The sequence below is a fragment of the Poeciliopsis prolifica genome, unplaced genomic scaffold (assembly GCF_027474105.1).
Source record: "Poeciliopsis prolifica strain line A6 unplaced genomic scaffold, Auburn_PproV2 SCAFFOLD091, whole genome shotgun sequence".
NCBI lineage: Eukaryota > Metazoa > Chordata > Actinopteri > Cyprinodontiformes > Poeciliidae > Poeciliopsis > Poeciliopsis prolifica.
The window spans coordinates 1,107,060-1,251,238 of record NW_026562466.1 but is presented as its reverse complement, the minus strand read 5'-3'; the positions used below and the strand labels follow the sequence as shown (position 1 = coordinate 1,251,238).

General features: G+C 40.6%; 5 protein-coding genes, 3 long non-coding RNA genes and 3 pseudogenes across 10 annotated transcripts; 2 read left to right on the top strand and 9 right to left on the bottom strand.

Annotated features, from left to right (window-relative positions):
- Positions 1-1,378: 1,378 nt before the first annotated feature.
- Positions 1,379-4,088, bottom strand: LOC129353476 (aurora kinase A-B-like; annotated as a pseudogene).
- Positions 4,089-8,098: 4,010 nt separating this feature from the next.
- Positions 8,099-55,128, bottom strand: LOC129353481 (NLR family CARD domain-containing protein 3-like; annotated as a pseudogene).
- On the bottom strand, positions 8,654-29,322 carry LOC129353483 (NLR family CARD domain-containing protein 3-like). 2 transcript variants are annotated; one of them, XM_055022834.1, is made up of 9 exons: positions 29,219-29,322; positions 22,042-22,139; positions 21,649-21,683; positions 20,643-20,924; positions 18,674-20,428; positions 12,039-12,216; positions 10,434-10,606; positions 9,286-9,458; positions 8,654-8,765 (listed from the first exon to the last, which is right to left on the bottom strand). In XM_055022834.1, the coding sequence occupies exons 4-5, from the start codon at positions 20,794-20,796 to the stop codon at positions 19,107-19,109; spliced, it is 1,476 nt and encodes a 491-aa protein (XP_054878809.1). In that variant the 5' UTR covers positions 20,797-20,924; positions 21,649-21,683; positions 22,042-22,139; positions 29,219-29,322; the 3' UTR covers positions 8,654-8,765; positions 9,286-9,458; positions 10,434-10,606; positions 12,039-12,216; positions 18,674-19,106. The 2 variants fall into 2 exon arrangements, with proteins under 2 accessions (XP_054878809.1, XP_054878808.1); XM_055022833.1 differs by having other exon boundaries at positions 20,643-21,683.
- LOC129353486 (uncharacterized) lies at positions 35,340-35,754 on the bottom strand. Its single transcript, XR_008605023.1, has 3 exons — positions 35,716-35,754; positions 35,550-35,603; positions 35,340-35,427 (listed from the first exon to the last, which is right to left on the bottom strand). It is a non-coding gene; the product is annotated as an uncharacterized LOC129353486 (long non-coding RNA).
- A 7,969-nt stretch (positions 55,129-63,097) lies between the features above and the next one.
- On the bottom strand, positions 63,098-69,302 carry LOC129353484 (ribonuclease inhibitor-like). The gene is made up of 5 exons (XM_055022835.1): positions 68,918-69,302; positions 66,910-67,089; positions 65,868-66,041; positions 65,198-65,350; positions 63,098-63,447 (listed from the first exon to the last, which is right to left on the bottom strand). The coding sequence occupies exons 1-5, from the start codon at positions 69,175-69,177 to the stop codon at positions 63,423-63,425; spliced, it is 792 nt and encodes a 263-aa protein (XP_054878810.1). The 5' UTR covers positions 69,178-69,302; the 3' UTR covers positions 63,098-63,422.
- Positions 63,589-64,258, top strand: LOC129353485 (uncharacterized). Its single transcript, XR_008605022.1, has 3 exons — positions 63,589-63,909; positions 64,056-64,127; positions 64,217-64,258. It is a non-coding gene; the product is annotated as an uncharacterized LOC129353485 (long non-coding RNA).
- Positions 69,303-77,307: 8,005 nt separating the features above from the next.
- Positions 77,308-81,357, bottom strand: LOC129353468 (matrix remodeling-associated protein 8-like). Its single transcript, XM_055022816.1, has 5 exons — positions 81,268-81,357; positions 79,713-80,063; positions 79,202-79,528; positions 79,025-79,126; positions 77,308-77,468 (listed from the first exon to the last, which is right to left on the bottom strand). Exons 1-5 carry the CDS (start codon positions 81,299-81,301, stop codon positions 77,308-77,310), a joined length of 975 nt encoding a protein of 324 aa, XP_054878791.1. The 5' UTR covers positions 81,302-81,357.
- An 11,993-nt stretch (positions 81,358-93,350) lies between these two features.
- Positions 93,351-105,541, bottom strand: LOC129353480 (NLR family CARD domain-containing protein 3-like; annotated as a pseudogene).
- Positions 105,030-107,370, top strand: LOC129353487 (uncharacterized). The gene is made up of 3 exons (XR_008605024.1): positions 105,030-105,438; positions 105,960-106,120; positions 107,180-107,370. It is a non-coding gene; the product is annotated as an uncharacterized LOC129353487 (long non-coding RNA).
- A 2,538-nt stretch (positions 107,371-109,908) lies between these two features.
- Positions 109,909-119,592, bottom strand: glsa (glutaminase a). 2 transcript variants are annotated; one of them, XM_055022831.1, is made up of 17 exons: positions 119,292-119,592; positions 116,021-116,117; positions 115,829-115,947; positions 114,362-114,491; positions 114,211-114,290; positions 113,961-114,124; positions 113,120-113,178; positions 112,463-112,495; positions 112,320-112,378; positions 112,169-112,235; positions 112,050-112,100; positions 111,804-111,980; positions 111,604-111,735; positions 111,297-111,389; positions 110,957-111,095; positions 110,810-110,873; positions 109,909-110,515 (listed from the first exon to the last, which is right to left on the bottom strand). In XM_055022831.1, exons 1-17 carry the CDS (start codon positions 119,516-119,518, stop codon positions 110,362-110,364), a joined length of 1,845 nt encoding a protein of 614 aa, XP_054878806.1. In that variant the 5' UTR covers positions 119,519-119,592; the 3' UTR covers positions 109,909-110,361. The 2 variants fall into 2 exon arrangements, with proteins under 2 accessions (XP_054878806.1, XP_054878807.1); XM_055022832.1 differs by lacking the exon at positions 119,292-119,592 and adding an exon at positions 117,637-118,349 and having other exon boundaries at positions 109,911-110,515.
- A 3,170-nt stretch (positions 119,593-122,762) lies between these two features.
- Positions 122,763-134,109, bottom strand: LOC129353492 (NGFI-A-binding protein 1-like). Its single transcript, XM_055022841.1, is given in 9 exon segments — positions 122,763-124,858; positions 125,332-125,499; positions 126,056-126,230; positions 126,682-126,801; positions 127,804-127,855; positions 128,354-128,481; positions 128,563-128,796; positions 128,798-129,363; positions 133,690-134,109. Coding segments are annotated over 8 exon segments (1,518 nt in total). The 5' UTR covers positions 129,362-129,363; positions 133,690-134,109; the 3' UTR covers positions 122,763-124,781.
- Positions 134,110-144,179: the final 10,070 nt, after the last annotated feature.

Sequence of the window (144,179 nt, the reverse complement as noted above, 5' to 3'; positions counted from 1 at the left end):
TTTTCGGACGACATGTCGTTTTTTTCCATTTTTCGACCACATACTATATATAGTATGTCGTTTTTTTTCAATTTTTCGACGACATAGTATAATATGTCGTTTTTTTCAATTTTTCGAACGACATAGTATAGTATGTCGTTTTTTTCAATTTTCGGACGACATAGTATAGTATGTCATTTTTTTAATTTTTTGACCACATACTATAGTATGTCGTTTTTTTCAATATTTCGGACGACATAGTATACTATGTCATTTTTTACAATTTTTCGGACGACGTCGTTTTTTTCTCAATATTTCGCATGACATAGTATAGTATGTCGTTTTTTTCAATTTTTCGACCACAGTATGTCGTTTTTTTCTCAATATTTCGGACGACATACTATATATAGTATGTCGTTTTTTTAAATTTTTCGACGACATAGTATAATATGTCGTTTTTTTCAATTTTTCAAACGACATAGTATAGTATGTCGTTTTTTTCAATATTTCGGACGACATACAATAGTATGTCGATTTTTTCAATTTTTCGACCACAGTATGTCGTTTTTTTAAATTTTTCGGACGACTTAGTATGTCGTTTTTTTCAATATTTCGGACGACATAGTATAGTATGTCGTTTTTTCAATTTTTCGACCACAGTATGTCGTTTTTTCTCAATATTTCGGACGACATACTATATATAGTATGTCATTTTTTTCAATTTTTCGACCACATACTAGTATGTCGTTTTTCTCAATATTTTGCACGTCATAGTATATAGTATGTCGGTTTTTTAAATTTTTCGACGTTTTTTTCATATTTCGGACGACATAGTATAGTATGTCGTTTTTTCAATTTTTCGGACGACATATGTCGTTTTTTTTCCATTTTTCGACCACATACTATATATAGTATGTCGTTTTTTTCAATTTTTCGACGACATAGTATATATGTTGTTTTTTTCAATTTTTTGGACGACATACTATAGTATGTCATTTTTTTAATTTTTTGACCACATACTAGTATGTCGTTTTTTCTCAATATTTCGGACGACATAGTATAGTATGTCGTTTTTTTCAATTTTTCGAACGACATAGTATAGTATGTCGTTTTTTTCAAATCATATATCCATAATACTTCAATGTTTCAATGTGACTGCTGCTTTACCATTTTAATACTCTTTTGAAAAATAAATCTAAAAGTTCAGAACACATGTTTCAGTTCAGAAATGGGGATAATCTCCCTTCAATTTCTGCAGGATTAAAAACATCTCCACCGAAAAATCTACAGCTAATTTGTCTCTCTTTCCTCTCGTGTGTAAATATGTTTACAGAAACAGAATTCAAACCCCCCAAAAAATTCAAAACATGAAAGGATGACTTTTATTAACATGATTCCTCTTGGCTGTCATGTACTTTTAAAATATTGATAACTGTCCTTCCAAATCAGTGGATCCTGGACACGGAAGATGGAGCCGGTGCTGGGAAAGACGTACTCAGAAATGACTCACAAGTCGTGGGCGTCTTGGTGGAGCGTTTGAGGACCCAGGGATGGGAGACGACGCCTTCAATGGGCAACCTGTGCATGGGGTTGGGCTGCAGCAGCTTGGCCAGCAAGTCTTTAGCTCCGGCACTAATGGAAGCATGTGGAGGGGAACTGTACTCCACCTACACCAATAATAAATATTAACAACATGTTAGCTGGTCCGTCTGCCTAAAAGATTTTTATTTTGGATCTCTGTGCTCCAAAAAGCTCAAATATTTGGATAAAACTGTGAAAATTAGGAATTGAATTATTGCATTCATCAGCAATTACCTTAGAAATCCTACGGTAGGTTCATCGTGACTTTTTGTTTCAAATGGACGTTTTCCAACAAGACACTCATAGCAAAGAACCCCCAGACTCCCACAGGTCCACCTTCTCATCCTGAGTTTGGTCGTCCAGCGATCCACACAGGGTGGACCTCCTGCATGGACAGAACAACACAATGTCAGAGCTGAAATGACTACAGAGCATGCTAACATGTCAGCATGCACATACCTTAAAGATGGAATGTGAACAGAAGAACCAAAGTCAGCGATCTTCAGCTCCCCGTTTCCTCCCAGCAACAGGTTCTCTGGTTTGATGTCTCTGTAGTGGAGCGCATCTGCCAGCTCCATGATGCACTAAAAACAAAAGCAAAACAGAAAGTAGCTCATCTGTGAGCTTTAACTAGACCAGAGGCCAGTTATGTTTAAAATGCTTCGTTATTTAATTTGCGTTTTACTTAGAATTACTAATCGGACTTTCTGAACCGTTTCAAATGTTTGTCGCCGTTTATCGACATGTTGAACTGAGTTGGTCAACTTGTTGCTTTCATCTGTTTCTTTATTATTTATTAAACTACTGGAGCTTCTGGTGGATTCAGCTGCACTGATGCTGCTTATCAGCTACATTTATAATCCACAACTTTTACACCAGTTTTCAAATCATAAAACCGTTTTAAATGAATTCAGATGGTCAATACGAAACATCGGATCGCTGCATCCAGACGTTAAACTGTCTAAAATGGCCGTCGCTTCTACGTTACATATATAAATATTATATTCCTGTCTGTAAAGAGACTCTGTGTCTGTTACGAATTTCTGCTTTTGAGCTGAATGGTTGCAACATTTCTCCTGCATGTTTGCACGTCTGCATCGCATTTGATTGGATGCAGGAATGTTCTGCTGCGTTTCGGGTCCAGAGAGTCGTTTGGACCGGACCTTAGAACCGACCTGTTTCTGTAGATCTGGGTCGGAGTGGAACCGTCAGGAGCCAGGCTGATCTCCACGTCTCCTCTGCCGGAGAAAAACAAGAAAAGGCGACTCAGATTCACATTCAAACCTCATGAACTGAAACTACTTTCCACAAATGTTCACACAAAGTGTCGCAGCTTTCAGCTCAGGAATATCTGAGGAATCTTAACTAAACTGAAATATTTCCTGGTTCAGGATTTCTCTTCTGCACGTCACAATTACACCCAGTGAAAACCTTTTCCAGTGAAAACCTTTTCCAGTGAAAACCTTTTCCAGTGAACTGACACATCAACACCAGCAGCAGGTTTTCGTTTCTCTCACTCTGCCAGTTACTGATTTAGGACTTTTCTTCAACATCCTGGAAACAGAACTGCAGTGAAGAACAGAAACAAATGATTCATCAGAGCAGTAGATGGCTGTTCAAGAAGTCCAAATGGAAACCTGGACCTGGTCGTCCGCTTCCTGCTGGGTCTGTCGCTGCAGACCAATCAGAGACTCGTACACACAGACAGGAAGCAGCTCAGACCAATGAGGAGACAGTTCAGTACATAAAGAAGAACATCAGCGACAATCTGCCTGTAGAGAAGATCATCAACCTTTTCCACTGTCTGAATGAACTGAACCATCGTTCTCTAGTGGAGGAGATCCAACAGTCTCTGAGTTCAGGACGTCTGTCCTCTGGTAAACTGTCTCCTGCTCAGTGGTCGGCTCTGGTCTTCATCTTACCGTCATCAGAAAAAGATCTGGATGAGTTTGATCTGGAAAAGGATTCTCCTTCAGAGGAGACTCTTCTCAGACTGAGAGGTCAAAGCTGCTAACAAAGTCATACAAGTACAAACAGAGCAGATACATCTGGTTCATCAGGCTCAGCTTGCTTTATTTGTTCAATCATTTGTTTTTGGGGCGATTTCAGTTTTTAGATTCTTTATACTTTAGTTTTGAAGTCGTTATTTAAAATTGAACATGTGGATTTGAGGCTGGAAGCTCTCAGCCCTGAACTCCATCACCTTACAGAGCTACAACCATCTGGGAGGCGGGAATGAAACGCTCTCCTTTGGGAGAGACGGTGAAAATGGCAGACTGGAAACTGAAAAATGATTTAAATAGTTATTCAAAGAGAAACTCTGAGCTTTAAGTCCACAGACTAAAGCTGTTGGCCTGAACAGCAAAGTGCCAAAGTTTGAACCGATTCTGTTTTTTACTGGATGCTGCAGCAAGTATGAAGTCAATCGACATCCTGAGGAGTTGAGGACACATGAAATCACTTCCTGTCTCTCCGGTGGGTTTCAGGTGAGTACCGCTCACCTGAACAGCGCCCTCTGCTGCACTGGTGCTGCTTCTCTTCTGGCTGTTGCATCCAGTGGAGACCACAGCTCACCTGGAAAGAGATGAACAAGTCTTTATTGATAATTATATATGGCAGATGAAATGCAGCAATACTGTGAAAAGTTCATTACTAAATAACTAAAAACTCTCCAGAGTTTCTCTCCTGCATCTTATGAATCGTAGCTTCAGAACCTTGAGCTGCTTTTAGCCTCTATTTAGCTCAGAGTTTTGAGCCGAGGCTCCAGAAATCAGGCATTGTCGTGTTGCTTCATGTCTCTGTTAGGAAGGACTCAGTTTTTCTGAAACTTGTTGAATTCCAGCGTGTAAATGAGTCTTTGTCTGTGAAATGTTTGCTACCTTCAGGGTCCTTTGCGGCAGCCATCTTGGGATTCTGCTAAAGAAGAGCCCGCCTCAAACAAGCTCTTTTATAGAACCGGCTGCACTTTGATTGGCCGGGCAAATTGAGAGGCGGGGCTTCACTGGTTAATTGATGGACTGCTGGATGTAAGGGCGGCCATTTTGAAAGCTGCTTTGGTGCAAATGACTCAATAAATAAACTTTGTTGGCAGAACAGCAAAAGTTTGACTGGATTCTTCTTTCCACACCTTTTAGTATAAAAGTCACATTCTTTAATAAATTATCACAAACTCTTGTCTCATAATTCAAACTGTTGACCTTTGTTATTCCAACTGTAATTTTCTGTTTTATCTCCAGAGAATCTCTAAAAATTGAGACTTTAGAGAGAATCTAAAATCTCTCTAATTTATATTAGAGAGATTTAATCTTTAATTTTTAGATTAAATCTAAAAAACATCGACATGACGGCACCAGGTCCAGTTCTGGTTCTGCCCTCTGACCTCTTGGCCCAACCGGCCTGCACAGGTAGAGATAGGCCAGGTTCTGGAGCCACAGTGATGCTGATCGGTGATACGACTGGATTCTGATCCGAATCTGAGACAATTCAAGCTGCAGCTTCAACATCAGAACCAGATGAAGTTTCTTCTTCACTAAAGAACATTTCAGTTTGAGTCTCTGAATGAAGGAACTGATTTCATGAACGCAAGAGTCAGAGGAAACCGGGTCAGAGAGAACCGGGTCAGAGAGGTAACCGGGTCAGAGAGAGAACCGGGTCAGAGATGGAACCGGGTCAGAGATGGAACCGGGTCAGAGAGGGAACCGGGTCAGAGATGGGGCTGCTCTTAATGTTATTAAAATACTTTTATGAATTGATAATCATTCAGTTTGAGATGAGTAAAATTTAATTTGCTGCTTTTGAATAACAGTTTATTGTTTCAGAGAGAGAAAAACAACAGAAGTAAAATGTCTTATTTCAAATGAAAGCTAACAGAGGAACTCGTTTCTATGGCTCTTAAGTGAAAGTACTCACCGGAAGTGAATGTAGTTTGTAAACGCTCTAACTTTATCAAGTAGGTGTAATTATCATCTGTGTCCGCTAGAGGGCAGAAACCGCCCTGCTCTGATATTAATAGTTCAGTTCGCGGCTCTGCAGCTAAAATATCAACATTATTCTGACTGTTTGCAGGATAATTAAACTTTTCATAAATATTTTCCTACCTTCAGACGGAAGCTCAGCATCTTATCGCCTAAACCAGAGTTGTTTCAGCTCTGTTTGAGCTGAAGCTCCAGTTTTAAGAACCACAGCTCCTCTGAAGCCGCTGCTAGTCTGTTAGCATCGTTAGCTCCGCTCAGAGTCTCTGCGGGATGTTTTCGTCTCTGTGGAGATGCTTCTAGTTCACACTGACAGATAAAACACTGATTTCCAGAAACCAGCTGCAGCTCTTCAAACTCACCTCTATATTCAGAGCGGGGTATTTACGCCCTCTGGTGCCCATAGTGGGAACTACAGCCCTGATAATGCCGCATTATTTATGTTTAATATCCATTAATGTGGAGTTTAGAGAAAAACTAAAAGACATCCTGAGTCATTATCACAGATTTCTGTCTAGTTTGTTATTCAGACATATTTTGATTCACTGTTTGGAGTTAACTTTGATCTGACGTTATAAAATTTTACATTAAAACAAACATCCGGTTTAACAATTTATATGAAGAATGTCTGTAGTTATGATAGTTCACCACCAAGGGCAGTAAGAAACTCAATCAACCATCATAAAACTAATAAACTTTTAAACTTTTCACTAGTTTCTAATGACAAGTTATATTAACTTAATCCTGTGAATAATAATTATATATTTCATACATGTATGTTATTAGAGATAGAGATTAATTATTAGAATAATTTAGATACAAAGTGAACAACTACTTATAAAGTAATATTTATTTTACAATAGATGGAAATTTAGTTTGAAAAAATCCTACATTTTATTGTGTAACAATCCCGGAAATATTAACTGTTGCTAATTTTGAGAATGAAAGTATGAAAAAGCTTCAAATATCAAGAAAAAAACAACCAGCTGACATAAGAATAACTGTTCTTTATTATTTTAAAAACTGTTTAAAATTATAAAATAAAGCTGCTGTATTAAACTCTTTACAAGACGTTTTATTTCTAATCAAACTGAATAAAATCCTGCAGTGACTCTTATTAATGACAGTAATGTAAGCTGACTTGATCTGACTTTATAACAGTGAAAATTAAAACAAAGAGAAACATCTGGTTGAACAATTTCTATTGACGATGTAAATAATGAATAAATCCAGAACGACGGCAGGATGACCGATGGAGAATGTCCTGATATGTGAGGAAAATTAACTGTTTCATCTCATGAACATATTAATTTTTATCCAAGCATCATCAGGTGGAGTCGCTCGTCCCGTCTGTATCAGCGCTGAATTTTCCTGCGTACCTGAACACATCTTCAGTAACCAGCCTCACTGAAGCCAATAGACCAGAGCTACGTTGCAGGAAAACTCTGAGGCTTCTTGCTGGTTTTGGCCTCTAAACTGAGACGCGCTCTCATGAGAAGTGAAATTTGCACTAGGTGCAGGAGATGACCTTTAACCCTGGTCCCAGGTTTTAGGCGGTGTTGAGGTGAAGAGCGAGGCTCCTGATCTGCTGTGAGTGACGTGGACGCTCGTGGAAGTTCTGCATCCTGTTGCAGCTTCATGTTGGAGACGTGAGGTTTTGCTTCTCCTGTCAGGGATTGATGGGAAACGAGTCACAACATTCAGATGATTTAGTCACTTTGACGATGCAAACTCTGGTTCCTCAGTGTTTGGTCTGTCAGAACGCTGGCTCAGGTTTCTCCTCTAGTTTTCTTTAAACTCGTTCCACTTTAAATCCACACAAATAAACCACAGAAAGTTATTTTCTCATCTTCTGATGCAAATTTGCATCCATCAACAAAAGCTGGAAAATAAAACTGTTCTCCTTGAACTACAGCTGTGCAAACTGATCCCATCACATCTGTGAGCAACATGGAGCGATCTCTGGTTCAACTTTGACCTTTTCTTCCTTCTTGTTGCATCAGAAACTTAAAGTGAATAAAGACGTTTGAGTGAAACCAGGTTTCAGGTGGACTGAAGTCGTCTTCACTGTGAACTCATCAACTTTCTGCTTCACAACAAAACCTTTCAATCCAAACACACATCCAAGCCCGAGTCCAAATGATCCACGTTCAAATTTGTTTCTTTTCTCTGCAGGATCTGGTCAGGACGTCTGGATCTCAAGTGGATTTAATGCCACAGATCCAGAGGAAGTTTTACTGTTGGCTAAGAATCTATAGAGCTGCTATCATGTCTGATTTTAGATCAACTTTTTTCACCTCAACAGAATAAAATGACATTTTGTCCCATTAACAAACTCTTTAAAGCTTTTTAATAAAATTTATGCTTCATGTTTTTTGCTCAATTCAACTTTTCTAACAAACTCAGAGTATTTTTCTCTCTTTTGTTCCTGCAGATCATCAAACAGATCAGATGAAAAATAAAACTGAAAATCTTCAACAATAGACGTCTGGAAAAATTTGAAATAGAAATAGAAAATGTTCTGAGGTCAAAGGTCTCATCTTGATCCAGAGTCTCTTAGACTCAAACTGCTGCAGCTTCAACCTGTGAGGATCAGCAGGACACAGAGACGTTCTCTACTTTACAGAGATCAGAACCTGCAGAGAGAAGAAGGAAGGAGAGCAGATCAGTGAGTGTTCCAGTAGCAGTCAGTGACGCAGCACATCCAGTAGATGGTTTCCAGTCAGACTGATCTCAGAGCTGTGACCAAGATGAACCTGATCAGTTGTTTCCTGTTGAACTGAGAGAACAAGCAGGTCTGAGATCAGATCTGCTGCTGTTTGATGAATGAGGACCCATGTCTCTAGACATGTTGGACGCTGGAGTCCAGCTGGACGTCCTGGAGACATGGACACAGCAACAACACAGCAAGCTGCTGTTCCTCTGATTGGCTGATTGCTGTGTCCAATCAGGAAGCCTGAACCATTCTCCTCCCACTGAGAAGCTGCAGCTTTACTGGGAACACTGGATCTTTGCTCTGATGCTGACTGGGTTTAGTTCAATATGCTGACAGCAGCTGGACTCACTGCAAACATTACTTACTTTAAAGTCTCTACAAGATCCTTCAGCTGCTGAACATCTGATTCCTTCAGTTTGTTTCCTGTCAGGTCCAGTCTTGTCAGACGGGTCGGGTTGGACTTCAGAGTTGAGGCCAAATAATCACAGCTGATCTTTGACAAACTGCAGTCCTCCAACCTGAATAAAGAATAAAAGATGTGAACCAACAGGATGCAGGTTAACCAGTCCAACAGAACCAGTTAAAGATTCTCATCAATATTAATGCCAACAAGCTGCTGCTCCAATAAAGACCTGCTGACTTCAGAACCAGAACCAGAACCAGAACCTGGTACTGGGTCATGATGTGTTGGAGGATTTTAGTCAGTAAAAATCATTCCAGGTTCTGATCAAAGTGTTGAAGCATCTATCATTGATTATTGATTTGTTCCTGTCAGATTCCAGGATTTCACTTTTCTAGACTGGATGACCTTTGACCTGCTTGACCTGAGGGGATTTCTACACACTGGGTCCGAATGCTGTCCTGTTCTGACCTCAGATCAGCAGGTCCAACTCAGTTACACAGAGAAAACTAAATTAAACTCTGGATCCAGGAACAAACTCAGAAAATATTGATTAGATCAGAAGAAATGAACTTTGATTGATGATCAATTATATAGAATTATTCACAGAAATATCAATAATTATATCATTAAAATACATCAATATCTCCAGTCTGCAGCCTTCAGTCTGTAGAAAACCACAGAGATCCTTCAGTCCAGAACCTTCCAGGTTGGTTCCGATCAGGCCCAGTACTGTCAGATGGGTCGGGTGGACTTCAGAGCTGAGAACAGAGACGTCCAGCTGGTCTCTGAGAAACTGCAGTAAGTCAATCTGAATAAAGAATAAAAGATGTGAAGCAACAGGATGCAGTTAAAACTGAAATATGAACAAATAAATAATAAAAATGTATAAATTAATTTCCCTGAATGTAAAAGAAACATGATGAAGTGATTCTAACATCTGATCCAGTCAAACTGGTTTAAAGAGTCCAAACCAGCAGAACCAGAACATTTGATCAACAAAGAAAGTCAAAGTTTGTCTCAAAGTTTCTGAGGATCTTAAACTCAGTGGATGTTTTTCTCTCCATGTTTCCTTCCAGGCTCTGGATTCTCCGACTGCTCTGTCCATCATTGATCTGCTGATATTTTATGGCTCCAGTTTTTCTTCATTAATCTATTAATGATGTTTTTCTTGCTGCTTGTATTTGAACTGCAGCTCATTGCTCAGTATGACAGATGGAAACGGGTTGATTTCAATCCTTTTATCATATCATCACATTCTGAAACTTGATCATTTTGTGCTGATTCAGTTTCTGAACCATCAACTAGAAAATATTGATCCTTTTCTCTGTGAGGTCATTGTGGGTCATTTGGTTCTGGTTCTGAATCGTTCATCAGAGACGCTGCAGAAATGGGAATATTGATCAGGATATCAGCTTCTTTAATCTGGTCTAGTTAAAGCACTGCAACACCTGGACTCTGTAAACCTGGACTGGATCATCATCAACTAATAGCAGAAGATTTAAAGCTAATGTGGGATTTATGGATCTTCAATAAAGGGACATTTCATGTTGACCTTTGACCTGCTTGACCTGAGGGGGATTTCTACACACTGGGGTCCGAATGCTGTCCTGTTCTGACCTCAGATCAGCAGGTCCAACTCAGTTACACAGAGAAACTAAATTAAACTCTGGATCCAGGAACAAACTCAGAAAATATTGATTAGATCAGAAGAAATGAACTTTGATTGATGATCAATTATATAGAATTATTCACAGAAATATCAATAATTATATCATTAAAATACCCCAATGTCTTCAGTCTGCAGCCTTCAGTCTGTAGAAAACCACAGAGATCCTTCAGTCCAGAATCTTCCAGGTTGGTTCTGATCAGGTCCAGTCCTTTCAGATGGTCGGGTTGGACTTCAGAGCTGAGAACAGAGACGTCCAGCTGGTCTCTGAGAAACTGCAGCTCCACAATCTGAATAAAGAATAAAAGATGTGAACCAACAGGATGCAGTTAAAACTGAAATATGAACAAATCAATAATAAAATGTATAAATTAATTTCCCTGAATGTAAAAGAAACATGATGAACTGATTCTAACATCTGATCCAGTCAAACTGGTTTAAAGAGTCCAAACAGCAGAACCAGAACATTGATCAACAAAGAAAGTCAAAGTTTTCTATCAGTCTGGATGAGTTGAGCTATTTCTGCTGGTTCCTGATCATCAGACCCGACTTGGTAACTGGATCAGAACCAGTCAGGTTCTTCATTAATGGCCTTTGGGTTCCTATTAAAGCTGCTGTTAGGGTTAACACCTGTTAAAACATACATTAACAAAGACAGAAAAGACAAAAGAGTTAGATTCTTTTTCACTCGCGAGGAGAACGGACAGAGATGTGCTTCAGTTACAATCTCCTACCGCTGAAGCACATTTTGTCTGCTCCTATTTTATTGTTTCTAGGATCCCTAATCACAAGGACGCTGTAGCTCTAAAGGGGGGGCAAACAGCTACAGCGTCAAATGTTATTCACTAACTAACACACAATCATTCTGTACTAGATAATGTCCTTCCAGGCACAAAGATTAATAAAATATGTAGTGATCTTAGCAATGTTTTTTATTGGAGGCCAGCAACTCAACCGAAGCAGAGCTCTTCACCAAGAGGTAAACCTGCAGGAAGATTTTGTTTCTGCTCTCTGTCAGTGAGGCCTTCTGAGAAAGGAATCAGAGTAAATCAACAATACAAGAAACATTCTTAATTCTATAATGAGATTAACTTTAAGGAAAGCATCAATTAAAGATACATTATAAAGATCAATGAGAATAACAAATAATTGATTAATAATATCACATTTCTCCAACAGCTGCTGAAAGCCAATGGAGGCCATTATTTCCTCAGGAGACGGTTCCTCTCTGACCCGGCCCAACAGAACCACAGCCTCAGGACAAAGCTGAGGAACCTGCTGCTGCTGCAAACCTCACTTTCATTCATTGCATCTAGATTTGCTTTTCTACAATCAGTGGTTTCTTAGACGTTCATTAATGAGGATTTGAACTCGTCAGTGTTTGTGGCTCTGGAGGATCAACATTTCATTCTGATGTAAAGAATCAGAAATAAAACCATCTGAATCTTTACCAAACTGAAACATCTCCATCATTCATTCACAGCATTTCAATTATTTTACTCATTTTGTTCATCAAAACATTTTAAAGAGAAAAACTGAAAAACAAGTTCAATAATCTCAAAGTCTGAAATAAGAAAATAATTAATAAGGTCAAAAGTTTTAGAGATTTTATTCTGATGATTAAACAAGTTGTTTTAAAATAATATATATTAATATTAAATTGATTAACTATTGATTAAAGAATCAATAAATGATTTTATTGAATAAATAGAGAAAACAAACCTCAGATTCTTCACTTTACTGACTGAATCTCCAGGATCTCAACCAGATGATTCATATCAGATTCTCCACCTTCATCTATGTAGATCTGATTTATTTCCAGTTCAGTCAGATCTGGTTGGACTTCAGAGTCGAGGCCAAAACTTCACATTCAGCCTTTTGGAGCGAACAGCCACCAAGTCTGTGATTAGAGAAGAAATAAATTCAGTTCTAATGAAATCAATCTGGATCATAAACAGACTAAAATATGATAACAGTGATGTCATCATCTGATCATCATCTGATCATCATCTGATCAATATCTACTGAGTTTTGACCCCACAGAGAATCTGTGCAGTTCCTGGTTAAAGTCCAGGTTCTGGTTCTGGTTCTGGTTCTGGTCCAGGTTCTGGTTCTGGTTCTGGTTCTGGTCCAGGCTTCATGTCCTCAGACCTTCAGCTGCAGTCAGATGTTGAAGATCTTCTATCATCAGTGAAGGAAAGTTTCAGTTTCTCTGCAGCAGCTGATGAAGAGGCTGACTGAGCTGAATGAAGGAAACGACTGGAGATGATGGAGAGGAGGAGGAACTGCTCACAACTCTGACTTGGACTAGACCGTTTAGACCAAGCAGGAAGTGAGTTATAAATGAAGTGAGCAGAACAGGAAGTCAGCTGCTGTGGACCTCTGGCATCTCTGGGTTTGTTGAGCCACTATCTGCTGCATCATCATGAATAAGTAATATATTGTATAGAAACATGTTTCCCAGCAGCAGGTTATTAAATGCTGCCACAGAGGAAACTGGGAGCAGAACAAACACATGATGCTCCAGTTCTGTCTCCGTTCATCTGCTGGATTTGATGCTTTAACAAAGTAGAAAGTGGACAGTCGTCAACCTGCTGCAGCTAAAAGCTTCACGTTGTTCTGGTCGTCCTGCAGAGCAGCAGCAGAACCGGTCCTGCTGCTCCTTCCGGTCTGAACCGTCTGGACTGGGTCAGAACCGGGTCCAGGTGACCCAGGATCTGCAGATGATCCTCATTAATATGTCTGCACACATTGAGATGAGACAGACTGATAAACTCTCAGTCCATCAGTCTGATCTACTATAGTGATGATATGGATCATGGTGGACAGAACCAGAACCAGAGTGTTTGGGTCCATTTTTCATAATGAAGCAGTGAAATTTCTCCAGTAACTAGAAGATGTTTGGGATCCATTTTCTGCTGCATGGATCATAGAGAATCTCCTGATTCAATGTGTTGACAGTAAGTAATGATTATTAGGAACATTTTGGACTCAAAGTATCAGATATTGATATGAAACTGGAACTTTCACTAAAATCATTTTCTGGTCTCCAGCAAAATTAAAACGTCTCAGACAGCAGAGGCGGAGACAGAGGGGTGGCAGGGATTGCATTTGCCACCCCAAACAGAGGCCTTGCCACCCCTACTGCCACCCCACTGGAAATGGTCATTTTAAATATACTTATGAGATCGGCAAAGACCCGGGCCGGACCCGGGACGGACCAGCGCCAGAACAGGACCGGACCCGGGCCAGACCAGGACCGGACCGGGCCAGACCCGAGCCAGACCAGCGCAAGACCAGGGTCAGACCCGGGCCAGGAAAGGGCCGGATCCGGGCCAGACCAGGGCCTGGAAAGGGCCGGATCCAGGCCGGACCAGCGCCGGACCAGCGCCAGACCAGGGCCGGACCAGGGCCAGCCCAGGGCCAGATCCGGGCCGGACAAGCGCAAGACCAGGGATAGACCCTGGCCAGGAAAGGGCCGGACTCGGGCCGAACCTGGGCCGGATCCGGGCCGGACCAGGGCCGGGCCACGGCAAAACCAGGGCCAGGAAAGGGCCGGATCCGGGCCGGACCCGGGCCAGACCAGCGCAAGACCAGGGACAGACCGGGCCAGGAAAGGGCCGGATCCGGGCCAGACCAGGGCCTGGAAAGGGCCGGATCCGGGCCGGACCACGGCCGGACCACGGCCGGACCAGCGCCAGACCAGACCGGACCCGGGCCAGACCAGGTCCGGACCCGGGCCAGACCAGGGCCGGACCAGGGCCAGCCCAGGGCCAGATCCGGGCCGGACCAGCGCAAGACCAGGGATAGACCCGGGCCAGGAAAGGGCCGGACTCGGGCCGAACCTGGGCCGGATCCGGGCCGGACCAGGGCCGGGCCACGGCAAAACCAGGGCCAGGAAAGGGCCGGATCCGGGCCGGACCAGGGCCAGACCAGCGCAAGACCAGGGCCAGACAGGGCCGGACCCGGGCCGGATCAGGGCCGGACCAGGGCCAGGCCACGGCCAGACCAGGACCGGACCCGGGCCAGACCAGGGCTGGACCAGGGCCAGGCCAGGGCCAGATCCGGGCCGGACCAGCGCAAGACCAGGGATAGACCCGGGCCAGGAAAGGGCCGGACTCGGGCCCAACCTGGGCGGATCCGGGCCGGACCAGGGCCGGGCCACGGCAAAACCAGGGCCAGGAAAGGGCCGGATCCGGGCCGGACCCGAGTCAGACCAGCGCAAGACCAGGGTCAGACCCGGGCCAGGAAAGGGCCGGATCCGGGCCAGACAAGGGCCTGGAAAGGGCCGGATCCAGGCCGGACCAGCGCCGGACCAGCGCCAGACCAGGGCTGGACCAGGGCCAGCCCAGGGCCAGATCCGGGCCGGACAAGCGCAAGACCAGGGATAGACCCGGGCCAGGAAAGGGCCGGACTCGGGCCGAACCTGGGCCGGATCCGGGCCGGACCAGGGCCGGGCCACGGCAAAACCAGGGCCAGGAAAGGGCCGGATCCGGGCCGGACCAGGGCCGGACCAGCGCCGGACCAGCGCCAGACCAGGACCGGACCCGGGCCGGATCAGGGCCGGACCAGGGCCGGACCAGGGCCAGGCCAGGGCCAGATCCGGGCCGGACAAGCGCAAGACCAGGGATAGACCCGGGCCAGGAAAGGGCCGGACTCGGGCCGAACCTTGACGGGATCCGGGCCGGACCAGGGCCGGGCCACGGCAAAACCAGGGCCAGGAAAGGGCCGGATCCGGGCCGGACCCGAGTCAGACCAGCGCAAGACCAGGGACAGACCCGGGCCAGGAAAGGGCCGGATCCGGGCCAGACCAGCGCAAGACCAGGGACAGAACCGGGCCAGGAAAGGGCCGGATCCGGGCCAGACCAGGGCCTGGAAAGGGCCGGATCTGGGCCGGACCAGGGCCGGACCCGGGCCGGACCAGCGCCAGACCAGGACCGGACCCGGGCCAGACCAGGGCCGGACCAGGGCCAGCCCAGGCCAGATCCGGGCCGGACCAGCGCAAGACCAGGGATAGACCCAGGCCAGGAAAGGGCCGGACTCGGGCCGAACCTGGGCCGGATCCGGGCCGGACCAGGGCCGGGCCACGGCAAAACCAGGGCCAGGAAAGGGCCGGATCCTGGCCGGACCCGAGCCAGACCAGCGCAAGACCAGGGACAGACCCGGGCCAGGAAAGGGCCGGATCCGGGCCAGACCAGCGCAAGACCAGGGACAGAACCGGGCCAGGAAAAGGCCGGATCCGGGCCAGACCAGGGCCTGGAAAGGGCCGGACCCGGGCCGGACCAGCGCAAGACCATCATTTGTATATGGACCCCTGTGATAAAGCCTTGCTCACCCTTTGGCCACCCCTTGAAAAAAGTCGAGCTCCGCCACTGCAGACAGAAACAGTTTATATTAAAATCCTGTTTTATGAATCATGTTTGGTGGATGAATCATAAAATGTGACAGATGAGAGACGTCTGATCATGCAGAGTGTTTCTGACTCCATTTGGGTCATGAACCAAAGAAACCCTGTGGAGAATCAACAATAATTATAGTTTATTAATGACACTAAATTTAACAGATTTCAGGAAAAACGACTCAAAGATGATTTGAACCAGAACAACACAGAGGATTTTTCTCCCTGGATTTTATGGGACGAAGCAAAAACTTTAATTATCTGGTTCTCTAACGAGAAAGAGAGAAATGTTTAAAAGATTAGAAAACTAAAATCTCTACAAATACAACGTATGGAAAATAATAATAATAACAAATCAGAGAAACAAGGAGAAACTGTTTCTATGAAACCAGATGGAGGAAAAGGATAAATTTATTCAACTCAACTATTATGGAAATAGATCAAAGCAAAGAAACTGATAGCAAACTAATAGATTTATCAATAAATTAAAATCCAACAGATAAAGACACTGATCTCTAAAACACATGAGAATCTGTTGAATGATCCTCCACTCAGTTCTGCTCTCAGCCTCATGCAGTTTTTGCTGCTGCTCTGGATTCACCATCGATAGGAACAGATCAAAATCATCCACTAACAACTAATCACTGATCAATAAAGTCATTAAAGACTGAAAGGGAATCAGACGGCAGGTGAGGAGGCGACCCGGCAGAGCGGCTGCTGAAGGATTGATTTGATCAGAACTTTGTGGAGGGGAAACGCCGCCATCTTGGATCAGAGCAGAGATGTCAGTGATTCCTAAACCTGGTAAAGATGAAACTGGATGTGGTTCATAAACCAACATCAGTTTGAAACATTGATTACAGGATCACTGCAGCAACACTGGATAAATATTATAATCCCAGGAATTACAGACACAGATCAGATTTAATCTGGTTTTATCATCAACATTCAAACCCATGACAACGTGGGCTCCTGACCTCACAGGTCAAAGGTTAAACAGAATCAATAAAGTCATTTAGATGCTGAAAAGGCTTTTGATTCAATGTGTTGGAAATATCTTTATTGAGCTCTGGACAGATTTGGCTTTAATAATCAGATTATAGGTTGTTTCAGTCTGTATGAATCACATTCTGCCAGGATTAAGATTAATGTGGATTATCAGATTCAGGAAAGGGTCTGTGGCCGAGGCTGAACCCTCATCGCCACGTTGCTGCTTTTATTGATCCATCAGAGAACAACAACATTATGGGGGAACTATTAAGGAACAAGACCAGACGATGAGCTGCTAACGCTAACTGCTAACGCTAACTGCTAACGCTAACTGCTAACGCTAACTGCTAACGCTAACTGACCCAGAGTTAGCCGACCTGATAGCACAGGATGCTACGTCAACGATGGATTATAGTCAGAATGGTTGATTTCTGGTCCATAATCAATGATCAATCAGCAAACAATCATCCAATTCTAGTCAGAACCAAAGTTGAAAATGTGTCAACGAATCATTTGAGGTTGAAATTGATGAATCAAACGCCGATAACTGATCAATATCTGTTATCGGCAGATATTGATCGAGTCAATATCTGATCTATATTAAATCAATAAATGCTTTCCCAACTCCCTCTTCAGTACTTTGGTTCTTGGTTTGGTGAAACTGAACTGGATCTTTATCAGCATTTGGACATTTTTAATGAATTTAATCAACTTATTTTTCAGTGTTTGTGATTAATGGAGGATTGAACCAGTTATTGATGAACTTTAACCCCTGTATATATTGTCAATAATTTCCAACTGCAGTTCAAATCACCTTTTGCTCTATTTTTCTGTCTCTGGTGTTAAATCAATCCTGATTTGATCTTTAGGTTTTCTGATAAACACTTTATTTTAAAAAATTGACTCATTTTTACCACGAGCTGCAGCATCATAATGCTGCAGCATAGTGCAGCATTTATGATGCTGCACTATGCTGCAGCATTTATGATGCTACAGCATAGTGCAGCATCATAAATGCTGCAGCTTGATAGCTAAATGTAACTGTATGTGTCGACTAGCATTAGATAAATATTCATGAATATTCATCATTAACTTAGCAGTGAGTGTACATCAATCAATCAGATTGACTGATTGATTGATTGATTGATTGACTGATTGATTGACTGATTGACTGATTGATTGATTGATTGATTGAGTGTACATGGGGAACCGAACGCTTTGTGTTTGTTCTCAGACCTGTAACCAGTTCCCTACTTAATATTTCTGCTTGTTACAAAACGTCTCTCTTGCTCTGCAGAACCTGGTTTCTTTAGCAGAATGCTCTCAGAGTCAAGATAAGCAACCAGCAGCTTCTGCATGCTGAGTTTTTAAATTAACACCACAAAGGAGCAGCAGACACGAACAGACAGTCAGTTTGACACAAACTTATTTTAATCTCATCAGAGAACATGTGAATTTCCTCCCCAGAATGTTTTAATGTTTTCCTGGGCGAATAACATGCAACACTGATGATGATGATGATGATGATCATCAGAACATTCACATTAGACTGGAAGGAAATAATTAAGGAAATTCATCCAGTGGAGAGACTGACTGTCATGAAGACTTTCTGCTGATCAATAAAAATATTGGAAGAGAAGAAACCTGAACCTGGAACCAACTGGAGGATCAATGTAATCATCTAGTTTTATTGTGAAAGTTCTCACTTTGGGTTTTATTGTTTTATTATTTAATTGTCTTTGTTCAACAAGATACTTTGCAGCTTTTGTTAGTGGAGGTTTGAATGTTCAAAGTATTTATATTTCTGAAACTGTAAAAACAACAAAATATAAAGTTTATGAAAAATAATCCAGAGGATGAAGGAAGTAGATAAAGAGCAAAAACATCCAGAATCAACTTGAAGACAGAAGAAGAAACAGGAGGACAATAGAGCTGAATCAGCATCACACAATGAAACATCTGGACTCACCGAGCCTTTCTGCAGTTCCTCACAGCTGGAACCAGTCTCTGTCGTCCTGATTCTGATGTGTTGTACTTCTCCAGGTCCAACTCATCCAGAATCTCTGACATCTGCAGCATGAAGGCCAGAGCTGAACAGTCAGTCTCTGAGAGCTTCTTCCCTGAATCCAGCAGCCGTTGGATCTCCTGATAAAATGAGACGTCGTTCATCTCCACCAGACAGTAGAAGATGTTGATGCTTCTGTCAGCAGAGATTCTATCAGTGTTCATCTCCTTCAGGTTGGTGATGATTCTCTGGATGGTTTCTGGACTGGTCTCTGTCTGACCCAGCAGATCTTCTAAGTCTCTCTGGTTGGACTCCACAGTGAGACCATGAAGGAAGCGGACAAACAGGTCCAGGTGGCCATTTTCACTGCTGAGGGATTTCTCCATGACTTTCTTCATTAACTTCTGCAAAGACATGAAAACAAATTTTCTCCCAAGAAGGTCTTGATAACTTTTTTTCCTCTCCTGCTGGTGAAGCAGTGGAGCATGTAGACTGCAGCCAGAAACTCCTGGATGCTCAGATGAACAAAGGAGTAGACGGAGACGTCGCGTGTCCCTTTCTCTCTTTTAAACATCTCAGTGAAAACTCCTGAGAACAACGCAGCATCTTGGATGTTGATGCCGCACTGTGTGAGATCTTTGTCATAGAAGATCAGGTTTCCCTCCAGCAGCTGATCAAAAGCCAGTTTTCCTAGAGACTCAATCAGCTTCCTGTTCTCTGGACTCCAGATAGATTTGGTCTTTTTTCCTCCATCATACTTTTCCTCCTTGATGTTGAGTTGAACCTTCAGGAACTCTATGTACATCTCAGTCAGAGTGTTGGGTAGTTTCTCTCTCTCTCTGGTCTTCATCACATCCTCCAGAACGTTAGCAGTGATCCAGCAGAAGACGGGGATGTGACACATGATGTGGAGACTTTTGGATTTCTGGATGTGGGAGATGATCCTGCTGGCCTTCTCTTCATCATCTCTGAATCTCTTCCTGAAGTATTCCTCCTTCTGGGGGTCAGTGAACCCTCTGACCTCTGTCACCATGTCAACACACTGAGCAGGGATCTGATTGGCTGCTGCAGGTCGTGTGGTTATCCAGAGGAGAGCAGAGGGAAGCAGTTCCTTCCTGATGAGGTTTGTCAGCAGAACATCCAGTGAGCTGGACTCTGTAACATCAGTCAGGATCAGATTGTTCTTGAAATCCAGATTAAATCGACTTTCATCCAGACCATCAAAGATGAACAGAACCTGGAACGATTCAAAGTTTCTGATTCCTTTGGTTTTAGTGAATCGTTCATGAATCAGTTCTAATAAGCTGAACTTTTTCTCTCTCAGTAAATTCAGTTCTTTGAAGGTGAATGGAAATATGAACTCAATGTTCTGGTTGGTTTTGCCTTCAGCCCAGTCCAGAGTGAACTTCTGTGTTAACAGTGTTTTCCCAATGCCAGCCACGCCCATGGTCATCACTGTTCTGATTGGTTGATCTCCTCCAGGTGGGACTTTAAAGATGTCTTCTCTTCTGACTGTTTCTTGTTTCCTGGATGCTGTTTCAATCTGTCTGACCTCATGTTCCTGGTTGACCTCTCTAGTTGACCCCTCTGTGATGTAGAGCTCAGTGTAGATCTGGTTCAGACCGGTTTTATTTCCATGTTCAGCGACGCCTTCAGAGAGACTCTGGATCTTCATCTTCAGATGGTTTTTAAGCTCCTGTTGACACCGAACATCAAAATCTAAAAAATAAACAAGAGCAGACACTTCAGCTAAACATAATGAAAAGAGTTATTTTGATATTCTCAAAGGACATTAATATATTTAACTTTTTCTCTGTGGCGACAAATTTTGAAATCAGGAACTATTAGAAGAGATCAGATTTATTTATCATTTATAGTTTAATCAAAACCAGTAGAGGTTGTAATAGCAGCTTTAATGAACTTTGTGTCTCACCTGGACCAAAGGAGGCAGAGGACAAACCCAGCTGGTTGGACAGAGTTGGATCCAAGTGATGAAGATGTTTGATCATCAACCTGCAGGCTCTCTGTCCTTTCTTTCTCACAGCATCTATGGTGTCGCGGGCCTTGTCTGCTCTGGTTTGGTTCATCTGCAGTATACCCTCATCCTCCAAATCACCAAAACCTCATCTGATAGAAGCTCATCAAGGAGCCGTTTCAGGATTTCCTCAGAAACTGTCTTCACAAACTCAGAGCGAACCTTGAAAAGTTTTTTTCTCTGCAGGCAGAAACAGAAACAGGATTAATTTACATCTGAGAGACAAACCTGATGAAGATCAACTCTTCCTGTTGCTCCATCCAGAGATTCTCCTCAGAGTCTGTTGATCAGCTCCTCAGGTCTGAACCTGCTGTTGTGTTTCTGCCTCATATCTGAGTGACGACCACTGATTCTGTCTACATGAGAACAAATGAAGCTTCTGTTCATCATTTGTTTCCTCACTGCAGGAAGAACAATAAAACAAACACCTTCTAAATATAGAGCTGAACTATTTCAGAAAAACAGGAAACTCTGATGTTATTGATGAAAATATCGACTGATTAACATTTTCATCACTTTTCTGTCTTTTACTTTCAACAAGTTTTTAATCTCCATATTTAAGCTTTAGCATCTATGTCACCAAATGTTGGGATAAAAGACACAGCAAGTCTTTGATAATAAATTAGTAATAAATTATGTGATTATTGGATAAATTAATTAGTGAATATAGTAAATATTCCTGAAGATCTTTTTCACTTTGGTTCCTTTTAGTTCTGTTTCCATCTTAGTTCAGATTTTATCTTCAGGTTTCACAGAAACTCAGTTTCCAGCAGATCTTCACTGAACAGGAAGCATGAAAACAATAAATACTCTGAGGCTGAGGTTCATCACATGGCAGCAACACGGGCTGTGATTGGTCCGTTTGTTCCTTCATGAAGGTTCATTTCTGCTTCTGATCACTTACCAAAATCCACTTCCTGCTTCTGCGCCATCTTTTATCTGGAAAACATGAAGGATTTATTATGTTTCAGACTTTATCTCATAAAATTTACTGTGGTATAAATGATAAACTACATGGAAAAATACCAGATTAGAGATGAAAATACTCATTTAAATCACACAATAACACACCACTGAAAAACACAATTTCTTTAATCCTTAAAACTAAAATTTGTCTTTTTGAAAACTGACTTGATTCTTCCAGAACATCTGAAATCAACACTATTGAACCAAATGTTTGTATTTAAGGATGGAAAGCGACTGTGAGTCATTCTAGGATCATTTCCTTCAGACTGAAATGAAAACATCTTTAAATCCCGTTTGTTGCCATTGAACAGTAATGTGTTGCTGCCATCACCAGCTGATTAAATGTCCTCCAGAAATGCGTCTGGCCTCCTGCTCAGGCGTTTAGTTTTTCAGGTGACCAGTTGTCCTCACCGTCTCTGCCGTCTTCCTCTGAGTGATGATGAGAAGCAGCAGAAATAAAGACACAGAGGGATGAGAGGGACGAATCTGGACTGACAGAGTTTCATCCTGTTGAAACAAACCAAGTTCTGACTGGTTCTGCTGAAGCTGCTGACTGGGACCAAACTGGAGAACTTAGTGGAATTAAAACCTCTACAACCCTAAAGGTGACCCAATCAAAACGACTCACTGTACATATTTGAAACTTGCTACACAAAGCCTTCAACACAGGAAATAAACTATTGGAGGGAGGGTCAAAGGTCATTTTTGACATGTCACATGATGAATTTAGTCCAAGGAATTTAGATGTATTGGCTTCTTACAGCAGGTATTGTTGTTGCGCAACCTCTGCCCCCTCCTTCACTCTCTCCTCTCTCAGTCACTACTTCCTCTTCAGAGGGGGAGATGTGCTACCAGCTCTCTGTCTAACGGGTGAATTGAGTTTCCTAAATCTGTCCAGAACTGAAGTAAACTCTGTTTTAGCTGCATCCAGAAAGGATTCGCCTGGTTACTGACGGCCTCCATCCAGATGTCTCGTCCTTCTTCCCCCTGTGAATCAGCCAGACTGAGCAGCCAACTGGTTCCACAGAGCACATCTGTTAACGGTCGCTCCTTCTCTTTGTTACAACTTGCACTTGTTACTGAATCAGGTTGGTTTTAGTGACTCTGGCGAGTCCCAAGGATGTTGTTTTAGATTTGGGCTAAAGCAACCTATAAAACATGACCTAGTTTTCTTCCCCAGAATCAAACATCACAGCTATTTTACTACCGTCAAAGAACTTTGAGGTGACTCATTAATTGAATGTCCACATCTTTTACATTTTCTTTATGCTAAATATTTATTAGTAAAGCACTTTTGCAAGAGTCAGTACAGCTTAATGAAGTAGCAGAAATAATCAAATAAGTAAAATCAATCATCTAGTTTGTCTTTCCCTAACGCTGATAAGAACTAAAAAGGGAATCTGTTGTGGACAGGCGTAGAGGGGATCACGTGATGTCGTTAGTGATTATGATCAGCTGTTGCTCACCTGGGTGAAGTAGTGAGTGGGTGATGGAGGAAGGTTTACTTTTTGCTGACCGCTTCAATTTAGCACATTTGTCTTTATTCACTGTTTTTTCTACGGATCCGTTTTTTTATTTTTTTTAACTTTATTTTTATTTATTTTTAACAACACATGTCCACAGTTGCATTCGTCTGTCTCTTACTGACATTTATCTTCTGCATTATAACTTGACAAAAGATGAGACATCAAATGATCTAACATAGGCAATAAGGAATACATACCAGTACAAACATCACACAAGAACAACAAAATAAAAATAAAAAATAATACAAGACACACAATTAAATCCCCTCTGACATAAGATGGTCCTCACATTCTTAAACACCATGGTATTCTAACTGACCCATGGGTACATACAGGTACCAACAAGCAATCCTGTAAGGGCGTCATTGAATTAGTAACGGTAAGACCGGGCTCCACCTTATATCAAAAACTGTTTTTTGAAGCCTTAAGGAATATGTGATTCCTTCCATCAGATAAATGTCCCAGATTTTTTGTATCCATGTGCCGGTTGGCCCCCGGCTGTACCTTTTGTTTCTTTGGACCGGCTCACCAGGTCCTTTCTGTTGAACTTTTTTCTCTTACTTTTTTGTTACGTTTTGGGACACGGGAAGAGGTTCTTTCCTTCCTTACGGAAAAAAAAACAAGTAGAAAAGGACAAGGCAGTCTAAAAGAAAAGAAAAAAAATGAATAAAGGAATATTTTTCTTGGAATCCTTTTTCTACGTGTCCTTTTAAATAGGAGGCCCTGGTTTCAGCCACCTGATAGTTATACATTTCAAGGCTGCTGTGAGCAAGATACTTAGAAGATATCTATCACCCTTCCTGTCCATTCCATCGGGTATTACTCCCAGAACTGCCACCAAGGGAGTTTTTGGAACATTTCTCCTGAAAATAACACTGAGAGCTTCAAAAATGTCCTTCCAGAAATCACTTAGTTTAGGACAAGACCAGAAGCTACGGATCCGTTTTTATGCTGTGTGGACACTGACGCTTTGGATTTGGCAAAATAAAAAACTTAAATGCAACTTGGATTGCGTTTTTGATCAGCTGGCGCGTCAACAAAGATTCCCCTATTCAGCCGCTCAGCGACCTGGTTTGACAGTCGCTGATAGAACCTCTGAGAGAGGGACGATCACACAAGTGACCTCTCAGGTTCTGGTTCCCCAGAACCAGAACCAACAGAGGAGAAGCAGCTTTCAGCATCTATGCACCACAAATCTGGAACAAACTTCCAGAAAACTGTAAAACAGCTGAAACCCTGACATCCTTTAAATCTCAACTAAAAACTCACCTGTTTAGAATTGAATTTGAAATGTAATCAATACTCACTGATTATTGGCTGAAAGTGCTGCAAGTGTATCCAATACTGACTGCATTGTCTGCATAAAGTAGGTTCATGTTATTAACAGAGATTTTGAAGGGCCCAGTAGATCAATGTCCATTGGCTGAGTTAAATATTATAAATGTTTTATTTGCATTGTTATGGCATTGACTTAATGTAGTTTTTGATTGTTGATTCTATGTTGCATCACTTTGTGTTTTTTGTGTTTATTATGTCAGAAAAATCTGAGATCATCCCACTTCCCCATGCTGGAGATTTCAGTTAATAGTAATGTTATGTTCTTTGGGCACTCTCTAATTATTTTTTATTTTCTTAAATAATTTTGTATTGATTTAAGTTGAGTGGTTTTGTGTTTAATATATTTTTAGGGTAGTGATTCTTTTTGTAATTAGTTTGGCTTTAATTGGTGGCGAGGACGGCCTATATATATAGGCTGGGTTGTAATGGTTGCCGCCCAGCCGCTCTCTCTCTCGCTCGCTCATCCACCTCCATCTCCACCTCCAAGAGGGATGCGCCCAGAGGAGGCTCCTCAACTTTGTCGGCCTTTGGACCCTTGTGATGCCTCCTGCCTGCCATGGGGATTTTTTGGTTGTTTTTGGTCTGTTTTGGCCTGGTGAGTCCGGTTGTCCTGTTTTTCGGTCATTTTGTGTTAATAGCTTATATTATTTTTCCCTATTTTCTTTAGTCTGGTACTAGCAGGGGCTTCGACGGCCCTGTATAGGGTTGGCCCCCTGCTGTACCTTTTTGTTTCTTTGGACCGGCTCACCAGGTCCACCTTTCTGTTGAACTTTTTTCTCTTACTTTTTTGTTACGTTTTGGGACACGGGAAGAGGGGTTCTTTCCTTCCTTTACAGAAAAAAAACAAGTAGAAAAGGACAAGGAAGTCTAAAAGAAAAGAAAAAAATGAATAAAGGAATATTTTTCTTGGAATCCTTTTGTCTAGGTGTCCTTTAAATATGGCGTCCTGGCGGACGTAACAAGTAACAACAAATAAAGTTACCTTTAAAATCAGTCACACAAGCGACATCTGGACCCAACAGTAGAGCCAGACTGCAATAAAATAAATCTGGTTGTGTGTGTTGTTTTTGTCTCCTGCAAACTTTGCTTTAATTATAATTATCTTTTTTATCTAATCTTAAGAATCATAGAGAGAGATGAGACAGGAAGAGCAGGTTTCCTGGAAACTGAGGAAGGAAGTTTCCAGCCTGCAGATTTATAAAAATATCTGAGATTATTCCTTATTAAAAAGCATAAAAGTTTGAAAGGATGAAATCTAAACATTTTGAGTAATTACATAAGATTTAAAGTAAAGTACTTATATTAATATTGGTTTACTTATACAATACTTACTGACACTTGTGGAAAAACGTACAAGTAAGACAAGTAACTGTAACTTTGGTATTAAATAATTACAATAATAGATTATTCTTGGTTTCTTTTCAGAACATGTGTAATAACTCACATTATAATTATAATAAGAGTAATAAGTTGTGATTATCATAAAATTATAAATTAATGCTAAATTAAAGGAACTAAAAGGATTATAACATTGAACTTGAAATGGTGTAAAATGTAACTGCTATTAAAGATCACTGATGATGTGTTGGATAGATAGAAGGTGAAAGGTCAAGGGTCAAGAGGACTAACAGGAGAGCAGAGATGACCAACGCCTCATTTGAAGATAGATGATTGAACAACTTAAACGTCTCAGAGACATGGGAGCATCGTTGAGCAACCCTGAGACATTAGCCAAGACATCAGGACAAAATGTCTCCAAGACAGTGATGGATATGAGGTCATCTGTCCATCAGCCAATGAAACAAGCACAGCAACAGTGTTAGCCAATGCTAATGCACCAAAATGGTGGATAAACCCAATAAAGGGTGAGAGCAAAAGAGGAACCTTTGGTTGGATCAGGGTTGCTCAACTTATTACTCTTGTTATTATAATGTGAGTTATTACAGAAGTTACAGTTACTTGTCTTACTTGTACGTTTTTCCACAAATGTCAGTAAGTATTGTTATAAGTAAACCAATATTAATATAAGTACTTTACTTTAAATCTTATCTAATTACTCAAAATGTTTACATTTCATCCTTTCAAACTTTTATGCTTTTTAATAAGGAATAATCTCAGATATTTTTATAAATCTGCAGGCTGGAAACTTCCTCAGTTTCCAGGAAACCTGCTCTTCCTGTCTCATCTCTCTCTATGATTTCTTAAGATTAGATAAAAAAGATAATTATAATTAAAACAACACACACAACCAGATTTATTTTATTGCAGTCTGGGTCTACTGTTGGGTCTAGATGTCACTTGTGTGACTGATTTTAAAGGTAACTTTATTTATTGTTACTGTTAAATTAAACTCTCCAGCATGGGGAAGTGGGATGATCTCAGATTTTCTTGACAGTATTCTTGTAAACCTTGGAGAATTAAAAGTTATCAAAATGTTAAATGTTTTGATCCAGGCCTCAAACTTTGATTTTTCACCAATAAAATTGTCAGAGTCAAACAGTTTGACTTTAACTTGATTGTGCAGGAGGAATTAAGACTTCAGGTTGTTTTTCCCCATAAACAGAGACGTAGACCAGAACTCATTTCTTCAGAGGAACCAACTTCACGCGGATCTGAATGATTGGTAGAAGAAAAGAGCAAGAACTGAAGCTCTGCATATCTGAATCCTGAGACAAGATCAGACATGCAGGTAATCAACGTCTTCAGTTTTCACGTTGGAGAATCACAGATGGATTAAAGTGAGATGCTGAAACCTGCTGAGGCTTGAAATATTCCTCCACTCCTCAGTGGAACAAGAAGAGCTTCATAAAAACAGAAAACAAACCGTCTCTGGAGTCTGACAATAATGAGAGGATTAATATGTGAACATCTGCTGTACAGAGATGATAGATGATTGTAATAAGATCAATATTCATTCAACAAACACCATCATGTAATCTGAGATTATTTGGTTTGGTTGGGACAGATTGAGATTCCTGATAATTAGTTCATCTCTCAGGATGATTCATCTCAGAACACAAACATTCAAAGTCCATGATTCTCATGTTTAGGTTCTGATTATAATCACTTAAATAAGTTTCAACAAACTCTGCTTCTGTAAACTCTGAGTTAACTTAGCCTGAAACTGAGATCCTGGTTCTAAAACTTTTTACCTAAAGATCAACAAACTGCACTAATCAAGAACCACAGGAAGTGGATTTGTGATGTCACCAGGTTCAGATGTCATTAGACTGTTGTTCCTCTGGAGGGCGCTGTTGATTCTTTACGGCTTGATCAGCTTTCAACTGAACCACCTGCAGCCTGGACTGAAATGATTGATCAATAATTTGGTTGAAAATCTGAAAACCGTTCATCAGATTTTATCTAATTAAGCAACAACTTAAATAATATCATTAATATTAAACTTTGTTTTGGTTTCACATGAATATCAGGAAACTGGGAAATGAAAATATGATGATGTTTAAAGGGTGTAAAAACTTTCAGATGGTTTTGGATTTAAAGTCAGACTTTAATCTCAGTTTCTGCTTTAAAAGTTTAGATAAATTATCCATCTTATTAAAGCAACTATAAAACTTTTATTGTGATTGTTTCACTGATAAACAGTGAATGATCTCCTGATCTTATGATTCCTGACTCACCTCAGGCTCCGCCCCTTCTCACTATTGTACAATAAAAAACTGTGGAAAGATGTTGATCGTGTTGGAGTCACTCTAGGTGGCGCCGTTTTGTCTCTTTTCACAATCAAGTTTGCTACATTTTTACAGAGAAGGGAAACAACTGAACCACTAGGGTCAAAGGTCAAAATCCTGCCACCAGACTCAGTTCATTGATATGAAATAGAAAAATCCAAACATTTAACAATGAATCAAAAACAGAGTAAAAAAAACTCTAAAGATTCACAGATAGCCGAACTTCTGTAAATTTCTCTCATTCACCAAAATTTAAAACTATTTAAAACTTTGTTTAAAAACAACAAAATTATTTAATATCACTGTCATTGAATGTATGAAGTGACTGAAATATGAAATACATTAACAGGTTTTCTTTTAAGTGTTAACAGTGATATAGATTATTAGAAATCGCTGTGATTCAACCAATAGTTTAGCAGATTTGTGATTTAATATTAATCAATCATTTAAAAATCAAAATGAGAGAAAATGAATGACGATCAGAGTGGAGGACAGTTTTTCTTCTGCTTAAACCTCTGAGCTCTCCAGGACAAATCTGACATTTTTTATTTGTTTTACATTAAAAACAACAAACAAGACATTTGATCCAAAATGGCCGACTTCCTGCTGGGAGTGTAAACGGGTCCAATAGTAATTTTTATTGGTTCTGATGGTTTGATGTTTTAACTCAGTTCAGGTCTAAATAACAGCAGTGGATGTTTTTAAATACTCTAGGGGGCGCTGTGTTGATATTTCACCATAATCACTTCTTACTGATCAATAATTGATTGAAATGTGATCAGCTGTCCTCTGGCTCCTCTCTGATCAATAAATTATTGACTTCATATCGAAATATTTTCATCCACCAACCAGGAACCAGATATATCAGCTGAACCAGAACCAGAACCAGAACCAGTAGCTCAGAGAGAGAAACCAGTCAGGACTGGAAACCAGAAGAAAGTGGAGTTAAAATCACCTGATCAGATCTTTGCTTCTCCTTCTGTTCACACAAACCCAGTGGGAGCGAACTGGAGAACCGGACCGATTCTCCAGAACTTTAATGGGACCCACCTGAGGCTCCGCCCCTGACAGCAGAGGTGTGTTCACCTGTTGAATAACAAAAAACCAGGAAATAAATGTTAAACAACAAGTTCACGTTTCAGTTTAAAGCTTCTTTAAGTTTGAAACATATTCAGGATTTTAATCAATATTTTATTAAATTAATGGAGATTTTCAGTTTCATCTATAAAGAAATTTAACAAATAAAACTAATAATAGTTGCTGCTTGTTTATGATCTGAGCCAACAGAACCAAGAACCTTGAAATGTTGATGTTTCTCCATCTGACATGTTCATATTAAATACAGATTTTATTCATTTATTTAATCTTGTTTAATGTTGATATGAAGGAAACTTTCCATGATGATTCTCACCTGATCCTCCTTCACTACTGAACATAAACTTCTTTAATCTTTGTCTCTTTTAGCCTGGAGGCTTTAAGTTGTTCAACTAGTTTGTCTCAGACGTTTCCAACGAAAATTAAAAACCTGCAGAGTTACAAACAGGTTTTAACTTGCTGCAGCCATTCACTGGAAGATGTTTATCAGTTTCTGTCTCTGCTGTGCAGGAATGTTTCCTCGTTGCCAACATGCCTGAAAAAAAAAAGGTTCAACCTCCAAACATTAAGATCCGTCCAGCAGGAACCTTTTCTGATGTGTCATAAATGGAAGGTGAAGGTTTCAGATCAATGTTAATCAAACTAGTAAATATCATTTAACACAAAATTCCTGATGCAGGAATTTCCTGGGAACACTTCAGGGTGGGGTCATAAGGTCGTCCATCAGCGGCCCGCTGCGTTTTTGGGTTAAAATATTACAAAGTTTTGAGTGTCATAATTCAGAGGAGGGTTGTGAAGCCCTCCTCTGATTGTTTTACTGATAAAAAGTGAATAATCTGTTTCTCCTGATCTTATTGTTCCTGACTCACCTCAGGCTCCGCCCCTTCTCACTACGGTACAACAGTATCAGCCCGGCAGGCTGATGAAGCAGAGGAAACCCTGACTTCTAGTTCTAGTTGGTCTCTTGCTGCTCTTGTTCTGGTCCCTCACTAGGAGCCAGTGACTAATAACTTCAGCAAAACACATGAGCTTCTTTTCAGTCAATTATTTCTTAATATTGATGAATCATGCAGATTATTTCACTGATAACATTTATAACATTTACCCAAATTATGAGTGAAACAATCTTCCAATTAAATAAGTAACTAATTCTACTGGCAAAATTGAATAAATTATAGGTAAATCTTTATTATTGCAAACCTTCATTCTGTCCACCAGGAGGCAGAAATGAGTAACAGATGTTTATTTAAGACTCATTTAATCATCAGATAAAAGCTTTACATTTAATAACATTCTAAAAACAGCAGAAATTCTCAGGAAAACATAAAAAACAACAAAGTTAATAAAAATGAGTCATAGGAGACAAGAAATATGATTAAAACCAGCAGAATAACAATTAAATGATCATAATGTCCATCATATTAATGTTAACCTAAATATCTATTTTCATTTGATTTTATCTCTGATTTGACTAAATGTGTTTAAATTGTCCTTCTTGTGTTTCCATCCAGTTCAAACTGACTTCAGGTTCTTCAGACTTCACACAGTCAGACATTAGAAGCAGAAACTATTGAGCAGGTTTCCTCCTGTTTCTCATCCTCATACAAATATTTACACAACAGTGAAACTTCTCGGCATCGAATGCTAATTAATGAGTGGAATTATTGATTTCCCTTTAAACTAATCAAAACTATTGATCACATTGATGAGCTCTAAATAAAAAACTGTCATATTTCAGAATTTTAAAGCTCCAAATCTGGTGGGAAAAGCCTTAAATTCCCAGATGTTGAGGAGCCGTCGGGTCCAATCAGAGTAAAACTTGGTGCTGATCTGCAGGATTCTTCAGAACCGACCCGGTTAGCGGGCCGGAAGCGGCTGCATCTGCAGGGAGTCGTAGGTGTCTCTGGTGACCGAGCTCAGACCCTGAAAGCAGCCCATCAGTTAATCAATCAGCTGATCAGAGCAGATGTTTGGACGGGTCGGTCCGGTCCGGTCCGGTCCGGTCGGTACTCACCTGGTAAACCTGCTCGTTCTTCCGTTGACGCTGCAAAAACAAGAGTTTTTAATGCAACCGGTTCCAGAACCTGACAGAACCTCATCGTGTTCAGACGCTCACCTCTCTCCTCACAGGAAGCTCTTTATACGTCGGTTCTGATCGTTTCTGCAGGCCCTGAAACCCAAACAGAACCAGTTAGATAAACATCCAGAGGTCACTGCGGTTCTGTTCTGGACGGTTCGTCTGGTACCATGTAGGTGGAGTCATCCGGCGCTCTGCGGTTCTGAGAGACACAATGAGAAGAAACAAGATGAAGCATCTGAACAGAACCAGAACCTTCAGAACCGGACATCTGGACTCACCCGTCCTCGCTCCGGGTCGGTCATCAGCGGCTCGTAGGTGTCGCCCGTCGCTCTGCTGAGAGACTGAACACAAAAACACATGAAGACGAATTCAAGAGAAAATCTGAGCTGCGACACGACGAGACGACGGACTCACAGCGTAGGTTCCATCGTCTGAGCCCTTCGCTTTGGTTCTGAAGAACTGGAACACAGAAGGTCCAGAATAAGTTCTGAAAACTCACAAACCGTCTGAAAGAACGAATTTATAAAAATATGTTTGTGATGACAGTTTGTTATGAAGCTGATCGACTGTAAAAATATCGACCTGCAGCAAAAACCACCAATCAGAGCCAGGAGGAGGGGCTTAGTGCTGTCAATCATCCTCATGTATTCGCTGCTGAATGTGTTAAAGGCAGAAAAATGACTTAATGTTTCAGGAAAACTGTTTATTGTTTTCCTTTTTCTACCAAACAAACAGGTTTTAATCTCAACCAGAATTTTATTGAAGGATAGTTTTGATATTTTATTCACTTGTTTTATTGATTTTAGATATTTAAAATGTTTTCCAGTTCTAGAGCTAAATGGTCATTAAAATGTAAAGTTCACTGATCTGTCTTCTTGATTATGATAATCTTGGTCTTAAATAATAATGTGTTCCTGGTTTGACCCGTCATGGAAACATGTTCTGCCTGGTTCTGCCTGGTTCTGTTGGGTTTGGACCCACCTTCTCCTTGATGAACATGCCGGTCATGATGAGGCCGTAGAGACCCAGAAACCCGTCCAGGTCTGGCTGCAGCTGCTAGAATATGTGTGTGTGTGTGTGTGTGTGTGTGTGTGTGTGTGTGTGTGTGTGTGTGTGTGTGTGTGTGTGTGTGTGTGTGTGTGTGTGTGTGTGTGTGTGTGTGTGTGTGTGTGTGTAGAGGGGATGTTGATTTAATGCTTAGGAACATTTTCCATCAGCAACAAACTCAGCAAGATTTAAAGAACAATGGCTACAGAGGAGGAGGAGGAGTCTCTGTGGTTACTAACCAACAGCGGATGAGGAAGAGTGAGGATGGGGACACAATGCAGACTCAGCAGATTGTAACGTTTTCCACGTACCGTTCCTCCAGCGGTTCAGTTCAGCCTCCAGCCTCTGGATGGCGCTCTTCAGGCTCTTGTTCTTCTCCTTCTCGTATTTCTTCTTCCACTCCTCTGCGGTCAGCTCCAGGTTCACACACACCGTGTTCTTGATGGTCTTCGCCCTGAACCAGACAAGATGGCCACCATCAGTCCATCACAACATCTGACATCAGGAGGGTTCAAATGTATTGAGACAAATAACTGAAAGCCAAAAAAATGACATTTTAACAAATAAAATCACAAAAATTGTTGTGATTCTTTAATATACTCAACAATAAACAAAGCATAAATATTTAAATTTAAAAAGTAAAATTACTCAGAGGGTTTTTTGTAGAATTTTTTGTAAATTGAAAAAAACTGAAAAAGTATTTATCTACTCTTGCTAATAAAAATAAAATGTCCTGGAAGCTTGAATCCAGCAACTAAAAGCAGATTTTAGTTCATAGATGTGAAGTTTTGAGTAAAAGACAATGAGTGCATGTTCTAGATACCATGACAATAGAAGGGAACCAAAAGCTAGAAACAGATGATCACTGTGTGATGCATCTAACATGATTTTCATTTAAAAGTTGTAGTTTTGTCCTGATTTATTTTCTTTTTGTGCTTTGAGTCCCGCACTAAATCAGTCCTCGGGCCGTAAATGGCCGCGTCCCTCACTTTGAACACCTGAGTTAGTTTGCAGAACTGACATCAACTTTCACCTGCACACGACCCAAAGATCTGAAACACTGCAGGCGAACATACATGACATCTGACGCATGGTGGTGGCAGTATCATGATGTGGAGCTGATTACACTATCAATTCATTGCAGAGAGAGGACACAATAAAAAAGGGAGCATCACTTTTAAATTCCCCAACTTTACTTCAAAGCAACATCTACAGATGGGGTGTCCAAACTGCGGCCTGAGGGCCATTTGAGGCCCCTGAAATGATATTTGTCGGCCTCCAGACAACAAGTCAAGAAGAGCCTCCAGCACAAGCAACAAGAATGCAGCGAATGGTTTCTGGATGGTAAGACAACCACAAAACTCTTGTCTTTTCCAGCAGCCATTGTATCAAACATACTGAAGCTCAGCTTGGGTTGCTAGGTAACTGTTTGCTAATTGTGACGTTACATTCTGGAGGTTTTTAGTAAACCAAAGAAAACAACAACAAAATAACATTAACATTTAGTTTTTCGCAGCGTTTGGACTGTTCTTAGAAGCAGCCGAGATCCAAAACCTGAATGTGTTTCCTTTATCTGTCGCTCCAGAGAAGAAGCCAGGAGTACCTCTGTCCAAACATGAGCGTGGACTTGGTCTCGGCCTCGTTGTAGACGGACGGCGAGCAGCAGATGATGATGGTGGTGCGGCAGTTTCCTCCCAGGGAGTCCTGCAGGATCCGGGTCATCTTGCTGTCTCTGTACGGCACGTGGGTTTTCTGGGGGAACCGGGATCAGATCAACCATCTCCAACTCGCTCCATCAGAACCTCAGGGAGAACCAACTCACCGTTCCCTCAGCCAGAGCCGAGATGACGTTCCCCAACGCCGACAGAGATTTGTTGATGCACCGCCCCCTCTGCTCCGGTCTTGCTGACTGTCAAACAATCGGACTTTATGAATCTCACAGCTCAGCAGAGGAAGGCGACCTCATTAATCTCAGACTGACCTTCTCGCTGCCGGCCAGATCCACCAGGTAAAGCTTCCCTGACAGTTTCTTCTCCGTTTCCACGTTTTCCTGCTTGATGTTGATCAGAAAGATGCTGTGGCTGCGAGAGCTGTGCTCATTCATGTCTGCAGCAGAAAACAGAAAAATCATTCATTAAAAAAAATATATATCAGTCATAAATCATCTTCTGCTCATTTTATGTAAAAAAAAGTCCCTTTTAAATAAGCCAACGCCACATAGGCAATGATGACAGAAGATAAAAAAGTCAATTAAAAGATTGTTTTAATCCATTTTCTGCAGCAGTTGCACATATAATCATTTTACCAGATTGTGTTTTTTGGTGAGAAAAAACTCAATTTCCCAAAAGATCGTCTGATTTTACTCCATCCAACAACATAATAAAGATATTTAGTAGGAAAAATAAACCCTAACAGGAAATATTTTACCAGCAAAAATATGTTTTTGAACAAGATTTTTGATATCTTTATGGAAATATAATTTTTAACCAAATATTTTTTTGCAAATGCATTTTAAATGCTCTCGGGCTTACTGCACCCTACTGGCCAAAAGTAGGTAGTTCAGGGTTATTTTTGTACTTTTTGATGTGAAATTTCATTTTGCCACAGAAAATCCACAGTATAGCAGCTGAAACTGAGAGAAAATGTGTTATTTGTCTAAATGATATCAATAAAGTCATGCAGCAACAAAACACAGATCAAAAAGTTCATGATTGCAGAATTAGACTTCAGTATAAAACAAAAAATGGTAAATCTGCAGCAGGCACAAAACATGTCTTAGACTTGTTCTACATATTTTCTGTTTTTGTAAAAAGTTATAATTGAATAAATGTGATAAATAAATATGTTTACGTACTTGTCACTGCCACGTGCCGATTGGCCTTTCCCTCGTCGATGACGTCCATCACTTCCTCAGGACTGGACACGAAGCGCTCAGTGCAGCCCTGAAACAGAGAGCAGGCCGTTACAGCTGGAACAACATCATTTACAGATAAAACATCGAAAATATGTTTGTGTCAAACCAGATCTAACCCTCATTGAAGACGTTGAAACTCGTCTTACTGACCTTCACATAGGGCACTCTGTTCTTGTCTTCATGCAGCGAGGTTCGTCTTCGACACTGAAAGCAAGACAAAGATCTCAAAAACTCAGCTGGTGCTAGAATTGAGAAAGATCCTCAGTAAATGTGGATTCCTGAAGGTCAGAACGTGGAAGTGGGAGAACAGACTCACCGTCCAGCAGGTCTCTGATTTTACCCAGGTAGATTTCAATAAGAAACCTGCAGAGAGAACACACAAATTTAGAGTCTGGTCACTGCTTACTGAGAATTTAAACATTTTGTATTTATTATTACTCTAATCATAAATGTAAGGTCTACTAACCTGGTAGTCACGTACGACAAGGGAATCAGTGACTATAAATCTTTATGATCAATTAGCGTATCAGAACTAGGTTCATCTCAGGAGGAAAAAGTGAAACAAAGAGTTGAACAAAACACATATTTATTACACATTTTGGCAATAACACGAACAGAACAAAATAGTCAATGTTTTCCTCTAGGAGTCCTAAGTCAAGTCAGTCAAGTTCAGGGGTTTCTTTTCCTTTGATTCGGTTTCAGTTCAGTTTTCAGATCTGAATGTCATGTTGTAGCTAACCCTAACCCAATCCCACCCATCTAGTGGAACAGAAGGTTCTTCTTTGGCATCGTAGTGGACACAATGTGAATCTGATCTTGTGGATCCTGGCTCGCTGTTCTTCATGTGTTGTTCCTCAACACAAAAAAACCAACAACCTGCATGTAGCAGAAATATCTTTCACTATAGTGTTATTATGCAACTCTAAGTCACCTCAGTGAAATTTTATCTCCTCTCCGTGTACATAAAATTATTTGTACTTGTGATAAATAACTTTTGTCTTTTAACTCAACAAACATCACAAAAATACTATTCACTGAATTTACATCAATATCTTATTTTTTTAGCACTCTTAAATTCCTTACAGCGAAATAAATTAAATACCTCATCAGTGTCACCATTTCAAAAGAAAAGGTGCAATATTAGCAGAATAGCCTTTGAGTTAGCGAGAAACATTTCTAATTCACTTACAAACATCATGTAGAAACATGCATTCTGACCCATAACAAGTATCGCCGATTGTTTTTGTTTTTTCCTTTCAACTTTAAACTATAAAATTTCATGACAATCCAACCTTTAATACAAAACAGCAAATTAGCTTGTGGCTAATCGATAGCTAACGAGCTAATTGTAGCACAGAACTCACCGGAGATTCGCAGCAAGGAAAAGAAATAAATTAAATCTCAAAATCTAATTCTACATTAGAGAGATTTAATCTAAAAAATTCTTTAATTTTTAGATTAAATCTAAAACATCGACATGACGGCACCAGGTCCAGTTGTGGTTCTGCCCTCTGACCTCTTGGCCTCCTCCGGCCTGTAGGTAGAGATAGGCCAGGTTCTGGAGCCACAGTGATGCTGATCGGTGATACGAACTGGATTCTGATCCGAATCCTGAGACGGATTCAAGCTGCAGCTTCAATATCAGAACCAGATGAAGTTTCTTCTTCTTCACTAAAGAACATTTCAGTTTGAGTCTCTGAATGTAGAAACTGATTTCATGAACACAAGAGAGTCAGAGGAAACCGGGTCAGAGAGAACCGGGTCAGAGATGGAACCGGGTCAGAGATGGAACCGGGTCAGAGATGGAACCGGGTCAGAGAACCGGTCAGAGATGGAACCGGGTCAGAGATGGAACCGGGTCAGACAGGGAACCGGGTCAGAGATGGAACCGGTCAGAGATGAAACCGGGTCAGAGATGGAACCGGGTCAGAGAGGGAACCGGGTCAGAGATGGAACCGGGTCAGAGATGGAACCGGGTCAGAGAGGGAACCGGGTCAGAGATGGAACCGGGTCAGAGATGGAACCGGGTCAGAGATGGAACCGGGTCAGAGATTAGATGTTAATGTTATTTAAATACTTTTATGAATTGATAATCATTTCAGTTTGAGATGAGTAAAATTTAATTTGCTGCTTTTGAATAACAGTTTATTGTTTCAAAGAGAAAAACAACAGAAGTAAAATGTATTATTTCAAATGAAAGCTAACAAAGGAACTCGTTTCTATGGCTCTTAATGTGAAAGTACTCACCGGAAGTGAATGTAGTTTGTAAACGCTCTAACTTTATCAATTAGGTGTAGTTACTATCTGTGTCCACTAGAGGGCAGAAACCGCCCTGCTCTGATATTAATAGTTCAGTTCGCGGCTCTGCAGCTAAAATATCAACATTATTCTGACTGTTTGCAGCATAATTTAACTTTTCATAAATATTTTCCTACCTTCAGACCGGAAGCTCAGCATCTTATCGCCTCAACCAGAGTTTGTTTCAGCTCTGTTTGAGCTGAAGCTCCAGTTTTAAGAACCACAGCTCCTCTGAAGCCGCTGCTAGTCTGTTAGCATCGTTAGCTCCGCTCAGAGTCTCTGCGGGATGTTTTCGTCTCTGTGGAGATGCTTCTAGTTCACACTGACAGATAAAACACTGATTTCCAGAAACCAGCTGCAGCTCTTCAAACTCACCTGTATATTCAGAGCGGGGTATTTACGCCCTCTGGTGGCCTTAGTGGGAACTACAGCCCTGATAATGCTGCATTATTATGTTTAATATCCATTAATGTGGAGTTTAGATAAAAACTAAAAGACATCCTGAGTCATTATCACAGATTTCTGACTCGTATATTATTCAGACATATTTTGATTCACTGTTTGGAGTTAACTTTGATCTGACGTTATAAAATTTTACATTAAAACAAACATCCGGTTTAACAATTTATATGAAGAATGTCTGTAGTTATGATAGTTCACCACCAGAGGGCAGTAAGAACTCAATCAACCATCATAAAATTAATACTTTAAACTTTTCACTAGTTTCTAATGACAACAGTTATATTAACTTAATCCTGTGAATAATAATTTATATATTTCATACATGTATGTTATTAGAGATAGAGATTAATTATTAGAATAATTTAGACACAAAGTGAACAACAACTACTTATAAAGTAATATTTTATTTTACTATAGATGGAAATTTAGTTTGAAAAAATCCTACATTTTATTGTGTAACAATCCCAGAAATTAACTGTGGCTAATTTTGAGAATGAAAGTATGAAAAAGCTTCAAATATCAAGAAAAAACAACCAGCTGACATAAGAACAACTGTTCTTTATTATTTTAAAAACTGTTTAAAATCATAAAATAAAGCTGCTGTATTAAACTCTTTACAAGACGTTTTATTTCTAATCAAACTGAATAAAATCCTGCAGTGACTCTTATTTAATGACAGTAATGTAAGCTGACTTGATCTGACTTTATAACAGTGAAAATTAAAACAAAGGAAACATCTGGTTGAACAATTTCTATTGATGATGTAAATAATGAATAAATCCAGAACGACGGCAGGATGACCGATGGAGAATGTCCTGATATGTGAGGAAAATTAACTGTTTCATCTCATGAACATATAACTTTTATCCAAGCATCATCAGGTGGAGTCGCTCTACCCGTCTGTATCAGCGCTGAATTTTCCTGCGTACCTGAACACATCTTCAGTAAAACCAGCCTCACTGAAGCCAATAGACCAGAGCTACGTTGCAGGAAAACTCTGAAGCTTCTTGCTGGTTTTGGCCTCTAAACTGAGACGCGCTCTCATAAGAAGTGAAATGTTGCACTAGGTGCAGGAGATGACCTTTAACCCCTGGTCCCAGGTTTTAGGCGGTGTTGAGGTGAAGAGCGAGGCTCCTGATCTGCTGTGAGTGACGTGACGCTCGGTGGAAGTTCTGCATCCTGTTGCAGCTTCATGTTGGAGACGTGAGGTTTTGCTTCTCCTGTCAGGGATTTGATGGGAAACGAGTCACAACATTCAGATGATTTCGTCACTTTGACGATGCAAACTCTGTTCCTCAGTGTTTGGTCTGTCAGAACGCTGGCTCAGGTTTCTCCTCTAGTTTTTCTTTAAACTTGTTCCACTTTAAATCCACACAAATAAACCACAGAAAGTTATTTTCTCATCTTCTGATGCAAATTTGCATCCATCAACAAAAGCAGGAAAATAAAACTGTTCTCCTTGAACAACAGCTGTGCAAACTGATCCCATCACTCTGTGAGCAACATGGAGTCGATCTCTGGTTCACCTTTGACCTTTTCTTCCTTCTTGTTGCATCAGAAACTTAAAGTGAATAAAGACGTTTGATGAAACCAGGTTTCAGGTGGACTGAAGTCGTCTTCACTGTGAACTTCATCAACTTTCTGCTTCACAACAAAACCTTTCAAATCCAAACACACATCCAAGCAGCCGAGTCCAAATGATCCACGTTCAAATATTGTTTCTTTTCTCTGCAGGATCTGGTCAGGACGTCTGGATCTCAAGTGGATTTAATGCCACAGATCCAGAAGTTTTACTGTTTGGCTCTGAATCTATAGAGCTGCTATCATGTCTGATTTTAGATCAACTTTTTCACCTCAACAGAATAAAATGACATTTTGTCCCATTAACAAACTCTTTAAAGCTTTTTAATGAAATTTATGCTTCATGTTTTTGCTCAATTCAACTTTCTAACAAACTCAGAGTATTTTTCTCTCTTTTGTTCCTGCAGATCATCAAACAGATCAGATGAAAAATAAAACTGAAAATCTTCAACAATCGACGTCTGGAAAATATTTGAAATAGAAATAGAAAATGTTCTGAGGTCAGAGGTCATCATGATCCAGAGTCTCTTTAGACTCAAACTGCTGCAGCTTCAACCTGTGAGGATCAGCAGGACACAGAGACGTTCTACTTTACAGAGATCAGAACCTGCAGAGAGAAGAAGGAAGGAGAGCAGATCAGTGAGTGTTTCCAGTAGCAGTCAGTGACGCAGCACATCCAGTAGATGGTTTCCAGTCAGACTGATCTCAGAGCTGTGACCAAGATGAACCTGATCAGTTGTTTCCTGTTGAACTGAGAGAACAAGCAGGTCTGAGATCAGATCTGCTGCTGCTTGATGAATGAGGACCACTGTCTCTAGACATGTTGGACGCTGGAGTCCAGCTGGACGTCCTGGAGACATGGACACAGCAACAACACAGCAAGCTGCTGCTCCTCTGATTGGCTGATTGCTGTGTCCAATCAGGAAGCCTGAACCATTCTCCTCCCACTGAGAAGCTGCAGCTTTACTGGGAACACTGGATCTTTGCTTTGATGCTGACTGGGTTTAGTTCAATATGCTGACAGCAGCTGGACTCACTGCAAACATTTACTTACTTTAAAGTCTTTACAAGATCCTTCAGCTGCTGAACATCTGAATACTTCAGGTTGTTTCCTCTCAGGTCCAGTCTTGTCAGTCGGGTCGGGTTGGACTTCAGAGCTGAGGCCAAATAATCACAGCTGATCTTTGACAAACTGCAGTCAAACAACCTGAATAAAGAATAAAAGATGTGAACCAACAGGATGCAGGTTAACCAGTCCAACAGAACCAGTTAAAGATTCTCATGAATATTAATGCCAACAAGCTGCTGCTCCAATAAAGACCTGCTGACTTCAGAACCAGAACCAGAACCAGAACCTGGTACTGGGTCATGATGTGTTGGAGGATTTTAGTCAGTAAAATCATTCCAGGTTCTGATCAAAGTGTTGAAGCATCAATCATTGATTATTGATTTGTTCCTGTCAGATTCCAGGAATTCACTTTTCTAGACTGGATGACCTTTGACCTGCTTGACCTGAGGGGGATTTCTACACACTGGGGTCCGAATGCTGTCCTGTTCTGACCTCAGATCAGCAGGTCCAACTCAGTTACACAGAGAAACTAAATTAAACTCTGGATCCAGGAACAAACTCAGAAAATATTGATTAGATCAGAAGAAATGAACTTTGATTGATGATCAATTATATAGAATTATTCACAGAAATATCAATAATTATATCATTAAAATACCTCAATGTCTCCAGTCTGCAGCCTTCAGTCTGTAGGAAACCACAGAGATCCTTCAGTCCAGAATCTTCCAGTTTGGTTCCGCTCAGGTCCAGTTCTGTCAGACGGGTCGGGTTGGACTTCAGAGCTGAGAACAGAGACGTGCAGCTGGTCTCTGATAAAATGCATTCCCTCAATCTGAATAAAGAACAAAAGATGTGAACCAACAGGATGCAGTTAAAACTGAAATATGAACAAATAAATAATAAAAATGTATAAATTAATTTCCCTGAATGTAAAAGAAACATGATGAACTGATTCTAACATCTGATCCAGTCAAACTGGTTTAAAGAGTCCAAACCAGCAGAACCAGAACATTTGATCAACAAAGAAACTCAAAGTTTGTCTCAAAGTTTCTGAGGATCTTAAACTCAGTGGATGTTTTTCTCTCCATGTTTCCTTCCAGGCTCTGGATTCTCCGACTGCTCTGTCCATCATTGATCTGCTGATATTTTATGGCTCCAGTTTTTTCTTCATTAATCTATTAATGATGTTTTTCTTGCTGCTTGTATTTGAACTGCAGCTCATTGCTCAGTATGACAGATGGAAACGGGTTGATTTCAATCCTTTTGTCATATCATCACATTCTGAAACTTGATCATTTTGTGCTGATTCAGTTTCTGAACCATCAACTAGAAAATATTGATCCTTTTCTCTGTGAGGTCATTGTGGGTCATTTGGTTCTGGTTCTGAATCGTTCATCAGAGACGCTGCAGAAATGGGAATATTGATCAGGATATCAGCTTCTTTAATCTGGTCTAGTTAAAGCACTGCAACACCTGGACTCTGTAAACCTGGACTGGATCATCATCAACTAATAGCAGGAGATTTAAAACTAATGTGGGATTTATGGATCTTCAATAAAGGGACATTTCATGTTGACCTTTGACCTGCTTGACCTGAGGGGGATTTCTACACACTGGGGTCCGAATGCTGTCCTGTTCTGACCTCAGATCAGCAGGTCCAACTCAGTTACACAGAGAAACTAAATTAAACTCTGGATCCAGGAACAAACTCAGAAAATATTGATTAGATCAGAAGAAATGAACTTTGATTGATGATCAATTATATAGAATTATTCACAGAAATATCAATAATTATATCATTAAAATACCTCAATGTCTCCAGTCTGCAGCCTTCAGTCTGTAGAAAACCACAGAGATCCTTCAGTCCAGAACCTCCCAGGTAGGTTCTGTACAGGTCCAGTTCTGTCAGATGGGTCGGGTTGGACTTCAGAGCTGAGAACAGAGACGTCCAGCTGGTCTCTGATAAACTGCAGAAACTCAATCTGAATAAAGAATAAAAGATGTGAACCAACAGGATGAAGTTAAAACTGAAATATGAACAAATAAATAAAATGTATAAATTAATTTCCCTGAATGTAAAAAACATGATGAACTGATTCTAACATCTGATCCAGTCAAACTGGTTTAAAGAGTCCAAACCAGCAGAACCAGAACTTTGATCAACAAAGAAACTCAAAGTTTTCTATCAGTCTGGATGAGTTGAGCTATTTCTGCTGGTTCCTGATCATCAGACCCGACTTGGTAACTGGATCAGAACCAGTCAGGTTCTTCATTAATGGCCTTTGGGTTCCTATTAAAGCTGCTGAAAGCCAATGGAGGCCATTATTTCCTCAGGAGACGGTTCCTCTCTGACCCGGCCCAACAGAACCACAGCCTCAGGACAAAGCTGAGGAACCTGCTGCTGCTGCAAACCTCACTTTCATTCATTGCATCTAGATTTGCTTTTCTACAATCAGTGGTTTCTTAGACGTTCATTAATGAGGATTTGAACTCGTCAGTGTTTGTGGCTCTGGAGGATCAACATTTCATTCTGATGTAAAGAATCAGAAATAAAAGCATCTGAATCTTTACCAAACTGAAACATCTCCATCATTCATTCACAGCATTTCAATTATTTTACTCATTTTGTTCATCAAAAACATTTTAAAGAGAAACTGAAAAACAAAGTTCAATAATCTCAAAGTCTGAAATAAGAAAATAATTAATAAGGTCAAAAGTTTTAGAGATTTTATTCTGATGATTAAACAGGATGTTTTAAAATAATATATTAAAATTAAATTGATTAACTATTTATTAAAGAATCAATAAATGATTTTATTGCATAAATAGAGAAAACAAACCTCAGTTTCTTCACTTTACTGACTGAATTCTCCAGGATCTCAATCAGATGCTTCATGTCAGATTCTCCAGCTTCATTTATGTTGATCTGATTTATTTCCAGTTTAGTCAGATCTGGGTTGGACTTCAGAGCCGAGGCCAAAACTTCACATTCAGCCTCTTGGAGCAAACAGCCACCAAGTCTGTGATTAGAGAAGAAATAAATTCAGTTCTAATGAAATCAATCTGGATCATAAACAGACTAAAATATGATAACAGTGATGTCATCATCTGATCATCATCTGATCATCATCTGATCAATATCTGATCATCATCTGATCAATATCTACTGAGTTTGACCCCACAGAGAATCTGTGCAGTTCCTGGTTAAAGTCCAGGTTCTGGTTCTGGTTCTGGTCCAGGTTCTGGTTCTGGTCCAGGTTCTGGTTCTGGTTCTGGTCCAGGCTTCATGTCCTCAGACCTTCAGCTGCAGTCAGATGTTGAAGATCTTCTATCATCAGTGAAGGAAAGTTCAGTTTCTCTGCAGCAGCTGATGAAGAGGCTGACTGAGCTGAATGAAGGAAACGACTGGATGATGGAGAGGAGGAGGAACTGCTCACAGCTCTGACTTGGACTAGACCGTTTAGATCTTCCACCAAGCAGGAAGTGAGTTATAAATGAAGTGAGCAGAACAGGAAGTCCAGCTGCTGTGGACCTCTGGCATCTCTGGGTTTGTTGAGCCAATATCTGCTGCATCATCATGAATAATAGTAATATATTGTATAGAAACATGTTTCCCAGCAGCAGGTTATTAAATGCTGCCACAGAGGAAACTGGGAGCAGAACAAACACATGATGCTCCAGTTCTGTCTCCGTTCATCTGCTGGATTTGATGCTTTAACAAAGTAGAAAGTGGACAGTCGTCAACCTGCTGCAGCTAAAAGCTTCACGTTGTTCTGGTCGTCCTGCAGAGCAGCAGCAGAACCGGTCCTGCTGCTCTTTCGGGTCAGAACCGTCCTCTCAGACTGTGGATCTGAGAGGAACTGGGACAAACTGGTTGGAAGAGGGACACATGTCTCTGCAGTGGTCTGTCCATTGTCTCAGAGGAACAAAGGTTTGGATGTCAGGAGAAATTGTTGCTAAACTCCTAAAGAGCTGAAGAGCAAAACCCCTGGAGGAGACGGAGCGTTTGGGTCCAGCAGCATTTCATGGTGAAGCAGTGAAAGTTCTCCAGTAACTAGAAGAGGCTGGATGTCTCCAGAGTTGAAGCTCATGTCTCTGCAGGTCTTCATGGAGGACACCTAACAGCTTCAACAAAGGCTGCAGATGAAGAGTTGATGAGAAAATGGTTCCAGCTCTGGAAGCAGATTCTCAGAGCTTTGGGAGGATCTGACAGAAACTAAAACTTTTTCTGGAACCAGACGACAAAAACCACATTTTGGTCTCATTTACAAACTCAGAGGAAACTAGAGGGAGGAGGAAGAGGATGATGAAGATCAACACTGTTCAATAGTTTATAATTAATGCAATGGTTTATTTTAATGGCCAACATTTTTATTAAACCCAACAATAATTTAATAAAAACAGTCAAAGATCCTAAAATGTGAATGATGGAGCAGCGGCTCAATGAGTGAAGAGTTTAAAGTTTAAAAGTTTCTCTGGCTGATTGGATCTTAGAGAAAATAGATTATCTAGAGTTCAGGGTTTTCTATTCATTTCAACCTGAAACTGATAAAAAGTTAAATATTTTTAAAATGATCAAAATGTGTAAAACCAGAAGCTGCATCTGTCCTGGATGAGCTGAATGTTTTAGATGTTTGATTGGCTGAAATAATCCAGAGGATGAAGGAAGAAGATAAAGAGCAAAAACATCCAGAAATCAACTTGAAGACAGAAGAAGAAACAGGAGGACAATAGAGCTGAATCAGCATCACACAATGAAAACATCTGGACTCACCGAGCCTTTCTGCAGTTCCTCACAGCTGGAACCAGTCTCAGTCGTTCTTTATCTGATGTGTTGTACTTCTCCAGGTCCAACTCATCCAGAACCTCTGACATCTGCAGCATGAAGGCCAGAGCTGAACAGTCAGACTCTGAGAGCTCCTTCCCTGAATCCAGCAGCCGTTGGATCTCCTGATAAAATGAGACGTCGTTCATCTCCACCAGACAGTGGAAGATGTTGATGCTTCTGTCAGGAGAGATTCTATCAGTGTTCATCTCCTTCAGGTTGGTGATGATTCTCTGGATGGTTTCTGGACTGGTCTCTGTCTGACCCAGCAGATCTTCTAAGACTCTCTGGTTGGACTCCACAGTGAGACCATGAAGGAAGCGGACAAACAGGTCCAGGTGGCCATTTTCACTCCTGAGGGATTTCTCCATGACTTTCTTCATGAACTCATCTAGAGATGTTTCTCTGTATCCCAGGAACGTCTTGATCTCCTCTGACTTCCTGCTGGTGAAGCAGTGGAGCATGTAGACTGCAGCCAGAAACTCCTGGATGCTCAGATGAACAAAGGAGTAGACGGAGACGTCGCGTATCCCTCTCTCTCTTTTAAACATCTCAGTGAAAACTCCTGAGAACAACGCAGCATCTTGGATGTTGATGCCGCACCGTTTGAGCTCTTTGTCATAGAAGATCAGGTTTCCCTTCAGCAGCTGATCAAAAGCCAGTTTTCCTAGAGACTCAATCACTTCCTGTTCTCTGGACTCCAGATAGATTTGCTCTTTTTTCCTCCATCAAACTTTTCCTCCTTGATTTTGAGTAGAACCAGCAGGAACTTTATGTACATCTCAGTCAGAGTCTTGGGTAGTTTCTCTCTCTCTCTGGTCTTCATCACATTCTCCAGAACTTTAGCAGTGATCCAGCAGAAGACAGGGATGTGACACATGATGTGGAGACTTTTGGATTTCTGGATGTGGGATGATCCTGCTGGCCTTCTCTTCATCATCTCTGAATCTCTTCCTGAAGTATTCCTCCTTCTGGGGGTCAGTGAACCCTCTGACCTCTGTTACCATGTCAACACACTGAGCAGGGATCTGATTGGCTGCTGCAGGTCGTGTGGTTATCCAGAGGAGAGCAGAGGGAAGCAGTTTCCTCCTGATGAGTTTGTCAGCAGAACATCCACTGAGCTGGACTCTGTAACATCAGTCAGGATCAGATTGTTGTTGAAATCCAGATTAAATCGACTTTCATCCAGACCATCAAGATGAACAGAACCTGGAACGATTCAAAGTTTCTGATTCCTTTGGTTTTAGAAAATAATTTATGAATCAGTTCTAATAAGCTGAACTTTTTCTCTCTCAGTAAATTCAGTTCTCTGAAGGTGAATGGAAATATGAACTCAATGTTCTGGTTGGTTTTGCCTTCAGCCCAGTCCAGAGTGAACTTCTGTGTTAACAGTGTTTTCCCAATGCCAGCCACGCCCATGGTCATCACTGTCCTGATTGGTTGATCTCCTCCAGGTGGGACTTTAAAGATGTCTTCTCTTCTGACTGTTTCTTGTTTCCTGGATGCTGTTTCAATCTGTCTGACCTCATGTTCCTGGTTGACCTCTCTAGTTAACCCCTCTGTGATGTAGAGCTCAGTGTAGATCTGGTTCAGACCGGTTTTATTTCCATGTTCAGCGAAGCCTTCAGAGAGACTTTGGAACATCATCTTCAGAGATGCTTTAAGGTCACGTTGACACCGAATATCAAAATCTGAAAGAAGAGACAAAGACAGGAGACACTTCAGTTAATCACAATGAAACAATTACATTTGATTTTCTCTGAGGAGGTTGGAATAGAAACTTTAATGAAGAAATAATTACATTTTTATAGATAACCAATAATATTTTCTCATGTAAACAAGAAAACATTCCAACTTTAGTCTTTGAGGGAGAAATTTTGAGATTTAATTTGTAATTCTGTGAAAACTCAGGCTTGATCTCACTGAGGCGACAGATAAATGAAAAAAGTAAATAAATAAGTAAAAAGCTCAAACCTGATAAAATCTGCTAGGTAACAAAAACTGTAAATATATTTCTTACTGCAGAGATGATTAAAATTAGTTTTGCTCATTTAAATTTTTTATGTTTTTCTCTAATTGAGGTTTCAGACATGTTTAACGCAGAGTGACCTTTGAGTTTTATCAAACTGTTTTATTTGAAATTGTAATCCTGATCAAAATAAATCTAGTGGGAAAAAAGCACTAAGATCAAAGTTTTACAAATGTCTTATTGTACCTAAAGCAGAAGAGATTCTCAGCAGCTCAAACCATCGTCTGATGATCCATGTAAATGTTTAGGCCTTGAATTTATTAATCATCTGTCCTGAAACAAAGCTGAGACCACTGACTAACTTTCTATGATTGTATATACACAGTACACATGTCTATTGGGAAGATTTACATCAAATATATTCCATGTTCCAGATTTTAGTTTGTCGCTCTGAAGAACAGAACAATAAAGACGAGAGAAACGATGCAGCTGCTGTTTGCACAAAAGACCAAATAATAATATTAGCTTGCTGTTGTGTGAATTTGCACTTAAAATACATAAAGTTCAGGCGTGACTAATGGTTTACATCTTTTACTGCATAGAATACCAAAATGTATTTATATTTCTAGTGAGCCTTTATTATTATGTTTAGATCCAGCAATGAATTTCTGCAAGAAAAAATTAAATATTTGGGTTTATTTGAGTTAATCAGAACCAGAACCTGGAGGTTCTCCATTGCTGAGTGTTGCTGCAAACATCAGAGGAGAATTGGCCTCTGATGATTTATTTATCTCTGCAGTATAGAAATATACTTGAGTACATTTATTTTAAAATGTACTGAAAATGTTTGATCATTTAAAAAAATGTACAGAAGCATTTATTTTATCTCCACTGGGTTCACAAGTTGTGCTGAACTTTTTTGTTGTTCATCATTCAGTGTCAGAAAAATATAATCCATATTTATCCATCAGTTTTTAAAGTTAATAAGTCATAACGACATATTCAGTTACATTTGAGTTTCATTCAGTTTAATATTCAAGAATCTATTGTGTCTTTAAACATCAAGCACATTAATATATTTAACTTTTTCTCTGTGGCGACAAATTTTGAAATCAGGAAATATTAGAAGAGATCAGATTTATTTATCATTTATAGTTTAATCAAAGACAATAGAGGCTCTAAAAGCAACTTTAATGAACTTTGTGTCTCACCTGGACCAAAGGGGTCAGAGGACAAACCCAGCTGGTTGGACAGAGTTGGATCCATGTGATGAAGATGTTTGATCATCAACCTGCAGGCTCTCTGTCCTTTCTTCATCACAGCATCTATGGTGTCGCGGGCCTTGTCTGCTCTGGTTTGGTTCTTCTGCAGTATATCTTCTATCTCCGAATGCATAAAGACCCCATCTGATAGAAGGCCATCGAGGAGCCGTTCCAGGATTTCCTCAGAAACTATCTCCACAAACTCACTGTGAGCCTTTAAAAGTTTTTCCTCTGCAGGCAGAAACAGAAACAGGATTAATTTACATCTGAGAGACAAACCTGATGAAGATCAACTCTTCCTGTTGCTCCATCCAGAGATTCTCCTCAGAGTCTGTTGATCAAATCCTCAGGTCTGAACCTGCTGTTGTGTTTCTGCCTCATATTTGAGAGACGACCACTGATTCTGTCTACATGAGAACAATGAAGCTTCTGTTCATCATTTGTTTCCTCACTGCAGGAAGTTTGTCGCTCTGAAGAACAGAAAACAATAAAGACGAGAGAAACGATGCAGCTGCTGTTTGCACAAAAGACCAAAATAAATAATATTAGCTTGGTGTTGTGTGAATTTGCATTTAAAATACATAAAGTTCAGGCGTGACTAATGGTTTACATCTTTTACTGCATAGAATACCAAAATCTATTTATATTTCTAGTGAGTCTTTATTATTATGTTTAGATCCAGCAATGAATTTCTGCAAGAAAATATTAAATTTTTGGCTTCATTTGAGTCAATCAGAACCAGAACCTGGAGGTTCTCCATTGCTGCAAACAGAGGAGAATTGGCCTCTGATGATTTATATATCTCTGCAGTATAGAAATATAATTGAGTACATTTATTTTAAAATGTACTGAAAATTTGATGATTTAAAAAATGTACAGAAGCATTTATTTTGTCTCCACTGGGTTCACAAGTTGTGCTGAAGTTTTTTGTTGATCATCATTCAGTGTCAGAAAAATATAATCCATATTTACCCATCAGTTTAATTAAATTAAATATTAGTTTAAATGTAACAAGTCATAACGACATATTCAGTTATATTTGAGTTTCATTCAGTTTAATATTCAACAGACTGAACCAAGAATCCATTATGTCTTTAAACATCAAGCACATTAATATATTTAACTTTTTCTCTGTGGCAACAAATTTTGAAATCAGGAAATATTAGAAGAGATCATATTTATTTATCATTTATAGTTTAATCAAAGACAATAGAAGCTCTAAAAGCAACTTTAGTGAACTTTGTGTCTCCTGGACCAAAGGGGTCAGAGGACAAACCCAGCTGGTTGGACAGAGTTGGATCCATGTGATGAAGATGTTTTGATCATCAACCTGCAGGCTCTCTGTCCTTTCTTCATCACAGCATCTATGGTGTCGCGGGCCTTGTCTGCTCTGGTTTGGTTCTTCTGCAGTATATCTTCTATCTCCGAATGCATAAAGACCCCATCTGATAGAAGGCCATCGAGGAGCCGTTCCAGGATTTCCTCAGAAACTATCTCCACAAACTCACTGTGAGCCTTTAAAAGTTTTTTCCTCTGCAGGCAGAAACAGAAACAGGATTAATTTACATCTGAGAGACAACCTGATGAAGATCAACTCTTCCTGTTGCTCCATCCAGAGATTCTCCTCAGAGTCTGTTGATCAAATCCTCAGGTCTGAACCTGCTGTTGTGTTTCTGCCTCATATTTGAGAGACGACCACTGATTCTGTCTACATGAGAACAAATGAAGCTTCTGTTCATCATTTGTTTCCTCACTGCAGGAAGTTTGTCGCTCTGAAGAACAGAAAACAATAAAGACGAGAGAAACGATGCAGCTGCTGTTTGCACAAAAGACCAAAATAAATAATATTAGCTTGCTGTTGTGTGAATTTGCATTTAAAATACATAAAGTTCAGGCGTGACTAATGGTTTACATCTTTTACTGCATAGAATACCAAAATCTATTTATATTTCTAGTGAGTCTTTATTATTATTTTAGATCCAGCAATGAATTTCTGCAAGAAAATATTAAATATTTGGCTTCATTTGAGTCAATCAGAACCAGAACCTGGAGGTTCTCCATTGCTGCAAACAGAGGAGAATTGGCCTCTGATGATTTATATATCTCTGCAGTATAGAAATATAATTGACTACATTTATTTTAAAATGTACTGAAAATGTTTGATGATTTAAAAAATGTACAGAAGCATTTATTTTATCTCCATTGGGTTCACAAGTTGTGCTGAAGTTTTTTGTTGATCATCATTCATTGTCAGAAAAATAAAATCCATATTTACCCATCAATTTTTAAAATGTAACAAGTCATAACGACATATTCAGTTATATTTGAGTTTCATTCAGTTTAATATTCAACAGACTGAACTGAGAATCCATTATGTCTTTAAACATCAAGCACATTAATATATTTAACTTTTCCTCTGTCGCAACAAATTTTGAAATCAGGAAATATTAGAAGAGATCAGATTTATTTATCATTTATAGTTTAATCAAAGACAATAGAGGCTGTAAAAGCAGCTTTAATGAACTTTGTGTCTCACCTGGACCAAAGGAGGCAGAGGACAAACCCAGCTGGTTGGACAGAGTTGGATCCATGTGATGAAGATGTTTGATCATCAACCTGCAGGCTCTCTGTCCTTTCTTCATCACAGCATCTATGGTGTCGCGGGCCTTCTCTGCTCTGGTTTGGTTCATCTGCAGTATATCTTCTATCTCCGAATGCATAAAGACCCCATCTGCCTCAAGACCATCGACGAGCCGTTTCAGGATTTCCTCAGAAACTGTCTTCACAAACTCAGAGCGAACCTTGAAAAGTTTTTCCTCTGCAGGCAGAAACAGAAACAGGATTAATTTACATCTGAGAGACAAACCTGATGAAGATCAACTCTTCCTGTTGCTCCATCCAGAGATTCTCCTCAGAGTCTGTTGATCAGCTCCTCAGGTCTGAACCTGCTGTTGTGTTTCTGCCTCATATTTGAGAGACGACCACTGATTCTGTCTACATGAGAACAAATGAAGCTTCTGTTCATCATTTGTTTCCTCACTGCAGGAAGAACAATAAAACAAACACCTTCTAAATATAGAGCTGAACTATTTCAGGAAAACAGGAAACTCTGATGTTATTGATGAAAATATCGACTGATTAACATTTTCATCATTTTTCTGTCTTTTACTTTCAACAAGTTTTTAATCTCCATCTCTAAGCTTTAGCATCTCTGTCACCAAATGTTGGGATAAAAGACAGAGACAGTCTTTGATAATAAATTAGTAATAAATGATGTGATTATTGGATAAATTTTTATCTTCAGGTTTCACAGAAACTCAGTTTCCAGCAGAGCTTCACTGAACAGGAAGCATGAAGACAATAAATACTCTGAGGCTGAGGTTCATCACATGGCAGCAACACGGGCTGTGATTGGTCAGTTTGTTCCTTCATGAAGGTTCATTTCTGCTTCTGATCACTTACCGAAATCCACTTCCTGCTGCTGCGCCATCTTTTATCTGGAAAACATGAAGGATTTATTATGTTTCAGACTTTATCTCATAAATAATTTACTTTATCTTATGCAGTTGGAATGGAAACTAAAATACCTGAAAAGTACTTATTTAAAACACACAAGCACAAAGGTCAAAGGTCAAAATCTTGCCACCAATTGAACTGGACTGGAAATATCCGTCAGTGGAATAATTCAATAATTCAGACTTACTATTAAGGGTTTGTAAAAATTATTACTGTGGTTGAACCAATAATTTATCAGATATTTGCTGAATTATTAAAAAAACAGAGTGAGACTCAGAAATAGAGCGACGGTCGGAGTGGAGGAAAGTTTTTTGGTTTTTAAGAAGCTCAAACATCTGAGCTTTCACAAACAAACCTCAGATTTTTAGTTCACTTTTTACTTGGAAGGTCAAAATGTCAAAAATAGTGATGGGTCCAGCAACACCGATGTGTTGGCGCATACATGAAGCCCTTAGACGAAACATCGTGTCGGTGCATGTTGCTTTCATCCAGTCACATGACCAAGAGGAACTGAAATGACACTGAGGCGCCTAACTGTGTTTATAAGGAAGCAAATCTGTCAACTTGATGCATTTCCAAAGTAATTCTTGATCTTTTACGGTACAGCGACAACTATGAAACCTTTCAAAGCAAACAAAAGGTTTTGTAATTTTGACCATTTTGATCTTAATTAGAAAATAAGGAATTGGTTTTCACTTTGTCGTTGTTTCATCCGGTTCTTTCCACTTTCTACTTGATCTATCTGAATCCAAATTCAGCTGTTAGTTTACTTTCATATTATGCTCTGCAGGTTTAGAGTTGCACATTTTTGACAGAAATGACTTATTTCAATAAATTCACCTTCTCAATGCTGAGGCATCACAGGGCATCAGAATGAATCCCAGACACACCTGGAGAAACTCAGGTATATAATCATTCTACTAAATACTCAGTGGCTTTTTATTAATTATTTCATATAAATGTATTGTTTACTTCATTTTTTTTCTACAGTAGCAGTCGTGTGTCAAAAGCGTAACAAACTAAACTTCAAAATATTTGAAAAACTTTTTTTTCTTTTTTATGAAAATTTGTGAAGAAACAAAAATAAAAACACTCAGTCTTTAAGCATCCTCATTCCAAACACATTCACTTAAATTTTCACTTTATGGTCCATGTTCACTTCATTTATTGACTGAATTGAAGAATATCAAATTTTAGAATCTAAGATTTAGAATTTAACTGATGACATAATACAATTTATAAATACAATAAAATACCATGATTTAAGTCTTATTATATAGACCAGGTCATGAAATATGTCTGTCAACTGCTTTGCCTGTAGGGATGTTTAATGTCCAGCAGGTGTCACTATTGAGTGACACATAATCAATACAGTTTTGTAAAGGGGTGGAAACGTTTCATGACACGTCATTTACGCATCACTATTGAAACAAACAAACAAAAAAACAAGACATTTGATCCAAAATGGCCGACTTCCTGCTGGGTGTGCAAACGGGTCCAATAGTCATTTTTATTGGTTCTGATGGTTTGATGTTTTAACTCAGTTCAGGTCTAAATAACAGCAGTGGATGTTTTTAAATACTCTAGGGGGCGCTGTGTTGATATTTCACCATAATCACTTCTTACTGATCAATAATTGATTGAAATGTGATCAGCTGTCCTCTGGCTCCACAGACTGATTCAATCTGTAGAAATCCTCCCTGATCAATAAATTATTGACTTCATATCGAAATATTTTCATCCACCAACCAGGAACCAGATATCTCAGCAGAACCAGAACCAGGAACCCAGATATCTCAGCTGAACCAGAACCAGGAACCCAGATATCTCAGCTGAACCAGAACCAGAACCAGAACCAGAACCAGCAGCTCAGAGAGAGAAACCAGTCAGGACTGGAAACCAGAAGAATGTGGAGTTAAAACTCACCTGATCAGATCTTTGCTTCTCCTTCTGTTCACACAAACCCAGTGGGAGCGAACTGGAGAACCGGACCCGATTCTCCAGAACTTTAATGGGACCCACCTGAGGCTCCGCCCCCTGACAGCAGAGGTGTGTTCACCTGTTGAATAACAAGAAACCAGGAAATAAATGTTAAACAACAAGTTCACGTTTAGGTTTAAAGCTTCTTTAAGTTTGAAACATATTCAGGATTTTAATCAATATTTTATTAAATTAATGGAGATTTTCAGATTCATCTATAAAGAAATTTAACAAATAAAAGTAATAATAGTTGCTGCTTGTTATGATCTGAGCCAACAGAACCAAGAACCTTGAAATGTTGATGTTTCTCCATCTGACATGTTCATGTTATCAGATACAGATTTTATTCATTTATTTAATCTTGTTTAATGTTGATATGAAGGAAACTTTCCATGATGATTCTCACCTGATCCTCCTTCATTGGTGAACATAAAGTTCTTTAACCTTTGTCTCTTTTAGCCTGGAGGCTTTAAGTTGTTCAAATAGTTTGTCTCAAACGTTTCCAACGACAGTTAAAAACCTGCAGAGTTACAAACAGGTTTTAACTTGCTGCAGCCGTTCACTGGAAGATGTTTATCAGTTTCTGTCTCTGCTGTGCAGGAATGTTTCCTCCTTCCTCAGTTTGCTCATTTAGTTTTTGTAAACTAAATGATTTGCTCTCTATTGGTGCCTGGTTCTGGTTCTGATCAGAAGATCTGGACAGATTGATGGTTTTCCAGCCTGTCGGCTCTGCAGCCTCCAGTTCTTCATCCACCAGTTCAACCAGTTTGAACATTTATAACCTGAGCAGCAAAGAGAGGAACCATTTTCATTACTGCAGATTAAAGGTAAAAATAATCGTGTGGCAACACAAGTATATGAATCGACTCCTCTGCCCCTTCAAACCAGGGTGACCAACAGGTGTCAACGCCACGTTGGGAGTTGCACCCAAGAACTTGGTCAGTAAGGCACTTAAGGTTCGTAAACAACGAGAACAAAACTTTATTCCACCATAATATAGTTAATATCATTGATCCATGTTTTAAAAACAAAAATTAAAGAACCACAATGGGAAGAGATTTGCATCGTACGGAGGTTTACCAGCCCAAATGTGGGGTCCTGGTTCCTAAAACAAAATAAATCACCGAGCTCTTGTGAACAGACACTTGATCGTGAAGAAATCCCAACACTGGTCACTCGCACATCACGTGGGTCCAGGCCCCTGGATGCCCCCCCACCACCCTTACTGCCTTCAGCCTGGAGACAAGAGGATGGGGTCAAACAAAGCAAATTTAATCAAAAATGATAAACCCAGAAACCAATAGTTGAAAACAAAGCAGGATATAAAAAACAAACAAAGCAAAAACAAAGCAGCAGGGCCTCCAGTGAGCTGCAGCAGCTTTATGTCTGAAATGAAGTTAGATTAATAGGAGAGATTTAGAAAAATGGCAGGAGGAAGAGGAAGCCATTGTCACCTAGCAGAGCTGGATGACTCCACCCCGACCAGAGAGCCTTCCAGCCAAATGGCAGGAGGATCCGATTACCAGTATGTTTAATATAGAAATAATTGTCATTTCATGTTATTGAACTGCATGAGTATAATATAAAACTACTGAGCCGTTTTCTGTTGCCAAGCTGAACTGGGGAGGGTAAATTACAGCCACACCCTACCATCAAACAGGAGACTTCAGGCAGCTTCTAGATTTAAACTATTTGAATTATCCAACTCAAGTTACAGGCCTTATACAGAAGGAGAAACATTACTTACTGATTTCAGAGTTTCGACCACTGCAAGTCAACCAGGTGACCTTCCCACTGAAGAGAGTCTCCTTTATGCTCACACTGATTATGAGGCAATAGGTGCCACATGTCCTCAATCCTGAGGGCAGGCTTCATTCTGCTACAATAATAATGAAAGACAACATCTAAAAATGAAACATTACTGTGTAAAAGTTTTAAAGTCGTCTGTTTTGTTTCCCTCCAAAGATTCAATCTTGGTGTAAAAACGTCTTTTGACTGTGATCAGCTTTACAGGAACATTATTATCTCCTCTGCATCTCCACTGTATTGATCCAGATATTAATCAATGATCTGGGCAGAAGAAAAAGACCCAGAAAGGAGGAAATAATTTTTATCATCCAGTAACTTGTGGATGTTTGTTGTTAAAGTTTCAGTCAGTCGGATCCATCCAGTCGTCTTTCACTACATGACCGACTTCAGTTCCTGATCCTGTTTAAAATAGTTTTTTACTTTTCTAAATAAAAAAAAAAACAAACATTTCAGAATAACTCAAGAACCCTGGCCTTCTTCTTCTTCTTTTCTATTATGGCGGATCTCAAGCAACTTTAAGGTGCATACCGCCACCTACTGTACACGAGTGTGTAGCAACAGTATTTTACATCAGTCAGATTCTATTGTTTTATTTTGAAGATAAATAAATAATGCTTTCTTTAATATGCAAATATCCATTATATTTCCATCATTCCCCAGTATTCCTTTCAAACTCCATTCTTGATCTGTCCTTCCAACTATTCTTCTCAATTTCTCCCTTTCACATTCATGTTTTACAGTTCATTAATACATGTTCTATGTTTACATTCTCTCCACATTCTTCACACATATCATTGTTTTTCTTCCCTATTAAATATAAAGTATCATTTCAATATGTATGCCCTACTGTTAATCTAATCATCATTATTTCTTCCTTTCTATTTCTCTCCTTAATATTTCTACTTAATACTGACTTCTGTATTTTATATAATTTCCTTCCTTTCTTATCTTCATTCCACCTTTTTTGCCAAATTTCCATTTCTTTACTCTTACTAATGGATTTTCCTTCCCCTTTCCCAATAGGTATTTTAATCGTTATTGCCTCATCAAAAGCCCTTTTTGCTCATTTATCTGCCCTTTCATTGCCTTTTACACCTTCACGTGCTGCAACCAACAGAACCAAATATCAATGCCACCTCTATACAATATAAATAAGCTCTGTTGAATTTCAAGTACTAGATCTTTTCTGTTGTTTCCTTCTCCTTGAATACTTTCTATTGCTGCTTTGGTATCTTTGCAAATTACTGTTCATCTGCCTGGACAAACCTCCTCTACACTGTAAACTGATAATAACTGCCACCATTTCTGCCGTGAATACAGATAGTTGATCAGATAATCTTTTAGAGATGTCACTTTTAAACTCAGATATATATATATTCCTTTTCCCACACGTCCTTTTAAATTCTTACAACCATCTGAATATATTTTAATATAGTTATAATATGAGTTTTTTAAATATGCTTCAGTCTTTCCCCCTATGTCATTTAAATTCCAATCATTTTTCATTTTAAGGAGTTTCATGTCTACATTTACCTCCGGAAACATCCATGAAGGGCTAACGCTAATGGGATTAAATTGAGCTATTTCTTTATCTTCTAATCCATACATTTTAATCCATTTGTTTATGATCCATCCAAATCCATTACTCTGGAACTTTGAATATTCCCAACAATATTTTAATATTGTTGAATTTACATTTCCATCCTTACTACTTCTTATTTACATCCAATATGTCAGAGCTAATTTGATTCTTCTTATTTCTCTCCAGTCTCTATTAGAAGGGCATTAATAGGTGTCGTTTTCACTCCTCCTGTACATATACGTAAAGCCCTATTCTGTAATGCATCTATATTTTGTAATGTTGTTTTAGCTGCTACTCCATATATAAAACTACCATAATCTATTATTGATCTCATGAGAGCCCTTGTTGGAGAAATTGTGATATTATTAACCAAATACTGACTTTCCTGTCTTTGTTATTATGTGTTTATGGTGTATAACCCTAACAGCCCTATATATGTTTAATAATGACTGACTATCTGCACCCCAGTTATTTCCAGCCAAGCCTTTAGTAGATTTATAACTTTCTTACATTTAGTTTCCAGATTCTCTATATGTGTTTTCCATGTATATCATTGATCCAACCATATTCCCAGATATTTAAATTCTGTTACCCTTTCCAACGGCTGTTCATGTTATTGTTCCTATATCAATCCATCCTTCTCCCTAATGGGGTCAGGAGGTGCTGGTGCCTCTCCAGCAGCGTTCCAGGTGAGAAGCGGGTCACCCTGGACAGGTCACCAGTCTGTTGCAGGGCAACAGGACAAACAACCACACACTCACTCACACCTAGGGAGAATTTGGGAAAGCCAATTCACCTGACAGTCATGTTTTTGGACTGTGGGAGGAAGCCGGAGAACCCAGGGAGAACCCGCCATGCACAGGGAGAACATGGAAACTCCGTGCAGAAAGCCCCCGGGCTGGGAATCGAACCCAGGACCTTCTTGCTGCAAGGCAACAGCGCTACCCACTGCGCCACTGTGCAGCCCCTCCTATATCAATATTTTTCTGATTTGTAAAAACCATATAACAAGATTTACTTGTTGATAATTTAAAACCCCATTCATTTTTCTACTTTAATTGTTTTCTTAATGTTTCCTACCACATGTCTTGTATTCTTTCCTCTTATCCATATAACCCCATCATCAGCATATAATGCAGATTTTACACATTCTTCTGTTTCAGAAAAGATATAATTTATCATATTAAATAGTATTGGGCTAATTGCACTGCCTTGTGGAATTCCATTTTTAACGTTAAATTCTTTTGAGTAATCATTTCCAATCTTCTCTCTTATTTTTCTATCCCACAAAAAATTCCAATTAACATCTTCCCACCTATTCCCATCTGCTTAATTTTTATAAGTAGACCTTCTCTCCATAATGAATCATAAGCTTTTTCTATATAAAAAAATCATACTCTCTTTCATTTTTAAAACTTTCTCTATATCATTACTGACTCTAGTTATTGCATCCATTGTTGATCTCCCTTTCCTAAATACACACTGATTTTCATTAATTAATATTTTATGATCAAGAGTAAATTCTAATCTATTAGCTATTATTTTCTCCATCCACTTACTTAAATGTGAAGTTAATGCTATTGGTCTATAATTGTTTGGATTTATAGGATCTTTCCCTGGTTTATTAAACGGTAGGATTATTGCCCTCTTCCAGCTATTTGGTATTAAACCTTCTTTCCATATTTTATTAAACAGTTTTAATATTAATTCTAATGTTACTTCAGGAACCTGTTTAAACATAGCATAGCACAGCTGATTCTCCCCAGGAGCTGAATATCCTGTCCCTTTCAATATTGTTTTCATTTCTTTCATAGTTATATTCATGTCTAATATGTTTGACTTTTTTCCAATATATTTTTATGCTTACCAAGTTTTTGAATCTTCTGTTGTTTATGAATGTCTGTAAGATGTTCTCCACTATGCACTGCAGCAAATGACTCACCCAACAAATCTGCCTTATCTTTATTTAACACTACTACTTCCTGGCATTTTAACATCACTCCTTTTCCCAATCATTTTCCTAAACATTGACCAAACATTTTGCAATTTTATTTCTGATCCTATTGAGGAACAATATACTCTCCACATTTTCTTTTTAACTTTCTTAACGGTTTTACGAGCCACTGCTCTTTTCTTTTTATAATCCATAAGATTATAAAAAGAAAATGAATTTTTCTGCAGTATTTTAAATGCCCTGTTACGATCTTTAACCGCTCTGGTACAAATCATCATTCCACCACGGAACTACTTTTTCTTCACTTTAATTATTATTTTTGGTATACTTGAATTTGCAGCATTTAAAATATATTTTGTTATCTGTTAAGAATAAAAAGAGGAATAACTTGATTTAGCTCGTTAATTCATTCCTCTGATCCCGGATTCTTGTGCCTCAATATGCGCAGTGAGAAAGAACAATCATACGACGTCAGACTTCAGATATTCTGAGAAAATCAATGCAAGAAGAATGTCACAATAAGCATCTCACCTAGATTATCAAAAGTCCAAGACATGACAAAACAGAAACAATTACACGAGTTGAAAGTAAAGACAGAAAAATGCATTTTTCCTGAAATTGCGAACTCGGGCAGAAAGCAATTCGAATTCTTTGTTGCAAACGAAAACTTTTATAAGCCTGTGCCTTTCTCTAAATTTAAATTAGGAGGTGTGTTTTTCCTTTGTGTGGGCTGTCTTAATGTGTATTTTATTACCTCTGAGACCTACTGAAACACCAAGCTCTTCTCGTACCAGCCTCTTGGACAGACTGTGATTTACGGCGTGCAGCTGGAGCGTTATCTCTGCCTCAAAATCATTCAACAAGAAACCAGTTGGTATTTAAAACAAACTCGCACAAAATGTATTGCTTAATACTAACTATAAGTTTGGATCTAAAACTAACTAATTAAAAACATGCTTTTTCATGCTTAAAGAAATATATTAATATGTTTGATTATATGTTGTAACGGACTTCTATAGTTTTTAATGTTTGCCTGAACTATTCAACCCTGAGTAAAGAATTTATTGCCCTGATAGCCAATACACTCCCTGTCTGAAACGCTCCTTAGGGAGTATAAGACTGCTTTCTGATTAGAAATTTATGTAAGTTCAGAGAATCACCATCTGCCCCAGCCTGGATCTTTATCTAAGTTTGTCTTAAAGGTTAGCCTGTGTACTATTGTGCTGATTTAAAATTCTATTTCAACATTATCTGGCTTGTACATTCTTCTATATTGCCTTTTAATGTAACCAAATGTCTGCTTTTCTCCCTATTTACTTTAAATTTTTACCATTCAGCTTTATTAAAAACATCTGGTGATTATGACATCTTCATGCCTCTTTATATTATCATTAATTATTGTACTCACTGGAAAGTGATCACTCTATTGTAGATTCCCTGTTGACGTCCCATTCACATGAACCTACAAGACAGTTAGATACTAATGTAATATCAATTCAATCTGGAGAGACTCAGACACAGAAAGAAAGCGATTAGAAAAGTTTATTGACAGCATAAATTAAGTCTTTGGCGCTCGGGCCCCGGCTAAGGACATCGAGCTGATGCGATAAGCTCGGATGAGCATTCCCGATGCTGATAGGAATGTCATCCCCCGGGACCCGATCCTGGTGGTGGAGGTCGGTGAATGAAGTATGCCTGGGAGCCTGGACGGTGGAGGTGGAGAAGGGGTGGTGGTGGGTTGAGCACAGCTGCGAAGTGGAAGACGCCTTGGATGGACGTCCTTGTCAGCTGGGGCATGGTCGGTGATTGGCTGCGACGTGGCTTGGTCCAGCGCTGATTGGTCGGTGATTGGCTGCGACGTGGCTTGGTCCAGCGCTGATTGGTCGGTGATTGGCTGCGACGTGGCTTGGTCCAGCGCTGATTGGTCGGTGATTGGCTGCGACGTGGCTTGATCCAGCGCTGATTGGTCGTCAGTGATTAGCGGGATGCGCCGATTGAATGATGCAGGTGGAGCTAAAGAGTCTTCCAGTTTGAATTTGCGCCTAGGCTTCATGACATTGTACTTTTATGTATATTTACTCTGGTACATTTTCAATTGTTAAGACAAACTAATGACCTTTCATCCATTATTTCTTCAATTATCTATTCAGGAAGAATTGTTCTTCCTGAATAGATAAATCTCTCTGTTTCCATTTATTTAAATGAGTTTTACATATTTGAAGTTTCTCCCAAATATTCAGGTTTTCTAAATCAGATTTATTTTTATTTATTTGCACACCCAGATATCTGACATTGAATTTGACAGGAATATTAAAAGCAGTAGTTATAGGACAGTCTTTTAGAGGCAAAATGTCATTTGTTTAAATTTAAGACCTGAAGCCTTTGACAATGATTCAATCAATTTAATTGGGAATTTCATTGAGGTTATTCAAAAAGATGGTTGTGTCATCAGCCAGCTGACTAACAGAAAATGATTTCCTTCCACTGATAATTGACCAAATTGAGCATTTTTATCTGAAATGAAAGCATTTCTGCAGCAGCAATAAACAGCAGAGGAGATCAGAGAACCTTGTTTTATACCTCAGTTGATGCTGAATCTCTGAAGACTCACTGAACTGTTGGCATCTTTGTAGAATGTTTTCATTACATTAATGCATTTATTTCCAAACCCAAATAAACCTAAAGCTTTGAACATAAACTCATGTTCTATCATATCAAAGGCTTTATAAAGTCTACGAATAATACGAAGTGGTTTTAGTCGATTAAGTCCAAAATAAGGTGAATGTTATTAAGTATAGAGCCTTTTATAAATCCAGAGTGAGAGTCAGAAAAAATCTGGGATAATCCTGATTTAACCTGTTGACATAAATGTGTGTCAGAAGCTTGTAATCATTCTTTAATAATATTATTGATCTTAAATGATCAAGAAGAGTTGGATCTTTTCCAGGTTTGGGAAGGAGTGTGATGACACCTTGTTTCATAGTTAAACAGTTCAATAATCTGCCAAAGTAATACGTTCTTTATCTCATTGGCAAAATTGAATAAATACATTTTATAATATAGGGCTGATTAAAAAATATACTTTTTATAGTTTTGAAAATGTACATTTTTCTAAACACAAGCCAGTTTCTCTCTAATACAGTCTGAGAGTAATTTAGAGAAACAATGAAAATATATTTTTATATATAGCGTTATCCTTCCTTAAAATAGTTTTTATTGCTAAACTATATTAGGGATAAACTGGCTTGTTGTTATAAAAATTTACATTTTCACAGCTCAATACTAAACTCCAGTTCTGACTCTTATGGAGAATGAAGAGTGCCAAATGACAGCAAATAACTTACAAAGTTATTTATTAATTATTTTTAAAAAGAACAATGAAGCTTTCTGAAATACATTTTTAGTTATTTTTAATTAATTTATGCAAATATATGTGAACAGATCTGAATTAAAGATTCAGTTTGGATAAAATTTCAATGCAAATCATGAACTTTTTGTTGTTCTGATGTTTGTGAAAAAAAAAAACTTCATTCCTGGTCAAGATCCAGATACTTTTTCTTTTTTCAAACAACATCAGACACTAAATGACAGACATGAGGAAATAAACAGGAGGAAAACCTTTGAGGTCAGAGGTCATCATGATCCAGTCTCTTTAGACTCAAACTGCTGCAGCTTCAACCTGTGAGGATCAGCAGGACACAGAGACGTTCTCTACTTTAGAGAAAAAATGGTTTATTCCACCTGCAGAGAGAAGGAAGGAGAGCAGATCAGTGAGTGTTTCCAGTAGCAGTCAGTGACGCAGCACATGCAGTAGATGGTTTCCAGTCAGACTGATCTCAGAGCTGTGACCAAGATGAACCTGATCAGTTGTTTCCTGTTGAACTGAGAGAACAAGCAGGTCTGAGATCAGATCTGCTGCTGTTTGATGAATGAGGACCACTGTCTCTAGACATGTTGGACGGCTGGAGTCCAGCTGGACGTCCCGGAGACATGGACATGTAACCCACATAAAGTGGGGATAGCCTTTTGGGAAATAGAGATTGGGTAGGCGGGGTAGTCTGCCTGGCCAATGGGAAGTTTGATTCCCATGAATGTTTGGACCAATCAGAGAGCGGAATGCCACAGAGGCTCCACCTTCTTTCCCGTGTTGGCAGCATTGATTGTGAGCGGGAGATCCGACCCTGATCAGACAGCTGAGCCAGAGTGAGAGTCTTTTGGTTTCTTTCTAATATCATTTATTGACTTTGAAGGAATTTTTTTTTTGTAAATAGTTATTGTTTAAATCCAACTTATAAGTTAGAAAGAGTGATAAGTTTCAGAAAACTGAACTTCAGTTTTTCTGCTGTTAGAACCACTAAGATCAGTTGGAACTGTTGCACTTTCTGGCAGTTGATTGGCAGTTGTTTTCAGTTCAACTGAAGGTAAAGCCTATATAATAATGTATTTTTATTTTACTTAATTCATTTTCTTTAAGTTAAAACTTAAAAAATATGCATTTTACACTGTCTAGTGCCCTCCGTGTCTGGAATGAGAGTCCCTGTCTAGTTGTTTTTGAACGTGCCGCACTGAGATCGGTGAGCATATTTTGTACCTTTCATTTGGTTTTTGTTCTTTTATCTTGTTGTCAAATAATGATTTTTATTTGACCTACTTAGTTATTGAAACGTGAACCTTTGCTGAGTTTGTGTAAAATGTAATGTTTTATTATTGTTCTTGGAAAAGGATTTTTCAAACAGTTATGAAACATAATAAGCTAGAATGGTTTAATAATATTCTATGTTTCTGCTGGTCTTGTCTGTTGACAGATCAGGTTTTTTTTTTTTTTTTGTTGTGTTGTTTTTGTTTTTTTTTTTTGCTTTTTCTTCTCTTCTCCTGGATTGTTCCTGGAGTGGATTCCCCTACTGACTTTGATGGCGAGCCTTCCCACCTGGACTTAGAAAGATCTGGATTTCCTCCCATGTTGAGTGAGACCTGAACCAGGATTTAATTTGATTCATTTGTCATCTAAAAGAGATTAGAGCGCAAACTACCAGGGTGCACCCAATAGATTTAAATTTGATATTTAGCACTTGGCCAAGTATTGTTGTTTTTATTTCATGTATTTTATTGTGTGTAATTTTATTTTCTTAATTGTATGTCTTGTCCACTTGTGAGTTTATGATTCATGTTACTAAAGCTAATTGTTTTTTAAATTCACTCAACTGTGTATGTGTCATGTAAACACCCATCGTGCTCCGACAGCCGAACCTATTGGCCCATCTACCTAAAACATATTGTACCCTTCTCAACTGTGTTACAGACACAGCAACAACACAGCAAGCTGCTGCTCCTCTGATTGGCTGATTGCTGTGTCCAATCAGGAAGCCTGAACCATTCTCCTCCCACTGAGAAGCTGCAGCTTTACTGGGAACACTGGATCTTTGCTTTGATGCTGACTGGGTTTAGTTCAATATGCTGACAGCAGCTGGACTCACTGCAAACATTTACTTACTCTAAAGTCTCTACAAGATCCATCAGCTGCTGAACATCTGATTTCTCCAGGTTGTTTCCTGTCAGGTCCAGTTCTGTCAGACGGGTCGGGTTGGACTTCAGAGCTGAGACCAAATAATCACAGCTGATCTTTGACAAACTGCAGTCCTCCAACCTGAATAAAGAATAAAAGATGTGAACCAACAGGATGCAGGTTAACCAGTCCAACAGAACCAGTTAAAGATTCTCATGAATATTAATGCCAACAAGCTGCTGCTCCAATAAAGACCTGCTGACTTCAGAACCAGAACCAGAACCGAACCTGGTACTGGGTCATGATGTGTTGGAGGATTTTAGTCAATAAAATCATTCCAGGTTCTGATCAAAGTGTTGAAGCATCAATCATTGATTATTGATTGTTCCTGTCAGATTCCAGGAATTCACTTTTCTAGACTGGATGACCTTTGACCTGCTTGACCTGAGGGGGATTTCTACACACTGGGGTCCGAATGCTGTCCTGTTCTGACCTCAGATCAGCAGGTCCAACTCAGTTACACAGAGAAACTAAATTAAACTCTGGATCCAGGAACAAACTCAGAAATATTGATTAGATCAGAAGAAATGAACTTTGATTGATGATCAATTATATAGAATTATTCACAGAAATATCAATAATTATATCATTAAAATACCTCAATGTCTCCAGTCTGCAGCCTTCAGTTTGTAGAAAACCACAGAAATCCTTCAGTCCAGAACCTTCCAGGTTGGTTCTGTTCAGGTCCAGTTCTGTCAGATGGGTCGGGTTGGACTTCAGAGCTGAGAACAGAGACGTCCAGCTGGTCTCTGAGAAACTGCAGTCAATCAATCTGAATAAAGAATAAAAGATGTGAACCAACAGGATGCAGTTAAAACTGAAATATGAAGAAATAAATAATAAAATGTATAAATTAATTTCCCTGAATGTAAAAGAAACATGATGAAGTGATTCTAACATCTGATCCAGTCAAACTGGTTTAAAGAGTCCAAACCAGCAGAACCAGAACATTTGATCAACAAAGAAACTCAAAGTTTTCTATCAGTCTGGATGAGTTGAGCTATTTCTGCTGGTTCCTGATCATCAGACCCGACTTGGTAACTGGATCAGAACCAGTCAGGTTCTTCATTAATGGCCTTTGGGTTCCTATTAAAGCTGCTGAAAGCCAATGGAGGCCATTATTTCCTCAGGAGACGGTTCCTCTCTGACCCGGCCCAACAGAACCACAGCCTCAGGACAAAGCTGAGGAACCTGCTGCTGCTGCAAACCTCACTTTCATTCATTGCATCTAGATTTGCTTTTCTACAATCAGTGGTTTCTTAGACGTTCATTAATGAGGATTTGAACTCGTCAGTGTTTGTGGCTCTGGAGGATCAACATTTCATTCTGATGTAAAGAATCAGAAATAAAAGCATCTGAATCTTTACCAAACTGAAACATCTCCATCATTCATTCACAGCATTTCAATTATTTTACTCATTTTGTTCATCAAAAACATTTTAAAGAGAAAAACTGAAAAACAAAGTTCAATAATCTCAAAGTCTGAAATAAGAAAATAATTAATAAGGTCAAAAGTTTTAGAGATTTTATTCTGATGATTAAACAGGTTGTTTTAAAATAATATATATTAACATTAAATTGATTAACTATTGATTAAAGAGTCAATAAATGATTTTATTGAATAAATAGAGAAAACAAACCCCAGATTCTTCACTTTACTGACTGAATTCTCCAGGATCTCAACCAGATGATTCACATCAGATTCTCCAGCAATATATATTTCGATCTGATTTATTTCCAGTTCAGTCAGATCTGGGTTGGACTTCAGAGTCGAGGCCAAAACTTCACATTCAGCCTTTTGGAGCGAACAGCCACCAAGTCTGTGATTAGAGAAGAAATAAATTCAGTTCTAATGAAATCAAGCTGGATCATAACAGACTAAAATATGATAACAGTGATGTCATCATCTGATCATCATATGATCATCATCTGATCAATATCTACTGAGTTTGACCCCACAGAGAATCTGTGCAGTTCCTGGTTCTGGTCCAGGTTCTGGTTCTGGTCCAGGTTCTGGTTCTGGTCCAGGTTCTGGTTCTGGTTCTGGTTCTGGTTCTGGTCCAGGTTCTGGTTCTGGTTCTGGTCCAGGTTCTGGTTCTGGTTCTGGTCCAGGTTCTGGTTCCGGTTCAGGTTCTGGTTCTGGTTCTGGTCCAGGCTTCATGTCCTCAGACCTTCAGCTGCAGTCAGATGTTGAAGATCTTCTATCATCAGTGAAGGAAAGTTCAGTTTCTCTGCAGCAGCTGATGAAGAGGCTGACTGAGCTGAATGAAGGAAACGACTGGAGATGATGGAGAGGAGGAGGAACTGCTCACAGCTCTGACTTGGACTAGACCGTTTAGATCTTCCACCAAGCAGGAAGTGAGTTATAAATGAAGTGAGCAGAACAGGAAGTCCAGCTGCTGTGGACCTCTGGCATCTCTGGGTTTGTTGAGCCAATATCTGCTGCATCATCATGAATAATAGTAATATATTGTATAGAAACATGTTTCCCAGCAGCAGGTTATTAAATGCTGCCACAGAGGAAACTGGGAGCAGAACAAACACATGATGCTCCAGTTCTGTCTCCGTTCATCTGCTGGATTTGATGCTTTAACAAAGTAGAAAGTGGACAGTCGTCAACCTGCTGCAGCTAAAAGCTTCACGTTGTTCTGGTCGTCCTGCAGAGCAGCAGCAGAACCGGTCCTGCTGCTCTTTCGGGTCAGAACCGTCCTCTCAGACTGTGGATCTGAGAGGAACTGGGACAAACTGGTTGGAAGAGGGACACATGTCTCTGCAGTGGTCTGTCCATTGTCTCAGAGGAACAAAGGTTTGGATGTCAGGAGAAATTGTTGCTAAACTCCTAAAGAGCTGAAGAGCAAAACCCCTGGAGGAGACGGAGCGTTTGGGTCCAGCAGCATTTCATGGTGAAGCAGTGAAAGTTCTCCAGTAACTAGAAGAGGCTGGATGTCTCCAGAGTTGAAGCTCATGTCTCTGCAGGTCTTCATGGAGGACACCTAACAGCTTCAACAAAAGGCTGCAGATGAAGAGTTGATGAGGAAAATGGTTCCAGCTCTGGAAGCAGATTCTCAGAGCTTTGGGAGGATCTGACAGAAACTAAAACTTTTTCTGGAACCAGACGACAAAAACCACATTTTGGTCTCATTTACAAACTCAGAGGAAACTAGAGGGAGGAAGAGGATGATGAAGATCAACACTGTTCAATAGTTTATAATTAATGCAATGATTTTATTTTAATGGTCAACATTTTTATTAAACCCAACAATAATTTAATAAAAACATTCAAAGATCCTAAAATGTGAATGATGGAGCAGCGGCTCAATGAGTGAAGAGTTTAAAGTTTAAAAGTTTCTCTGGCTGATTGGATCTTAGAGAAAATAGATTATCTAGAGTTCAGGGTTTTCTATTCATTTCAACCTGAAAACTGATAAAAAGTTAAATATTTTTAAAATGATCAAAATGTCTAAAACCAGAAGCTGCATCTGTCCTGGATGAGCTGAATGTTTAGATGTTTGATTGGCTGAAATAATCCAGAGGATGAAGGAAGTAGATAAAGAGCAAAAACATCCAGAATCAACTTGAAGACAGAAGAAGAAACAGGAGGACAATAGAGCTGAATCAGCATCACACAATGAAAACATCTGGACTCACCGAGCCTTTCTGCAGTTCCTCACAGCTGGAACCAGTCTCAGTCGTCCTTTATCTGAGGTTTTGTACTTCTTCAGGTCCAACTCATCCAGAACCTCTGACATCTGCAGCATGAAGGCCAGAGCTGAACAGTCAGTCACTGAGAGATACTGCCCTGAATCCAGCAGCTGTTGGATCTCCTGATAAAATGAGACGTCGTTCATCTCCACCAGACAGTAGAAGATGTTGATGCTTCTGTCAGCAGAGATTCTATCAGTGTTCATCTCCTTCAGGTTGGTGATGATTCTCTGGATGGTTTCTGGACTGGTCTCTGTCTGACCCCAGCAGATCTTCTAAGACTCTCTGGTTGGACTCCACAGTGAGACCATGAAGGAAGCGGACAAACAGGTCCAGGTGGCCATTTTACTGCGGAGGGATTTCTCCATGACTTTCATCATGAACTCATCTAGAGATGTTTTCTCTGTATTCGTCTCCCAGGAACGTCTTGATCTCCTCTGACTTCCTGCTGGTGAGCAGTGGAGCATGTAGACTGCAGCCAGAAACTCCTGGATGCTCAGATGAACAAAGGAGTAGACGGAGACGTCGCGTGTCCCTCTCTCTCTTTTAAACATCTCAGTGAAAACTCCTGAGAACAACGCAGCATCTTGGATGTTGATGCCGCACTGTGTGAGCTCTTTGTCATAGAAGATCAGGTTTCCCTTCAGCAGCTGATCAAAAGCCAGTTTTCCTAGAGACTCAATCAGCTTCCTGTTCTCTGGACTCCAGATAGATTTGCTCTTTTTTCCTCCATCATATTTTTCCTCCTTGATGTTGAGTAGAACCAGCAGGAACTCTATGTACATCTCAGTCAGAGTCTTGGGTAGTTTCTCTCTCTCTCTGGTCTTCATCACATCCTCCAGAACTTTAGCAGTGATCCAGCAGAAGACGGGGATGTGACACATGATGTGGAGACTTTGGATTTCTGGATGTGGGAGATGATCCTGCTGGCCTTCTCTTCATCATCTCTGAATCTCTTCCTGAAGTATTCCTCCTTCTGGGGGTCAGTGAACCCTCTGACCTCTGTCACCATGTCAACACACTGAGCAGGAATCTGATTGGCTGCTGCAGGTCGTGTGGTTATCCAGAGGAGCAGAGGGAAGCAGTTTTCCTCCTGATGAGGTTTGTCAGCAGAACATCCAGTGAGGTTGACTTTTCAGGGTCAGTCAACATTGTAGTGTTGTAGAAATCCAGACTAAATCGACTTTCATCCAGACCATCAAAGATGAACAGAACCTGGAACGATTCAAAGTTTCTGATTCCTTTGGTTTTAGTGAATCGTTCATGAATCAGTTCTAATAAGCTGAACTTTTCTTCTTTCAGTAAATTCAGTTCTCTGAAGGTGAATGGAAATATGAAATCAATGTTCTGGTTGGTTTTGCCTTCAGCCCAGTCCAGAGTGAACTTCTGTGTTAACAGTTTTTTCCCAATGCCAGCCACGCCCATGGTCATCACTGTTCTGATTGGTTGATCTCCTCCAGGTGGGACTTTAAAGATGTCTTCTCTTCTGACTGTTTCTTGTTTCCTGGATGCTGTTTCAATGCGTCTGACCTCATGTTCCTGGTTGACCTCTCTAGTTGACCCCTCTGTGATGTAGAGCTCAGTGTCAATCTGGTTCAGATCGGTTTTATTTCCATGTTCAGCGAAGCCTTCAGAGAGACTCTGGAACATCATCTTCAAGACGCTTTAAGGTCAGGCTGATACAGACCAACAATATCTGGAAAAAGAAAGAAAATAAACTAAATAAAAACAATTACTGGACGAATAAAGTGGCCAGTTTGGTTCTTCTTCATAAACTTTGATGAAGAAAACATAATTCAATAATTAGATTAAACTCAATGAATGTTACTCCAATCTCAGGGCCGGCCCAAGGCATAAGCAGCTGCTTAGGTTTCACTCATGTTACCTTGTATGTTATTGCTGTGAGAAACAGTAACGGCTCAGTTTGTAGCTGAGGTCATTCATTTCCAGTTTTCCCCTAGAAATCTTGCTCAGCCTGGCGATCAGGGCGCCGAGGCATCCACCATGTTTTCATATATAAAGATGTTAAGTTGACAGGAAATGTAAAAATATCACTGAATAATTAAATGTTACAGACTCCTCGGGTTGCCCCCTTATCGTGGTGGAGGGGTTTGAGTGTCCCAATGAACCTAAGAGCTATGCTGTCAGGGGCTTCATGCCCCTGGTAGGGTCACCCAAGGCAGACAGGTCTTAGGGGAGGGACCAGACAAAGCGCAGCCCGAAGACCCCTATGATGTACACAAACTTTGGACCTAGTGTTCCCTCGCCCGGACGCGGGCCACGGGGGCTCCACTCTGGAGCCAGGCCTGGAGGTGGGGCACGATGTCGAGTGCCTGGTGGCTGGGCTTTTACCCATGGAGCCCGGCTGGGCCCAGCCCAAAGAGGAGACATGAGTCCCTCTTCCAATGGGTCCACCACCTATGAGAGGGGCCAAAGGGGTCGGGTGCAGTGTGTAATGGGTGGTGGCCGAGGGAGGGGGTCCTGGCGGTCCGATCCTCAGTTGCAGAAACTGGCTCTTGGGACATGGAATGTCACCTCTCTGGTGGGGAAGGAACCGGAGCTGGTGTGTGAGGTTGAGCGGTTCCGGCTAGAAATGGTCGGTCTCACCTCGATGCATGGCTCTGGTTCTGGAACCAGCCTCCTTGAGAGGGGCTGAATGTACTTCCACTCTGGAGTTGCCCACAGTGAGAGGCGTCGAGCAGGAGTGGGCAGACTTGTTGCTCCCCATCTCGGCGCCTGTACGCTGGGGTTTACCCCGGTAAACGAGAGGTAGCCTCCCTCCACCTACGGGTGGGGGGATGGTTCTGACTGGCGTTTGTGCTTACGGGCCGAATGACAGTTCAGCCTACCCACCCTTTTTGGAGTCCTTAGAGGGAGTATGAGGACTCCCTCATTCTCCTGGGGACTTCAACGCTCACGTGGGCAATGACAGTGAGACCTAGGGGCGTGGTTGGGAGGAACGCTCCCTCCGATCTGAACTCGAGTGGTGTTCTGTTGTGGGACTTCTGTGCTCATCACGAATTGTCCATAACGACACCATGTTCAGGCATAAGGGTGTCCATATGTGCACTTTGCACCAGGACACCGTAGGCCGCAGATCGATGATCGATTTTGTCATTGTTTCATCAGATCTGCGGCCGTATGTCTTGGACACTCGGTGAAGAGAGGTGCGGAGTTGTCCACTGACCACTACCTGGTGGTGAGTTGGCTCCGGTGGTGGGGGAGGATGCCAGTCAGACCTGGAAAGCCCAAACGTGTTGTGAAGGTCTGCTGGGAATGTCTGGCGGAGTCCCCTGTGAGATGGAGCTTTAACTCTCATCTCCAGCAGAGCTTCGAACACGTCCCAGGGGATGTTGGGGACATTGAGTCTGAGTGGACCATGTTCCGTACCTCCATTGTCGAGGCAGCTTATCGGAGCTGTGGTCGCAAGGTGCCTGTCGTGTGGCAACCCTCGAACCCGTTGGTGGACACCTTCGGTGAGGGATGCTGTCAGGCTGAAGAAGGAGTCCTATTGGGCCTTTTTGGCCTGGGGGACTCCGGAAGCAGCTGATGGGTACTGGGAGGGCGAAGCGGCTCTGGTGGTTGCAGAGGCAAAAACTCGGGCATGGGAGGAATTCGGAGAGGCCATGGAGAAAGACTTCCACATGGCTTCGAGGCGATTCTGGTCCACCATCCAGTGTCTCAGGAGGGGGAAGCAGTGTAGCACCAACACTGTTTACAGTGGGGGTGGTGTGCTGCTAACCTCGACTCGGGACGTTGTGGGCCGGTGGGCAGAATACTTTGAAGACCTCCTCAATCCCATCGACATGCCTTCCATTGAGGAAGCTGAGCCTGGGGACTCTGGGTTGGGCTCTCCAATCTCTGGGGACGAGGTGGTTAAAAAGCTCCTCGGTGGCCGAGACCCGAGGGTGGATGAGTTTCGCCCAGAGTTCCTTAAGGCTCTAGATGTTGTAGGGTTGTATTGGTTAACGCAACTCTGCAGTATCGCATGGACATCAGGGGCAGTACCCCTGGATTAGCAGACTGGGGTGGTGGTCCCCCTGTTTAAAAGGGGGATCGGAGGTGTGCTCCAATTATAGAGGGATCACACTCTTAAGCCTCCCTGGCAAGGTCTATTCAGGGGTACTGGAGAGGAGGGTCCGTCGGATAGTCAAACTTCGTATTTTGGAGGAGCAGTGGTTTTCGTCCTGATCGTGGAACACTGGATCAGCTCTACACCCTCAGCAGGTCCTGGAGGGTGCATAGGAGTTCGCCCAACCAGTCTACATGTGTTTTATGAACTTGGAGAAGGCGTTCGACTGTGTCCCTCGGGGTGCCCTGTGGTTCTCCTTGAGTTTGGGGTACCGGGCCCTTTGATACGGGCTGTCAGGTCCCTGTATGACTGGTGTCAGAGACTGGTCCGCATTGCTGGCAATAAGTCGGCTTGTTCCCGGAGGTTGGACTCTGCCAGGCTGCCCTTTGTCACCGATTCTGTTCATTTCTTTTATGGACAGAATTTCTAGGCGCAGCCAGGGTGTTGAGGGGATCCATTTTGGTTACTTTAGGATTGCATCTCTGCTTTTTGCAGATCATGTGGTCCTATTGGCTTCATTGGGATGTGATCTGCAGCTCTCGCTGGAGCAGTTCACAGCTGAGTGTGAAGCGGCCGGGATGAGGATCAGTGCCTCCAAGTCTGAGACCATGGTCTTGAATCAGAAAAGGGTAGAGTGCCTTCTCCGGGTCGAGGGAGATGTCCTGCCCCAAGTGGAGGAGTTCAAGTATCTTGGGATCTTGTTTCACGAATGAGGAAGAAAGGGAGGAGATCGACAGGCGGATTGGTGCAGCGTCCGCCGTGAAGCGGGCGCTGTACCGGTCCGTCATGGTGAAGAGATCTGAGCAAAAAGCGAAGCTCTCGATTTACCGGTCGATCTACGTTCCTACCCTCATCTATGGTCATGAGCTTTGGGTAATGACCAAAAGAACGAGATCGCCGATACAAGCAGCCAAAATGGGTTTTCTCCGTAGGGTGGCTGGGCTCTCCCTTAGAGATGGGGTGAGAAGCTCGGTTATCCGGGAGGGACTCAGAGAAGACCCTCTGCTCCTCCACATCGAGAGGAGCCAGTTGAGGCTCCGGCATCTGGTCAGGATGCCTCCTGGACACCTGCCTGGTGAGGTGTTTTGGGCACGTCCCACCGGTAGGAGGATCCGGGGAAGACCCAGGACACGCTGGAGGGACTATGTCTCTCGGCTGGCTTGGGAACTCCTCGGGATTCCCCCGGAGGAGCTGGAGGAAGTGGCTGGGGAGAGGGAAGACTGGGCCTCCCTCTTAAGCTGCTACCCGACCCGGATAAGCGGCAGAAGATGGATGAATGGATGGAAAACATTGCCAATGAAATGATATTTAAATCAGCAGCTATTAAAAACAACAAATGAAAAAAATTAAATGAAAGTGAATGTCAATTATTTGCGTTACTGTTAAATCCAATATAAGTCCATAAGGCCCCAAACCTTCAGGAGCCCATAAATGGGAACATTTTAACATTTTAACACAGACCATACATATAGAAATGTAACATTTATTTATTGAGATGATCAATGCTGCTCAATTTGATTTAATGGTTTCATCATACAAAGATTAAACAATTTAAAAATATTTAATTACCATAGCAACAATCTGATGTGTTTTTAATGAGAGCCACAAAAACTGTTTTGGTTTCTGAGCTTCATGGAAACTTTTTCAGATCTTCAGTGAAAAACTGTGACTAAGCAGACAAAGTATTTGATATGGTTTGATGGATCATGTAACCATAAAAATAACATAAATAAAGGAAACGTGATGTTTGGCTCTGAGACGAAGCTCCTTTACTGATGTTGCACATGTTTCAGTGACGCAGCAGCAGCTGCAGGAACAGAAGCTGCAGCAACAGAAGCTGCAGCAACAGAAGCTGCTGGTCAGATGTGTGCTAATGCTATCTCTCCCTCAGTAATGTTTATAACATTAAATACTTGTAACTGTTTATGTTGCATTACAATGTGATGTAATCTGTTACTAAGTTGATTTAAAGAGTTTGGGTTTAGTTCCAGTGAAACGTTTTTGCTTTTATGAAGTTTGTCTGAGATTTTCCCTCAAAATGTTTTTTAGGTCAGAGTAGAGGATCTGCCTGCATCAGGCCCGCTGGCTGAGTGTGTCAGATTATAGGTGTGAGCTAAAAACACACCGTTATCTGTTGTGGTTTATATTGCAGTGACATCAACACTGTAGCTGTTGTCCCTACAAACAGGATTTATTAGCATAAGAATCCGAGCTGCTTTTCTTGAGGCTCTCTGGGGACGATGCAGCAGGCAGCATCGTGCTGCAGCAGGCAGCATCGTGCTGCAGCAGACAGAGATCTTGGTAAAGTGCAGCTTGGTGAGCTGAACCTGTAGGAACCTCACTAAGACAATCAGCTGTTGGAGGTGAAACTGAACGTTGACAGACTGATGGTTTCCTTCATCTGCAGCTGATCCACAACAGCGACTGATGCAGGAGGAAAACATGCAATGATGCTGATGAACGCTGGGATAAACCCTGCATTGCTTCCTCTTCATATGCATATTGCATTAATTAACATTGGGACGATAATAGCAGACATAATTATACCTGCACTAAGCTTCCCCTAAACCAGAGCTTCTCAGTTCCAGTCCTCAGTCCTGCTCTGCTTGTTTTAGTGTCTCTATTTCAGAACAGCTGATCCAAATGACTGCATGACTTTTTCTGCAGTCATCAAGTCCTGCAGAACCTGTTAATCACCACAGATTCAATCCAGGCAGAAGAGGAACAACTAAAACATGCAGGGCAGGAGAAACACTGCCCTAAACTACTGTTCCTTGAATAAAGTCTGTCTGTGTTGCAGTTTTGGTTATTCATGCTCTTATTCTGAAGTGGCTAAAGAATGTGAAAGCAGTTCTTTTTACTGCCTAGACGTTTAGGGTTCAGAGCCGACAGCAGCGAGCGGACGGCCAATGAAAGGCTCATCGCTGCTCCTAGCACAGGAGTAGCAACTCCAGGCCTGGAGAGACTTCAGACGTCTCCCTGGTCCAACAGCTGATTCAAATACCTGAATCGCCTCCTAATGCAGTCAAGTTCTCCAGATTCCTGCTAATGACCCCATTATTTGACTCAGGTGTGTTGAAGGAGAAACATCTAAAGGTTGCAGGAGACCGGCTCTCCAGGCCTGGAGTTGACCAGCCCTGTGTTAGCAGATCAGGGAACCTGTTGTTTTTCCATTCGTGTTTCCATTTTCCTCATTTTTTTCTCCTCTAAAACTCATCCTGCAGCCGAACCTCCTGAAATTTATTGCAACTTTTATCTGTTATTCAGGTTCAGTGCCCACAACCACTCAGGTTCCCCAGTGCATCACAGGCCTGGCAGGCCACCATGCTTTACATGCCCTGCTGCCAGGCGAAGCTTTGTGTGTTTCTGCTTCTATTAAAAAGAAAAAACTATTTTTGTTTCAAAGATTTATTCTTTAATAAGCCTGACTGCAAGCATCTCTTCTGTGGAGAGCATTTTTACTGGCAGGGAGAATCATTCCTGACAGAAAGACGAGTTTTCTAGTTTTAACAGTGGATGCATTGAACAAGGACCAATCAGGTTGCTGCAGATCGTTTACAGGCTCAGCTCATCTCGGCTCAGCTTTATGGACATTAATATCATGAGGATGAGAATCCATGTGTCTTTGGAGAATTGATCAAGGAAGAAGTCAAGTTTAAGTCCACTGCTTTAGCTGTGGCTCAATGTGTAGCTCAATGTTCACAGTGAGCTGCTCTCAGAGTTCTCAGCTACATTTAGAGGTTTGTGTTGAGGTGAGAATGTGCAGCTGTGTGTTTGTGTCTCAACATGCTGACTCTGTGTTTCTGCTCTAAAGTCTCAGTTCCCGGTTAGCCGGTGCGTTATGGCCAGAACATTGATCGGTACTGATTTCCTTCATTTTGGGCGATCAATAATCGGCTGATTTTATCCACTGATGTCATCAACCTGAGCAAAGAGCTAAAAATCAACCAGTTTTCTTTTCTCTGTGATTTTTGACTGACAAATCAAACCTCCTGATCTGGTTCCTCCTCTTCCTCACTCATCACATTGACCTTTGACCTTATTATCAGCCAATAATCGCTATTGATCACCACCAATCATTTGATTGGAAAAATCCAACATTTATACCACTGACCTTTGACCTGCAGATGAACCCGTTTCATCAGCAGGGTGACTCGTTTCCTGACTCTGCAGGTGTAGATCCCGCTGTCTGCCACTGAGGGCGGTCCAGAGTCAGACTGAGGTCTTTAGTCTTCAGTGGTCGTCATCCATCCTGTTCTGCTGGTCAGGTTCTGTTCTTCAGGATCATCAGAACCGCTCGGATACACATGGACCGTCTTGTTCTCTCCGTCTCTCCACTCCACTCTGGCGCCACCTGGCAGGTAAATGTTGGTTCTGCAGGGCAGCAGGACAGATTTAACCCTGAATCCACCTGCACCTGTGGAGCTGAGAGACACAGAGGACAAGATGAGAGACAGAGACCCTTCCTTCTGTCCTTCTCTCTTTCCCTTCCTCCCTTGTATTTCTATCTTGGCCACTAGGGGCCGCAGCCATTTAGTGATAATGTTTAGTTCAGGAATCAGTGCAGATCAGTTGAAGTTGAGTTTGTTGGTAGTTTATGTGTAATTATGACCATCAGTCTATTTGTGTTTCAGAGAATAATGTTTGTATTTTATAACTTTAGACCAGTCGGGCCCCAAGTGGGTCCTGGAGGGCCGGTTGCATCCTGCAGGTTTTATTCTCTCCTGGTACCAACAACCTGTTCAGCAGGTCAATGTTCTCCTAATGAGCCTCATTGGATCCAGTTGGATTAAACCTGAGACTGAAACATGCAGGTTTGGGCCCTCAGGGGCCACTTTGGGCCCCACTGCTTTAGACATTTTCTGTTTGCTCATTTTGCCCAGAAGAAGCTGAGTTTTACTTTAAAGTGGTGAATTCTGTTGTGTTTAGTTTCTCTCTTTTACTTTTTAACTTTATCAATAACTAATGAAACATCCAAACTCCGCCCACTTCCACAGTCCTTCACTGACAGGAAGAGACTTTAAACCTGCTGCTAGTTTATAAATCACTGAACGATTAAAGATCTGCAGCTGCTGCATCAACCTGCTGGTTCTGGTTCTGCTCTGCATCCAGAACCAGAACCATGGAGAAGCAGCTTTCAGCTTCTATGCACCATAAATCTGGAACAAACTTCCAGAAAAGTGAAAAACAGCAGAAACACTGAGATCCTCTAACACAGTGGTTCTCAAATGGGGGTACGCGAACCCCTGGGGGTACGCGAACCCCTGGGGGTACGTGGAGGTACTGCAGGGGTACGTGAAGCTTTTCAAAATATCTTAAAAAAAAATCAGTCGGCTCCTCATAATAAGTCTTGGAAAAAATTATTTTGTAAAAAGTTGGATAAAATAAAATGTGTGTTCATGCACTGAATTTTATATTCAGTATTTAGTTTCAATATCCTTTAAAATAAAACGGACCCAGCGCACTGTTACCATTACTACGCTGTAACTATGGAGACTGGCTAAAGCCTAGCAGCAATGTTGATGAAAGTTCAGATAAAGTGAAAAAGAAGGCAAACCAGAGCCGAAGAAGTACAGAACATACATGGAAAAGTATGTTTTAATGGGATTTACGTCCACAATCTCTGACCCTCCAGGCACTGTGGGTTTTTTTACGGGGAGAAATTAGCCAACGCTAGCATGCAGCCGGCTAGCATGCAGCCGGCTAGCATGCAGCCGGCTAGCACCTTTCTGTACATATAAATCTGGAACAAACTTCCAGAAAACTGAAAAACAGCAGAAACACTGAGATCCTCTAACAGACTGTAGAGAAGCAGCAGCTGCTGGTTCTGGTTCTGTTCATGTTTCTGATGCTGCATTTGATCTGAACATGAATGAACACAAGGATCTGAACTGATGACAGGAACAAACTGTTGACCTCTGACCCCTAGGACAGGTCACATGATCTCTCTCACATTCTGGGTCAGAAACATTCAGACTCACCTGGCAGGAAAAAATCTTTAAAATGATATAAAAATCCTGCAGAGACGATGAGAACCAGAACCAGCAGAACCAGCAGAGCTGTGGCCCAGGATGGAAAGGGTTCTGTGGAAAACAGAGAAAGATTGACCTCACTCTGACCTTTGACCTTTACCAGCAGCTCTGACCTGATGCTCTGACCTTTCTGTACATATTTCAGAACCAGCGTGTGTCTCAGGACGTCCTGGTCTCTGTAGACGGTGCAGACGTAGCGTCCAGCGTCTCTGTGTGTGGGATTCCTCAGGGTCAGGCCGACGTCTCCGGTCCTCAGGAAATCTTGGTCCATCTCTGTTCGGTCGCGGTAAAATCCGTCCTGGTTTCTCTGGTTGCTGCTTGAGTGAACCATCATAAATTCTGGTTCTGAGCGGGTCCACTCCACTGATGTGTCCTCAGGAAGGCGGGACGATGTTGTGCAGGGCAGGACGACAGAATCTGACCCCTCAGTGACCTCGACCTCCTGCTGATCAGCTGAGAGGAAATAAAGAAGAAAATGATCAGAAACAGTTTGGATCATTTTCTGCTTTCATGACAGATTTAGTCTCATCACTGTCTCCATGGTTACAGACACTAGGATCAATTATTCATTTTCTCATTTCAACAAATTCATTCATTCATAGAACTTTAACATAGGTTGTGTGCTTGTTTATCTGACCTTTGACCTTCAGGTGAATCTGTTTCAGGTTCAGTTCTTCTCTTCCATTAGAGATGCTGCAGGTGTAGTTTCCTCCATCAATCTGCTCAGGTTTCCTCAGAGTCAGGCTGAAGTTTCCAGTGTCCAGAGCGTCAGGATTCATGGAGGTCCGGTTCCTGAAACGCTGGTTCTGGTTCTGAAGATCGTCGCCGTTTTCTCTCTGCAGGTGGACGGAGTTCGGACTGAGGTCACTGCGAGTCCAGATGAGTAACGGATTGTCTTCAGGTATTTGACCAGAGTAGATGCAGGGCAGCAGGACAGACTCCGCCCCCTCATTGACCTCCACCACTCCTCCCAGTGCATGCTGGGAAACTGAGGACACAAGATGAGGGTTTAGTGTAGAAATAATGATCAGTTCTTCACTAGAGATGAAAGATTTCAGTCTGTCTGCTAAACGGCTCAGTGATCCTGAACTCTGATCTGTTATGTAACATTAACTCACATTGAGCAAAAAGTCAGAAAACTGATAAAAGTGCATTAAAATAAATACATTTAAAACTGAAAGATGGAAACAGATGAAACTGAAAAAGCATGAATGTTTTCAGAGTTTCTGTTTATTAGCAGAAATCCTGCTGTCAGTTTTCAGCTTGTTTTATCTATTTGATAAGAAAGATTTTTGTTTTAGTATCTTGTGATTGTTGGGCAGATTTTGTTTCTGTGACTTTATAAAAAAATAAAATTCTTCTGACTTTATTTTTCTGGGTTTTCTGGTTCTGATTCTTTCTAGTTACAGAGTTTAAACCTTCCAGTAACTTTCAGTCACTTTCTGCTGTGAAACTGAAGCATTTTGTTGATCAAACAACAATTTGGACATTTCTAAAGAATCGCTGTTTGATCCAAAAACTCATCATTTCATTCTGAATATCATCCACAGATCAACCAGTAAACCAGAGAAGAACCGGACCCACCAGAACCTGGTTCTCCTTTAATGGTCAGACCAGCATCATGCATCAGCAGCAGAACATTATGACCACCAACCTGAGACTGAGGTGAATTCAGGAGAAATAAAGTACAACCAGCAGGCGGCCATCTTGGATTCAAATGAACATGAATGTAAAAACTGAAGGCAGGAAGGAAAAGCAGAACCTTCAACATCTGCAAACATTCATCACTGGTTTCTGGGAGCTTAAGTCCAGATTACTGGTCTGAATGGGTCTCAGTGGTTCTGAAGCTCATAGAACTACAACCTGATAGAAAACATCAGAACCAGATCAGCTGCTGAACCCAAACCAGAGAAATTGGATCCAGACAGAAAACGGCAAAGTGGAGCCACTGGTTGGATGGAAGAGACCAGAATCCAACCAGCAACAATAAACCAGTGAGATCTACTGGGAGGACTGGTGAGAGACAAGTCACTGGAACCAGAACCTGAGGTTCTGATCCAGAACCATCAACCAGCTGAGGTCACCAGGGGTCATTTAGAGAGAAGAACGGACCAGAACCCAGAAGCTCTGAGTCTGATCAGAAGCTTGCAGAGACTGGAGAGGATGAGGAGCAGAGAGGAAGATGATCTTACCAAGCAGGAGGATCATCATCATCATCATCATCATCTTCCTCTCAGAACAGAGAGTCGTCCATCGGATCCCAGCAGCGGATCACCTCTGACTCCAGATCACCGTTTCTACTGAACCAGCACACGCCTAAACTCCACTGCTGATTGTGGCTGATTCAGAGACGCTGCTGAACCGGTTCTGATCCAAGTTCCGAGGAAAGGCGGGCTTCAGTTTCCTCATTCAGCCATGGAGCTGTGAGGAGGTTAAAGTCAGGACCTTCAGTTTCCTCATAGTTTTGTTGAGTTTCATCATTTCTGTCTCTGTGATCCTCCAGGTCCGTTTACCGGTTTCAGGACCGACCAGAACCCTGAGAAATAATGACATTTGGTTTTATAAAAACAGGTTTTAATGCTGAAAATGATCAGGTGTTACAAGCCATAATGTGATCCAAACGGATCAGAACCAACTTTATCCTGGTGTTTTTATGGTGTTACTAACTCACCTGATCCTCCTTCACTACTGAACATAAACTTCTTTAACCTTTGTCTCTTTTAGCCTGGAGGCTTTAAGATGTTCAAATAGTTTGTCTCAAACGTTTCCAACAACAGTTAAAAACTTGCAGAGTTACAAACATGTTTTAACTTGATGCAGCCGTTCACTGGAAGATGTTTATGAGTTTCTGTCTCTGCTGTGCAGGAATGTTTCCTCCTTCCTCAGTTTGCTCATTTAGTTTTTTGTAAATTAAATGATTTGCTCTCTATTGGTGCCTGGTTCTGGTTCTGATCAGAAGATCTGGACAGATTGATGGTTTTCCAGCCTGTCGGCTCTGCAGCCTCCAGTTCTTCATCCACCAGTTCAACCAGTTTGAACATTTATTTATAACCTGAGAAATAAACAGAGGAAACGTTTTCATTACTGCAGATTAGTAGAAGATTAAAGGTAAAAAATAATGAACAACATTTAAAAATGAAATATTACTGTGTAAAAGTTTTAAAGACGTCAGTTTGTTTTGTTTTCTTTCCCTCCAAAGATTCAATTTTGGTGTAAAAACGTCTTTTGACTGTGATCAGCTTTACAGGAACATTATTATCTCCTCTGCATCTCCACTGTATTGATCCAGATATTAATCAATGATCTGGGCAGAAGAAAAAGATCCAGAAAGGAGGAAATAGTTTTTATCATCCAGTAACTTGTGGATGTTTGTTGTTAAAGTTTCAGTCAGTCGGATCCATTCAGTCGTCTTTCACTACATCAGGGGTTTTCAAAGTATGAAAGGATGAGCCCCCCTTCAAGGAGCACAATGCCTCCTGCGACCCCCCAATAATCAACCTACACACAAACAAATGCCACTACAAAACACCTAATAGCTTAGAACCATCTCATCTTTTAAAATGACATTTTATATGAATAAAAATTTAACATATGAACATTTTGAAACATTTTCTCCCATTTTAATTATTTTATCAGGGCCTTTGTATGGTAAATACGCCCTTTTTTCATTTTTCTAATGACAAGAACAACCCCAAACTGATTTTTCAACCGTTTTCTCAAACAAACATCTGAGCTTCTGAGTTTCATGTTAGAGATACCAACAGCGTTTTCACATCTTAACAAAAACATTTTGATCAGATCTTTGGAACACATCTGTAAATGTTGCACATTTCCTTAAAATTAAAAAATAAATCAAAAACTTAAACAGTTACAAAATTGTGGAGCTCTTTTTGTGGCTCATCTAAACAATTTAAACAAACAATTTATCTCGAGCTAAAAGAGCGTGCAGTATGAAAGAGCAGAGGCTTACAAAAGAACAAACATTCAGCACGCTATGCGCACCCCTTTTTTCTATCACGGTCCTGAATCATGTGTAACTCATTTTATGTATGATTTTAACTAAATTGGCAATATTACTGTTCAGCTCACCTTATTAATGCGGGGTTGCACTGTGGATCTCCAACCAGCAGCCTTGATCGGGATTTGTTTCTAATCATTGCGAGTGCGGAAAACCCACATTCGCAGAGATAGGTTGAAGTGAACGGGATGAGCACGTTTACTAAAAATTTGTCCGTTTTTTTCTCTCACACCAGTAGACAGCAAGCAGATAGCTTTGTCTTCGGTTTATTTTTTCCCTCGCACCGCGCCCCCCAGGGGAGGCGCGCCCCCAGGGGAGGCGCGCCTCACACTTTGAAAACCACCGCACTACATGACCGACTTCAGTTCCTGATCCTGTTTAAAATAGTTTTTGTTTACTTTTCTAAATAAAAACAAATGATTAATAAATTCCAAACATTTCAGAATAACTCAAGAACCCTGGCAGGAAGGTCAAAGGTCACCATAGACGTTAATTAGCATTAGCATTAGCTAACAACATTCAACTGCTGCACATTTAATTATCCTTTTAGCTCTGATGCTAAATTTTGGCCAGAAAGTTCATTTAAAAGAAAAAAAAATAAAATAAAAATAATAATAAAAAATAAAGACTCTGAAAAGTAGTTCTGAACATTTTTAAAGTTTAACATTTTCCTTAATGACCAAAATTTATTTTCAATTTCAAACTTTTTCAGTTTCTAATCTTTTTTATTTTTCATTTTTATTTTTGCTGTGGTTTGTTTTTTAAGATTTTAGTATAAATATCTTGTTGTTGAAGATATTTATACAAATTTATTATACTAAGAATATTTAAGATATATATGTAAAAATTATCTTTAAAGGTGAAATGGCCTTTTCCTTTTGTTTTGTATAGTTTTGTGTTTTATACAGCTTTTTTGTTAAATAATTTTATAAAAGTTGTTTTTGGTTTTGTTTAAACTGGACATAATTTAACAGGACAATGTTAGAATAAGACAGATGTGGCTTATTATGTCTCAAATATCTAAAATAATTATATCATGCCAGTTATTATTAGCGTTACTACTACTGTGTTATACTTTGTTGAGAATATTTTACTTTCATTTTTGTTAAAAATTGTGCTGAAAATAGAATATAATCTGTGAAATAATCTGGTTCCCTCTTCTATGAAGAACATGTGTAGTTCTGATAATTCACCTCCAGAGGGCAGTGAGCGCTCCTGATCAACACTAAGTCAACCAATCAGCTTCTTCATGGGACAAAATAAAATCCATATTTAGGAAACCCAGTCAGCAGAACCAGGATGTCGAACAGTTTCTCTGTGACTGAAAACTCAGCCGAGTTTCAGCAAATTAGAAAATTATTTCAATCTTATTTCACTATTTCTATTCATTTTCTCACAACATGGAGCTGAACAGAGCTGGATTTAACAGCCGCCCTGATCAGCTTTACCATCTGATCCATCTCAACTCCCAGAATGCACCAGGTTAACACTTCAACATGGCGGCACCGGGTCCAGTTGTGGTTCTGCCCTCTGACCTCTTGGCCTCCTCCGGCCTGCACAGGTAGAGATAGGCCAGGTTCTGGAGCCACAGTGATGCTGATCGGTGATACAAACTGGATTCTGATCCGAATCCTGAGACGGATTCAAGCTGCAGCTTCAACATCAGAACCAGATGAAGTTTCTTCTTCACTAAAGAACATTTCAGTTTGAGTCTCTGAATGAAGGAACTGATTTCATGAACACAAGAGAGTCAGAGGGAACCGGGTCAGAGTCAGAACTGAAACCGGGTCAGAAATGAAACCGGGTCAGAGATCGGCTGTTAATGTTATTAAAATAATTTTATGAATTGACAGTCATTTCAGTTTGAGATGAGTAAAATTTTATTTGCTGATCTTGAATAACGGTTTACTGTTTCAGAGAGAAAAACAACAAAAGTAAAATATATTATTTCAAATGAAAGCTAACAGAGGAAGCCGTTTTTATGGCTCTAATTGTGAAAGTACTCACCGGAAGTGAATGGTGTTTGAAACCGCTCTAACTTTATCAAGAAGCTGTAATTACCATCTGGGTCCAAAGAGGGCAGAATCCTCCCTGCTCTGGTATTAATAGTAGTTCATCATCATTCTGACTGTTTCCAGGATAATTTAACTTTTCATAAATATTTTCCTACCTTCGGACCGGAAACTCAGCATCTTAGCGTCTCATCCAGAATTGTAGAACTATGTTTCAGCTCTGTTAGAGCTGAAGCTCGTTTAGGAGCCACATCTCTGAAGCCGCTACTGGAGTTTGTTAGCTTCATTAGCTTCGCTCAGCGTCTCTGTTGCTGTTTTCATCTCTGTGGAGCCGCTTCTAGTTCACACCGACAGATAAAACATTGATTTCATCTTAAAATAGGAAGAAGAATTAAGAAATAACACAACAGAAACACCAAGAGAGCAATAAAGGCTTAATCAGCCGAGAAGGAGCGGGAAACTAGCTAATCACCAACCCAGTCTTCTGCTTCCTAGTGGACACAGAGTGTAACTACAAGGGTAAAGATGGAACGCTGACATGTGAATAGCACTTCCTTTGGATTCTTTCAAAGTAAAAGAACAGAAACTAAATTCTCCTTGAAGTAAAATTTAGCTTGTTAGTTTATTATATCATCAGAAAGCATAACTGTGTAATTTCTATAGGATGTGAAATAAATTATATAATTGGGATCTGAAGCCACTTTTTCTGTTTTCCAGAAAAAAAATTATATTTCATGAATATTCCCATAATATTAACAAAAAGCATAAGTGTGGAATTTAGTTAAGAGATATAGATGAGTTATCACTATGTAAATAACACATCTATATATCAAATCAACTGTCAGTCCATTAGACAGACCATAATAATATTAATATTTATAATGAAAATAATAGAAACATTATCAACTTAACAGAAAACAGAAACGGGGTATTTCCGCCCTCTGGTGGCCATAGTGGCAACTACAGTCCTGATAATGCAGCATTATTTACATTTAATATCCACTTAATGTGGAATTTGGAGAAAAACTAAAAGTCTACCTGAGTCATATCCACAGATTTCTGACTCGAATATTATTCTGACAATTTTTAATAAATTTTTTTGGAGTTACATATGCAATAAAAATTATACTTTATAGAATAAAGCTGCTGTGTTAAATTCTTACGGGGCGTTTTTTCTGGCCAGACTGAATAGAGTCCAGCAGTGAGTTTTTTGAGAATCAAAGACTCAAAAAGATAGAAATATTATGAAAAACATATTTATTAGTGATAATTTTCAACCAGCTGAGATCAAAGCATCAAACTAGATAAAACCAATTAATAAAATTACAACGTCAATAAATCTTTTGAAAAATATCCGAGCACTGTAGCAAACACATTTAACGTTTGCTTTTTTTAAGAGACTCGCTTTCTACCGCTCTCTTGTGGTCACACATTGTAACTATACACTGAAAGCCTTTATACTAGTTTAATAAGAAATTTATGAGCGATTAATTTCCTCTGATTTAAACTAGTTTAATAATAAAATGAGTGATGATCAGTGAACTGAAGGACAGTCGCTGCTGTTCAGCATCAGAGTTTAAATCTGCAGCTGCTGATGATCAGTTTGTGTGTAAAACAAGATGCTGCTAGTCTGTTAGCATCGTTAGCTCCGCTCAGAGTCTCTGCGGGATGTTTTCATCTCTGTGGAGCTGCTTCTAGTTCACACTGACAGATAAAACACTGATTTCATGTCAAATAGGAAGAAGATTTGAGAAATAACAACAGAAACACCAAGAGAGCAACAAGGGATTCATTAGTCGATCGGCAGCGGGAAACCAGCTAACTGCTAACTTAGCCTTCTGGCCCCCTATTGAACACAGTGTGCAACTACAACAAGAGTAAAGCCAGAGGGCATATTTGTGAATAGCACTTCCTTTGGATTCTTTCGAAATAAAACAATGACCTAAATTCTCCAGGAAGTACATTTTAGCTTGTTAGTTTATTATTCTATCAGAAAGCATAAGTGTGTAATTTACTTAGGAGATATAGACGAGTTATCAATATGTTATTAACACATCTATATATCATATCAACTGTTTTATTGATATTGATATTTATCATAAAAATGATATAAATGTGATCAACTTAAACGGCTGCAGCTCAACACTCACTTCTATATTCAGAACGGGGTATTTCCTCCCTCCGGTGGCCATAGTGGGAACTACAGTCCTGATAATGCTGCATTATTTACATTAATATCCACTTAATGTGGAATTCTGAGAAAAACTAAAAGTCATTCTGAATCATATTAACAGTTTACTAACTCAAATATTATTCTGACAGATTTTACTTCACTGTTTGGAGAGATATATCTAATGGAAATAGTTGCTGTTTTAAACGTTTTTTCTAATTTTTTTCTAATAAGATCCTGCAGAGACTTTTATTTAAGAACAGTAATGTATCTGACTTCATAAAATAAAATTTAAAACAAATACAAACATCAAAAATGACTGTAGTCATGATAGTTCACCACCAGAGGGCAGTAAGAACTCAATCAACCATCATAAAACTGATAAACTTTAAACTTTTCACAAAATAGTTTCGAATGACAACTGTATTAACTTAATCCTGTGAATAATAATCTATTTGTTTCATACTCACATGTTGATAGAGAAGGAGATTAATTGTTAAAATCATTTAGACACAAACTCAACAACAGCTTCTTAGAAAGTAATAACTTCTATTACTTTTCATGGAAATTTAGCTGAAAAAAAATTACATTTTATGCTGTAAACGTCCCAAAAAGATTAACTATGGTAAATTTGATAAAGTCTAAAAAAAGCTACAAATTTTAAGAAAAACATATTTATTAGTGATAAGCTTCAACAAGGAGAGATCAGAGCATCAAACTGGATAAAACCACCTAAAGGACAATTAATAAAATGGAAAAGTGGACAAACCTTTTAAGCAAACGGATTATATAACTTAATTTTTTGGAAGAGACTCGCTTTCTACCGCCCTCTTGTGGTCACACATTGTAACTACACACTAAAATCATTTATGCTACTTTAATAATAAATCTATGAGCGATTATTAATTTCCTTAATCCTTTATACAAGTTTAGTAATACATTAGTGAGTGATGATCAGTGAACTGAAGGACAGTCGCTGCTGTTCAGCATCAGAGTTTAAATCTGCAGCTGCTGATAATCAGTTTTTGTGTAAAACAAGATGCTGCTAGTCAGTTAGCATCGTTAGCTCCGCTCAGAGTCTCTGCGGGATGTTTTCATCTCTGTGGAGCTGCTTCTAGTTCACATTGACAGATAAAACACTGATTTCATGTTACAATAGGAAGAAGATTTGAGAAATAACAACAGAAACACCAAGAGACCAACAAGGGCTTCATTAGCCGATCGGCAGTGGGAAACCAGCTAACTGCTAACTTAGGCTTCTGCCCCCTAGTGGACACAGTATGTAACGACAAACAGAGTAAAGTTAGAGAACTAATATGTGATTAGCACTTCCTTTGGATTCTTTCAAAGTAAAACACAAGGAACTAAATTCCCCCGTAAGTACATTTTAGCTTATTAGTTTATGAATGTATCAGAAAGCATAAGTATGTCATTTTCTTCCGGTATGGTATAAATTACATTATTGGGCTCTGAAGCCAAATTATCGTAATTATTCAGTTTTCCAGAAGAAATAAATATTTCAAATATATTCTCCTGACAAAAACAGAAAACAAAGCATCTTGGCGAACAAACCCGTGAATTATTTAATCGGGAAACATTAATATGTAATTTACTTGATATATAGATGAGTTATCAATATGTAAATAACACATCTATATGTCAAATCAACTATCAGTTCGTTAGACAGACCATAATATTAATATTTATAATGACAACTCGCCTCTATATTCAGAGCGGGGTATTTCCGCCCTCTGGTGGCCATAGTGGGAACTACAGTCCTGATAATGCTGCAGTAGTTACGTTTAATATCCACTTAATGTGGAGTTTTGAGAAAAACTAACAGTCTTCCTGAGTCCTATCCACAGTTTACTAACTCAAATATTATTCTGACATATTTTAATTCGGTGTTTGGAATTATATATGAAATGAAGACAGACTTAAAACGAAAATAAAGCTGCTGTATTAAACTCTTTTCAGGACGTTTTTCTGATCAGATTGTGTAAAATACTGAAGTGACTTTAAATTAAAAACAGTAATGTAAGCTGACTTGATCTGACTTTATAAAATGTAAAATTAAACTAAAGATTAACATCCAGTTGAACAATTTACATGAAGAATGTCTGTAGTTATGATAGTTCACCACCAGAGGGCAGTAAGAACTCAATCAACCCTCATAAAACTGATAAACTTTAAACTTTTCACTAAATAGTTTCTAATGACAACAGCTTTATTAACTGAATCCTATGAATAACAATCTATATATTTTATACTTGTATGTTATTAGAGATGGAGATAAATTGTTAAAATCATTTAGACACAAAGTGAACAACAACTACTCAGAAAGTAATCATTTCTATGACTCTTGATAAAAATGTAGCTGAAAAAACATTACATTTCATTCTGTAAAAAAAATATATATATATGTATATTAACTGTGGCTAATTTTGAGAATCAAAGTGTCAAAAAGCTACAAATATCAACAAAAACATATTTATTAGTGATAAGCTTCAACCAGCTGAGATCAGAGCATCAAGCTGGATAAAATCATCGAAAGGACAATTAATAAAATGGAAAAGCCAATAAATGTTTTGATAAATAAAAAAAATATCCGCACACTGTAGCAGATTAACTTTTAATTTTATTTTCTGGAAGAGACTCGCTTTCTACCGCCCTCTTGTGGTCACACATTGTAACTACACACTAAAATCATTTACGCTACTTTAATAATAAATCTATGAGCGATTATTAATTTCCTTAATCCTTTATATAAGTTTAATAATACATTAGTGAGTGATGATCAGTGAACTTAAGTACAGTCGCTGCTGTTCAGCATCAGAGTTTAAATCTGCAGCTGCTGATAATCAGTTTGTGTGTAAAACAAGATGCTGCTAGTCAGTTAGCATCGTTAGCTCCGCTCAGAGTCTCTGCGGGATGTTTTCATCTCTGTGGAGCTGCTTCTAGTTCGCACTGACAGATAAAACACTGATTTCATGTTACAATAGGAAGAAGATTTGAGAAATAACAACAGAAACACCAAGAGACCAACAAGGGCTTCATTAGCCGATCGGCAGCGGGAAACCAGCTAACTGCTAACTTAGCCTTCTGCCCCCTAGTGGACACAGTATGTAACGACAAAAAGAGTAAAGTTAGAGAACTGATATGTGATTAGCACTTCCTTTGGATTCTTTCAAAGTAAAACACAAGGAACTAAATTCCCCCGTAAGTACGTTTTAGCTTATTAGTTTATGAATGTATCAGAAAGCATAAGTATGTCATTTTCTTCCGGTATGGTATAAATTACATTATTGGGCTCTGAAGCCAAATTATCGTAATTATTCTGTTTTCCAGAAAAAATAAATATTTCAAAAATATTCTCCTGACAAAAACAGAAAACAAAGCATCTTGGCGAACAAACCCGTGAATTATTTAATCGGGAAACATTAATATGTAATTTACTTGATATATAGATGAGTTATCAATATGTAAATAACACATCTATATGTCAAATCAACTATCAGTTCGTTAGACAGACCATAATATTAATATTTATAATGACAACTCGCCTCTATATTCAGAGCGGGGTATTTCCGCCCTCTGGTGGCCATAGTGGGAACTACAGTCCTGATAATGCTGCAGTAGTTACTTTTAATATCCACTTAATGTGGAGTTTTGAGAAAAACTAACAGTCTTCCTGAGTCCTATCCACAGTTTACTAACTCAAATATTATTCTGACATATTTAAATTCGGTGTTTGGAATCTCTGCGGGATGTTTTCATCTCTGTGGAGCTGCTTCTAGTTCACACTGAAAATCCAAACATTAAACATGAAAAAACCTTACGGGGAATAATTAAATGTGAAAAATTGATACAGTTTAAAATATTACGAGTGGTTGGATTCAATGAAAATTTGTTGCCGAGTCTGCAATTAATTTTTCGCAATTAATCAGAAAACCATGACTGAGTTAATCTGTGAATTGATGTATCACACACATTAATGTTATTTAAATACTTTTATCTGTCTGAAGAAATAAGAAAATTACATGTGGAAAAAACCTCAGCGGAGTTTAATTTGCTTCTTTTGTGTATGGTTTTGTTGTTTAATAAAAGTTAAATATATTATTTCAAATAAAAGCAAACAGTAAAATGACCCGTTTCTATCGATCTTAATGTGAAAGAACACGCCGGAAGTGAATGTGCAACGTTAACTCTCTAACTTTATGACGTGGCTGTAGTTACTATCTAGGTCCACTAGAGGGCAAATACCGCCCTAAACTGATATTAATAGTTTAGGAGCCACAGCTCCTCTGAAGCTCCTGCTGGTCTGGTAGCATCGTTAGCTCCTCTCAAAGTCTGCGATCTGGTTCATCTCTGTGAAGCTGCTTCTTCTTCACAAACAAAACATTGATTTTATGTTAAAATATGAAACAGATTTAAGAAATAACAGTAGAAACACCAAGAGAGCAACAATAGATTCATTAGCTGATCAGGAGCGGGAAAGTAGCTAACTACTAACTTAGCCTTTTGCCCCCTAGTGGACACAGTGTGTAACGACAGCAAGAGTAAAGCTAGAGAGCAGATATGTGAAAAGCACTTCCTCTGTGTTCTTTCAAAGTAAAACACAAGGAACTAAATTCTCCTGAAAGTACATTTTAGCTTGGAAGTTTATTATATTGTAAGAAAGCTTAATTGTGCAATTTCTTACGATATTATTATTATTATATAATTGGGCCAAATTATAGTAATTATTCTGTTTTCCAGAAATAATTATTTCTTAAAAATTCTCCTGACTAAACCGGAAACTCAGCATCTTGGCAAACAAACCTGTTATTGTATTAATATGTACCTTATTTGGTAGATATAGAGTTATTTGTATGTAAATAACACATCTATATATTAAAGTCCATTAGACAGACCACAATATCAATATTTATAATGAGAAAGATATAAACGTGATCAACTTAACAGAAGTCAGAAACCAGCTGCAGCTCTACAAACTCACCTCTATATTCAGAGCGGGTATTTCCGCCCTCTGGTGGCCATCGTGGGAACTAAAGTCTTGATAATGTTGCATTATTTACATTTAATGTGGAGTTTAGATAAAAACGAAGTTTTCCTCAGTCATATTGACAGTTTACTAACTCAAATATTATTCTGATATATATAATTCATTGTTTGGATTTATATGTAATGAAGACAGATTTAAAAAGAAACTAAAGCTGCTGTGTTAAACTCTTTACAGAGTTTAGGACAAAGAATTTGATCATGTCAGAAAACGGCCACATGACCATGATAGCGATTGAGTATGCAGATCAATCAAAACCCAAATTAACGAAAGGTTTTCATCACGGGAAAATTGGACAGATAAAGTTCTCTGAGCCACAAAGAAATCCCACAAAACAATGTGGCACATCCAGTTCACTTCAGAACAATACGCTTATTGCTTGTTGTTGTTGAGCTTTCTTGCAGATTCGTGATTTTTCTGATCAGACTGAATAAAATCCTGCAGTGACTCTTATTTAAACGACAGTAATGTAAGCTGACTTGATCTGACTTTATAACAGTGAAAATTAAAACAAAGAGAAACATCTGGTTGAACAATTTCTATTGATGATGTAAATAATGAATAAATCCAGAACGACGGCAGGATGACCGATGGAGAATGTCCTGATATGTGAGGAAAATTAACTGTTTCATCTCATGAACATATAAACTTTTGTCCAAGCATCATCAGAGGTGGAGTCGCTCGTCCCGTCTGTATCAGCGCTGAATTTTCCTGCGTACCTGAACACATCTTCAGTAAAACCAGCCTCACTGAAGCCAATAGACCAGAGCTACGTTGCAGGAAAACTCTGAGGCTTCTTGCTGGTTTTGGCCTCTAAACTGAGACGCGCTCTCATAAGAAGTGAAATGTTGCACTAGGTGCAGGAGATGACCTTTAACCCTGGTCCCAGGTTTTAGGCGGTGTTGAGGTGAAGAGCGAGGCTCCTGATGCTGTGAGTGACGTGACGCTCGGTGGAAGTTCTGCATCCTGTTGCAGCTTCATGTTGGAGACGTGAGGTTTTGCTTCTGTGTCAGGGATTTGATGGGAAACGAGTCACAACATTCAGATGATTTCGTCACTTTGACGATGCAAACTCTGGTTCCTCAGTGTTTGGTCTGTCAGAACGCTGGCTCAGGTTTCTCCTCTAGTTTTTCTTTAAACTTGTTCCACTTTAAATCCACACAAATAAACCACAGAAAGTTATTTTTCTCATCTTCTGATGCAAATTTGCATCCATCAACAAAAGCAGGAAAATAAAACTGTTCTTGAACAACAGCTGTGCAAACTGATCCCATCACATCTGTGAGCAAACATGGAGTCGATCTCTGGTTCACCTTTGACCTTTTCTTCCTTCTTGTTGCATCAGAAACTTAAAGTGAATAAAGACGTTTGAGTGAAACCAGGTTTCAGGTGGACTGAAGTCGTCTTCACTGTGAACTTCATCAACTTTCTGCTTCACAACAAAACCTTTCAAATCCAAACACACATCCAAGCAGCTGAGTCCAAATGATCCACGTTCAAATATTGTTTCTTTTCTCTGCAGGATCTGGTCAGGACGTCTGGATCTCAAGTGGATTTAATGCCACAGATCCAGAGGAAGTTTTACTGTTTGGCTCTGAATCTATAGAGCTGCTATCATGTCTGATTTTAGATCAACTTTTTCACCTCAACAGAATAAAATGACATTTTGTCCCATTAACAAAACTTTAAAGCTTTTTAATGAAATTTATGCTTCATGTTTTTGCTCAATTCAACTTTTCTAACAAACTCAGAGTATTTTTCTCTCTTTTGTTCCTGCAGATCATCAAACAGATCAGATGAAAAATAAAACTGAAAATCTTCAACAATCGACGTCTGGAAAATATTTGAAAAAGAAAATGTTCTGAGGTCAGAGGTCATCTTGATCCAGAGTCTCTTTAGACTCAAACTGCTGCAGCTTCAACCTGTGAGGATCAGCAGGACACAGAGACGTTCTCTACTTTACAGAGATCAGAACCTGCAGAGAGAAGAAGGAAGGAGAGCAGATCAGTGAGTGTTTCCAGTAGCAGTCAGTGACGCAGCACATCCAGTAGATGGTTTCCAGTCAGACTGATCTCAGAGCTGTGACCAAGATGAACCTGATCAGTTGTTTCCTGTTGAACTGAGAGAACAAGCAGGTCTGAGATCAGATCTGCTGCTGTTTGATGAATGAGGACCACTGTCTCTAGACATGTTGGACGCTGGAGTCCAGCTGGACGTCCTGGAGACATGGACACAGCAACAACACAGCAAGCTGCTGCTCCTCTGATTGGCTGATTGCTGTGTCCAATCAGGAAGCCTGAACCATTCTCCTCCCACTGAGAAGCTGCAGCTTTACTGGGAACACTGGATCTTTGCTCTGATGCTGACTGGGTTTAGTTCAATATGCTGACAGCAGCTGGACTCACTGCAAACATTTACTTACTTTAAAGTCTCTACAAGATCCATCAGCTGCTGAACATCTGATTCCTTCAGGTTGTTTCCTGTCAGGTTCAGTTCTGTCAGACGGGTCGGGTTGGACTTCAGAGCTGAGGCCAAATAATCACAGCTGATCTTTGACAAACTGCAGTAAATCAACCTGAATAAAGAATAAAAGATGTGAACCAACAGGATGCAGGTTAACCAGTCCAACAGAACCAGTTAAAGATTCTCATGAATATTAATGCCAACAAGCTGCTGCTCCAATAAAGACCTGCTGACTTCAGAACCAGAACCAGAACCAGAACCTGGTACTGGGTCATGATGTGTTGGAGGATTTTAGTCAGTAAAATCATTCCAGGTTCTGATCAAAGTGTTGAAGCATCAATCATTGATTATTGATTTGTTCCTGTCAGATTCCAGGAATTCACTTTTCTAGACTGGATGACCTTTGACCTGCTTGACCTGAGGGGGATTTCTACACACTGGGGTCCGAATGCTGTCCTGTTCTGACCTCAGATCAGCAGGTCCAACTCAGTTACACAGAGAAACTAAATTAAACTCTGGATCCAGGAACAAACTCAGAAAATATTGATTAGATCAGAAGAAATGAACTTTGATTGATGATCAATTATATAGAATTATTCACAGAAATATCAATAATTATATCATTAAAATACCTCAATGTCTCCAGTCTGCAGCCTTCAGTCTGTAGAAAACCACAGAGATCCTTCAGTCCAGAACCTTCCGGGTTGGTTCTGTACAGGTCCAGTTCTGTCAGATGGGTCGGGTTGGACTTCAGAGCTGAGAACAGAGACGTCCAGCTGGTCTCTGATAAAATGCATTCCCTCAGTCTGAATAAAGAATAAAAGATGTGAACCAACAGGATGCAGTTAAAACTGAAATATGAACAAATAAATAATAAAAATGTATAAATTAATTTCCCTGAATGTAAAAGAAACATGATGAACTGATTCTAACATCTGATCCAGTCAAACTGGTTTAAAGAGTCCAAACCAGCAGAACCAGAACATTTGATCAACAAAGAAACTCAAAGTTTGTCTCAAAGTTTCTGAGGATCTTAAACTCAGTGGATGTTTTTCTCTCCATGTTTCCTTCCAGGCTCTGGATTCTCCGACTGCTCTGTCCATCATTGATCTGCTGATATTTTATGGCTCCAGTTTTTCTTCATTAATCTATTAATGATGTTTTTTTGCTGCTTGTATTTGAACTGCAGCTCATTGCTCAGTATGACAGATGGAAACGGGTTGATTTCAATCCTTTTATAATATCATCACATTCTGAAAGTTGATCATTTTGTGCTGATTCAGTTTCTGAACCATCAACTAGAAAATATTGATCCTTTTCTCTGTGAGGTCATTGTGGGTCATTTGGTTCTGGTTCTGAATCGTTCATCAGAGACGCTGCAGAAATGGGAATATTGATCAGGATATCAGCTTCTTTAATCTGGTCTAGTTAAAGCACTGCAACACCTGGACTCTGTAAACCTGGACTGGATCATCATCAACTAATAGCAGGAGATTTAAAGCTAATGTGGGATTTATGGATCTTCAATAAAGGGACATTTCATGTTGACCTTTGACCTGCTTGACCTGAGGGGGATTTCTACACACTGGGGTCCGAATGCTGTCCTGTTCTGACCTCAGATCAGCAGGTCCAACTCAGTTACACAGAGAAACTAAATTAAACTCTGGATCCAGGAACAAACTCAGAAAATATTGATTAGATCAGAAGAAATGAACTTTGATTGATGATCAATTATATAGAATTATTCACAGAAATATCAATAATTATATCATTAAAATACCTCAATATCTCCAGTCTGCAGCCTTCAGTCTGTAGAAAACCACAGAGATCCTTCAGTCCAGAACCTTCCAGGTTGGTTCTGATCAGGCCCAGTTCTGTCAGATGGGTCGGGTTGGACTTCAGAGCTGAGAACACAGACGTCCAGCTGGTCTCTGATAAACTGCAGAAAATCAATCTGAATAAAGAAAAAGATGTGAACCAACAGGATGCAGTTAAAAACTGAAATATGAACAAATCAATAATAAAATGTATAAATTAATTTCCCTGAATGTAAAAGAAACATGATGAACTGATTCTAACATCTGATCCAGTCAAACTGGTTTAAAGAGTCCAAACCAGCAGAACCAGAACATTGATCAACAAAGAAACTCAAAGTTTTCTATCAGTCTGGATGAGTTGAGCTATTTCTGCTGGTTCCTGATCATCAGACCCGACTTGGTAACTGGATCAGAACCAGTCAGGTTCTTCATTAATGGCCTTTGGGTTCCTATTAAAGCTGAAAGCCAATGGAGGCCATTATTTCCTCAGGAGACGGTTCCTCTCTGACCCGGCCCAACAGAACCACAGCCTCAGGACAAAGCTGAGGAACCTGCTGCTGCTGCAAACCTCACTTTCATTCATTGCATCTAGATTTGCTTTCTACAATCAGTGGTTTCTTAGACGTTCATTAATGAGGATTTGAACTCGTCAGTGTTTGTGGCTCTGGAGGATCAACATTTCATTCTGATGTAAAGAATCAGAAATAAAACCATCTGAATCTTTACCAAAACTGAAACATCTCCATCATTCATTCACAGCATTTCAATTATTTTACTCATTTTGTTCATCAAAAACATTTTAAAGAGAAAAACTGAAAAACAAAGTTCAATAATCTCAAAGTCTGAAATAAGAAAATAATTAATAAGGTCAAAAGTTTTAGAGATTTTATTCTGATGATTAAACAAGTTGTTTTAAAATAATATATATTAATATTAAATTGATTAACTATTGATTAAAGAATCAATAAATGATTTTATAGCATAAATAGAGAAAACAAACCCCAGTTTCTTCACTTTACTGACTGAATTCTCCAGGATCTCAACCAGATGCTTCATATCAGATTCTCCAGCTTTATTTATGTAGATCCAATTTATCTCCAGTTCAGTCAGATCTGGGTTGGACTTCAGAGCCGAGGCCAAAACTTCATATTCAGCGTTTTGGAGCAAACAGTCACCAAGTCTGTGATTAGAGAAGAAATAAATTCAGTTCTAATGAAATCAATCTGGATCATAAACAGACTAAAATATGATAACAGTGATGTCATCATCTGATCAATATCTGATCAATATCTACTGAGTTTGACCCCACAGAGAATCTGTGCAGTTCCTGGTTCTGGTCCAGGTTCTGGTTCTGGTTCTGGTCCAGGTTCTGGTTCTGGTCCAGGTCCAGGTTCTGGTTCTGGTCCAGGTTCTGGTTCTGGTTCTGGTCCAGGTTCTGGTTCTGGTTCTGGTCCAGGTTCTGGTTCTGGTCCAGGTTCTGGTTCTGGTTCTGGTTCTTGTTCTGGTTCTGGTCCAGGTTCTGGTTCTGGTTCTGGTCCAGGCTTCATGTCCTCAGACCTTCAGCTGCAGTCAGATGTTGAAGATCTTATCATCAGTGAAGGAAAGTTCAGTTTCTCTGCAGCAGCTGATGAAGAGGCTGACTGAGCTGAATGAAGGAAACGACTGGAGATGATGGAGAGGAGGAGGAACTGCTCACAGCTCTGACTTGGACTAGACCGTTTAGATCAAGCAGGAAGTGAGTTATAAATGAAGTGAGCAGAACAGGAAGTCCAGCTGCTGTGGACCTCTGGCATCTCTGGGTTTGTTGAGCCACTATCTGCTGCATCATCATGAATAATAGTAATATATTGTATAGAAACATGTTTCCCAGCAGCAGGTTATTAAATGCTGCCACAGAGGAAACTGGGAGCAGAACAAACACATGATGCTCCAGTTCTGTCTCCGTTCATCTGCTGGATTTGATGCTTTAACAAAGTAGAAAGTGGACAGTCGTCAACCTGCTGCAGCTAAAAGCTTCACGTTGTTCTGGTCGTCCTGCAGAGCAGCAGCAGAACCGGTCCTGCTGCTCCTTCGGGTCAGAACCGTCCTCTCAGACTGTGGATCTGAGAGGAACTGGGACAAACTGGTTGGAAGAGGGACACGTGTCTCTGCAGTGGTCTGTCCATTGTCTCAGAGGAACAAAGGTTTGGATGTCAGGAGAAATTGTTGCTAAACTCCTAAAGAGCTGAAGAGCAAAACCCCTGGAGGAGACGGAGCGTTTGGGTCCAGCAGCATTTCATGGCGAAGCAGTGAAAGTTCTCCATCACTAGAAGAGGAGGGTCTCCAGAGTTGAAGCTCATGTCTCTGCAGGTCTTCATGGAGGACAGCTAACAGCTTCAACAAAGGCTGCAGATGAAGAGTTGATGAGGAAAATGGTTCCAGCTCTGGAAGCAGATTCTCAGAGCTTTGGGAGGATCTGACAGAAACTAGAACTTTTTCTGGAACCAGACGACAAAAACCACATTTTGGTCTCATTTACAAACTCAGAGGAAACTAGAGGGAGGAGGAAGAGGATGATGAAGATCAACACTGTTCAATAGTTTATAATTAATGCAATGATTTATTTCAATGGTCAACATTTTTATTAAACCCAACAATAATTTAATAAAACAGTCAAAGATCCTAAAATGTGACTGATGGAGCAGCGGCTCAATGAGTGAAGAGTTTTAAAGTTTAAAAGTTTCTCTGGCTGATTGGATCTTAGAGAAAATAGATTTTCTAGAGTTCAGGGTTTCTATTCATTTCACCTGAAAACTGATAAAAAGGGAAATATTTTTAAAGTGATCAAAATGTGTAAAACCAGAAGCTGCATCTGTCCTGATGAGCTGAATGTTTAGATGTTTGATTGGCTGAATATCCAGAGGATGGAAGTAGATAAAGAGCAAAAACATCCAGAATCAACTTGAAGACAGAAGAAGAAACAGGAGGACAATAGAGCTGAATCAGCATCACACAATGAAAACATCTGGACTCACCGAGCCTTTCTGCAGTTCCTCACAGCTGGAACCAGTCTCAGTCGTCCTGATTCTGAGGTTTTGTACTTCTCCAGGTCCAACTCATCCAGAACCTCTGACATCTGCAGCATGAAGGCCAGAGCTGAACAGTCAGTCTCTGAGAGCTGCTTCCCTGAATCCAGCAGCCATTGGATCTCCTGATAAAATGAGACGTCGTTCATCTCCACCAGACAGTAGAAGATGTTGATGCTTCTGTCAGGAGAGATTCTATCAGTGTTCATCTCCTTCAGGTTGGTGATGATTCTCTGGATGGTTTCTGGACTGGTCTCTGTCTGACCCAGCAGATCTTCTAAGACTCTCTGGTTGGACTCCACAGTGAGACCATGAAGGAAACGGACAAACAGGTCCAGGTGGCCATTTTTACTGCGGAGGGATTTCTCCATGACTTTCTTCATGAACTCATCTAGAGATGTTTCTCTGTATCGTCTCCCAGGAACGTCTTGATCTCCTCTGACTTCCTGCTGGTGAAGCAGTGGAGCATGTAGACTGCAGCCAGAAACTCCTGGATGCTCAGATGAACAAAGGAGTAGACGGAGACGTCGTGTCCCTCTCTCTCTTTTAAACATCTCAGTGAAAACTCCTGAGAACAACGCAGCATCTTGGATGTTGATGCCGCACTGTGTGAGCTCTTTGTCATAGAAGATCAGGTTTCCCTTCAGCAGCTGATCAAAAGCCAGTTTTCCTAGAGACTCAATCAGCTTCCTGTTCTCTGGACTCCAGATAGATTTGCTCTTTTTTCCTCCATCATATTTTTCCTCCTTGATTTTGAGTTGAACCAGCAGGAACTTTATGTACATCTCAGTCAGAGTCTTGGGTAGTTTCTCTCTCTCTCTGGTCTTCATCACATCCTCCAGAACTTTAGCAGTGATCCAGCAGAAGACGGGGATGTGACACATGATGTGGAGACTTTTGGATTTTCTGGATGTGGGAGATGATCCTGCTGGCCTTCTCTTCATCATCTCTGAATCTCTTCCTGAAGTATTCCTCCTTCTGGGGTTTAGTGAACCCTCTGACCCTGTTACCATGTCAACACAGTGAGCAGGGATCTGATTGGCTGCTGCAGGTCGTGTGGTTATCCAGAGGAGAGCAGAGGGAAGCAGTTTCCTCCCGATGAGGTTTGTCAGCAGAACATCCAGTGAGCTGTACTCTGTAGCATCTGTCAGGATCGGATTGTTGTAGAAATCCAGACAAAGTCGACTTTCATCCAGACCATCAAAGATGAGAACCTGGAACGTTCAAAGTTTCTGATTCCTTTGGTTTTAGTGAATCGTTTCATGAATCAGTTCTAATAAGCTGAACTTTTCTTCTTTCAGTAAATTCAGTTCTCTGAAGGTGAATGGAAATATGAAATCAATGTTCTGGTTGGTTTTGCCTTCAGCCCAGTCCAGAGTGAACTTCTGTGTTAACAGTGTTTTCCCAATGCCAGCCACGCCCATGGTCATCACTGTTCTGATTGGTTGATCTCCTCCAGGTGGGACTTTAAAGATGTCTTCTCTTCTGACTGTTTCTTGTTTCCTGGATGCTGTTTCAATCTGTCTGACCTCATGTTCCTGGTTGACCTCTCTAGTTGACCCCTCTGTGATGTAGAGCTCAGTGTAGATCTGGTTCAGATCGGTTTTATTTCCAAGTTCAGCGACGCCTTCAGAGAGACTTTGGAACATCGTCTTCAGAGACTCTTTAAGGTCACGTTGACATCGAATATCAAAATCTGAAAGAAGAGACAAAGACAGGATGAGACATTTCAGCTGAACATAAGGAAAACAATAATTTTTATATTCTCAGAGACAATTTATGCATCACCTTTAATGAATGAGAAAAAGTAAATCAATAAATAACCTCAAATTTGTTAAAATTTCTGCATGGTAAGAAAAACCATAAACTTGGTTCTTACTGAACAGAGCTGATTTGAATTAGTTGTGATCATTAAAACTCTTTCACGGTTTTTTCTGGTTGAAGGTTGAACCAGACTAACAGATGTGATAAAGCCTTAAGATGAAAATTTTAAACATTTTTCTTTTGCACCTAAAGCTCAAGAGATTCTCAGTAACACATACGCCTCCTCTGATATTCTATGTAAATGTTTTGGCTTTGAACACATCAATCATCTATCCTGTAGTGACCATGCTGCAACCACTAACCACCTTTCTATGATTGTATATATGCTCATGCCTTCTTGGAATATTTACATCAATGTTGATCTGAATATATTCAAGATTTGAGTTTGTTGAGCAATAAAAAAGAGAGAAATGATGCGACTGTGTCAGGGTTCTGTCGGAGCTGCCATTTGCACAAACATGAAAGACCAAACTACGTAATATTAACTGTTTTTGTTGGAGAATAGAAAGGTGCTAAACTCTTATATTTATATATATATATACACACGTAAAGGAAATAACGCACTCCAGACTCAGGTTCTTTTGCTGCTTCAGGCCATGGCGAGTTGGGAGATTTATCATTCTTACACGGACATGTCTTACAACTTCATCAGTACAAAAACAAAATCTCCCCATATTCTTAACATCAACCTTTTTTATACAATTTCATCTTTACTGATGTGAGTTGGAAAGTTTCAACCAACAGCATTACAACCCTTGACTGATGTAAGGATCCTGGCAAGTCCTAGACTGATTGTGTGTTGGACCTCCTTAAGAATATTTGGGACCTCTTGACCTCAACATCTGCTCCATTTCAGATTGGCAGAATAAGCCAATTCATCACAGATTGGTGTTCTTATCTGTCCAAACCACATCTTTTCCCAAGTCACATTTGGTCCAACTTTGTGATTCGTATGCAAGGGAAGGGAGAGCACCAGGTCAGTTTGACCCAGGGCGGTGCCATGAATCCTTTCGCAAAAACAACTATAAATAGTATTTCCTCTCTCACATTTTTCCTTTGGATGTAAAAGAAATGAAATTCACAAGTGGCTATTGGTTTACATCTTCTTACTTTATGACCTAAATTCAAAAGGGCTTTCAAGTGTCAGAATGTAGTTATATTTATACATCATCATAATCAGCTGATCTGAGTTTTTATCATTATGTTTGGCTCAGCAATGAATTTCTATAAAACAATTTCTATTTGAGCCCAACAGAACCAGAACCTGGAGGTTCTCCATCGCTGAGTGTTGATGCCCAGCTGCTTCTCTTCATTTTGAAGTAAATCAACAGAACCATTCATTTTATCTCTGTTGGCTGTACAAGTTGTACAAAACCTTTTCATCAAAAATTTCATTATAATCCATATTAACCTATGAATTTCTAAACTTGAATATGGCATAGTAATTACATATTCAAATGAATTTAGTTTTCATTTTGTTTCATTAATATTCAACAAGCTGAACCGAGAATCCATTGTCTATTCATACATTCAGCAGATTAATTTATTTAACTTTTTTTTGTGGTGACAAATTGAAATCTTGTCAACTCAGGCTGTCTCACCTGGACCAAAGGAGTCAGAGGACAAACCCAGCTGGTTGGACAGAGTCAGATCCATGTGATGAAGATGTTTGATCATCAACCTGCAGGCTCTCTGTCCTTTCTTCATCACATCTATGGTGTCACGGGCCTTGTCTGCTCTGGTTTGGTTCTTCTGCAGTATATCTTCTATCTCCGAATGCATAAAGACCCCATCTGATAGAAGGCCATCGAGGAGCCGTTTCAGGATTTCCTCAGAAACTCTCTTCACAAACTCAGGGCGAACCTTTAAAAGTTTTTCCTCTGCAGGCAGAAACAGAAACAGGATTAATTTACATCTGAGAGACAAACGTGATGAAGATCAACTCTTCCTGTTGCTCCATCCAGAGATTCTCCTCAGAGTCTGTTGATCAGCTCCTCAGGTCTGAACCTGCTGTTGTGTTTCAAATTTGTTTCAAATTTGTATTATAATTTGTACATTTATCTCGTGGCCATTTTTTGAACAGAGTCAAATTAAATGAGGACTTTCTTAAGCCGAGTTACAGAGACATAAGATCCAGTTACACCAGCTGAAAAAGACAGATTCAGTTGAAACAACTGACCACAAAAACTTTTAATCCTTAAATGTCCAAATCTCAACTAAAGACGTGGATCTGGAAGGAAGAAGCTCTGATTGGACATGTTCAGTCTCACCTGGAGTAGGGCTGCTCTGATTGGCTGTCAGTCCAGATCTTGTTCTGGGTTGTTTCCCACACTGGGGGCAGCTGGTCCAGCCTGGATCCATCAGAACATTCTGACCCAAAGCACAGCAGGATGGAAGCTCCTCCTCACTAAAGCTGCTGCTGTGAAGACATTTCTTCATCACTGAAATATTCACTAGCAACAGGCTGGAGCTGAACATGTTCATGAAGGTCCACAAAGAACCAGGGACCAGAAACTGGGTCAGAACAGAACCTCAGAACATTGATGATTTCTGGTTTTAAGTACTTCATTGAATTATATTTGGTATGATGACTGATGCCAGTGTTCCCAGTCTGGAAGATGCTGGTTTCACTGCTTCAGTGGGTTTACAGACAATCTGAATTGTTGCTCCTCACATGTTTTTGTTTTCATGCAACATTTTAATCCATATTAATTCATTCAAACTGATTCACTGACCAACATCCTTCAGGTCTAACTTTAAATTAATAAGTAAGAAAATTAAATTACTGTTTATTAAAACACTGAGATCAACCAGTTAATTTATATTTTATCTCTATAGATTCACATGAATCAGTTAGAAACTGGTTTCTTACTTTCTGTCTGAGGGTCCAGGTTCATTACTGAAGTCTGGGTTATCATCTTTGGACCAGTCACTCCTCATAGATGGACTGATGGATCCTGGAGGTTCTTTTAGATCCAGATTTTCCATCTTCTGGACCTTTTGAGAGAGAAACCAGAACCAGTCAGTCCCAGTGATCCAGTTCCAGTAACTGGAAGCAGAAAGCTGGTTCCCATCATGTGTTCAGAGGATCAGAGTGAATCAGGTGAATGAAGGAGTGAACATCTCCTATGAAGTGGTGAATATATTTAGCTCTGTCACCAGGGGTCAAAGTTCACTGCTCACCATGAAAATATAAACTGTTGTATCTCCTACACAGAAACTCACTGAGTCACCAAAGTTACTGTGATTGATCATCATTGGGTCTCCTTCAATACCATATGGTCGAAACTAACTTTGACTATTCCCCTGAAACATCAAGATTCAATAACTTCCAAATGCAAGATCACAGCTGCCTGAAACTTCCTATATCTCTCTGCAGACCAGTCCTGATCACATTTACACGGTCACTTGATGACATCACCTTTGCCCCGCCCACTTTCAACAGGCAGTCACCTGTTTTTTCTGCTGTATGTTTTACTGAAATTCTATGATTTATTGGGTTTCATCCTGTGAAAACGGACTATATCTCCTCTCTACATCCACCGATCTGCACCAGATCTTTTGTGCAGATCCATCAGTATCGCCTGATGGACGGGCGCGGAAACTGCGCGAGACCTTCTGCGTTGACTAACGTGCGGGCCTCAATCATCAGTAACAGTGTTATTACCACAAATCAACCTATTAGTGAAATGAAATACTCACAATAAAGCATTTTATTTAACCCGTGACTAATTCCTGTCTAGATCAGGAAGTTAATAAAGTAAACAGGAGCCGAGCGACACGGTGGTGGAGAACCCGGGAAACTGCGGTGGTTCATCGGTTAGAAAGGCTCCAGAGAGCCGAGAGAAACACGGAGAAACACGGAGAGACACGGAGAAACACGGAGAAACACGGAGAAACACGGAGCGGCAACACTTACTGTTATTAACTCGGTAAGTTGTTTTCCTCCTGCGACTCAAAATGGACGCTGTTCTGAAGGAAACCAAAGTTGCTTTCAGTTTCTTTTCCACATGACGTTACGTGACTCACAGACTAAAAACAAAACTAGATTAAATATTGAAAACCTTCAGTATTTAGATTTTGCTTTTAGTGAAGCAGATCCGAAGCTGAGCATCTTTTTTCATGGATTCAGCAGAAAACTCATTATTTGGCCTCATCGTGAGAGTTGAGGCCAAATAAAGATATTTTATTATTCTTAGCACTAATAAATGAAAAGGCCTTGTAGTAACTGTGGCTGCATCAGCGCTTCCTCTTTCTCATCCCACCAGCTTCAACACAAAGTTAAACGCTTGCATTCAAATAATGATATATGACAGATTTTAGATAATTTTTTCCTGCATAATGTGCATTGCATGTATTCTACGTTGGGCAAACGTATCTTGAACGACAATATTAAATAAAAGTAGAAGAAGCAACAAAAACTTTAATGTCAAACCTGAACTTCTGTTTCCAGCTTCTCTTCTGACCGTACAGGTGAGTGCTTCTCTGATTGGCCTGTAGGTGGCGGTAATGCACCTGAAGTTGGTTTGCAGCCGCCACTGACACCCTGTAGAAGAAGAAGGAGAACGTCAACACCGGTTCTGTATTTCATTTAAAACCGACCTGCTTTGCTCGGTAAGTTGTTGGTTTTTCTATTTATTTGTGTCATATTCTGACCGAGCATCTGGACCCATGAAGGTTGTTAGCTGCGCTTTAATAAAAGTGTCATTTTGTGTTGCTTCGTAAACATTCCGCCACTCGGACTCTCATCTTTGATTCGAAGTTCTGGTTGGGAAATGTCGAGCTCTTTGTTATTAATGTTGCAGTTTCCTCTGGTTGGCGTCATAAGGGCAGGAAAAGTCGGAGAAAGTCACTTTATTCACTATTCAGTTGAACCAGGAGGAAAACCACCGCTTACTTTATTGCAAACAGTCAGTTGCGCATGTCTCACATCTTAAATGGTCCCACGATGATGACGTCAGTGAAGAGGCCGGGTCCAGTCCTCACTCTGCAGCCTGCGCCTCTCGATGACGTGTTTACTCAAATTGTGATAGTAGCCCACATCCAAAAATAAACTACAAATAAATAATAGAACCAAATAACTTTCTATTCCACAGCAGATTTGACATTAATTTCATAATTATCTATTAAGTTTTCTCTAATGAGTTTCTGTAAAAGAAAATCTAAAATAAATATTAATTCCTGTTTTGTGTTCTTGAGACACAAAACAGGAATTTTGCAACTTCATGAATGTTTTTAGAAAGATTTTCAAAACTGAATTTTGTACAATAAATCTGTTCCACAAGTTTTAATCTTATAAAATTTGATGAAAAGTTAAATTATGATATTGACAATTTCATCCTCTGGCAAACTTTTTATTTATTCTAAAAATCACCTCCATTTTTAAAGTGAAATGATTTTATTTAATAAAGTGCTTAAACGTTGCAACATCACAAAATCCTAATATTTATACCAATATATTAACTTAATTTAAGATTTAAATTCATCTCTCATTTTTTACATTTTCTGTTTTTCTTTCTTTCCTCACAGTTAGTTTGTGACGATTGTTTTTATTTCTTTTTTCTGCTCAGTTTATGAGAACTACGTATTAAGAAAAGAACTTTGAACATGAACGGTTCTGAACTGAACTGGTTCTGTTTCAGATGAATTAATTAGTTCTTGTTTTCTCCTCAGTTCAGAATCTCAGGATGAGAACTGAAGACGATCTGCCACCGTTTCCCCGCCCCTCCTGGTCTTGATCCTGATCCTGGTTCTGATCCTGGTTCTGTTTCTTCGTCGCTCCTGGTGGTTCTGTTCGGCCCGTTTGCGCTCCGCGTCCTCATCATGGTGGGCTTTGTTTAGTCCAGCTCTCTGCAGCTTTTCCAATCCAGAGACATTTTTTGCTTTTCCAGGTAAAACGGGTCCAGAGCCACAAAATGACATTTTCAAATATTTACTTCATTTTATCTGTTTTAACTGTTAGAGGAAATATTTTATTTTTACTTTAAGGTTTTTATTAAAAAGAGAAACACAAAACGTCCTCAAAAAAGATTTTTGAGGAATTTGTGCTAAATTTTTTATATAGGATGTTTATATTTTGCACATGATTTTTATTTTAATATCAGGAAAAATAAATCTAAATAAAATGATGAATAATCAATTATTAAAATATAGTCAGCTAATTTGGTAATCAGTGAATCAATAACTTCAGTATTTATTCAAGTGTTAATTTTCTTTAAAAAAACCATTCAAATAAAAAAAATCTATAATTTTACATTTAAGATCAAATAAAATCTTGTTTGTAATTATTTTCTACCCAGAACTTATTAAACTGCAGTTTTTGACTCAATTATGTAAAAAATAAAAAATAAAATAAAAATACAATTATTAATTGATTAATTGATAAATTAATTATTAAATTTTATTGTCTCATTTAAAAATAAACTGAATTATTTGTTGCAAAATGTGTAAAGTGAAAAATATTCAAAATGTGATTTTGTTATTTATCACATTTTGTTACTTAAACACTTTTAAAGTCATTTTGTTGTGAAAATGAAAAAGTAATTTTCACTAAAAAGTGTATGTTATTTGTATTTTTCTTTGTCAAACTTGAGTTTGTGATCTTTAGTCCTAATGAGCTGCAGGCTGCAGAGCTCTGCTTTAATTAGTCTAACTTACCTTCATCACTGCTGAAGACTCTGAAAACTCTCCTGTTTGTATCAATGTGACTCTCGCTTGTCGGGCTTTAATTGTTCCCTCTGAGGTGGAGGCCCAGAGAAAGTATTTCTGTGTAAAGATGAAGAAATAAAGCTGGAGTCTGTGAGAAGCCGAGTCCTGCTGGTGGATTTACTGCTGAACAGACGAAGGTCTGCAGGAGCCCAACGAGTCGCTGCAGAGAATCTGGAAAGTCTTTGGTCTGAAGATGAAGAGAATCTGAAGACCTGAAGCTCCAAGCTGTCATCAACTCTCTGATCAACACGTTTCCTCGCCTCTTTTCTTCCCTCGCCAGGTTTTTCCACAAAATTTGACACAGTGTGAAAATGTGGTGATTTTTTTGTGACAAATTTACACGGAAATCATTTATTTTTGTAATGAGCAGTAGCTCAGAGGAATAAGACGTGGACTGGGAGTCCGCAGGTTCGAGTCCTGAACTCTACCGATTTTACTTGAATTTTTCCTTTATTTGAGTCAAAACGCAACAAGATCCTTGCTGGACTCGAACCAACAACCTTTAGATAAGCAGCCTGTATTCCTCCTCTCTCCGCCACTCGCTCATCTACACTAAATTGCTTTTTTTTTAAAACTTGTCTTCTGTTTTGGAGGATTTTGGTGAAAAAGGGGCGTCGACCGTGACGACTGGAGGCGTGGCTTCAGAATCGTCTCTGATCCAGGAGAAAAACTCAAAGTTCAGAATCCAGAAGGTCCAAACTGAGCTGATGCATCTGGGCAGGAAAAGCAGAATCAACATTTACTGCTCAACATGTTCAGAACAACAACGGAGGAGATCTGGAACAATTTCACTTCATCTGCAGCTCCACTTTTACTTCTTCACTTGGAGGCTTTTTATTTTCTCTCACATGTTGGGAACTTTTAAGATCATTGAAACCAGAAGGAAAATTGATTTTCCATCCAATGTTCAGTTGCAACTTTGTAAAAACAAATGTTACCCAGTGTTTCAGTTTCTGTTGCAAAGGGAGAAAAGAAAAACTTTTCTCTGCAAATTCATGAAATACAAAAATCTAACTTTAACTTTTGAAATTTAGCCTCACCTGGTTGGAAATAGAAGAGAAAAAATAAAATGAGGTTTAGTTAAAACACAACCGACTCTAATGACATTTAAAATTTGTATATATAAAAAGAAACGTTTGAAAATATAAAAAATAAAATAAAGTCTGGAAAGTCAGAAACATTTAGAAGCAGTTGTTTTAATTCCTGAATGTTAGATGAAATTATTAGGAATTAAATGACAGGAATTCAGTTTGTTTTTATATATTTAGTTTTTATTTGGATAAATATCTGCTGGTGGCTCAGCGGCATAAATACACAAGAAGAAGAACCAGAACAAACACGTTACATTCAGAAACAAAACGTCACATGATCCAAAGAGCTGCAGCTCGGACCGCGCCGCGCCGCAGCTTTGTGCTTCCTCAGTGACCTTTGACCCCACTACCCGCCGGTTCTGACCTGACTTCTGGAATGATCCTCCTTTTTTTTAAAGTTTGGATTTGGGAGAAAAAAACAAATAAAACATGATTGTTTCAAACTTTCAGCACAAAAACAAAACCGGACTCTTCAAGTATGAGTCAGAAACAATGCATGGAAAGCGTGTCAGCGTCCTGAGTGGAACACACACACACACACACACACACACACACCACACACACACACACACACACACACACACACACACACACACACCTCAAACTTGCCATCAGCAGGGAGATATTCAGGATTCAGCCGAATCTTGGACCAGAACTTCACCCAGCAGGTCTTACTGGTTCTGGTGAAGGTTGTTACCGTGGTAACACTTCCTGCCACCTGAACATTCATCCCTTCTGACTGCGGCTCGGTCAGAACCGGTCCATTCAGCCTGGCAGTGTCTCTTCTGATATGTTCAAACGGAAGAGAAATAAGAGAGGAAATAAAGTTTTACAGGAAAACAGCGACAGTTTAACATATTTACACTTATATACAAAACACACCACCATGTCAGGGTCACACCATGAACACATACTCCACTTCCTGTTTCCAGAATAAAAGCACCGGCGCGTTTGATTCATGGTTGGACGCAGAGGAGGGAATAAAAACCGATTATTTCACTGGGAGAACAGATAAACATGATGAGGAGCTTTTATACTGAAGGAGCCTCCAGGAAGTCACAGCATGCCGTCCAGGTTCTTCTCGGCGCTCTGCGAGTCGGCGGCGGCGGTGGCATCCTGAGGGCTGTACTGGGTGTGGTAGTCTCTGAGGATGGTGACCACGTCATGATGGCCGAAGTGCACCGCCTCGTCCATCGGCGTGTTGCCCCACCTGCACGCAAAACACGACAACACCATGAAAACGCTGCTGGAACGCTTTGAGGACAAAGTTTGATGCTAAAAAATAACAAAATGAAGGAAGAAGGAAGAAAAGAAAGAAAAGACAGGAAATGAAGGAAGTAAGAAAACCAAAGTAAGGAGAGTAAAAAGGAAATATGGAGAGAGAAGGAAGGAAGGTCAAAGGAAAGGAGGACAGATGTCAGCAGACAGGAAATAAACATGGAGACACTGAGGACCAGGTCTGAACTGGTCCTCAGTGTCTCTGTGTCCCTGGAGACGCTCCTACCTGTCCTTGGGGACCGGGTTGACCTTACAGGCCTCCAGCAGGAAGCGGACCACCTCAGCGTGACCTGGAACACACCAGCAGAACCTCAGCCTTCACAACACACACACAGCAGGAAGCAGCCGCCTCCACTTCCTGTCTGGGCCTGACCTTCAGCCGCCGCCACGTGCAGCGCCGTCCGGGAGTCGTAGTCCCTCTGCTCCATGTCCATGGAGGACAGAGCGAAACGGCGCAGGGCCGACACGTCTCCGGTGTAGGCGGCGAACAGCAGGTTGATCACCGACTTCACCTGCAGAGGAGGAAGAGGAGGGAAACCTTCATCGTCTGCAGCCTGCCAGCAGCAGGCGCTGCAGAGGAAAATAAGCTCCTATATCTCACTGAAGATACTTGTCAGTGTTTTATTTGCAGAGTCCTAGAAACTGGACTGAAACACTTGGTGCTATTCAGTGTTTCTGCAGCAGCAGATGCTGCACTGCAGCAGCTGACTCACCCTCTGGTCTCCTCCCTCCCTGCGGGGGTCCAGCTTCTTGGCGAAGTGCCTCAGATTGTCGTAGTTGTGAAAGTTGCAGAGAGAAACCAGATCCTGCAGAAAGAAAAGCAGCCCGGTTTCAGGATCCAACAAGTTCTGCTTAGGAAATCTTAAAGAGTTTTCAAAGAGTTTGAAAATTCAAAAACCTGAGAAATTTTGATTAATGATGTAAAAGCAATAAAATGAGTTCAATAATTTCCATTTTTTGTTTTTGTCCCCAAACGAACTGAGTCTACTGGATTATCAGAACCGAACAGAACCAAGTTACCGTGCAGAACTGGATCCCTCTCACGCTGTTTCCCAGTTTGTCCAGTGGAGGAGACCAGCACATGATGCCCATCACGTTGGGAACCACCAGCAGGATCCCGCCGGCGACGCCAGATTTCGCCGGCAGCCCAACCTGCAGCAGAACGACAGTGAGCTCCCGTCTTCATGGAAAGCAACCGAAGCGTCGCGATCGGTACTGACATGGAAGGCGAACTGGCCGGAGAAGTCGTACATGCCGCAGGAGTGCATGAGGCTCAGCGTGTTGCGGACCGCCTCGGGGCTCAGCACGCGCTCGCCCGTGATTGGACAGAAGCCGCCGTTGGCGAGCGTGGCGGCCATGACGCTGGCGCTCTCGCAGGTCACCTCGATGGAGCAGAGCTGCAGAGAGCAGCCGGGTCAGGGAGCGGCTCCGGCTCCCGCCGAGCCCAACCACAACCAGAGACTCACCTGGAAGTAGAAGTCCAGGATGGCGGTCATGTCGGTTCCTTCAGGGAAACACTGTGGAGGACAACCGGATCAGAACCCGATCAGAACTACAACACTTCCTGAACACCAGACATCCTCACCTTCTTCTCTTTCAGGTAGTAGCCGATGGCAAAGTTCCTGTCTCCGGACTCGCGCTCCGACTGGAAACTGGGTCACAAACAGAACTAGGCGGGTTCATTAACGCCGGCAGTGAACCGACCTGAGACCAGAAGGTTCTGCTGAGGAACTCACGTGGCGTTGCTGAAGCCAACGTACTCGTTTCCTGCCAGCTTGTTCATGAAGTTCATCACCTGCAGAGAGGAGGAGGACAGGTGAGAAGGAAGGAAATGTGAAATGTGGGGATGAACAGAAGCGACGGTTTCCCTCGGACTCACGTAGTCGAACTTCTCTGCGTTGCTGGCTCCTTGCTGAAACACAAAGAACCCGGTCAGAACCAGCCGGCAGGAAGCAGGCGCACGTGAACAGACATCAGCTAGAAACACTACGGGGTCAGAGGTCATTCAGTGTGATCAGTTGAGGTTAGAGAGGGAAACTCGTCTACTTCAACTGTGACGATGTTAGCCTGGCTGCAGCTTGGCGTCTCCATAGTTACTGGAGTGAGTGATGAGGTCAGAGCAGCTGAGGAGAAAAACGGAGGTGTTACCATGGTGACGGACCTGCAGGGGATCGGCACCGCTAATCCACCTCGTTTGCTTTAGACGCTGCCTTTCTCCCTGAAGTTCTCTGAACCAAGGAATTACGCAGGAAGTGGAGGAGTCACTTCCTGTAAGCGGCTCTCTGGGGCTCCTGCTGACTTAAATATGACTAGGATCAACAGGTGGCGCTCTTGTGTTTTCCAGACGAGCACAGAGAGCAAATCCCTGAGTGAGAGCGAAGCGTTCAGGTTAGCAGAACCCAGAGCAGCTCCGACTCTGCTAATCCCCTTTTAGCATGATGCTCCAGAACCTTAATCTGGCTGGAAAATAATCTGTGGATCATTTCCGTCTGACTGCAGAGGAAGTCAGGGGTCGGTCAGAAACGCCGGGGCTTACCTTGATGAGGGAGGTGCAGACGATGGCGCCGGCGTTCACCATGGGGTTGTGGGGTTTATCTGCAGGGAGGCGTTAGCAACATTTTAGTGCTGCAGGTGGAAACGAGGCGGCTTAACGAGCTTAACGAGGAGTCAACATCTGCAGGGTGAGGGAGGAAACTGAACATTTCTGACAGACTCAACATCTGGTGCAGCTGCAGGAATCCACTGGGAACGCAATGAAGCAATAACTAAAGTAACAATTTAATCTTTATTGTTTTCTACCTATTTACTATTTAGCTCATTTAATTGATTAATTGCGACAGGATTAGTCAACATTTAGCTTTCATACTTATAACCATCTCTGAATAATCGGCAACGTTAATTATTAAAACCAGACGTTGGGAGCAGAACGCTGCTGACACAACTGGCCTCCGTTCTTACATACATCAGAGAAACTAAATAACTAAAAAAACGAGCTGTAAGATGAACGACAGGCGTTAATTTCATCCAATCAGGTGCAGCCCTATGATAATTTGCTTGTCCAGTCGTGTTGTGCTTGATTTTGTTCGTCCAATCAGAAGTGGAGGCTCTTGTGAAACGGCTAAATGTCACAAGGATTAATTAATAAAATACAATCCAGGGTCAGAGGAGGAAACTTTCTGCAAACTCTTCAGAGAACAAAGACGGGATTCAGAGAGAAACCTCCAGAGTTTTCACCCGGCTTCTCATTACTGCTGGATCACATCTCTGTGGTAACAGAGTGATGACATGGATCCTCTGTATGTGAGCCAGCTTCCTGGGTTGGCGAACGGACACACGCTGACATATGAAACAGTAGACCTGTGTGTGTGTGTCCTCACCGTCCTCGTTCAGGAACAGCTTGTTGAACCTCAGCCCGCTGGGCTCCTTGCCGATGAAGCGGTGCACGTACTCGGTGCCGTGGTCGTGGACGGCGATGGCGTACTTCAGCGGCTTCACACACGACTGCAGACAGAAGGGGACCTTGGTGTCTCCCACCGTGTGCCTGGGAAGACGACGGCCTTCTGAGTGTCAACAGGTCACACACACCTGCCTGTTACACACACACACAACTAAAAACCCAAACGGTACCGTTGTCCATCGACGGTGCACAGCGCGACGCCCCAAAGGTCAGGACTGAAGCGAGCCAGCTGGGGAATGTAGTCCGCCACCTGCAGGAGACCAATGTAGTGGCTTTCTGTAAAACACCAGAGGCATGATGATGCGCTTCCTGTTAGCATACCTGCCCTCCTGACAGTTTTTTGCCGTTGTCATAGATGTCATTGATGTGGGTGGAGAAGGACTGGAAGTCTGGGATGACGAACTTCTTCCTGAAAGCCTGAGTCAGCAGGACGATGTTGCTCTGCACACACCTGATACCAGAAAAACATCATTAGAAACAGATTCAACTGGAACATGATGACGTTTGTTCAGGTTCCAAACTGAACAAAATGTTTCTGGGTGGTGGTTCTGTCAGCATGAAGCTCACCCTGACCCCAGTGAAGTTCAAACCCTCAGACAATTATTAATTGATTAATGATCAGACTTTGACCAGGTTCTTTCCAGAAGCCACCGTGTTTTTATGGTCCTTGTAAAACAATAGAGAAGTTACGAGTAGGTGTTTGGTGACATGACGCTCCATGCAGCTCAGACCGACACGTTTCTATCACTCCTCTTCGTTCCTGCTGATCCTTCTCATGCGGTGATTACAGCACCTCTCTCTTCAGCTGGCAGAGAGAGTGCTGCCTAATCCCTGCAGAAACAAACACCAGCAGCTCACGTGCTCCGCTCCAAGTCTCTGACAAGCTGAGCTCTACAAATAAGCCATGGAGCAGGAAGTGATGGATGGCGGCCAGCAGCAGCCGGCTCTCAGGTCTGCTCCCTGCTGAGTCGTCATATGTCCCCGCTCTCCATGCTGCCGCCTCCCAGCTGGCCCTCCTCCTGCTGCCCCAATGTTTACACAGATCCAGCTTCTCCTCTCATCACTCTTCTTATTCTTCTTCTACTTTGCTGCATCCAGAAGCTGCAGCTGGCGTGCAAACAGAGGAGTCCTGAATAATTCAGCAGATCCAGTGACCTTTTTCAGCTGCAGGACTCCGGGCTTCGGTTTGTATTTTTAGGTGGACAAAGATGAAAAATTTATGCTGGCAGCAAAACGATGCAGCAGAGAAAAAGAAGAACTGAGTCTGGAGCCCAGACAAAAAAAAAACAGAAACAGAAACAGACGGGACTGGAATAGATGAGTGATTAAATTAATGATTAAATTAAATAATCAACGATAGAAATAAAGTCATCACGATGTTCCTACTAAATATACAGTTTTATTTATTTTAGTTATTTAAAAATAAAATAAATAAGTATAGAAATATATCTATATTTAATAAAAAATTTATATTCTTTTAGTGTTTCCTAAAAATTATTAAAAATCTAAAAGCTTTTACAAATGAAACACTATTTTATCAAAATAAATACAGCATACTTATGAGAAAAATACTTTTGATTTGAAGAATTTTAAATAACCAATACTGAACACTGCTTTTATTAGAATAAAAAATATTTTTATAAAGTAAAATAAAAATTGAGCCGAGAAGCAAACTGTTTAAAACAGAAATAAGCAACTTTTTGTATAAAAATAAACTAAATTCAAATAAAAACAGGAGAAATTTTTTTTGTTTTTAAGCCATAAAGTAGAAAAATAATTAAAGCGTACTTCTTGAAGAGATGTCGGTCCAGCGCTCCGTCTGAGGTCGTCTTCAAGGTGACCTTCAGCATCTCCATGCACTCTTTGAGCCGAGGGTCTCCGGTCCGAAGCCCCGTGGATTTTAGAGCCTGCAGGCAGAGACATGGACGATCAGAGCAGCGAGGCGGACGGCGTGTCCGTCTCCGTCCTCTCCAGACTCACGGTGGTGAACTTGTGAGCCGGGATCTTCTCCTGTCCCTCTGCGATGGTGTAGAACAGCAGATCCTCCAGGCTGGGCAGGATGCCCGCCTTCCTTCTCCTGCAAGAAACACAAACATGCAGCAGCATGAGGGGGGTGGAGGCATGATGCTGCCATCGCCAGGCCCCCAAGGGCCGCCGGTGTCTGGGTGCTGCAGCACCAGCCAGAACAAGCTGCAGCGATGAAGGCCTGGAGGCATCTTCATCACACTGAGAGGTTTCACCAGCTGCGTTTCCATTACAAATGTCAGCAAATCTCAGTCTGTTTTCTGCTAATGTAAAAAAAACAACATGATTTTACAATGGTGGGGTTTCCAATAAATAATAAAATCATGTGAATAAGCTTGTTGATGCAAAGTCATTAGAAATCATGGCGGATACGAATGTAAACACTTAATATTCATAATTCAGTGCTAGCGCTCATCTTCTATCAGCCAATCACAGGAGACATCTCCGTCTTGTTGAGGCTTTGGAGCGATAAGCCCCGCCTACTTGGGAGCAGCTATGGATACAACGCTTTGGTGAAATAGCTGTTTCTAATTGCACAATTTGATAGTTAATGGAAAAGCAGCTGCAGTGGAAGAAGCTACATGTTAGCAGCAGAAACTTCCAGCAGTTTCTCCAACTGCTGCCTGGTCTTCCTACCCCACACCAGACCCCCCAGGGAGGAACCATACCATGGCGACAGGAGGATCTCTGCTATGATTCATTGCAAAGAGGATTTAGTCCGGCCTCACCGTGCCCTGCAAGGCATCATGGGAGCTTTGACCTGCATGTTAGGGGAAGCAGAGCTACAGCTGCAGCATCAGGTTTCCAGTTTTTAATGGTAAAAACAAAACAGTAGGACTCATTCTACTGGGAAGAGTTAGTGGAAGGAAAATCAGTCGTGGTTTTCTGTTTACATTTGTTTTCATCCCTGACCTCCACCTGGCATTTTGAGACACCTCCTTTATAGAGTATTTTATTTATCTCCTAATATCCATATCCCACTTTTTCACAGAAATTCTGAATTATTCACCCCCAAATAAAATCTGATGTGTGTCACTTCCATGTGTGAAACAATCATTTCTGTTTTCAATCACCTGCAGTCATTTCACCCGACTTTTACATCATTCATGTGACACATGGTTCATAATTCTGCACCAGAAGAAGCCAGAAGCAATAAATCAAGATGTAAACAAAGGCTGAATTTTATAATTATGAAATTATTTATCATCAAGATCTGTATCAAGAGGCCTCTGACTGAGGACTGATTCATTTGTTTAGCTGTCTCATTTTTTGATCAAAACAGGGACAATTTCTGTTTGTTTCAGATGCAAAATGAAGAAAAAGTCTCAATAAAGTGAAGAAACTGGAAGCCTGGAGATGCTGGCAGCCTACTGGCTGACCTCTGACCTCATTAGTGAAGCCTGGAGGTCAGAGTGGGTGAGTGGGAAGGGGGTTGAAGCGGAGCCACTGGGGGAGGTGAGCTGTTTTCAAGGTAAAAGCAGCTTTCAGGAGCAGAACATCTATCTACTGAACAGAAGCACCACAGAGTGGGAGAACAAAACTTAGAGAAAATAAAAGAGAAACATACTTACAAATGCAAAGCAAGCAGACCAACAACATGGAGAGAGAGATGTGCAGAGGAGAAAGAGTGAATTAGTGCGACACATTAACACATCGTTCATCAGCAGAAACACAACATGGACGCCCAGCTGCTCGTCTTCCACAGATTACCACTGCAGATATCAGCCTGTTGGGGGAAGCATAGTGTTCACCTCTCTTTCCCATTTTGAAGAGACATCTGGACTCCTTTCGTACAGTAAAAGCCTGACGCTGTAAGAGACAACGACCTTCATCCATCCTCACAGTTAATCTCTAATCTGCAGCCTGGAAGTTTCACACATGCAGGGGAAGCTGCAGTATCCAATCATGTTGATGGAAAAATGTGTGGAAGGAAAAAGTGCACAGGTAAGAGTGATTAGATGCACCACTAATGTTGCATTAATGGTGAATGCAGATTTGCATAACTTCATTGATATATCTAGAATTTCTAACTGCACTTCCTGAACCATCCAAAAGGTTTGATGCAGTTTATTTTTATATTGATTTATCGGTTTCTTTATTTATTTTACATTGTCAGATTGCTAATTACACTGACTGAAAACATTTAATTATTTTTACATGTGTGACCAAGCTTGTGAAGCTATTGGTATATTAACTGTGCTCTATTGCTGCAGAGTTATCAAATACATTTGTATACAAGTCAATATAGGTCTATATTTAAAAGAATTTAAACAGACTTACAAATATATGCAAAATTGCTAATTAGCAATTGTGTATTAGCAATTAGTAAAAGTAATCTAACTTTTGCCTAACAAAAAGTCTCACAAGGAAAATCTAATACAATATACAAGATTAAAAAGTCATGATGCAACAAAATTTAAAACCTGTGATTAAAGTATTTAAGGCTGACTCACTTTCTAAACATGAATTTAAGGCCTTTACTGTTCATAAATGTTTTTAAGACTTTTTAAGGATGTGTGGATATGAGATTTACAACATGCTGAGATTCAAGAGTCCTAAAGAGAGTCAGTCTTGAATCAGAGACATCAACTATTCTAGCAGAACCAGAACCAGACAGCGGCTTGGTGCATTTTATTTGGAAATCAAAGCATTTGGGTCTGACCAGGATCTACCAGAACATTTAGAGCTTTTAAATGAGCAGAACCACATACGGAATATGCAATCTGGGCAAAAGGAGCCTCAACCACGTTGAAATAAACATAATAATCAGTGTGTAATGAATCCAGATTAATTATAAGTCTGTTTGTGGTTGCAGTATTGACATAAATGAACTTGTCGGTGATATAATGAGTAGATGCAGCTGAAGTAACAGGGCTGCTGGTTGGACCCGGACGCAGTCATGCCTGACCTTCAGCAGTCATTGAGTTGGTTGTTTGTGTTGTTATCGTTTGACCAGCAGCTCCCAGGTTGATGTCTAACCGGATCTCCTCTGGGATGAAGCTGAACATGATGATGATGATGCAGAAGCTGCTGGTCACGATTCATGGCTCGTTGCACCTCACATGCTCCCATTTTCGGACAACTGTATATTTTGGTTTTCGCTTTAGGCTGTTTTTTATCTTGCCTGATCAGAATGTTGTCACATTTATCGATACTTTAAATCATATTTAAAAAATTATTTAACTGCGGGGTTTAAGCGGTTCAAACGATAACCCGGATTACTCACTTATCTCCGGAGGTGTCGCTGGTGGCTTCGCTGTGGCCCTTCGCGGTGCAGAAGCCCCGATAGCCGGCCTTCCTGCCGGGCTGCGGGGCTCTCCAGCCGCTGAGCGGACAGGCGAAGCTGAGGGCAGCCGCGGCCGCGGGGGGACCGATCATAGCGGCTCTGACCGGCCACTTCAGCTGGCTCTGGAGCAACTCCTTCAGAGCTGCCGTCGAGCGAAAAGGCAACATTTTATGTTCGCCCTAAAAACCGAACAGGTTTTCCGGATTGTATTGGGTGCAGAAGGGTGAAATAAACCTGGAAAAGTGAGTTCCTCCGGAAACCTCCTCCTAACGGTTCTCCTTACGACTCTACGGCTCTGAATATCCACAACCTACCTTTCTCCCGGGGCGGCGATTCATTGGACAGTTCCGTCCCTTGGTGGCCTCTGATTGGCTAAAACGTCTCTCAATCACCATAAAGTCCCGCCTACTTTTTGACCCAATGTTTTCGTCCATAAATCTGTTCACTATATTTATTACACCTGTCTACATACCTACATAATCTTTACATACTTAATAATTTCAATAAATAAAACTACACAAAAGATGAAAAAATTAACTATATCGAGTTAATTAATGTTTTTATGACCAGATGTTCTAATAAGCAAATTACTTCCTGCAATTTTTTGCTCTTAAATGGATAAGCAGAAATTTAAATTTGATTTACTTTCACATTTAAAACAATAAACACAATAGTAGCAGCCATGAGACTACAAAACAAGATTGCATTTTTAAAAAAAACTGCTGCGAAATCAAGTTTTATACTTCCATTATCTTAATTAGACTTTTATCTTTAATTTTGTAATTGCTGAAGGAGGTCATCTTATCCTGCTCTGCCACCGTGTGGGCGTTTTTGATTCTGCATCCTGTTTCATTTCTCAATAATGTGACCCTTTCTGGGATTAAAGTGAATTTAGCGCCATCTCCTGGAAGGAGCAGAGCATTAACCACCTGATATTTATCTGCTCTGTTCCTCAGCAATAAAATCCAGTTGAAGCGAATTAAAATGTTTATTCTGACCTTCAATAACCTGTGTGGGTGATTTTTGACACCCATAAACAAATGACCTACAAAAGCGATTACTCATTGGAAACTATTTGCTGATCCCACTTTCTGCTCTCTCTCTCTCGGCTCTTATCAGCCTTTATCTAAATGTCGACATAGAAACTCCACCCACCTGGACCTCCCAGGAGGATAAAACAAACCGATCAGAGCTGACGCCTCTGAACCTGGGCATCAAATATTCATGCATGAGTCTGACCTGAAAACAGAGACAAATAAAGGGGACTTCCAGTAAAAATTACAGGAATCTGCATTTTTTGATCAACACGCAGTCAAAAAAAAAATTCCTTCTTTGCAGATGCGTACGTAGACGTGGCCTCGGTTTGTGCGCATGCAGACATTTTTTCTGTTATAACTGCTATAACTGCTTATCTTTCAACTGATCAGCATTTGTTTGATGTGAAAGTTTTAATGCAATTCAGGTTTTCCATTTTGTCACATCACGACCACAACATGAAAGTATTCAAGCCTGTCAGAAATGTTTGGCATTTGGAGCTCAGAAAAGTTTTTCTGGAAAATTTCAGAGATTATTCTCAAAATTAAAGATGATGATTATTATTATTATTATTATTATTATTATTATTATTATTATTATTATTATTATTATTATTGTCCTTAGATATCTGGTTAGATATATTTTCTTTTCAAATTTTTGATCTTTGGAGCCCAGAAGATTTTTCAAGAGAATTTCTCAGGTTTTTTCTTGGCAAATTTTCTACTTTATGAGATCAGAATATCTAGAATTTCAGAAAACAATTATCTGAAATTTAGTATTTTTTTCTTGCAAAAGACGTGAATCTTAAACATTTCTACGTTTATCCTAAAAAAATATGAAATTGATCTCCAAATGTAATCCTTTTTCCTCACAAATGATGAACTTGGAAGCTCAGAAAACTTCTAAGTTTTTCATGACATTTTATGAGATTAATCTAAAAATGTCTGAGTTAATTTCTTTCTTTTTTTTTGTCTTTGGATCTTAAAAATGTCTTTTTTTCTAAAAACAAGAATAATGTAAAACTTTTGACGTTCTGAAATTTTCACGTTTTTTAGAGATTTTTTTTCTTCGCAAAATTTTCAGTTTGTGAGTTCACAAAGTTTTTCTACAATATTTCTGAGGTTAAAATATTTTTTTTGTGGAAATCTACTTTTTAAATTTTTTTAGCTATAGTTGTCCCCCTGCTGACGTAGAAAGCATCATGTCTCCACTTTTTGTTTGGTATAAGTATGACCAAGAACATTGGTGGTGCTTTTTAATGTAAAATTTGAACGTAGCCTTTCTGAGGCAGTAAACAAAGGAAGCGGAGCGGGATCCCAGGCGGAGCCGCCCACCGCCGCTTCCTGCTCCCTCCAAACCTGATGGCTGCACATCCCTCCCACGCTGCTCAGCGGCTGGCTGGCTGGCTTCCGCCCACCACCGGTGGAGCCGCCGCCCACCTCCAGCCGTTGCCATGGTTACACATCCCCATCATCATCATCATCATCTTGTGTTGGAAGAGGAGGGAGGAAAGAGGAGGAGGAGGAGCGGCGCTCGGTGGGCGTTCATGAGCCGAGCTGCTCTCCAGAGAAAATCTGTCTACGTATCTATGTGCGTGCGTGTGTGTGTGTGTGTGAGAGAGAAGGAGACCTGCGTCAGAGTGAGTCATGAGCCACTTTCACAATGTGTTGATGTGACGCTGATGCAAATCATCCACTCAGGGATTCATGTGCAGCTCATCCTCCCAGCAGACTCACCTGCAGCGGAGACCAAAGGGCCAAACATGGCGGCTTCCTGAAGGATAAATCACATCACTTCTTCAGATTGGTTGGGTTTTTATGGTCATTATTAACTTCAGTCCTCAGTAAGTTATACATATCAGTTAATCATGCATTTTATGAGGTTTTAACCCTTTTAAGAAAATCCCTCTTTATTTTTCTAATCCAAAATAATCCTATAAATGAGGGATTATTTGGGATTTTTCTAGACTGGGAGGAATTTATTCTGATTCATTTTTACATTAGACAGATGGGTTTTGGTCCTACAGACAAACTGAGTCGATTTAAATGGAAAAGTAAACATTTTGTAAACAAATTATTCCATCCTACCTGCTGCTGTAAGGCTAAAAATATGATCAGAATATTATGTTCTGAATTTTTGAATGCGCAATTTATGGATTTGTTTGTTACCATTGAACTAGAAGTAAACAAAAAGAAAAGACAAAGAAAATCTAAATATATGGGATGGAAAAAGCAAAGGGAAAACATTACAAAAATAAAGTTACATTTCCCCAATAAGGCATAATGTGATCAATTTATCCCTTTTACATCCACACAGCCAGAAAATAAAATATAAAAAACAGGAACCAGAATCAGAACCAGAAAACACACCAAACCATAGAGTTCAAAAAATAAAGTTTAATGTTTATGTGCTGTATAACAAATAAAATATATTAGTGTTTAAAAAACAGGTGCATAACTGGGTGAAAGCCTAATCTATCGCTTTAAAGGAAACAGTGATCAGAGAGACGACATGCGAGCGTTCTGCCATCGCTAACCTGCAGAAAATCAGACAGACGAAAACGTTTCCCAGAAGGTCCCACCCTGGTGACAGACACACAGTTACTGAGCACATGACGAAAACGCGTTAGGATGCAAATAGACTTATTACTTACATAAATATTGCATTGATCTCTGAACAAGACTAAACTATGTGCAGGGGGTCAGAGAACACTGAGCCGTCATGTTTCTACGTCTAAACATCAACAACACGTCGGAAATCTGCACACATGGCCAGAAAACACTGTTAGAGCTAAGGCTAAAAGCAGTTCTTATATACCAGACACCGTTTTTTCCTTAGTGACAATTAAGATTTCTTTTTTTCTGTTGTAGCTCTACATACATGAACACTGTATCGACACCAAAAATCTACAGCAAAGTTACACTGGACACAGAAAACTGACAGATTAGGCTATTTGTTATATTTACAAGCTGCTGCTTCAACAGCAATAAACTTTTTTTTTTTTTTTTTGTCATTTTTAAATCTTGCAGCCGCTGCAACAAAACCCCCCAAACCTGCGAGCTTCGCTTCTTTTCCTGTGTCCTCAGAAACACGCAGGAGTTTATTCCTGAAAGTTTCTCCTCTGACAGCAGCAATTTGCTAAATTACAACGTGAAACGTTTGCTGCTGCTGATCCACAACAGCTCCTGTACATCCTCTTCATAAATTACCTGCCATAATACACACAAGGCAGCAGCGGTCGGTCCCGCCTCGTTCGAAGGAAACGTTAAAAAATGACAACCTGCTGCAGGGCTGCACCTTAACTCGGCCTCCTTACTTCACCCTCTGTCCCGCCACCCTCTACAGCAAACACCTGGATGGAAACTAAAGGTATAAATCCATTACAGATGTGTTCATGATTCAAACCGTAAAAACAAAAAATAAATATCACTTACTATTGTTCTAGTTTCCAGTGCAAATATCTTAGTTCCAGGCATCATTTGTCACAATAAAATCAAATGAATGAGGTTTAAAATCTCCCAAGTTAATTATTTTCTCCACTTTATTCAATGAGAGCATCAATAAATAAAAGTACATTTGAAAATATGAATAAATAGTTACTGTGTGCAGTTTAGTAGTAAAAGTATAACTACTTTATGTGACTATTGTGAGTTTACCAAGAATATTCACAGCTATAAAGTTACAGAAAAAATAAATAGTTCAATTTCATTTAGTTAATCAGATTGATTGACATGAATAATTCCTTAATATGAATAAAAACATACGAGTTCCTGTTGCAGATTATATCATTTAAAGCAAAACATTTTTGCCAGTGGATCCAGTATTTGTTTAAATCAACATTAAGGAGTTATTCACTTAAAACAAGTTAAGTTTGTCTTATTTCACATGCACTAAGACATTTGCACTAGAAACTAAATCGTAACTGCCTGGTGAAATGTTTGCAGTTCACTCCCAAGACTGATTCTTGACAGTGACCTTTGCCCTGAACGAGCACGATAACAGTGTGGATTTAGCAAGCAGATCATGTTTGCGACAAGATTGTTTAAAAACAGAAATTTCTAACTGCATCAACACCATCCAATGCTTGAGCCTCCACAGCAGTAGTGGAGTTAAGATTCAGGCCCTGCCACAGAAAGCAGAGGTACCAAGTTTAACTCACATCAACATCCAAAGGAAACACAAAGAGCACCGAGGGGCTTCCTGATGTGCTCTCAGGTGCTTTGGCAAATACTTTTAAAAACAAAGACAAATTAAAATAAATGCTATTCATGAGGCAACGTTGGTTGTTAAGGCTCTACTGTGGCTGTGCTTGCTTAGTATCTATAGATGGGTGATAACTGCATACTGTCAAGTGAGTAGAATGAAGAGGGTGGGATGATGGAGAGGCGGGAGGCACTATGTGGAGTCTTCTGGCTCTGATTTGATGATTTTCTTCTCGGCGTTGCCGGGCGCTCGCTGTGACGTCCCGTTTTCTGGAGACACATAAAACGCAGCATCATCAGCATACAGGTTTTTCAGAAAACGAGCCGATAGATTCCAGTCTGGTTACTACTGAAAAATTCACCAGATATCAACTTTTTTCTGCACATACTGCTCATAATGTTACGACTAATTTAGCGTCTAACAGTAAAAAATAAAACTCAAACGCTTCGTCACTTGCTGCTATGGTGATTCACACCTTTCCATCAAATTCAGACAAGAACTTAAGACTCAAACTCAAAAATCTAGAGCGTGTTTCATCATTGTGCTAAGCTGTGTAATCCCTGGCAAAATCTCAAAATATCTTAAAACTTAAATTGTAATTCAGGTAAACTCTGAATATTAAGCTACATCATGTGAAAGATGCTGTTACAGTTTAGTTGTTTGACAGTTTTGCAAACATGGTTCATGTTTACAGTCGTTTTTTAAAGACAAAAATAAGCCGGTTTGATTCAAAGTGAATCACCTGTTGCTGGTGTTTTAGCCTCATCTGTGCTGCTGCTGTTGTGGTTGTTGTTGTTGTTGTGGTTGTGGTTGTGATGGCGCTTCAGCTCATTGGCTAGCTGCTTGCCCAATGGGAGGTCTCCTTCCTGCATGCTCTGACTGACCACCCGCAGGTTGATTGGTCGATCATCTGGAGGAAAACGACCAGGAATGAGATCGGACTCAGTGTTTCTATCTAAAGACAGGAGTCACGAAAAGTTCAGAAAAAAGAAAAAGAGGAAGAAAAGTAGAGCAGAGAGAGAGAGAGAGAGAAAAAGAGAGAGAGAGAGAGACGCCCCCCTCCAGGCTTCTGGCTAGAGGTAAACAGGCGTGGGCGCCATAATTACAGGTGCATTGTGGGATTTGTGGGAACAGCGTTATAATGAGCTGTCGGGAGTGGGTGAGAGAGGAAAAAGGATGAAAATGAGACGAGGCCTGGAGGAGAAGAAAGATCCTGAATAATGATGCGCCTCCTCTCCTCTGTTTGTGAACTCCAGGCAGAACAACGACTGACAGCCGACTGTGGAAAATCTGCACCTTTCAGGCGTTTACTTCCAGTCAAAAGCTTCATGTCGACGTGAATTAGATTTAAATTCAGCTCAAAAACAACAAAGAGTGAAAACAATGCGCCGTATCTGGGCACAGGGGGCAGCAGAGAGCCAGGAAAAAAGTGTCAGAAATGAGTGAAAAGTGCTGAAAAGACCTACCCTGGCTGTCCCTGCTGAGGTCGGCGGCACCGGCGGCTCCGTTGGTGTTCTGGGCGTCGTTGAGGTACTTGAGCGCAGCGGGCGGGATCCTCCAGTCCAGAGCCTGCAGCCGCTCCTGGACGGCGGCGTCCTGCAGGATCTCCATCTGCCTCGCCAGCAGGCGCTCCAGCTGCATCTGACGCACAGAGACCAGGCATCAGCTGGGAGTCCGGCGTTCTGATGGTCTTTCATATGCTAATTCAAGCTAATTCTGGTCTAAAACTGACCAATCAGCACAAAACGAGGCTCCTAAGTATCTATAGATACAGACTTAATCTGTCACTGTCTCTTTAAATCACAGCAGGACGTCTCTCACCAACACAGCCAGGAAATCTCTTCTTTATATGAAAAATTTTACAATCAGTCTCAAAAATAACAATGCATTAAAACTACTATTACATTTTTGTAAAAAAAAAATAAAATTAAAGTTGCAGTGTCATGCTGCGGGACTCTTTCTACATCTAACACGTAATGAAAACTGTGAATAATCTAAAGGTTTTGTAGCTGTAAAAGCAGAAGGAACTATTGCAGCAGTGAAATCTTAAATGTTGTGTCTGGTTCCTGGACGTCGTCCAGGTTGGTCCTACCTGCAGGTTGCGTCCGACCGTCTCCTCTCCTTTGGACTTGGCGCAGGCCAGCTGCTCCCTCAGCATCTCCTGCCTCATGTGGATGGCCTGCAGCGCCTCCTGGATGTCAAAGAAGTTCTCCTGCAGCACAGTTACGTCCCTTCAGTCAATTAAAAAAATCTTCTTTTCCAGTCTGTCTTTATTTGAACTCTATCTGCAGAAATAAGGGCCTGTCTCTTTAAATGAGGCTTTAAGCAGATTTAAACGGGAATCCCCTGTTTTGTGTGAACAGGTGTCGGATCATCTGTGCCTCTGGATCCCTGTGGAGCCGCCACATGTTTTCCATCAGCGGCTCGCTCTGTGAGAGGAGCCATTCAGAACCGGCTCCGGGCCGAGCGGCGCCGGGAGAGCAGCGCTCAGACCCGGCTTTGTACTCGGCTCCAGATCGACGCTCTCAGAGGAGCTCCAGTTGCCAGACCCGAGTCCTCCGAACCCGCACTAATGTGGAGCTTCAGCTTCGTTACTTTGATGTTTCACTTCATGATTCCACACAAACCATTCAGAGGTTCAAACACAAACATTTGCAGCACAAAGTGAGAAAAATTCAATCGTGTTGACCTAAAATCTTTTTTACGTTGTTGTTCATTCTATTGATTAAATGCAACAGCAATCAGACTTATGTGTGAACGGCTTACGACCCGAAAGCGCAGAAGAAGAACCTAAACGTCACACAGCAGCGCTTTGTTTCCAGAAGGAGGTTAAAACTACTTCAACATATTTTAACTCAACTAAAAGTAAAAAGTATTGGTAAAAGGCCGACTCAAGCACTGAATAATCACTTAATATTAAAATTACATCATCAGATGGACTAAAGTACAAAGTTTATGTGGAAATTTTGGTAGTTCGTGAAGCAAAATTTAAATAATTCATAGAAAAAAAAAACTGGAAACATAAACATTTTGCAAATCAGTTTCTTTCTAAAAGTTATGAAAATGTAACAGAAACTGCAGGAAAATCTGGAAATTTTACTCAACTAAGAAAATGACTCAAGTAAAAAGTAGAGTGTAGAAAACTTTACTTAAAGTACATTTTTGCCTGATTGTCAGAAGACGGCGTCTCTGATCCACAGTAATATGAACTCACCTCGGTTTTGATCCTTTTAGGCGACGGTTCGTCTCTGTCTCCACACCGAGATCTGCAGATCAGGAAAGATACAAAACATTAGTTACCGTTCTGGACCTTCGGTTCTGGTTCTGCTCATGTCTTAGAGGAAGGATGGAAAGTCTGTTTAACCCATTTTTCCTTTGGAGCCAAGTTTGTGCTGCATTTGTATCCTAAAGAAAATCTATCAAACTTCAGATATCTCACAAATGAGATGTTAAAATACATGAAAATTCTCCACTTTTGAACATTTTCAAAAGTTGGCATTTCGACTTTACAAGGTCAGAAAAGTTAAACGTTTTTTGAATTATTTATAATTTCAGGGTTTTTCTTGTAAATCTGGAGCTCAGACATTTCAGATTTATAAAATTTCTGAGATTAATCTAGAAATTTTAGAGCTATTTTCTGGAGAAGAGAAAAGTTTTTCTAGAACTTTTCTGAGATGAATTTTGAATTTTTGAGTTTTTGGTGGTGGTCTAGTCCTAACACTGCTGCAGCAGTGATCTGTGTCTGCTCTTCGTCTCTTACTTGCTGGCGGTAGGTGTATTTGTAGGTGACCTCTCTGGAGATCTGCCTGGCGAGTCCGAACAGCTCGTCGCGGCGCGTCAGCAGAGCCGTGTCCCTCATGCAGAGCTGAGCCGCCGCCTCGTTCACCGTCAGCTGCACAGGAAACAAACCAGTCGGGTTACACAGAGGAAGCGCCCCCTGCTGGGCCGCAGTTTCTCCGGTTCGGTGAAGCACCTCGTGCAGCGTCAGGTGTTTTCCGTCCCTCCGCTTGGAGTCGAAGCGCCCGTAGATGGCGCTGTACTTCCGGATTTCCTCCTCCCTCCGCGGGTCTTCGTCGCTCATCTCAAAGATGTGTCCGATCATCTTGGCCAGCTTCTTGTTGTTCTTCAGCTGCTCTTTGACGTCCGCCGGGTCCGTCTTAGGAAGTCCAGGCGCCATCCTGTCCACGCACTCCAGGACCGACTGCACTGCCGCCGCCGCCCAGGGCCTCCATGGCGTCTCTGGGGGACGACGGCGAGCCCAGATCCGACGGAGACAGGCTGTGCTCGCTGTCATTGCTGTGGCCCGACCAGAACCGCGCCTCGCTGCTCCCCTGCAGGGGCGACCCGGTGGAGACCTTCTCTCTCGCCACGTCCAGCTTCCCCGGGTCGGAGGCGGCGGCGATGGCTTTGGGAATCTTCACGCTGGCGGTGTTGGAGCGGTCCTGGGCGCTGAGCAGTGTGGGGGAACCCTCGGGCAGCTTGTAGACGGGGATGCTGCAGACGGGCAGCGAGGTGAGCGGCTGGTTGAAGATGGCCGGGTTGGTGACCCAGTCCCGCAGCGCCTTCTGCAGGCGCCGCACATGCAGCGGCTTGCTGGCCATCCCTACCAGAGCCATAATCTCTAGGAACTCCTCCTCTCCGGCCTCGCACAGCTGCTGCACGTCGTCGCCGCCCTGCTGGATGAAAGCCTCGTAGTAGTAGAGGAGGTTAGCGCGCTGCAGGATCCTGTAGAGCTGCAGCTCACCCAGGGTCCTCGGCAACACCGCCGCCATGCCTGAAACACAGAGGAACCAGAGTCAGCCGATGCAAACAACTCAGATAAACTGAAAACATTTACCGTCTCGTCATCTGGCTAACTCATTTTAGCACAAGTTAACGACATGAGAAGTAACAACCATGACTTTGAAAGACTCAACAAGATGAAATCTTCAAAAGTTTAATTTGTCTTACTGAACGTTGAGGTTGGGATTGGTTGTTAACCTCTGACCTCTTTACTTCTGTCTGGTTTTTGTTTTTATGACAACAACATATAAAAGCCAAAGTCCTGCTCAAACACTTAAGTCAGTACAGTTGTATTTGGACTTTAAAGTGAAAAAAATGTGTGAAAATATATTTTCCTGATGTCATGTAAGCATTATTTACAGGATGCTTCTGCAAACAAGCAATTCAGAAAACTGAAGGCGAAACTCTTTTGTTGCCCTTTTAAAGCTAATAGCTCCTCATTTATGATGCTACCTGCACAGTTTCCATGGAGGCAGAGCTGCAGCACAGCGGAGAGGAAGGGGGCGGAGCTACAGATCAGGATATTCACCTTTTTTCTTAAAAAAAGTGAAGAAATTTCAAAAGGATAGATGCCAGCAGTCCTTTGCTGATTGGAAGGACTGAATGCACCTGTTGAGCCTCAAATGTTGAGGAAAAATCTGATCAAATTTGCTATTGTGGCAGAACTAGCTCGCATTCATTTATGATAGTGTTATTTTTTAGCTCTAGCCTGTTAGTTGAATTGAGAAAACACAGATTAAGTATTTCAAAATATCCACCATTTTCCTCCCTGAAAGTGTCTCTACATCCATCAGGTTGGTATTTATCCTCCGTTAATGCCGCCATTAATCTAAACTTTTCACAAAAAGCTTGAAGTCACGGCGTGCTCCTGCCACTTTAAGCTGATTCAGGGAGTACAGGCTTGGCTGCGAGTCTTCCTGGGTGCATGTGAGGCCCTGCGGAGGCTGGACTGACTGAGGAGTGGCAGCCGGCCCGGCTTGCAGGGAGGACCACATGCCTCTCTCCACCCCTGCAGGATGTGTAGGTGGTGGGCCTGCCTCGCCCAGAATAGGCCTGGGGAGCCAGGCAGGCGTCGACTCACAAAATGACACAGACAGAAGCTGCCTGACACAAAACCAAACGTAAATAAATATCTGTCGGATTGTTCCCTCAAAAACTTCCTTGTTTTTAGTACACAAATCCCTCCAATCAGCCTGATTTACACTGGACATCATGTAAACCTATTGCAACATGCAGGTTTCATCAGATGTAAACACTAATCTCTACATGTATTAGTTTGCAGTGACTCAGCAGCGTGTTTCCCTGTAAATCTCTGCAGCTCGGACCTGTATGGACGTCGACCGGCAACACAAAGGAAGAAACGTGAAGTCAGAGCGAGTTCCTTATCTGCAGCACGGACTGAAAAGCTTCTAGAAAACCTAAAGCAAACAAACGTGTGCAAACTGATGTAACGGAGGATCTGAGTCGCTTTTGTTCAAACGGACTCAAAAGGTTCCCGGAGTCGAAGATCCGCCGCAACCTCACCCTGAAATAACCAAGAGTACTGGTGGCCAGATTTGGCGAACAGACGGTTCTGGTTTCACACCAGAACCAAACGGCTCAGCCGGATATCAGGACTTTCACTGCGCTGTCCTCATTCTGTCATCAGACAGAAAGACCAGAGCCAGACGAGCCGCTCCTCAACAGCTTCTGAGATTCCAATTTACCCTCAAAAATATGTTACACATATTCATCCCATAAATACAGCACTGGGTTATTTATTTAACATATATTTCAAAAAATACGATGAAGGCAAACAATAAAATGCTGAGACCAAATTTAAACCCTAGATTTGTGATAAATTATTATATTTATATAGTCATAGGATAAGGTCAAATAATCAAAGTTTGTGAAAAATTTTAGATAAAATAAATAATTAGATTTGTAATATTAGTATAGATGGTGTTTATTTTCCTCTATCAATATTTATTTTACCAGAGCCATAATTTAAAATATATATATCACTCCAAATTTTAAGAGTTTATGAAAAACTGAAAGATTTGTAATAAAATATTTGATCAGAATAATTTAAAAAAAAGGCCAGACTATAAAAGTTTATATTTGATCAGAATAATTTGATAATATTTGATCAGAATAATTAAAAAAAAGGCCAGACTATAAAAGTTTATCTAATGAAATATGCCAAAGGTTCGACAAAAACCTTTGTAATAATATTATTTCATTTTTTAAAAATACTATGAATACTATGAATAAAGGCCCCCCGGTGGGCCCCTCTTTGCACAGCCCCTGGTTGACCTCCAGATTTCAGCAGCTGCTTTCTGATTCTTCCTCCCTCCTCCTGATGCTGCAAACAGTTTGCAGCATCAGCAGCATCAGATCTGCAGGCCGACCAGAGACACGTTCACCTCTGACCTCAAGCTTCCAGACTTTCCAAAACCGTCTTTTACAATCAGAAGCCCTGATTTTCAATTAATCAGTGATTTTCAGCTTTTTCCTTCCTGACAGCTGCATTACTCATTCAGCCGGATATCAGTGATGTTTAGCTGAAAAACATTTGTTTTGAACCGTGAAGTGAAAAACAGCAGGTTTGAGTTTTAAAGCAAACGTTGAGCAAAGCTTTGAGTCTGGAAAACAAAACGAGGACATGCAGGACGTGAGCAGATTTGATAAAGAAGAGGTGGAAAATAAAGGAGTGTGAAATGTCACTTAAAGAACATTAGCATTGATGATAAAAACACGTGGGCTAGTGGAGCTTCTTAAGGCGCTCTCGTCCTCCTCCGCCGGTTTAGGAGTCACTCACTGCAGATAAACATTTTCTGGACTCTTAAGGCGATTTATTTCACAGATGTTAACCGCATCACGATTGTTTTGCACGTTTTGGGTTTTGTTAATGACTAAAGGTGAATTTAGTCCAAAAATGCTGCCTTTCCTCTGCTTCTTGTGTTAACATGAATGTTTTCAGTGAGCTGCTGTGAAACGTCATCTGAATATGTGAAGTTTCAATGAGGAAACGTCCAGGCTCAGGAAGAATTTGTTCGTTTCATATTGTGTTGATTTTGAATGTTTTCCTTCCATTTCCGACTAAAACTCTGGAGCTAAGCGTATCGCTGACCTGTGGGTGAGCAGCAGGTGAGCCTCTGGAATCACAGCAGCTCTGACACGCTCAGGTGGGACTCCTGACTGGAGAGAGGAATCCTCTCCCTTTGCTCTGATTCCGGAAATAAACTCCGACATTTCTCAACCAGAAGGCGTTCTTGGAAGCTCATCATGACACTTTCATAACACCTTTTCAAAAGTGGACACTAATGAATGTTCACTGCTTGTGCTGCAGGATTTAAACAGTTTTTCAAGGGGTGTCCCACAAGGCTCTATTCTCATCCCTGTTTTTTCTCTACTTGATGCTTTTTTTCAGAAACATTGAATTTCCTTTTATTTTTATGCAGATGACAGCCTGGTTTGCCCTCCAGCATCAAAAAATGGATTTGACTAAATTAACTCAGGAATGGAGAAAGTAGATGACAAAAGGACGAAATCATGTTGAACTTTCATACCTGAATTTGAGCAACACCAAAAGCCAAAGTCAAATCCGGTGACGATTGTTGGAAATAAAGTCGACTCTTTCTCTGTTCTTAGGAAATGAGTCCTGGGAACCGGTTCCAGATGTTAAAGTTTGATTTTTAACAAAGTAAATTTCTATTCACTGGCTGCCAGCTCTTCCTGATCTTCCATTCCCTTCTTTTTATGCTGCAACTTGCTGCCATTTCTCTGGAAACAAAACATTTCATTTGTATGCAGATGACTACCAGGTTTATGTTTTCTCTTTATAATGAGCTAATGCATTAAACTTCTGCATAGTGTATTAAACTTGTAACCTTTGTGTTTGTGCACAGAGTTGTACAGTTTTGTTATTAGGAATCTTTAAAGTGCTTTCTAAATAAAATGAGTCTGATGTTTGGAGCTTGTTCCTCCATGAGGGTGTGTGATGTAATCCTGAAATACTCACTTTGTTTGTCTGTAGCAGCTAAAATAACATCAAATATGTCAATAAATTGTAACGTTTAGAGTCCGGTTACATAGAGATAAAACAGCTAAGATGCAGAAAGTGAATGACTGACTGATGTTGGCGCTTTAACAAATGTCTGATTTAAACGGACTTTACTCTGTTCTCCTGCAGACTTGGTTACATTTAACTGCGGTTCCTTCACGTGGCTGCATTTCTCCAGAGCATTTCTATCTTTGCAGCAGAACTAGATCACAGATTCATCATCATGTGCAGCAGAATGAGGAGGAAGCGCCATGGTGGATGAAGTCTTCCTACCTGGTGAGTGTTTGGCGCGCCCTGGTCCGGGTCCTCTTCCTTTCCTGAGTTCCTCTTCTTCCTCCTCTTCAGTTTTCACCAAACACAACAACAGCCCGTCGCTTCGCGCACAGCAGAAAGAAACTAGGAATCCCACAGAATGAATCCCGCAGGAGCGCAGCGCGCAGACCGGCGGAACCTTCAACTTCCAGGACGCAGCGGAACCAGCACCGAGGCAGAGGCTGTGCGTGATTCTGCGTGTCCTCTCCTCTCTGCGTGAAAACTTTTTCCTTCCTCTGGAGCAGAGAGAGAAGAGAAAAGAGCGCAGAATGTCAGCGGAGCTTTGTGCGTCTCTTCCCTCAGAGTGTGTGTTGCGTGTGTGCGTGGGGAGTGTGTGATGAGTGTGTGAGTGTGTGAGAGTCCTCTCCCAGCGTCTCAACACTCCCCTGCACTCTTCTCAAAGGTCAAACCACACGAAGAGGCGCGCGCAGACACTTCCGCCTGAGCCTACAAAATAAAAGCACCACAGGCTGGAAACGTAACAATAATCCAGATTATTGAGGCAAAATGCAGCAAAATGCGTCACTGACGCTGCGTTTTTAAATAATAAACAATCCATCCAGACCGACTGTTATTTAGTATTAACTTAATAAGGCAATATAAAATGAATTTATCAGTGTTTTATAAATGCAAACACTAAATACTCACAGAGCAACATAAGTAACTCTTTCTTTGAAGACATATTTTGATGAAACAACAATTTTTGATCTTAAACTGAAAGCAACAAAAGAAAAGAGCCTGATAATAACAGAAAAAATTTAAATAGTTAAACCTGGAAATTTGTCTGAAAATATCCCATCATAACAATGAACAGTCGCTGTGTCCGACTTCTATGTTTCACTTTCCAGTATTGAATAAAACTATTTTTTTAAACATAAAGCAACGTCACCATTTCATTCCAGACTACCCTGTGCTTTTATTTTGTCAATACTTCCTGTTTGTCATCCTAACCACGTGCAGCTTCACGCAGCAGCTGAACAAAGTGGGATATTCCGCGCGGTCGCCACAAAGCCTGCTTCTCCTCTCTCTCTCTCGCCCACGCTGCTCCCTGCGTGACGCAAATCCGCGCGTGGGTGGACACACGGGGCGTGGGAGGCTTTCTGCACGGAATACCAAACACAGGCAGGTTCGACACCCACAGAGACACGCAGAGACGCTCCTGACGAAGAGCAGAGAGAGACAGTTTTCATCAGCAGTAAATATTGTCTGAGAGAAACATTCAGTATTCAGTATCCTCAGTCTGGGGCCTCTGTTGATATTTACATTGTTATTTTATAGCAATAATTGTATTTAAATCGGACATGTTTTTATTTTAAATATTTAATAACATCAGTTTTTGTTCTTTTGTCTTCTATAGTTGCATTTAATAATTACAGAGGTTTTTATGTGATGGATCAACATAAAGCCGTTTAATATTGAATGGAGAGAATCAAAATCTGAAAAGTGTGGCGTGCGTTTATATTCACCCCCCATGAGTCAATGCTAACAGAACCTCTAGCGTTCGTCTCTAGCATTTTTATAAGGCTGAAAACTCAATTTTTAGGTTAGATTTAGGTCTGGACTTTGACTAGGCCACTCTTACATGACTGTTTGGTATGTTTGAGATGGTTGACCTGCTGGAAGGTGAACCTCCACCCTGCCTTTCTATGAACTCTGGCCCGTTTCTCTTTCCTCTGAGGAAGAGTTCATTTTATTAGCTTGGCAGCCATTTTGGATTCTGAGCTCAGGTTGCTCAGCTTGTTTGTTGCTGAATTTTGAATGTAAGAATAAATTTTTATCATAAGTTCAAGCTCCTGTACAAGACTCCTGACTTTTAACTCTGGAGTTTCAGACATTTGCAGATGTTTGATTGTTTCTGCATCTGGAAAAATCACAAAAATCAGTTTAGAGCTTTTATTTTATCCCAGAAACCAACTGGACACACAAAGCTTTCACTCTACTTCACATTTCTGTCCTTGGATTTTATTTCCACCAATCCATTTTTCCCCCAGCGTTTATTAAAGCAACAGCCTTGAGCTTTCAGTGAATGGGCTCTGCATCGTTTCGGTTCTTCATTTCTGTCAGGTCGTTTCTCCCACTCTGTGACGGCAACAACATTAGGAGACTTAGTTGATGAAATCACCTGCATGATCTGTTTTAACCAAGTTCAGATGACATATTGAGCTCATTTTAATGGATAAATGTATTTCTGTTTTGAGTTACAGCTGAATTGTCTCGACTGAGGCTGAGGTTTGGGATTTTCATCCCTTCTCTGGGCTTTGATTGGTCCGAATGAAGCGTCTTTGGACCAATGCAGCTCAGACGTGGGCGGACATAAGATATGAACTTCTGTACTAATAAAAAGTTTTAGATTTAATAAGAAATGGGAAAGGAAACCTCTCCCCAGTGAAACATGCAGCTTTGTGCCACAGTGTAAGCAAATGCTATACGGAGTACTTTTAGTGCCTTTAATGTCGCAACTCTTGAAAAATAAACACCGTAAATTGATTCAGAGAAAATATAAATAAAGAAAAGACCTGCTTAGTAAAAATACATATGTGTATTTATGTATGTTATTGATTGATACATTTTAAATAATAATTCAACAGTAATGTTCAGGCAGCTGGTGGGACAGAGAAACACAAACACTAACTATACTATGTGTTTATGCATTTATAAAAAAAAATAAAACAACTTTTTATTTGGAGTTTTGAGTTTTCACATCAGGAATTCAATTTTTTTTATAATTTATCCATCCACAGGATATAAAATAAATTTTGTAGGGTTTTTTTAAGAGTGTATGAATATGGTTTAATAATTTAACTAAAGTGAGGCTGTTAATGAAGAACAATAGTATTTTACAAAATGCTCCAATTTTTATTTCTATTTTGTATGGAAGAGTATTACTGCCAAACAAAAAAATGAAAAAACAAAAACAAAAAAAACAAAAAATTAAATGAAATAGTTGAATAGTACATTTCCAAAATAAAACCGTACAACTTTATTCTGGTGATATTAAGACTTTATTCTTGTAATATGAGGAATTTATTTCCATATTACAACAATATTCTCGCATTGTTTGAACACTATGCTTGACGTTACTTTCTTATTATTCCAAGTTTTATGTCATGCCAGTTTATTCATCATCATATTATAATTTTTTTATTTTTTTGCTGTGGCCCTAATACTCTGTGGAGGAGCTGAATTTGTTGTTTCTTACTTTTGTGTAAAATAAGTTAAATGAAAACAAAAATTTCAAATTTGTTTTCATTATTTCTATTTTTTGCAAATAAAAAACATCAGTAGAAATTTCAATAATACATCATCATGTTCTTGTTTTGCCCATGACTTAATGCTACATAGGTTGGTTGGGTTAGTTTGGGGTTCTTCTGCATATTCATGCTCAGATGAAGTAAGTTATTTCCCCATGACTGACTGTCAGTATTTTGCGTCAAGCATCAAGAAGCAGCCCAGAGGAGAGATTCGTTACCTGAGGAGTTTTGAGGGACATTCCAAGTAAGAAGAGTCGATCACAGAGTCATCTAGAGAAGATTTGCTGACATTTGGAGGAAAACACAGTGAGGCTGCTTTCTGGCAGCAACAAGCTCAGCTTTTTAAACGTGAGGTGGAAAGTTTCCTTCTGTTTGTGATGCTTCTGGAAACACTCCATCTGCTTTCAGTCCAGCTTAAGGTCAGAAGAATGACCTTTGGACTGATCATATTTTGGTATCATGCCAACTGAAGGAGCCCCACTGGGTCACGCGTTGGCCCCACACATGTGCGTCAGTGAAACGCCCGTATGCAAATGCTCCACTCAGATTTCACAATTTGAAGTGACAGGACATGCAAATGGTTTCCAACACAGGGAAGTGGGTAGCAGGAAGCTCAGAGCGCTGCGTGAGCGTCGCAGCTCTGCTGATCTGATCGAGAGTTTCCCCAAAGTGACTGAGCTGCTCTTTGCTAATCAAAACCGATCCGGGCCAGAATGAGGCGGCTGAGATGCAAACATGGTTGCTACACACAAAACCCACGAGCAAAAATCTGAATTATCTCACTGTAAACACGTCCAGGTGATGCAAAGATTCAGCTGCAGGCAGAAACTCTGATGATGATGATGATTATTATTACTCACCGCTTTGTGTTGTTTCTGCAGCACTTTTATTGTTGGAACAGGGAGTGTTCACTTTTCTCTCTCTCTTCTCACGAACAGGTTAACGGGTGGATGGCTGTGTTTTTCATGCTCAGTTGAAAGTGAAAAAAATGCTGATGGAAAAGTCACAACTTCCTGTTTGATGGAGACAAAAGGTGGGAAAACTTTTTAAAAACTACATTTTTACAGCACAAAGTGAAACACATTTGGATTGTTTGCACCTATTAAATGCAATAAATCATTTCATTTCCTAAATCATACAGTTGCAGCTTAACATTTTTCCTTTGTCTAAAGTATTGACTGATTCAAAAACGATGCAAAGTCACCTCTCAGCCCAGGTTAAGTCTTTTCATTTCTAATTATTTCCAACAAGTTAATTCTTGATGCAACATGAACTGTTTTGTCTTTTAATAAACACAATTAACTTTCATTTCAGACTCAGTTCATTTATTAAGCTTGACTAAATACATCAGCTGTTTTCAAAAAGCTGACCCAAATCTTGTCCTTTTTCTGGATGATAAACTTAATGTTCTGATTTTAAATAAACTGATCTAAAATAAAACATTTGCAAATGGAACATTTTTCTTTTAAAAAGGTTAATCATGCAAAAATATTTAAATTTTGGATCTAATGTGATTTGCACATCCCTTTCCAAACAACCCTACAAAAACAAATGTTTAATATATTTCCATAAAATCTTCTGTGATCCAAACCATTTTCTGTTCATTTGAGGGAAAAGTTTGAATCTTGACTGGATAATTTGTAGAAATAATAATCTGGTAGTCAGCAATTGTTCAGAAACGGCTCCATGACTCAACAAACTCGTGTAATTTAGTTTTTCTTTCTGCTGAATAATAAATCCTCTTTATCCAAATATGAAGCTAAATTAACTTTAATCCTGTGGTTTGCAGAAAACAAAGAGTTGTGCTAAGGGATGTTACATAATCCATCCACCTGGGAAAATCCCAGCATTAATCTGGGATGGTCTGAAGGGAAACCGTTCCTCACAGCGTTTTCTGACAGGGGCGGTCCTCGCCGGTTTGGGGCCCCGAGCGAACAACATTCAACCGACCGTGACGTCACTTACGTTTTCAACTGCAAAAAATCCTAAAAATGTATTTTACTTTTACCTTCTCATTTAAAAAAACGCTGAAATGTGAAGCAGCAGGTTAATGAAGCGATTAACTCAGAATAAAAATGTTCGTTGATAAACATATAAGATATATACAATGTTGGTAAATAGGCCCAAATTTTCAGTGTTGTTGGAGCAGAGTGATTAGCTGGCCAACTGCACTTTAAAAAATAATATGAAGTGACTGAGGAGCTGCTATGCTAATGTAGCAAATGGGTAAAAACAAAAACATATATTTCCAGTTGATGAAATATTCATGTTGGGAGACCAAGCAGCACCGCTTCCAGTTTTTTATTCCCATGTTGTAGTTTAGTTTTTAAAGAATTAAACTCTTAAATTTTTGTGCTGAAACCAAATCTGTCGCCCTGGATGAGAAGCCGCCCTGGGCCGCCGCCCACATCGCCCAGATTACAAGCCGCTGCTACAGATGCTGCATCAAGATGAAAATTATTATCTCTGCTAATTCCTGAAGCATCAACTTCAAGGTTAAGAAGCAGGTCAAAGGTCACGACTAACAAAGAGCTCAGGAATATCAGAGATTAGACGCTAATCGAGTCGATACGTCTGGAGCTGAAGCTCCACATCAGCAGAGAAACTCCGAATGAAAACGTTCTGCTGCCAGCGACTCCATCACTTCCACGCTGCCTCGTTCCCCAGCAGCCAGTTATTTTGGGGAATTAGGCCAGCCGCCACTGGCACAAACCCCTCGGGGAGCAACCTCCCACCCTCAAAGACCCCTTCCTCCCTACCCACCCACCTCCAGCGCCATTACCCCCTGAACGCAGCACAAAACACCACAAAGACCTGCAATTTACACACACACTCCTCAGCTCCTTTTATGTGCTTTCAAAAAGCCCAGGAGAGGAGAAAACCAGTATTTGGGAAGTGTGTGTGTGTGTGTGTGTGTGTGTGTGTGTGTGTGTGTGTGTGTGTGTGTGTGTGTGTGCGTGCGTGCGTGCGTGCGTGCGTGCGTGCGTGTGTATGTGTGTGTGTGTGTGTGTGTGTGTGTGTGTGTGTGTGTGTGTGTGTGTGTGTGTGCACGTTTCACATCCTCTAATTAATTTCAGAAGGAAAGTAAAACAAATATCAAAGCCAAAGCGTAGAATCCTGAAAATATTCTGCGGCTCATTTTAACTGCCAGTTTAGTTTCAGGAAAAAGAAGAAGATAAAAGTCGCAACAGAGAAATTCAGACAATGAAATCTGATGTTAGATAACTTTATGAAAATTACTGGTAGAAATCATAAAAAACTTGACATCTATGTGAAGAAAACCTCAAACAAATGTTTTGGTCTAGTTTCTAGTACAAATATCTACTTTTAAGGAATAAAGGAGTTTGTTTTAAGTCAATAATTCCTAAATGTTGATGTTAAAAAGTTCCACTGGCTCATTATTATTATGATTACTTATAATGAGACATTTTTCTATGTTAATAGTGAGATAATCTGCTAGTCAAACCAACACTTTTCCATGCTAGAAAATAGAGGAATTATTAACTCATATCTCGTTAATATCCTGGTAAACGTGTGTTTGTGGTCACTGCAGGGTGATTTATATGTTTGTTTTGGTTCTAAATGATAATTTTCTTTTTTTTCAGGAATCAAAACTGAGTTGATGAGACTGAAAGTTCAGGCTGGAGCGAATAAAGGAAGTTAAACCTGGTGAAGCGTTTTCCAGGTAGGCAGGTAGGATTCCAGTCCGCCCACCTTCAGCCTCTAAATCCACGTCTGGATACTCCGTGTGTGTGTGTGTGTGTGTGTGTGTGTGTGTGTGTGTGTGTGTGTGTGTGTGTGTGTGTGTGTGTGTGTTTTATGCAAATATGACCTTCTAATGTGTTCAAGGATCAAACTCCAAAGAAAGCAAGAACAGGAAATCTTTACCCGCTCTCCTCTATTCACCTACACAAACTGAGCTCAATATTCGACAACAAGACGCAAATAAAGCAGATAAAAACGCCGACAGGAAGCGGGATGTCCGCCCACACTGGGAGGTAGCTGACACCCAGGCTGCCTGTTCCCACAAGTCCCAGTTTCCCCTCACCGTACCATCCAGCCTCTCTTCAGTGACATGAAGATCAGGAGCCTCAGATTAACAAATTTGCATTTATCAGGCTGAAAGTTTGTTTATTTTGCCCTTGAATGTTCACTTCATTCCTTGAAAACCGCCTGACATTTTGGCGAGAGCGTCGGTCTGTTTCTGACTCAGAGTTGGATCGATATCGCTGCGATTCCTGCCCTGCACGCCGGACCGGGCAGCCAGGCTCCGTCTGACCATAATTAGGAGGAAACGGCTCAGATCAGAATCCCATAATCCTTCAGTCTGTCTGTGCTGCTGATCTGCAGGCAATAAAACATCATTTTCCTTCATTTCAAAACGTTTTATTTGTGCCAACTGCATGGTACTTGAAAAAAGGTAATGATTGAATTGAATTAATAAAAAGCTTTGCGTTTATTTTTTACTAGAAAATTAATTTAATCATAATTAGAAATATCAGCATCAGATAGAAGACAAAATATGCAACAATATTTTCTATTCAGAAGCGTTAATGCATTGACTAAAGTCCTGCTTTGGTTGTGTTACACTTAAAAACAAACATCAAGAGTTACGACACTGTAAAAACACAAAATCTTACCAAAGCAAATATGACTACATTTTCAGTGAACTACAGGAACTTATTTTAAGTCAATAATTTCATAATTATTTAATAATTGCTCTAGAAACTGGACCAAAAATACTTGGTAAGATTCAGTGTTTCTGCAGTGAACAACTGAACGTCTAAAGATGAGAAGGTTTTGACAATTTTTAACAAAAAACCCACTGAATGACTGAAGTTTATGGATTTACCATTTATTTGTGGTTCCATAAATATTCTCATATTTATGGATTTTTCTGTAACTCCACATTTGCAGAAAATGTAAAATGCAGTTTGGCTGCAGATTATTGCGGCTAGTTAAATGCTAGCAGCTAAAGATGTTAAAAGTTAGCATCTGCTATGAAACGGTTGAATTATCTTGACTTTAAAATCACCTGAAAGATTAATGAAAACACAGTTTGGTATTAATAAAACATATAATTCATGATAATGCAAAAATGAATCATTTCTATTTAGTCAAACATGATTTATATTATTGCTTTGTGGTTAGGATCCGTCTTCTATCTGGTTGTTTAATTTACGTTTTGAAAAACTAAAAATGAACAAAGTTGTTTCTTAACTACTAACTATTCATCTAAAAATGAAAAACATTTTGTTTTACCAGTACAGAAACTGGATTACTTATTCATTTATTAAAATGTTGCATGATTTTTTCATTTGAAGAACAAAAGTGATGGATTGTGGCCCCTGTGTTAAAATGCAACTTTTCTTTATTTCATATTATTAAAGCAAACTGCTGACACACGACTTTCAGCAGTAAAACAGAAAAGCTGCGTCTGACCCCAGTTAACTGTCTGAACATCTGTTCCACTTGCAATTCATCAAATTAAAGCTCAGAAACATGGAATAGTTATTAGTCTGACGGCGCTACATGAGAGCCTGGAAGCAGCTTTAATTGAAATCAGCTTTAAAACCTTTTCCAACCTGCAGTTTCAGTTGAAAATCGTTAAAAATGTGTGAGCAGGAGCTTCAGTTTCCACATGACAGCAGCAATCTGCTTTCATGTCGTCCTGTCAATCTCCCTCTGAGAGTAGGCGTCACTTTCTTTTCCTTTTTTTTTTAGTCCACTCCTCCCCTCCCCAAACCCGTGAACAGAGGATGTATCTCATTTGGCAGGGAGCCTCTTCATATTTCACTTTTCACCAGACGCCTGTTCGTTTAATTTCTGCAGCCTCTCTTTCCCTGCAACTTTCTTCCTTTTCCTTCCTCCGCCGCCGTCGTCGTCTTCTTCTTCTTCTCCCCCCCGGAGTAGAAACACATTTCAATGACACGCCCACGCCTGGGCCTGTCAGCCCCTCACCCTGTCAGCGCGCCCACGCCGCTCTGCTCCCCTCGGTCTCCTCCCCTCTCCACCAACCCACATCCTCAACACTTTGCGCTCAGAAAAAGCAGCTTCTTTCATCCAAGTTCCTCTTTTTCGGAGGACAGATTTAAAAAGAAAGAAAGGAAACAGAGGAGGAACAACAGAGGGATGTGATTCAGTCTCCAGGCGGTGTTGTGCCTGTCATAAAGTGTCCCCTTTCATTTGAAAGGAATACAAGTGTGATGGAAAAAGCAGCAGAATAATTAAAAAAAAGAAAGAAGGAAAACAAACGCCTCTCGTCTGGTCTCCACCCTGTGTTGTGTTGCTGTTTTGGGTGGCAGACGGGTGTGGATGTGACCTCACCAGGAACACAGATTTAAAAAAAAAGGACATTGTGAAATCAGGAAGGTTGAAGCAGCGGAGCAGGTTCCCTCTCTAATAATCGGAGTGTATTCTCAGAGTGTGTGTGACGTGCAGCACCGGAGCCGGTGTGTTTGCTCAGTCTTACTTTGTGTCTGTTGAGAAAGTGTGGGATGGTATGAGCGGCTTATGTCTGACTGAACACGTGTGTGCCTGCGTGGGCAGGGAGTGTGTATAGGGGTGATGTGTGTGTGTGTGTGTCTCTGCACACATTACACTGTTGTGGGCGTTTTGGGCAAGGATGTGTGTGGGTGTAGTGAGCGTAGGCGGGGGTTATGTGACATACAGATAGAGACTGCAGTGTTCCTGCAGTGTGTTTATGTGTGTGAAACTTTACTGCAGAGTGTGAAGAGCAGAAACAGCTATAAGGGCCTCCTGCTTACAAATGTGCCAGCGTGGAAATCTGCTGCCTTCGCCTGCATCTCTGACTACTTTAGGTTGCAATCACCTCCGACAAGAAGACGCTCTGAGAACGAGACGCCAGAGTGGCTGTTTCACATTTCATCTCCACAATCTTTACTTCTTTTCTGCTACAGAAGCAACAATATCTTCCTGAGCTCTACATTACAAACGCTTTATGAATCAGCAGCCATTTTGTTTAGACACAGAAGAGCTTCAAAGTATATAAATGAAAATATAGAAAGTAAAGAAACATGGACCAAGCAGGGAGCCCTGTGGTACTCCGTCAAAGGCCTGCCATGTTTTAGGTGTTTCCTGATGAAGGCTTAATGGAGAAACACTGTTGTGTCGGAAAAAACAGGAGCTTCTTAAAGGGACAGTGGCCCAATTTCAAGGCGTTAAATTGCCAAGTCACTC

Coding starts and splice junctions, on each gene's coding strand:
- LOC129353468 (XM_055022816.1), bottom strand. CDS start 81,301: ATGATGATGATGATGATGATGATCCTCCTGCTTG. Junction 79,529..79,712: donor GATTCACCTGAAGGTCAAAG/GTCAGATAAACA, acceptor ATTTCCTCTCAG/CTGATCAGCAGGAGGTCGAG. Junction 79,127..79,201: donor TCTGAAATATGTACAGAAAG/GTCAGAGCATCA, acceptor TGTTTTCCACAG/AACCCTTTCCATCCTGGGCC.
- LOC129353483 (XM_055022833.1), bottom strand. CDS start 20,796: ATGAACCAAACCAGAGCAGACAAGGCCCGCGACACCATAGATGCTGTG. Junction 20,429..20,642: donor CTCTGCCTCCTTTGGTCCAG/GTGAGACACAAA, acceptor TTTATTTTTTAG/ATTTTGATGTTCGGTGTCAA.
- glsa (XM_055022831.1), bottom strand. CDS start 119,518: ATGTTGCCTTTTCGCTCGACGGCAGCTCTGAAGGAGTTGCTCCAGAGC. Junction 115,948..116,020: donor CGGCTCACAAGTTCACCACC/GTGAGTCTGGAG, acceptor CTCTGCCTGCAG/GCTCTAAAATCCACGGGGCT. Junction 113,179..113,960: donor GCTGTTCCTGAACGAGGACG/GTGAGGACACAC, acceptor GCCTCCCTGCAG/ATAAACCCCACAACCCCATG.
- LOC129353484 (XM_055022835.1), bottom strand. CDS start 69,177: ATGAACACTGATAGAATCTCTGCTGACAGAAGCATCAACATCTTCTAC. Junction 67,090..68,917: donor AGGAACTGCAGAAAGGCTCG/GTGAGTCCAGAT, acceptor CTCTAATCACAG/ACTTGGTGGCTGTTCGCTCC. Junction 66,042..66,909: donor AGTAAAGTGAAGAATCTGGG/GTTTGTTTTCTC, acceptor TTCTTTATTCAG/ATTGATTGACTGCAGTTTCT.